This window comes from Callospermophilus lateralis, chromosome 6 (assembly GCF_048772815.1).
Source record: "Callospermophilus lateralis isolate mCalLat2 chromosome 6, mCalLat2.hap1, whole genome shotgun sequence".
NCBI lineage: Eukaryota > Metazoa > Chordata > Mammalia > Rodentia > Sciuridae > Callospermophilus > Callospermophilus lateralis.
This window is the reverse complement of record NC_135310.1, coordinates 124,842,355-124,958,525: the sequence shown is the minus strand read 5'-3', so window position 1 is coordinate 124,958,525 and position 116,171 is coordinate 124,842,355. Positions and strand designations below refer to the sequence as shown.

The 116,171-nt window shown below is 39.2% G+C and overlaps 1 pseudogene; it reads left to right on the top strand.

Annotated features, from left to right (window-relative positions):
• The first annotated feature begins 25,762 nt into the window (after positions 1–25,762).
• On the top strand, positions 25,763–93,247 carry LOC143402031 (kinesin-like protein KIF26B; annotated as a pseudogene).
• Positions 93,248–116,171: the final 22,924 nt, after the last annotated feature.

Here is a 116,171-nt window from a genome sequence, read left to right as displayed (position 1 = left end):
GAGATTTTTCATGATTTACCTGAATATTTTCAGCACAGGTAGGTAGATGCTATGAGATGCACCTAGGTATCCCTATCACTCATCAGTTTTCTTCTGCAAAAAAACTTTAAAACCTTTCTGTTCAGTACAGCCTCATTTCCATGGACATTTAAAGGGTAGTCATTCCACTTAAAAAAAATTATGAGGTTCTACTCATTTATACATATGGTTGTTTACTATTGTGCTTAGAAGGATTTCTGTTTTCTTGATCTCTTTTCAGGCCTGGAATATTCCAAAAGCTCAGTTAACATCAGATGGTATTAGTATTAGTGTCACCCTTTGGATTTCAACCTTCCAAATGCCATTATAGCAAAATAGTTTGTTGATGGAGTACACTGTATATACACTTATAAAATTAGATATGGACAGAACACCATGTCTTCGTCATTAGAAACCTGTGGCTTATTATCAATAATCTTAGAAAAGAAAAAAAAATAATTTCTCTGAGCCTCAATTTCTATGTTTATTAAATGAAGAGACTGGGTCAAGAGGTACCTAAATATCCAAAGATATCATTCTAGACATGTTAGACTATTAAGGCAACCTAGCCAGGTTCTGAACATTTGTACTTCGTTGTTCAACAGTCTCATTTCGTGGTAAGGCTGTGGCATTTTTTGTTGTTGTTGTTATTGCTGTTTGAAGAAAGAACAGCAAAACAAAATTGCAATCTATCAGGGCAGTAAATAGTAGCAATAATAGGAATATCAAATTATAGCTAACTTATAATTACCTTAGTATCACCTAGAGTTGATATTTTTATGAACATTATCTCAGAATGTGCAGTGTCAGATTCTGCAGTAGTTAAAGTACCTGTTTCTATACAACTAGGGTAATACAGAAACAGCTCCCCAAAGGAGGTTTGTTCTGTTTTGGTTGGTGAAAAATTTTTGAGGGGGAGAGGAACACACAGATACAGTTACGGAGGAATGGACAAGAGCTGCACATTCAGAGAGGCCATGGCTCACACCAATTAAGTTAGGGTAGCTGTTATCTATTAGACTTGATAATTTAGTTCTTCTGAGCTCTTATACTAGTAAAAGCAGATGTAAAATAGGAAGAGTCAAGAATTTTTGTACAACATATATTCATTGCTCTCTATCACACAATTATTTTATAACTGGTTCTCTAGGTATTACTTACTCATTGTTGCACATGAATACATGGTTACAGGAAGTATGTATGATTTAGAAACATTTATTATCTTCCAGAAAAATTCATGTGCTTTTGTGGATCTAAGCAAGACACCCAGAGTAGAGTGGCAGTTTCCGGGCTTGAGCAAGGGGGAAATGGAGAGATGGTGGTCAAAGGGTACAAAGTTTCAGATATGAAGAATAAATTAGCTCTGATTCTGTAATATGTAGTATGGTGACTATAATAAAAGCACTGTAGTGTTTAGATGCTATTTACTAAGTGAGTAAATCTCAACTGTCTCACCAAAGAAAAGAAAGAATGGAAGAAAGAATTATAAAAGGTATAAGGTGATAACTATGCTAATTGCTTAACAAGGGCAAGCATTTCACCATGTATACACATTTCACAACATCTGGTTTTATATTTTAATTATATATCACTTTATTTGTCAATTATACCTCAATAAATCTAGAGAATAAAATAAAATATTCTAGAAAGATTTAAAAGAAAGTAAAGAGGACATTTTCATAAATCTAGAAAGTGAATAGAGGGCTCAGAATGAAGCTCAGTTGTAAAGTATTTGTCTAGCACATGTGAAGCTGCAAGCTCCATCTCCATCACTATAGAAAAAAATAGTGAAGATTCTCTGAAGTCTTTCACATTTATTGATGTAATAAAACTCATTTATCCTTTTTCCTTTTAGACTAATAAACAAATACATATCAGTTATTATTTTACAAGGAAAGAACATTTGCAGAAAATAAGGACACAACCTTTTGAACACCACTTTTTATTTAAAGAAATAACTTCCTAAATCTGGGGGAGAAAATGAACATTGAAATTCAAAAAATTCAATGTTTCATGATATGAATCCAGAGAAATACAAACAAACCCAGAATGCAATCAACATGTCAACTCAGAGGCAAAGAAATAACTTTAAAAGGAGAACATCAAATACAAGGTAATATTTAAAGGAATATTAGTGGATTATTAACCAAAGTACTCACAGTGTTGGCATCAAAGCAATAGTAACAAAAGTAAACTTTCTAACCTATAATAAAATACCCACCAAAACTGTCCTTCCACACCACATTTTACCTGTTTTCCAACATTTTATTAATATTTCTTGGCCATTACATTAAATCACAATGCACATCTAAACAAGCATGTCAACTAAGTAAATACTTGACTTTCTTAATTTTGGTTTTGCACACAACTAACACTCATAGGAATTTAACTACTACAGAAGAGCTTAACATACCTGTCACAAGAGCTGGTCCCAGAGGACCACTTCCATCTGAATCAATGTAGTAGAGGCCTGAAGAATTTGTGCTGCACTTGTAGGCTTCAGATGACCATTTGTACAGAGCTACAAAGAAGACACAATGATACAGAGGGCTTTGAGAAAATGGACCCCTCCATGTTGCTCATGAAGTAGAACTTTTCTCCCACAAGATTCATCCTGCATTATTCTTGGTCACGTCTTCTCTAGGAGAGTGTCCTTTCGTCTCAATTATGTGCTAAGAGCCATAGCTGAGTAGGAATGAAGCATGGCATTTTTGGTTGAAATGTGACACCAGCAACCAATGAGATGATAATAATTATGTTAAGATTTGCATTCAATTGGATATTAGACCCCTGCTATCCACCTCTGCCTGCTACTTTTTAGCTCTCCGGACTCCCGGAGAGTTCCCACTGGTTGGGGAAGTGCTGTAGAAGGGATTTCCAGAGGAGAGATTTCCTGTTGATGTGGTGTGTGCCAGGAGAAGGCCGCGTGTCTGGTGTTCACGGGAGTTTTAGAAATAATGTCTGTTCCTGCTTGAGTGGCTCTTGATTTTGTGCCCAGCCAGACTGTGGCAATTATGCAGCAGGAAGATTCAGAAGCACAGAGTGAAAGATTTGGGGATATCACTATAAACAGAATCCTACACATCCTTATTTTCAAAATCAAGCAAATTAGACTTATTCTAGTCTAGTCCAACAATCTCAAGTGCATTGGCTAAACCTGCCTAAATACTGTTATTATGTAATGATGATTGATTTTTTTTACACTTTACTAAGTAATTAAACCTTTTGCTTACTTAAAACAATTTATTTATTAAAAAAAATTTTCCAGAGAGTTGAACTCTACACATCAGCAACTCTTCATGCCATTTTTAAGTTCATTTTAAAAAGATACTTTCTTAAATGCTTTGCAAATGATTATCAAAAAATGAAATTTAAAAAAACAAAATATTTTTGTCTCTTTTTAATTTTAATTTATCCTGATTCACAAATGATAAATGCTTTGCTATATACAAAGATAGTGATTAAAATCTCCAGATGGTGAACCTAGTTAATATTTAGCATAATTTTAAATGAGTAGTCAACCTATGATATTTCCTGTGTGGGTCAAACATTGCCTTGATGGAAAAACACTTTGGAAAACCTCAAATACAGGCCACAGCTGTCAGGATAAAAAAGCAAAAGCATCAAATGAGGTTTCCACAGATAGAATTGGGCAGTGGTTATGTAAGTGACATAAAGACAAGAGATCTTAGTAGGACTGAGGATACAAACTTAGGCCATTCCACATTGACTGCTCTCCCTGTCTCTCTGTATGTATATGTTGACATGTATATATACACATATAGATATATATCCTCACACACACATTGTATGTATTTATATAGCACTGTGTATTTATATATGTATAAATATATGTATCTGCATATATTATATATGTACACATATATAACATATATATATATATATATAGTTTAACATTATATATTCCCCTCATTTCAAATAGTTAAGAATGGTCTAGGGATGTGTGTAGAAATTACTTTTATCTCATCTCACAGAATAAGGAGGACAAAGGAATGTCTGTTCAGTTAAGGATATTACAAAAGAATATATATATATATATATATATATATATATATATATATATATATATATATATATATAGGCAAGGGCCCAATGTGTCAAATCAAAGAACTCCATATGAAGAGTCCAACTAATACCATATCCAACTGATGGAAGTACAGAAAACATGGATCCTTCCCCATCATGTTTGAATTTTGGCCACTTAGATTCTATGAATACACAACATGCTAATAACCACCTAGAAAAATAACCCAGAGTGATGCATGCACACATTTGGGCTGGGGTTCAAATTGCCTATTAGAACAAAGGTAGAGGAAGAATGATTGAAAAAAAATTAAATGGGAATGTATGTATGCATTAATTTTATACTTGGAACTCCACCCTGTACTCCACCAAAAAATAATGGCCCCATGATGATTTGGTTTTAATTTGGCATTATCCAAGTTTATTTTGGAATACCATTAGAAGAATCACAATAAAATTGAATCAGTTAACAAACCAAACCATGGGCCATAGGGGTAAGATCCTTTACATTTATCAGTCAAGTTTTTTTTTCTCAGTGTTACATGGAAATATGTTTAGATCAGCTACTTATAACAAACACATTTAGTAGGTATCTGCTTTGTCTAAGGCACTTTTCTACTGTGATGGGAGAGGTTGTGAGTAAAATAAACTATCTCAGTTCTAACTCTGTGACTGTGGCCACATGCTTAGCCCAAAGTTTCTGAGATCAGATTTCCAGTCCCTTTTAAGTGAGGATTTCCTAAGCAAATTCTTACCTAGCAAAGTAAAAGTAAGTGGACATACAAATGAAACTGATCTCTGGATATGTAATGGGGCAGGTCACCTTCTTTTGCTTCTCCGTGGAACTCCCACATCTGGAACCCAGGGATGTAATTCCAAACTGACACTAGATCCCTGGGATTCATTTCCTACAAAGTTAGATTCATGACAATCCATTCTCTACATTACATCTCACAGTTTATATGGGAATAGAATTAATTCACATGGAATAGTTGGGTTTCTCCCATGAGTCCTGTGTATTAAACCTAGGGCCTTACACATACTAGAAAAGTGTTCCACCACTAAGCTATATCCCCAGTCCTGTATAGTTTTTATTTTGAGACAAGTTCTCACTAATTTGCTGTGGCTCTTGTTCAGTTGAACTTACTGTCACCTTGTCTCATTTTCTCACAGGTATGTACTAATGCACCAGGTCCATAGAAGGGTTTTTAATGGTTCAATGGTGGTATTCTCCCAGCAGGAGGGACTGAATGAGGCAGTCTTGAAATGTCTTGCTCCTCCTCTAAAGACAAGGGAAAGGGAAAGTGCTGTGGAGACAGGACTCCAAACATCAGGAGTGATACACAAATTTAAAACAAAGAAATAAGCAAAAATTCTAAAATGAACAGAAATAAAAGTCAATAATTAGAAAAAGCTCTGTCATAAGCTTCTAGAAGCTAATAATTAGTGGTCAATAAAGTTAGCTTGAAAACTGACAGAATAATTCTTGAGGAAGAAGATGGATGCAGTTAACAGTCCTGGCTCCAGGATCAGAGCTGTGTGTTGCTGTCAATCTCCTCAGCCTCCTTCCTCCCTCATGTGAAAAGTATAGGTAATAATGACTTTACCTCCTGTTCTTGTTTTGAGGATTCAAAAAATATGCAGAGAACTAATATTGGGCAGGCATATGGTAAATTCTTCAGATGTATTAATTTTTTCCATCTCCTTTGCCATCAAACAAGAGCAAGACTAGACAGGACCTGAAAGTTTATCTGTTTTCTCTTCATCATCGAGAGCTACTGCCACATTTGCACCCTATCTGGTACTTCTGAGGTGTTCCTCATTCAACTTCATGTTGACATCCTGGCCACACCTTGTCTTTGGAAGACAAGAACTGAGAGCTCTATGTGTGCTCACATTGAGGAACAAAACAAGATATCACACTGTATTTTTAACTTCCCATTATATTTTATTTTACTACACTTATTTTCCATTCACTGGTTCTTTTTTTCACTTTTTTCCCTATGCTGTTGTATTTGATACTATTAATTTTTAAAGCTACTTTAAAATCATTGGGAAATAAAATTGATCAAAATTAAACTAGCCAAAAATGTCTGTGAAAGACTATTGCTTCTCGTTTTTTAGTACATAGGTGCACAGACACAAACACATATGCACCAAATAATGAATGGGATATCAAAACAGAAAGGAGAGGCAGTGGGTAGTGGAACTTAACAGGAATGGCAGGTGGTTCCCACAGAACCAATGTGAGTGTAGGTGCAAGAGAAAGTGTCCCAAGATTGGGAACATTTACCCCCGTGTTCACAGTAGCTGGGTAAACACCTAAAGAAGTATAGACACACTTCTGTTTCCACATTCAGTCATAATAAAATGTCCATCTAACACTAGTATAGTAAAGGAAAAGATGAAGGACAACAGTCATCAGAAACATTTCAACAGGACCAATGACCGTGGAGTCTATTCTCAAAGTCAACTAACTTTCAAGCACAAGTCAGTAAGTGCAGTACATGCTACCAATTCTCATGCATTTGTGACAGGCACATTTTCAATGCTTCTCTTTGTCAGAAAATTTTTTTGCTTCTCACAAAATTATAAGATTAATTTTATACATGACCAGGATATAAACTTCTTACAATAACCATAGACAGATAGATATTTCCACTCCATCCTTTCAAACCCTTGTGATGTGACACGGCACATCTTTCCATACACAGGCACAGACTACATCTCAGCCTTGAATCGGAATTGAGCAAGTGACCAACTTTGGCCAAAGAACATTTTAACAACAGCACAATATTTAGTAATCAGGCACAAAAAAGGACAGTTCTCTTTTGTAAACCTCAAATATGTTTCTGGTATATATGAAATATGAAGGTTTTTTGCCTAAAAGCATGATAATGCACATGAAGAATCAATACATGGGACAGAGTAAAACTATAAAACTTCTTATCAGCAAAGGAAACAATCAATAATATGAAGACAAAGCCTACAGAGTGAGAGAAAGTCACTGCCACACACACAAGATAGAGCACTAATATCCAGGATATATAAAGATATATAAAAAACTCAACAACAATAAATAAATTAATTAATAATCTGATAATAAATGGGCTAAGGAGCTGATATACAGTTGATCAACAAATATATGAAATAATATTCAACATCTGTAGTAACTAGGGAAATGAAAATCAAAACTACTCTAAGATTTCATCTCACTGTAGTCAGAATGGCAGTTATCAAGAATACAAACAATTAGTTTCGGTGAGGATGTGGGGAAAAGGTACACTCATTCATTGCTGGTGGGACTGACTGCAAATGGGTACAAACACTTTGGAAAGCAATATGGAAACTCCTTAGAAAATTTGGAATGAAACCACCATTTGACCCAGCTATCCCACTCCTTGGTTAAAGTTTTATAAGGATAGAAACAGAAGTTATTTATCTTTTTTTATTATTTTTTGGGGCAGGGAGTTAGGGATTTACTCAGGGGCACTCAACCACTGAACCACATCCCAGCCTTATTTTGCATTATTTTTATTTAAAGTTATGCTCTCATTGAGTTGCTTAGCACTTTACTTTTGCTGAAGCTGGCTTTGAATTCATGTCCCCCTACCTCAGCCTCCCAAGTTTCTAGGATTATAGGCATGCACCACAGTGCCCAGCCAGAAGCCATTTAATAGCCCAGTGGACACATAATCTCCAAATAAAATATGGTCTTACTTCCTGTTGAAGTTCAGTTTACATCTAATTATCATATTTTAATATTTGTTGTCCAATGAGCACATAAAGTCCTACAAGTGATTTTCAAACCAGTTTTCTCCTTTCTGCTTGATCTCTCACTAGTGACTTGGTTTTGGGGACTCATTATTCTGTTATGTAGGTCATATTTTGAATGTGAACCCCCAAAATCATAGATCCTGCTCTAGAGAGTTAAAAGAGCTAAAACAAGAATAAGAGTATTTAGGTTAGATGCTTAAAATATTTGATGACATTAACTCTGAAATAGAGTTCAGAAAGAAACTGTGTAAACCTAGAGCTAGGAGAACAACTCTAAATGAAAAAGAAAAAAATCTCTTGTAGTCTTTCCATGTAATGCTTCTAACTTAAAAATTGTGGTAAAAATTGTAATCAGTCTTATTTTCATCTATATTAAATTTAAGCATCAAATATCAGGAGAAATTTACTTTTATTTTGTTTAAGGCAAGAAAATAGTACATATTGCATTGTAGAAGCTTAAAAAGCCATTCGACATAAATAAAAGTGTAGCTCAGTACAGAGCACTTGCTTGGCATGTGCAAGGCCCTGGGTTTATAGTCTACAGCATCACACTCCCAAAAAGAAAGAAAAAAAAGTGTTTTATAATAGTGATGGCTAAAAAAAAAAGCTCAATATATATATATATATATATATATATATATATATATATATATATATATATATATATATTCATATGTATACACAAATATATAAATGTGTATATACATATACACATGAGTGTGCACACACACATACACACAAACACACACACACACACACACACACACACACACACAGAGTAACCTGTATCCATGTGAAAACAACTGTAAATAGTTCCAGCTAATATTGCATACAGATTTTAATGCTAAATGAACCAAGATTTAGGCAAAACACTGACTGAATTAGTTCCCTCAGTTCAGTTAACATGGGAACTCAGCATGCTGGTGGTCAAAAACTTTTGGTTTATAAAAGGAAAGAAACATTTTTTTTTACTCCCAGCTTTTCATACCAATAAGCAAGACATTCCTTCCATATTCAACATTCATGGAGTGACATACCCTGGTTCAAGTTGAGTTTACATTGTCATTAATGCTCAAATGCAAAATTGTCCCCAATGTTCAAAGATATCATACTCTTCAATTAGAGGAAGTTGCAGCCAAAATAATTAGCCTCCTTCTGAGGTACTTTCTCTGACATAAGGGGGAGAAATATAAATTAAATTATAGGAATTCCTCAAATTACAATGATATTACCTCCCAATAAACCCGTCATAAGTTGAAAATATCACAGTTGAAAATTTGTTTAACAAACTTAATTTATCTACAGAACATTATAACTTACCCTCACCTAAGTTAAGCATTCTCAGAACACGTACCATAGCCTATAGTATAAAACCCATTTTATAATAAAGCATTGAATATCTCATTTAACTTATCAAATGCCTATATCCAAAAAAACCCACTGAACTCACAGAACACCACAGGTGTTAGTGTTGGTTGTTACCCCTCCTGATCACAGAGCTGAGTAGGAGACAAATCTGGCTGCTGCTGCCTAGTACTAAGAGCATTTGCCATAAACCTGCCTGGCAAGGAGAGGTCAACATTAAAATTTCAAAGTATGATTTATACCAAATGTATATGGTTTTTGCATTATCATAAAGCTAAAAAAATCATCAGTCAAATTATTCTAAGTTCCAGACTGTCTGTATTTTGATAATCAGTGAGTATGTAGGTTTTAAAGATAGTTAAAAAGAGACGCATCTGTTTTCTCAAGACTACCCAGGATTAGGCTAATGTCTTCTAGTGTTTCAAGTTTACCTCTGGTTACCAACCCTCAACTTCAGATAAGAGTCACATTTTAAATTCTGTGACAACCATACTTTCATGTAGACAGACTTATGCATGCTGACTCACCACAAGCAACCTAGAACTTTTTATTTAAAAGAAACAGAATCTATAATTAGTTCTACTGGTATTATGAATATCTCATTGATTCTTTTTTTATTCATTTCAAAGACGACTGCTTTTAGACTTATGAGTAAGGACACTGATGACTATACAAAGGCACCTGTGAATTCTCACCTGCTGTGATGGCTCTAACTGGATGGCCAGGTGGGCACAGGCTCAGCTTGAGTTTCCCATCAGTAAGAAAAAGGACAAGAGCCCCTGCCCAATGTAGAAACTGACTTTTCAGCAACAGCCCTTCTCTGTTCCACGTTTGAAATTGGAAACTGATGACCACTGAATCCTCTCTAGAGGTGTTCAGCCAAATAACTCCTGGAGTTAGAAAACTCACAAGGACTATTTGAGGATGTGAATAGGAGAATAACACATTTCCCTGCAAATACAGTAAAGGTGGATATTAGGAAAGTGGAGTGGTGAAAAACCTTTTGGCTAAGAAATTCCACTCCTGAAAATTCCCATCAAAATAAAAGCCTCAGTATCTGCAAACACTTATGCAAATGTTTGTACTGGGGAAAAGTAGAGATAAGGTAATTACCTTCAGTAGAAAAAAGAAGAATATAAGGGTGAACTTTCATAATGAAATGTTACATAGCCACTATACCATAGAACCATACTTGATAACTCAAAAAAAATTCCCACAATGTGTTATTGAGTCAGAAAATGTGGAAAAGTATATTTGTAAATACTGCCAAATTCAGATAGATGAGTATTTATAAACATTTACATGAATATGAGCCTGTGACAGATCTACATGAGATTTGATTATGCTGGATGTAATAAGCTAGGCAAATTAGTCCAATAACATATCAGTGTTGTGAGGAAACACAGCTCTGCATGCAGAAGGCAGAGGGAAAGCAAAGAAAGCCAAGCAGAAAGAAAAAGTGGGAGGTGCCCTCAGAGAAATGGTATAAGAAGCTTTGGCCTTTCCTTCCCTCTTGGACACACAGATTCAAAGAATCACAGATCAAGTCCCTTTGTGAAAAATGAAGAAGCCTCTTTTATGAGCAGCACAAAACTAGCCACATTGAAACTGGTAGCAAAACCCATGAAACCCTAACAACATAAGTTCTTCACAGCACAGTGTCAGAGTATCACTAGGAAATTGCAGCACCAGCTTCATCCTGAGAAGGGAAGGGTGGGTCTAAGCTGTACGTCAAAATCCAATTTTCTGACTTTCCTGAGGGCTACACAAGGGTAATCCATGCGTACTTTACTTCTTGCATGAATCTGAGTCCTAACAGGAAGGGACTCTGTGTGAGAGTCCCTGAGAACAAAAATAAAAATGTGCAGGATATCTATTAAGCAAGTATGCTCTGTAGCCCTTCCCAAGGCTCAGCGCAGAGTTCACTGCTGAAACCCCCAAATCCCAGGTTCCTCATGGGAGGGAAAGAGATGGACTGCATGTCCAACATTTTAAATTTTCCAGGGACTAAATTCTACACAAGGGTCTGGTTCCTTCTCACCTATCTTGAAGCAAGTGAGAAGCTGGCATGCTGTGGATATCTAGGAGACACTGAGAACAAAGATGGTAGTTTAGACTAGCAAGTATGCACCTGCCACAGCCCCTCAACTTCGTAGGACTGAAAAGTTAGCAGATGGAAACCACCAAATTCCAGTTCCTGAGGAGGAAAAGGATTAGACTGTATGTATAAGTTTACAACTTTTTTAGGGGCTGCCAGAGAGACTGGCTTCTGTCTTGTTTGTCTTAAATCACTGATGGTATCCCCCAGATACCTGAGACACTGGGGGAAAAGGTGGCAGTTTGGACTATCAAGTAAGTACTTATCATACATATCCAGTCTTTGTTGTTCAATACAGTGGGTAAAGAAATCACCAAATCTCAGTTTTTCCCTGCAAGGGAATACCTGGATCAAGCATGCAATGTTCCAGCATTTTCAGAGGCTGTCTGAGGGACTGACTTTATCTCATCTGTCTAAGAGCACTGATGGGACCATGCATATTCTAGATACACAAGGGTAACTGAGAATAAAGGCAAAGTTTGGACTACTATGCAGTCATCTTCTACCCTCTCCTGGCTCAGCACAAAATAATCAATGAGAATCTCAGAGCCTGGCTTGTCTCTGCAATGAAGACAGAAGAAAGAAAAATATACCAAACTTTCAGAATTGGCTTCAATCTCACTGTTTTTAGAGCATGAATGATACCTGGTATAATATAGATGTCTGTGTGCCTCTGAGACCTCAAAAGAGTCCAGGTGTGCTGCTGCATCAGAAAACCAGTGATATCACAGACAGAAACCAGAAGCATCAGAAGATTGTGAATTCATGAAGGAAAGAAATAAACAAATGCAAACAAAGATAAAAAGAACTTCCCTAACTGGTAATTTACACAACTAAATCCAGCAAAGACACATACACAGAGAGTTTGAAAGGTCCCTGGCAGGGCTTTCTACTGAGAGTTTTGTTCTACAAAACTCCTATTTATGAAGACTGAAAAAGATGTTTGCTTTTGTTAATGTGCAGGTATTAACACTAAGAGACAAGGAAAATGAACAAATAAGAACACATGCCTCTCCAAAAGGAACAAGATGAAACTTCAAGACCCCAGTTTTACTGACACATAATATATGAATTACCTGGCATAGTATTCAAAATTAACTTGGAAAAAAATGAATAAAAAAATGAAAATTTTAGCAAAGGTTCATGTGAGCTAAAAGAAGTCTAGATCTTAAAACAGTAACTACATTGAAAAATTCACCAAAGAAATTCAGTCTGCAACAATACATCATACTAGATCAAGCTGAAGAATCAGTGAATTTGAAGACAGGTCATTTGAAATTACCCGATTAATTGGATAAAAAGAAAAAAACATAAAAAAGAATGAAGGAAGCTTGGTGAATACACCATTGAGGAGACCAATATATTCACTGAATGTCCAAGAAGGAAAAGACAGACCCAAAAACTTACTCAAAGAAATAATGAGGAAAAAAACTTTTGAAATTTTTAAAAAAGAAACAACTAGACTTATGAAATCCAAAGAAATCTAAATAAGCTGAAAGCAAAGAATTCCATATTGAGAGAAATTATAATTGAAATGTGAAAAGTCAGACACAAAGAGAATTGTGAGAGCAGCCAGTGAAAAGCGACATATCACATACAGGGAAATTTCCCCGAGATATTCAATGGCTGTCTCAGCAGAAACTTTATAGACAAAAGGGCAGTGGAACATTTTCAAAATGCAGAAAGGTAAAAAGCAACAACCAAGAATATAATATCTGACAAAATTGTCCTTTAAAGTTGAGGAAGACATAAAGATATTACCAAAGCTGAAAAAGTCTATCATTACAAGACCAGTCTTACAAGAAATGTTAAAAAGATTTCTTCAAGTTGAAACAAACCAAAGCTAAATAGCACCATCAATGCATAGGTAAGTAAAAAACTTTCTATTGAAGGTAAATGCATAGATAAATGCAGAATAATATATCATTAAACAGTACTGTGGCAATTGCTGTTCAATTCTAGTATAAAAGTTAAAGACATAAGTCTTTTTTTTAATTAATTTTTATTGTAGATTGTTCAAAACATTACATAGTTCTTGATATATTATAGTATAAAATATATTCATGGCTACACAAAACAAAATTATATAAATTGTGATGTAATAATATAAAGTCCATGGAAAGGATTAATAATGTGGTTTTTATATGCAATTTAGTTTTTATTAGTTTGAAGAAGACTGTTATAACTATACAATATTTTAAGTAAGTTTGAGTGTAATCACATTAAATATATGGAAAAGAAAGAGAAATCAAAGCATATCACTATAAAAATCAATAAAATATAAAGGAAGACAGGATACAAGGAAAACAGGGACAAAAGATGTATGCTAGGCAGCAAACCTTTAAAAAAATGCTAGCAATGTCTTTCTGTGGTACAATAAAAATTAAATATCTGGTATTTGTACCTGGTTCTTGACACATTGCTCCTACAATCTTTGAGATCTCCAGTGGTCTAAGTGCCTTCTCTATGCTCATAAGGACTTGTGACTGAGTGCTACCTCTGCATGCCTACAAGATGGGAGCTGGTTGCCAGAAAGATCAAGAAATCATTAGAGACATGGAAATTTCCTCTGCATTACTTGAAGTCTGAGAAGGCAAGAAAGGATAAAGGTTGAACTTAATCTCCAAAGGCTAATGTCTTACACTATCTACCTATGTCACAAAACTTCCATAATGTAGGTTGAAAAATAGTTTGTAGAATTATGAAATTTCTTTATTTTATTTTTTTCATCTTTCATACATTTGATTCAAGTGAGTTATGCACTTCCATTTTTACCCCAAATACAAATTGCAGAATCACATCAGTTACACATTCACAATGTTTACATAATGCCATATTAGTGACTGTTGTATTCTGCTGCCTTTCCTATCCCCTACTATCCCCCCTCCCCTCCCCTCCAATCTTCCTTCTCTACCTCATCTGTTGTTGTTCAGTTCTCTCCCTTCCCCCCCCTTTCCCCTCACAACCTCATATATGTGATTTCGTATAACGATGAGGATTTTCTTCCGTTTCCATGCAATTTCCCTTCTCTCTCCCTTTCCCTCCCATCAATCATCTCAGTTTAATGTTACTCTTTTTCTCCTGCTCTTTTCCCCTGCTCGTTCTTAGTTGCTCTCCTTAAATCAAACAAGACATTTGGCATTTGTTTTTTAAGGATTGGCTGGCTTCACTTAGCATAATCTGCTCTAATGCCATCCATTTCCCTGCAAATTCCATGATTTTGTCATTTTTTAGTGCTGCATAATACTCCAATGTGTATAGATGCCACATTTTTTTTTTATCCATTCATCTTTTGAAGGGCATCTAGGTTGGTTCCACAGTCTAGCTATTGTGAATTGTGCTGCTATGATCATTGATGTGGCAGTATCCCTATAGTATGCTCTTTTAAGGTTCTCAGGGAATAGTCTGAGGAGGGCGATAGCTGGGTCAAATGGAGGTTCCATTCCCAGCTTTCCCAGGAATCTCCATACTGCTTTCCATATTGGCCGCACCAATTTGCAGTCCCACCAGCAATGTACAAGTGTACCCTTTTCCCCACATCCTCGCCAGCACTTATTGTTGTTTGACTTCCTAATGGCTGCCAATCTTACTGGAGTGAGATGGTATCTTAGGGTGGTTTTGATTTGCATTTCTCTGACTGCTAGAGATGGTGAGCATTTTTTCATGTACTTGTTGATTGATTGTATGTCCTCCTCTGAGAAGTGTCTGTTCAGGTCCTTGGCCCAATTGTTGATTGGGTTATTTGTTATCTTATTGTTTAATTTTTTGAGTTCTTTGTATATTCTGGAAATTAGGGCTCTATCTGAAGTGTGAGGAGTAAAGATTTGTTTCCAGGATGTAGGCTCCCTATTTACTTCTCTTATTGTTTCTCTTGCTGAGAAAAAACTTTTTAGTTTAAGTAAGTCCCATTTGTTTATTCTTGTTATTAACTCTTGGGCTATGGGTGTCCTATTAAGGAATTTGGAGCCTGACCCCACAATATGTAGATCGGAGTCAACTTTTTCTTCTATCAGACGCATAGTCTCTGATTTGATATCAAGGTCCTTGATCCATTTTAAGTTAACTTTTGTGCATGGTGAGAGAAAGGGATTCAGTTTCATTTTGTTGCATATGGATTTCCAATTCTCCCAGCACCATTTGTTGAAGATGCTATCCTTCCTCCATTGCATGTTTTTAGCCCCTTTATCAAATATAAGAAAGTTGTAATTTTGTGGATTGGTTTCTGTGTCCTCTATTCTGTACCATTGATCCACCTGCCTGTTTTGGTACCAGTACCACGCTGTTTATGTTACTATTGCTTTGTAGTACAGTTTGAACTCTGGTATCGCTATACCTCCAGATTCACACTTCCTGCTTAGAATTTCTTTTGCTATTCTGGGTCTTTTGTTATTCCATATGAATTTCATGATTGCTTTATCTATTTCTACAAGAAATGCCGTTGGGATTTTGATTGGCATAGCATTAAACCTGTAGAGAACTTTGGGTAATATCGCCATTTTGATGATGTTAGTTCTGCCTATCCATGAACAGGGTACATTTTTCCATCTTCTAAGATCTTCTTCTATCTCTCTCTTTAGGGTTCTGTAGTTTTCATTGTATAAATCTTTCACCTCTTTTGTTAGGTTGATTCCCAAGTATTTTATTTTATTTTATTTTATTTTGAGGATATTGTGAATGGAGTGGTTTTACTCATTTCCATTTCAGAAGTTTTGTTGCTGATTTACAGGAATGCCTTTAATTTTTGCGTGTTGATTTTATATCCTGCCACTTTGCTGAATTCATTTATTAACTCTAGCAGTTTCTTTGTAGACCCTTTTGTGTCTGTTAAGTATATTATCATGTCATCCGAAAATAGCGATAATTTAAGTACTTCTTTTCCTATTTTTATGCCTTTAATTTCTTTTGTCTGTCTAATTGCTCTGGCTGGTATTTCAAGAACTAAATTGAATAGAAGTGGTGAGAGAGGGCATCCCTGTCTTGTTCCAGATTTTAGAGGGAATGCCTTCAGTTTTTCTCCATTTAGAATGATGCTAGCCTGAGGCTTAGCATATATAGCTTTTACAAGTTGAGGTAAGTTCCTGTTATCCCTAGTTTTTCTAGTGTTTTGAACATAAAGGGATGCTGTACATTGTCAAATGCTTTTTCTGCATCTATAGAGATGATCATATGGTTCTTATCTTTAAGTCCATTGATGTGGTGAATAACATTTATTCATTTCCATATATTGAACCAGCCTTGCATCCCAGGGATGAATCCTACTTGATCATGGTGCACAATTTTTTTGATATGTTTTTGTATTCGATTTGCCAGAATTTTATTGAGAATTTTTGCATCTAAGTTCATTAGAGATATTGGTCTGTAGATTTCTTTCTTTGAAGTGTCTTTGTCTGGTTTCGGAATCAGGGTTATGTTGGCCTCATAGAATGAATTTGGAAGAGCTCCTTCTTTTTCTATTTCTTGAAATAGCTGGAAAAGTATTGGTATTAATTCTTCTTTGAAGGTTTTGTAAAACTCTGCTGTATACCCATCCGGTCCAGGGCTTTTCTTAGTTGGTAGTCTTTTGATGGCCTCTTCAATTTCTTCGTTTGATGTTGGTCTGTTTAAATTGTGTGTGTCTTCCTGACTCAATCTGGGCAGATCATATGACTTAAGAAATTTATCGATATCTTCACTATCTTCTATTTTATTGGAATATAAGGTTTCAAAATACTTTTTAATTATCTTCTGTATTTCTGTAGTGTCTGTTTTGATATTGCCTTTTTCATCCCATATGTTAGTAATTTGAGTTCTCTCTCTTCTTCTCTTCATTAGCATGGCTAAGGGTCTGTCGATCTTATTTATTTTTTCAAAGAACCAACTTTTAGTTTTATCAATTTTTTCAATGTTTTTTTTTTTTCAATTTCGTTGATTTCCGCTCTGATTTTAATTATTTCTTGTCTTCTGCTACATTTGCTGTTGTTTTGCTCTTCCTTTTCTAAGGTTTTAATATGTAGTGTGAGTTCATTTATTTGTTGGTTTTTTCTTTTTTTGAGGAATGAACTCCAGGAAATGAATTTTCCTCTGAAAACTCCTTTCATTGTGTCCCATAGATTTCGGTATGTTGTGTCTGTATTGTCGTTTATCTCTAGGAATTTTTTGATTTCCTCCTCATATCTTCTGTAACCCATTGATCATTCAGTAACATATTATTCATTTTCCAGGTGATGCAGGGTTTTTCCTTCCTTCATTTATCATTGATTTCCAGTTTCATTCCATTATAGTCAGATATGGTGCATGGTATTATCTCCACACCTTTATATTTACTGAGAGTCGCCCTATGGCATAATACATGGTCTATCTTTGAGTAGGATCCATGTGCTGCTGAGAAGAATGTGTATCCACTTGATGATGGTTGATATATTCTATATATGTGTGTTAAGTCTAGGTTATTGATTGCGTTCTTGAGTTTTATAGTTTCTTTGTTCAGCTTTTGTCTAGAGGATCTGTCCAATGGTGAGAGCGGTGTGTTGAAGTCCCCCATAATTATTGTGTTGTGGTCTATTTGACTCCTGAACTTGAGGAGAGTTTGTTTTATGAACGTTGCAGCACCATTGTTTGGTGCATACAAATTGATAATTGTTATGTCTTGATGGTGGATGGTTCCTTTTAACAGTATATAGTGTCCTTCTTTATCCCTTTTGATTACCTTAGGTTTGAAGTTGACTTTATTCGATATGAGTATGGCCACTCCTGCTTGCTTCCGAGGGCCATGTGAGTGGTATGATTTTTCCCAACCTTTCACCTTCAGTCTGTGTATGTCTTTTCCTATCATATGAGTCTCCTGAAGGCAGCATATTGTTGGATTTGTTTTTTTAATCCAGGTTACTAGCCTATGTCTCTTGATTGGTGAATTTAAGCCATTAACATTTAAGGTTACAATTGAAATATGGTTTGTACTTCCAGTCATGCTTATTTATTTATTTATTTATTTTAGATTGGCTAGTTTTCCCTCTTTGGTTATTTTTCTCCCCCTTTACTGAGATACCTCCCACTGTTAGTTTTGGGCGCTATTTTTCAATTCCTCGTCTTGTAATATTTTGCTCAAAATGCTTTGCAGTGCTGGTTTTCTGGCTGCAAATTCTTTTAGCTTTTTTTTTTATCGTGAAATATTTTACTTTCATTGTCAAATCTGAAGCTTAGTTTTGCTGGATACAGTATTCTTGGTTGGAATCCATTATTTTTCAGTGTTTGTAAAACGTTGTTCCAGGATCTTCTCGCTTTCAAAGTCTGTGATGTAAAATCAGTCGTTAACCTAATTGTTTTACCCCTAAATATAATCTGCCTCCTTTCTCTCGGAGCTTTTAGTATTCTCTCCTTGTCCTGTATGTTAGCTATCTTCATTATTTTGTGTCTTGGAGTTGGTCTATTATGGTTTTGAATGTTTGGGGTCCTGTAGGCTTCCAGGATTTGGCAATCCATTCCATCTTTCATCTCTGGGAAGTTTTCTAGTATTATTTCATTTAATAAGCTATCCATTCCTTTGGACTGAACCTCTGTGCCTTCTTCTATCCCAATGACTCTCAAATTTGGTCTTTTGATGAGATCCCATATCTCTTGGATAGATTGCTCATGAGATTTAAGCATCTTTTCTGTGTTGACTATATTATTTTCAAGTTGATAAACTTTGTCTTCATTGTCTGATGTTCTGACTTCTACTTGATCTAGTCTGTTTGTAATATTCTCATTAGCGTTTTTAATCTGATTTATGGTTTCTTGCATTTCTATGATTACAGCTTGATTTTTTTTAACACCTCTATCTCCTGGTAAAGCTCATTCTTTGTGGATTGAATTTTTGTGGTTAGTTCCTTTTCAAAATATACTTTCAATGCTTGGATTTGCTGTCTCATGTCTTCTCTAATATTCCGTTCCATCTGAGTTAGGTATGCCTTGATTTCTTTCCCTGTCCATGTTTCTGATTCTTCTAGGACCTCCTGTATATTTAGGTTGTCCTGCATTGTTTGTAACCCTTTTTTCCCTTGTTTTTTCATATTGTTCACGTTGCTTTCCAGCTCTTTTTGACTGCTTTGTAACTGCTTTCTCCTATACATTTGTTTTGGCTTTGTATATCTCTGTTGTCTCTCTTTTGTGGTGGGAGATCATGCCTTGAAATGTTGGACTTTGTTGTACTTTAAAGCTGATTCATTCAATTCATATAAGGCTTCTAGGTTCTGTATGCATATAGTGATTTGTTGTTTGTTCTTAGGACTATATGTTTAGGTTAGGTGCTCTGGTGGTACGATGGTTAGTATGTCTTGGCTACTTTAGAAGATTGTTCCACTGAAGGTGGATACTACCAGGCAATTGGATCAGGGTGTTGGTAGTAGCTAGGTATTTAGGAGTCTTATAGACAGCCTCGAGACATTCACCTATTTGCATTTAGACAATTACACGAAATGGAAGATGTAATGCTTGGGATGAAAGTTGGGGGGTAGGGGAATGAAGGTGCTGCTAAAGTGGATTCTGCTGGGAAGGAATTCCGCCAGCTGAACTTTGATGACGTCACCTCTCTGTTATGGCGGGCCCCAGACTCCTTGCTGGAGTGTTCGAAGGGAGGGGTGGGACTGGTCCTGCCCGGTTGGCCTCAGCTCCTGGCTCCTGGAGGCTTGGCTAAAGACTTCTTCCTGCCAAGCTACGTCTCGGAGTCTAGCAGGACCCAGTCACTTTGGCTGCGGGCGGGCAGACAGATCTGCAGCTGTGCCCGCCGCGCGCGGACTGTGGCTGGTGGATCTGGAACTCCGCATCTTTTGGCAGGGTTTTGCTCGTCCGGGTCACACAGATGCTTCAAAAAAATCCTAGTAGCTCCCGGCCGGTCTGTCTTCAGTGGAATTTTGCTAGGAGATTCTCCGTTGGTAGAATCCAAGTGTTATCCTTGGGACTTTATGACCCCATCACTGGGGGTGTATTGAAAGTGCAGCCTCTCTGCCCGCCGCCATGTTGGATCTCAGAATTATGAAATTTCTTAATTCCTGTAAAAAACATAAGATACTAAAAATTATATTTGTACATTAACTATGTTAGCATATTCAAATAATAGTCATGTAATGTTGTTGTTTGAGGAAAATTCCAAGCATCACCTGGCAATCCATGCCTAGTCCCATATAAATAATGTTTGAATTAATAACTAAATCTGATGTAATCACTCTAGCAAAGCAACTCTTTTCTCTTGTATGTTTGTGTGTATTAGTGTGTGTGTGTGTGTGTGTGTGTGTATGTTTGCATATATATACATGTATATGTGTGCGCACAGGTATTCAATTTGCTACAAGAACATGTACCTGCTTACTAAAAAGACACTGCAAATGAGGATCAACATTGCAACATTAACAACCACAAAATTTAAACTCACTTAAGTTGTGTGTTGCAAATAACAAATAATTACAAACAGCCATTAGGGACTGACATCAGAAGCATATGCACAGGCTCTGTGTTGCCTGAGCTAAATAACTACAGTGTATTTTAATGTAGCATGTGTTATATGAAATCCAAACAAAGAGATCCTATTATAAGAGATTGATTTGGGGTAAGGGAGGATGATATGATATTCATCTCTGTACAGCCTCTTAAAACTGATTTACTGCAATGGCTTGTAGAAGTAACAGATGTTTATTTGAATGAGTATTCATTTGTTCACATCAAGTCCCAGTAGACAACTCTTTCCTTTTAAGAGGTCAAATTTTCCTCTTATGCAGTGTTTACTATTGTGGTTTCCAATTGTCTATTTAGAAGATATAACATTAAGAAGATATGTAAAGTGGAGTCTTGAAGGATAATGATGTAGAATCTGAAGCTAATTAGAAACAACAAAAAATTCAGAAGTAAACATTGTAGTGACTTACCTTATATTTCCTGAGAGCATGGTGATCATTTCTCATCAACCAATAATGAATTCTCTCTCAAATTACCTTATTATCACATTGTTTGAGCTATAAAAAGTTTATTAATGAAAGTGTATTATCAGGCTTATGATGTGCATCAGTGGTATAGCACTTGCCTAGCATGCATGAGGCCCTGGCATTGAGTCACCAGCACTGAAAAAAAGAAAAAAGAAACAGAAAAAGAAAAAAAGAAATAACATTACCAAAAAGTGAAATGACTTCTTTAAATAACCATAGAAACCAAATAAAGAATTTTCTTGTGAAGAATCTTTAGAAATTATACAATTCTATATGAATAGAAATTATTATCATTTGGAAGCCTGTCTGCATTTCTGCCACTTGCTATACAAAATATTGCTTTCTTCCATGTATACTTTTCAAGCAAACAGCAATATCAGAATTACAGATAGCCTGTTTGTTTCATAAGTTCATGTATTAGGGCCAGTTTATCATTCCTAAAGTTATTTTGGCTCTGCAAAAGATTATTTTGGCAGAAGTTTTATTAGTGTCTCAAATTGTCTTTTAAGAAACTTGGCTAGGTTTATTGACTAAGATGGCAAGTTATAAATTTCAAACCTTATTACTGCATACTTCCAATCCCCTTCCCCAAGTCACTAGTACTATGAGATTTTCAGGTGCAATAATTCAACATAACTTTGTTACAGAATTCCATAAACAAATAGGATAATTTTAGGAGCAGAGTTATAATGAGATAATGGTTTGGCTTTATTTTTTAGTGCATGAAATGCCTAATATATTTGGCAGCATAACTTAATCTCCATTATCTATGGAATTATTAGAAGAACAGATATAACATGTACACTAAAATATGAAGCTAATTCAAAAGCTATTTGAGTCAGCCTTCTTTCTCAAAGTCTCAGACATCTATCCATTCATGGGAAAAGGTACATTATTTTATGTACTACTACATTAACAAACCTAGCCTTAATAGCAACTGGGACAAAGTGCCTTAATTTTTATTATTTCCTTAGGATGAGGGGGTTTTGTTGTAGCTCAGTGGTAAAGCATTTGCCTAGCACGTGTGAGACACTAGGTTCAATTCTCAGCACTACATATAGTTTCTAGGAAGAAGTATGAGCATTGGAATTGCAGAGCCAACATGTTTGCTTACTGTACAGGTTTGAAACATATTGTTAAATTTACAAAAACCATACAGCATATTCATTGAGAGTCTACTCAAATATTGCTTCTCTTTAGCCTTCCTTACTCCCTGAGGCAAAATTGAAAACAATTAAGTGCTATGCACTAGGTCAACAGCTGATCATACAACAATGAGCCAACAAAGTCCCTGCCTCTTGATGAGCTTATTGACTTATTAATAAGACAGACATTTATTAGATACCAATACACAAATATGTTGTGACAAACGAACTTACATGATCCTTCTCCTGCACATCTCTTGAACTTTATATCTAACTCCATTATGACATTACCCTTAAACTTAATTGGTATTTTTTTTCTGTTAGACTTAGTTGCTTAAGGGCAAGGACAAACATTTGTGACTATAGTGTCTAAGTGGATCAGAGTTTTTGCAGTCAGACAATCTTAATGTACATCCTGTCTCCACACTTATTATGTATCTTTGGATAATTTTTTGGCCTCTCATGCCTCGGTTTCTTAATATATAAAATGAATGGGGATAGTTATAATATTAACCCTATAGTGCTGCAAAAGGATTAAGTCCTAGGACATGTACAGAACTGAGAATAGTGCTTCACATATGGTAAGTGCTTAAGAATTATTAGCTATAATCATCTTTCCAGATCTAGTATAAACTTTTTGTAATGTCTACTGCCTAGCTTAATAGATAAATGCATTTAACTATATCAATAATTCTGAGTTCTTTAACATAGTCAACAATTTGATAAATGACTAGTCTTAAAAATTAGTATGTGCTTTTGTCATGACATTAAATTGAAAGTTTGATTATAAAAAAATCATTATTTTGCTTCTAAGAAAAATTGTTGTCAGCTAAACAATGGCATAAATTATAATATCAAGTTAAAGAGTTAATTCAAAGATGCAACATTTTATGTGCCATTATAAAAGAAAAATCATTACCAATTAAACTGTAATAATATATTTTGTTACTTAGAATTTTACTTTATGTTTATTGAAATAATTTTCTTAAACTTATTTGGTCTTGGAGTTTTTATCATACATCACAGTATAAAGAGCAATGGACAAGTTCATGCAGTCCCAAGCAATGATAATTGCATCACAATTGCTGACTGTCTAAGAGTGATTGAAAACATCATTTATTGGATGGTACATTTTGATTTTAGAGATGATAAAAGGCACATGTTAGAATTAATGCTATCACATATATATTTATATGTTACATATAATATGGGGACCCTTAGAATATAAAGACTACTGATTCCCACACTTTCTCAGAAGTTGGGGTAGTCTGTGATCGGTGATGGTTTTTGCTTTGCTGAGATACATATTGCACATATTTTCTGTCAGGTGCACAAGACATGGTTCTGCAGTCAGTGAATGAATGTGGTGGGTTAAGCACTCAATTCACATAGCTATGAGTGCACCTATGCAGAAACTCACACTTTCCTTGTCATTGTATTCCTAAATATAAGAACAGGCAAAGATTTCCTGTAGTCCTCTTAAATGACAAAAGTCTATTGTGGGGTAGTTATACACAAACAAGCAAAACTACTCAGGAGGTGAGGTAAGGAAGTAGGGCTGGGGTAAGACTTAGAGGGCAGCTGGAGCAGCGAAGGTGAAGGCGACTGCGGCAGCGTAGTTCACATGGCAAGGTAAGGCTGAAGGCTGAGGTCCGCGTGAGGGGCAGCCTGGGCAGCAGCAGCAGCCTCCTTCAAGCGGCCAGGTAAGGTAGTGAGGCTGGGGTCCCCGTGGAGGGCAGCTGTAGGCAGAGAGGGCAGGCGGCGCCACTGTGGCGGCAGTTTCTTTCCTCCATGAGGTGGGGGGGGTGGGAGCCTGGAGTTCGCTTGGTGGTCAGCCAGAGCGGAACCTTCGTTCTCACAGCTAGGTAAGGTGGCGGGGCGTGGGTCCTGTGGGTGTCAGTCAGGGCGGTGGCTGCAGCTTCATTCTGGCCACGAGGTAAGGCACGAGGCTGGGGTCTGCATGGGCGACAGCAGGGGCAGCGACAGCGGCAGCTTCCTCACCTGGAGGTAAGGCAGCGGGTCTGGGCTCCTGTGGGCGTCAGCCTGGGTGGCGGCTGCTTCCTTCTTGCTGCGAGGTAAGGCAGGTGGGGGGGTTGGCATGGGGGTCCGCGTGTGTGTGGGGCAGCCAGGGTGGCGGCGGCAGCGACTGTGGCGGCCTCTTTCCTGCTGCGAGTTAAGGTGGTGGGGCTGAGGTCGGCTTTGGGGGCAGCTAGGGCTGCAGTAGCGGTGGTGGCAGCTTCCTTCCTGCCAGGAAGTAGGGCAGCGGGGATGGTGTCTGCGTGGGCTTCAGCCGGGGGAGTGGCGGTGCAGCTTCAGTCCCTCCGGGAGGTAAGGCTGCGCGGCTGGGGTCCGCTTGGGGGGCAGTAGGGGTGGAGGCAGCTTCCTTCAGGCGGCAAGGTAGGGCAGCGGGGCTAGGGTCCTGGGGGGGTGGGCAGTTAGGGCGGCGGAGGTGGCAGCTACATTCACGGTGGGAGTCCATGCCACCTGTGTCCGCGAGCTCCGGGGCCTTTTGGCTACTCCTATTACTTGGTGGCTTGGGCGGTGAGCTGCCCGCACAAAGGACAGCGGAGCTGCAAGGACGCCGGCAGCAGCAGCGGCAGCGGCTTGCCTATGAGGGCGCGGACATTTGTTGCAGTTCTTGGGGCTTTGTTGTTTTTCCTTGGGCTTTTACTTTTCTTTTCATTAATTTTGGATAAAATGTCCCCCGTGATGTAAAGATTGAGCAAGGAACCTTGGTGACGTGGGGAGCTTTGCCGAAAGTGCGGTTTGGATTCTGCTTTTCCCATGGTGGCGACTGGATGAATCTTCACTGCTGGCCTTGGAAAAGGCTAGGGCAGCTTGTTAGTTGAGTTTTAAATTTCCCAGTGTTGTTTTTAAAGGTTTTACATGCATAGAAGAGGAATGTTCACCTTAAATAAGCATATGAGCGATTAACAGGGTATGTTTTCCTCTGGGAAAGGGAATTTGGTAGCTCTGACCCATGTCAGTCTGTGAATATTTAGACATATAGTGACTTTTTAACATTTTTCATAAAAATCTGCTATTTACAGTTTTGTTGTTAATACTCCTTGCCTTAAGTTCCCCAGCAAATCTTTTTCATGCCTTCTGAGAAAGTAGACAATTGATAAGATTATCCAAGGAATGGAAAAAAATGTGAGTGGGTGATTTTGGATAATCTCTGAGAGCTGACATTGTAAGACTCATCCTATCCCCAGTAACATTTTTATACAATAAATGTGAACACTTTTGAAGCCTTTTTATAAAGATACAATTTGGGAATGATATTAAGATAAGGAAAAGCTGTTGATTGATTTCTTAGATTAACATTTCTTCCCTCTTCTCTTTTCTCTTTAAAAAAGTTTTCCAAGTGATAACTTCATCAAATGGCCAGTGATAAGCAAATGTCCGATGATGACAGCCCCTGCACAGCAGTGGCAGTTCAGATTTGGACCAGCAAGACCCTGCTTCTCCAGAGCCTGAAGATCATGAAGAAAGAACCTTCTGCCACCCAGCGGAAGAAGAGCACCAAACTCTCTAGCAAAACCACTGCTAAGTTATCCACTAGAGCTAAAAGGTAACATTGTCAGGTTGTCTTCCAAGCAATTGGATGCTTTTATTTTTACATCAAGAACAATATTCCAGAAATACTTCATGACCAATTTTATTTGTACTTGAATGAATTGTCATCCTTTAGGGAGCATGAAAACGTCCTCACTAAAATTATGCTTCTAAGCAAACTTATTCTGTACTTTGGTAATTTCAGGAAGAGTCCTAGAGACTGAATTCTCATCCTGACAGTTTAAGGAGTTGGCAAGGAAAATTTGTGAAACTGAATTAGATGGTACATTGGGGATGTTTCCTTTTGTGAGTTATACTCTTGAGTGAACTTAGCACATGTCCATGTGGGTGTCAGTCCAGGAATCTGTGGTGGCAGCTTCATAAAAGGAAATGTGTCACTTTTCATGAAAGGAAATTATCAAAAAAGTTTATATTTGCTAAAAAATGTTGAATGTCAGGCCTTGGCTTTTTTTGAAAGCAGATTTTAAATTTGCTTAGTTTTACAAACAAGTCTTTAAATCCTCCATAATAGGTATAATTTTTTTGTAGTTATAGTTATCCCTCCTTGTTCTTGTGAGAACAAATAAAACTGAAAAGTAGCCATTAACAATCTCAGGTGTCACTTTGCTGTTAAAACTTTGAACATTTTTAAAACTCGTGAATGTTCTTGACATAGTAGTGAAAATCAACAGCAGGAAAAACATTAGTTTGTTGTAAGTGAAAGATTATTTGTTTTCTGCTAACTTTTATTTTCTATGATGGCAAAAAAAAAATCCATCAATGGGACTCCATCAGTGATAGTGGTTGTATTGAGTAGAACTGTTGTATCAAACATAAAATGTACCTATAGCATTACCTAATGTTGATGTTTTGTTGTTTTTCATTGATCACAACTAAAAGAAAAAGAAAATATAAAAACTGATCAATTATTGCATTTTATAGTGATTCATGTTCTTATTTTTCTATACATTTTCACTGTCATTGCACCATTAATCAAACACTAATGAACTTGAGAATATTATACTGAATAGCAGCAGTCTTTGAAATAATTTAAAATTCTTCTCAGTGTCTTGTAATCTTGTGGAGAGAACATTAAACAACTTTTGAAAACATTGTAAATTTCAAGAAAATCAGAGAAATGCTCTTTTTCCCCTTACCTCAAGGCCCTCTTTCCTCCAAGAGTATAAAATTTAAATTTACATGCTGCACCTAAGATTAGAGAAAAGAAATGGTTAAGTAAGATTGCTAAAATACTCCTTGGAAGTTTTTCATTGGTAAAGATATTTGTAAATTTTAAACTTTTTTTAAACAGATAAAATATTGACAAAACTATTAATGTGCTCTTGCAATAGCTTTCTAATTTTTACCACAGTAAAAGTGGATTGAAGTCATTGTCAAAAATATTCTAGTGCTTTTCCTCCTCCCGTTTTGTCTTATTTGCATATAAGCTTGAAAAGAGAATTTCTTTGGTAAAAGAGTTTTAAAATAGATTTTATATCTTTTTGTTGAGTAGTAGTGGAGGACTTTCTCAAATCAGGTGTAAATGACTTACCTATTTACAGTAGCAAGTGAGAAAAAAGCTGAAATTTTCTGTTAAGGATTTTGGGTTATGCCTCTGAGAACAAAGAGGAAGCAGCCATGTTAGCATTACTGAAGGCAAAACCAGCCTTGCATTTACCTGCATGATGGTAGAGGGCAGTCTGATTTTCTGGTTATTCTGTAGACTGTCTCAAATCCTTTTTGTCTGTTCCCATTTCACTAACAGAATTCAGAAGGAGATAGCTGAAATAACCCTTAATCCTCTCCTAACTGCAGGTAAGAAACAAATTTTGTTGTTTTGATTTCTAAATTGTGGACCGATATCAGGAGATTAATGTATTATCCTTGTATGTATGTGCAGCAGAAGAGGCTAGCTAGCTATGTTTGCTTCCTTAAAGCTTTGCAGGTGCTTTAAACAAAAATTGCCTAGATGAATTAAATTAAATTAGGAGAAAAATACTCTTTAGCATGTATCATATAATCTGTACTTATGAATATACTGATCTTGTGCTTCTTGCTGAGATTTGTTTGAGTGGTGTTGATTTTTCTGTTGTTTTTCTGTGGAATACATTTATTCACAAGTATTTTGTAGAAACCTGTAAGGTTTTAAGTTTTAAAGTTAGTGCTTGTGTGCAATCTGAACTGATTTTCCAAATTTAGAAATTGTTGAATATGGTGTTACAAAATGTAAAAGCATTAAACAGGAGTATAGTTGTTTCTGTTTGATTTATTCAGTAACTTGCCTAAAGGACAAATTTTATGTGCTAAGCTATGGTTGTAGTTGTTATTTTCTAGAAAACACATTGTTGGAATTATTTACATTTTAAGCAAATATCCTAATGACTTGGGAAAATTCTTAGCAGTAAATTAATTGGAATTGTGAGAAGAATCAAATTCAGTGGAACTCAGAATTTAAGATTGGTTGACAAATTGTATTAAAAGTAGCTGGTTGATTTTTTTCATTTGTGTCTTATATAGTGTTCTGTTTATTTTTGAATGGTGACTGTATGGTTGACAAAATTTAGAGAGCAATATTATAAATAAATTGCATAGAAGTATGTGCTCAAGAATGAGAGGGGAAGGGATGATAGAATTAAGGAAGTGTTATGATTTGATATAAAAATGTTTTGGTGTTTAACCTGTGTTTTTGCTACAAATTGTGTTTGCTCATGTTGATCAGCACCATCTCTGAAGTCTACTTGAGACATAATAAGGGATATCATTTGTTACTTATTGTGTGTGTTAACCAGATCCCCAGATAAGGGGGATCTCATCCTGATTTATCCAGTGAATTAACAGTTTTGCTTATATTTGTAGTCTCAGCCATTTCAGCTTAAAAAGGAGACATTAATGTGAACTAATTATAAACAGAGTGGTATATCAGATCTCAAAATATTACTTAAAAAGTATACTGCTCAATAGTGTAGCCACTAGCCACATTCTGACTATGGACCAGGTTGTTGTGGTTAGTTGAAAATGTGATATGCTGTAAGTGTGAAATGCATACTGGATTTTGAAAACTTAGTACAATTTGTAGAAGAATAAATGTTTTAAAGATATTCATTACATCTTGAAATAATATTTGGCATGTTTGGTGTTTTAAAAATTGTATTTTTTATCAATTTAGCATAGTTATTAGAAAATTCAAAATTACTTGTGTAATTTGCATTATAATTTTGTTGAACAGTATTGCTTTAGAGAAGAAGTACATCAGTATTTCTTTTAGCCTTCTAAATGGTGTGTCAAATCTGTACCATTTAGGAGGTTAAGTTAAATTTGCTCTGTGGAAGAAACACTTAACTTTCAGAGTATATTCTGATAATTTCCATTATGAAAGATGTAAAGTTCTGTCAATTTAAATCTCATATGTCTTAAAGTTGCATATCAGGTCAAACATTTTTAAGGGTTTCTGTTGATTTTCTGCAAGTGGCTTAAACCAGTGTATGAATATACATCTAGAGAACATAGTAGATATATTGAATGCTTTCAGAGCAGTAACGTACTGGTACATTGTTTAAAGGAATGTACTTTAAGTGTTTAACCCAGGACTGTTTACACAAGGTCACAGAATTATTTTAGATGGAGTAAAATAATCTAAATTAATAATAATATTTCTGTGAAATAGAAAGTAAGTTTCACTTATTGCATATTTTTTTCTATTTATATACCAGATTTCATTTAAGTTCATGAAATAATGCTTAACATTTAGTGATTTAACTAGTGAAGCAGTAAAACTTTGGGTTTGCTTGTGCACAGTAACATGGAATACTTATACCTATTTTCTTTTGTCACAGTCTTTGGTGACTGTTGGCTGTTGAAAAGGACATCTTTTAACTTCTCTAGTTCTTTAATATCTGAGTTTCTTTGTGGCTGTGTAAGTAATTCAGGAAAAAAACAAACGTAAAATACAAGTTTCTTAGGAAATTAGAAGTTGTGTCTTACTACTTTGGGGAGAGACTTTTTTCCATATACCTCATTTGTAAAATAATGCAGATGCTTTTGTGTGTCTTTGGATTCTTCTGGGTAGAAGGTTAGTTCTTGTAATTTTGATAGAAAAGCCTACATTTGTATTGTGTTTTTGCTTTCATGCCAGAAAATGCAATAGATTGTGGTATTATATTTCTTTTAACTCATTGCTGCATAAATGAGAATTTTAGCTTTATGGTAGTTGTATTATTTATATTTGTTAATTTATGTTGTAATTAAAAATGGGATTCCATAATCATAAGTACATTTAGAATTTGTGGGTTAATATTGCATAAGACCTTTGAAACTTTATGCTTGCTACTTCCAGGTGCAATTATTTAATTATGGCTTTTCGTATGGTGTGTGTGTGTGTGTGTGTGTGTGTGTGTGTGTGTGTGTCTGTGTGTGTGTGTGTGTGTGTTTGTGTGTGTGTATAAACTTGTCAAAGTATGTGACAGTGTTAATTATCCCTCAGGGAAGAAATGTTAAGTGTATCTGGGTACATTCAGGAAAATGTTGAATGAGATATAGGAAAACCAGAATTACTTGTACTAGGGAGATTTGTCTTAAATCCCATCTTTTGTTTTAATTAATAAATTATTCTTTAGTTACATAATTAGATCTAATATACACATCCAAGATGGCCTTTGGGTAGATATCATTGTCAAATTAAATGCATGACTTTAAAAGTGTTTGATTATATGTCAATAGGAATATTTCTTTTTCTTTTAATTAAAAAGGTTGATAAAGATTTAATTTCTAATGATTTGATGGTATTTTAGGTTTTAAGTATTGAAGGCCTGTGGGCCAATGCATTTTAAACACAGGGAAATAATATATGTTCTTTTTGGTTTACGTTTATACTTTTTACATTGTATATTTTAGATTAGGGTATAAAAATCAATTCACCAGTGATCATGAAGGGAAATTATTATGAACATCCCTTTGTTTTACAGAAAGTTATGGATGAGAGTTGTTTAGTAATGTGTTGACATTTATGTTCTGTTTATCAAAGGATGTGCTTCCTTTTCCACTTACAGTCAGCACTTGTGTAAACAGCAAAAGTTTAGAAAGGTGCTGGATTTCTAAGTTAACCTTGAATTTATTTTCCTATATAGAGGGTACAAACATGTACTCCTAAATATTAATGGGTTTGAACTGAATCTATGTTAAAGAAGATATTCAAGAGTAATTGTAAATCATTTTTGAATGAGGGGAAGGCCTTATTGGGGGGTAGATATTACAGTTTCAAGTTTATATTAATCATGTTGAGTAGCAAAACCTGAAATCAGCTACTATAATACTTGTAAATACTATAATACTTGCAAATTTTGTTAACTTCCCTTTTTAAAAGAAAGAAAAAGAAGTAGCATAAGTTCTAACTCAGAAGTTGGCAATTTGCACATAAGAGTAATTTTCTGAGGATAAACTGTGTTTCTGATGGTTGCCATATCTCTCACTATTGTCCAGCGTAGATTAGAACTTTGCTAATTAAAGGGTGATCTTCAGACTAGCAACATCTGTATCACAGGTGTGATTGTTAAAACTCAGAATGTTGTTTTCCCCTAACCAGAAGTACTGAGTCCAAATCTGAATTTAATAAGATTGCTAACTGAATTGTGTGTCTATTGAGGTTGGAAAAATCCTGCTACTGAAGCAAGACTCTTCAGATCCATGCTGTGCCACTATTGGAATGCCACTTTATATAAGTTATGGGATATTTTTGTTTTTCAGTTTCCCAAGTTGTAAAATGAAGTTTAAGTTGATCTCCCCATTGTATAATTGTTGTAAGGATGAAATGAATTTGTTGAAAGTTCTGTTAACCACATAAATTGGTTCCCTAAAGTGGATACAGCATGATAAAAGTAGGTGAGACAGTTTAGCAGCATGCCCTCACTCTTGCTGGTGTTTGCTCCAGTGCATCCACATCCTACTTATAGGAATAATTACATCTTAATTCATCATCTAATTATTGAGTACATATCAAGCAGTTTGTTTTTAATATGAATAAAAACAGGTTTTTTAAAACTTGAGCTAAAACAGAAAATTAGCCTAAAAGTGTTGATCATAGATGAACAAATACTCAATCCTCAATCCCTTCCAAAAAATATGTGTAAACTTAATGATACTTAAAAAGAATGCCTTGGGGCTGTGGCTGTAGCTCAGTGGAAGAATGCTTGCCTAGCATGTATGAGGCACTGGGTTTGATCCTGAGCACCACATTTAAAAAAAAACATAAAATATATGCATTCTGTCCATCTACAACTACAAAAAAAATGTTTTAAAAAGTATTTATAAGAATATTATGACTATGACTGCCCAGTAAAGTATAATAAAATTTTTTTAGATAGTTGTATTAGCTAATGTTTTCCCCTCTTTAAATATCCCATTTTAAGAGTTTGTAAATGTATTCAGAATGCAGTAATTTCAATATTTGTAAAATTTACACTCATAATAGTATAGTTTACCAATTACTTCAACATAATGTAGTGTAATTCCAGGCCAAACACTGAGTTGGAATTCGAAAAAAAATATTAAATAACTCATATTCTTTACTTTTTTCATAATTGTGATATTTAATATTATTCACTTAAAGATTATTTAGCTATCATTTCTATTTGCTTATAGGAAGTAGTTGATAATTACAGTAATCCTAATTGTGTCTCCCATGTATGCAGTGGAGCAGAAGGACTCAGTTACCATTGAATGACTCAAAACATTTATCCAAAGGAGTGATTGATTGAAAATAATATCTCCCCCACATAAGGTCACATTTTTATTAGCTGTCTATTATGTTCAATGACGAAAATGTAAGGAGAAAGTGGGTGAAAACCTTGGGTACATTTTAAAAACCTAAATGCTAATTCAAAGCAATATGAAGCAAATTGTTAATTTTCTTTCTGCATGTAAATGATTGGTACCTTATTCTCTCCTTGAATGTGTTGCTGTAACAGAATTTAGATTATGTTTAATTATGAGGAAAATCAACAAGTCTTGCTTAGAGTACAAGAGCATTTAGATTGAGAAAACTGAATGTTAAAACTTTACCTTCCATTCTCCTCTTTTCTACAAATATGATATAACAAAACCACTTTTTGATCTATTAGATCTACAGACATATAAAGTGATGATTTTTTCTTTCCATATTTCTTTAGACAATAATTGTATTGGGGGAGACTGGGCTTGTGGCTCAGTGATACACTGTTTGCCTAGCATGTGCAACACTCTGCGTTCAATCCTAAGCACCACATAAAAATAAATAAATAAAATAAAGGTATGTGTCCAAGTACAAATAAAATTAAATTAAAAAAAGAATTGTGTTTGGGCATTTCATTAGAATTTAAAAGATGAAATATCTTTAAACATTTAATGTTTCTTTTGCATCTGGATCACGGAAGTTTTTGCCTCTTCCCCCATTTTCATAGTCTAGGAGATAGTTGACAATACCTGGAGACATTTTACTTTTCAAAACTTGGGGAAAAAAGCTCTAGTATACAACAAAGAATTGTCTCCCTTCAGGAGATCTTAATGAAATAAAGCATATATATATTTCTTTTATGTTTTACTAGGAATATTGAAGTAACTTTTGACTACAGAATGCAAGTCACCTTTGTATTGTCTTAGTGATGAAAATAAAAACCAAATGAAGAGCATGGCTTTCTCACCAGTGTGTAATTTAGTGTCAAAATCTAATATAATGTAATCATCACTTTATTCAATCATAGAAAGTAATGTAATTGCCTCTTCAGAAAAAGGTGAGAAGAGAGTATCAATATCAAATTTGGAGAAATGGTAAGAGTAAGGGAAGCATCTGGAAGAGATGGGAAGGATCAGTCTCTAACCACAAATTCTGCACACCTCTAGTTCTCCCACCTCCTACCACATATTAGGCTTTCTAAAACTTTACTTTTTATTTTTTGCCTTAGATAACTTAGCTAAAAATTATTCCAAAATTATGTAAAATAAATGTAATTTCCATTATTAAACTTTTGTTTTCTATAACACATTAAAAGGAAAATTAAATAATAAAAACAGACATAATAAATTCTTGTTTGATATAATCATTTAAATATCTTTTTTAGACAGCAGTAATTCAAACAAAAAATACTTCCCTTACTTAAAATGTAACATTTTATATTAATGAATCAAGAGGCTAAAACACTAAAATTGTCAGACTCAGTAAATCCTTCAAATATTTCATCTATAGAGGCACAACAAACACTTAGTGTAAATTATAAAAGTTTTTTTTAAATATATAAATTCCAGGTCAAAATATATCAAATCAAACATATATCAACTTTACTTCTCAATTTACTTCTCAATTTACGTCTCAATGTAGTCATATTTTGTTGACTCTAAATAACATCGTCTGGTAACTGATAATGACATTAAAATTTGTATCATCTTTCTGCTAAAATATAGTAAGCTCTACTCTGAGCCCCTCATTCATAGGTCTTACATCCTGTTATCCCATAGTCAGCAATTAAGCCATTGAGATTATTCTAAAATGTAAATGTCCCCATGTTATTCCTGTCTTTGCTTAAGAATAAAATCTGATTATTAAAGGACCAAGCAATGTACTTTCTAATTTCTCTTTTGCCTATTTTCCCTTTGTTATAGAAATATATTGTGCATTTCAATCTGCTCCATCTGGAAATATCCAACTCCTCTTTTGTGATCCTTATAAAATCTCAACTTGATGCCTTGCTGCTTCCCATCAGTTCTATTTTGGAAATATTTGCAAAACTGCATTTATTACCTCATATCACAGTTATTCATTCACATCACTATTTCCATTTGCTGACTATGAAAGAAAACCTTTCTGGTTTTGGCATCTGCCTTGGCAGCAGCACTCCAAGCAGACAGCCTGGAAGACCTACTCTTGGGCTTCTTCTTAGCCTCATATTCTTCAGAGCTGACCTTCCTCTGGAGCTTCCTGGCTGAGAGCACAAGGTTCACGCAGGTGTTGTAGGCCTTCTGAAACTGTGCTGCCTGGCCGCTGTTGCTGTTCCCACCACATGAGTTGCTGTGACACACCAAGTATTCAATTATTTTAATGCAGTTTTTACCATAATTGAGACATAACTATAGGCAATTTCAAATCTCTAATGTAATTAAAGTTTTAAGCATGAAATACAGGCTTTTTTTTACATTTTGGACAGACTGGCTCTTCTGTAGTGTGGAAATTTGTCTTGGATGGGAGCCAGAACAACAGAGAGAGATCATTCACTCATCCTGTTGTTTCAGGTATCTACTTACCAGTTAATGATGTCTTGATCTCAGGCAGTTTCTGGACCTCAGTATTATGACGGTTCTGCATTGCAGAATTCTGTGCTGTTGGGGGTTTTGCTGTAAAATGTAGTAGTTTATCACTAACCAGGGCTTCTACTCACTAGATATCAGTAATATTTCCTTCACCTCTAGTATAACAACATCTCAATATCTTTAGGCATTTTCAGATGTTCCCAGGGGAGTCTCCCACCCCAGAACACTGATTTGTGGTAATAACAAAGAGGATAGAAGAAGAAGGAGAATTGGAGCAATATTTAACTTGTTAACAATAAAATGATGATGTATTGAAAGTAACATTTGAGGGAAAGGGGTAAATTGTAGATGCAAAATTTTAAGTGTGTCTGCTTTTACTTTTTACTGGGAACAGTTATGGTGCTTATATAGGGAGGTGCTGATATCAGACATATGAGCTTAAAAAGTAATTTGAAAAATACACACACACACACACACACACACACACACACGAGAGTCAGGATATTATTATAGTATTCCAACATAAAATTAAGGGGAACTCAACTAAAAAATGATAATTAAAGTAGAAGAAACCAAGGTGAACAATTTTCAACCCCCTAGTGTCAAGCTCTACTCAATCTCTCCAGTTTGAACACCTATGCACATTATATTAGCTATTTTAGAATATGAGAATACAAAGAAGTACCAGTAGCTATTTTAGAATATGAGAATATAGAGAAGTACCAGATTTTAACATTCAGAGTTCAGAAAATATTTATCTTAGCTACTTATTATTTGGAATGTTCATAAAACAAAATGTAATGTCTTTTCGATGTGTCTGTGATTTTAGGGATATAATATGGAAAATCAAAGACAACAATGTTCTATTACAAAAATGTGTTTCATATTTAATGTTAGAACACAACACATTTGTTTTCTAAGTTAGATTAAATAAAGATAAGGAGCTTAAAATTATCTGGACAGAAGAAGAGAAAGGAATCAGTAATCAGTTAGAATGAAAGAAAGCACATGAGTGCACTTGAAAGGGTGTTAGCAGAAGCTAAATTCACAGAAGATGCTTCTGCTTTAATAAATTGTTGTGCTATCAGCCAGGCACAGTGGTGAACAACTGTAATCCCAGTGGCTTGGAGTCTCACGAGTTCAAAGCCAGCCTCAGCAACAGCAAGGCGCTAAGCAACTCAGTGAGACCATCTCTAAATAAAAATACAAAATATGAGGGCTCTGGTTGTGGCTCATAATATAGTGTTTGCCTATCATGTGTGAGGCACTGTGTTTTATACTCAGAACCACGTATAAATAAATAATAAATAAAGGTCCATCAACACCTAAAAAAATAAATTTCTGTTTATTTGTACATCTGACCAGTCTACAGAATAACAAATATCTGTTTGACTATAGTGTAGATTAGGGAATAGGACATTTCAATGCCCTACAGGCTTTCAGGTACTCTTCTGTGATTCCCTCCCTCTCCTGCCTGTCCGAAAGGTGATCACTATGCTGAATTTTGTGGTTGTAATTCCCTTGCTTACTATTTTACCACCTAAATATGTAGGGTTTTGAACAACCAATAAAAAAATAAAAAAAAATTAAAAAAAATAAATAAATAAAAAAATAAAAATTGATTTAGTTTTATTTGTTTTTGATCTTTATTGAAATGGAATTGTACTCTCTTGTTGGCCTTTTTATAACTCAGCATTTCATTTTGATGTGCATGGTTATAGGTTATTAATTCTCATTACCATATGATTTTCTCATTCAAGGGATATCACAATTTTTTTGTTAATCTACTTATGAATTTCTAAGAGATTATTTAAAACCAGTTGTTGAATTTTATCCAACCAATTTCTGCACCTAATGAGATGATCATGTGGTTTTCTTCCTTTTATCATTTAGTATGGCAGACTATTATTAATCATTAAATTAATTTTCTAATATTAAATAACCTTGCATTCCTTTCTGCTTATTCTTTTGGCTTATCTTAAATATATCTCCTCCACAAAGCCTTCTCTGATACTCTTCCTCCCTGTCAATTTGTGGCTCCAGAAAAATTGTTTCTGTCCTCTAACAGCTATGACATTCTATAAGTATTTTGTTATAGAAACTTATATGATAGGGATGTAGTTATATAAACAAATATATATAAGAACATCATGATAATGGTAAAGTCTTTTCTTTGGGTTTCTTATTTGTTTTCATGAATTTGAATTGAGCCTACTTGCTATGAACTCTACATCTTTTGTAACATATGAATCAGATAACTCCCTTCAACTTTTTGGGAATCTGCCCTACTTCCAGAAGGACACTTTTGTGCCACCAGGCTTACTTTGTGGCCATTAGAGCTCCATTCTATACTAGTGTAAACCATGTATTTTTGTGGTTAAATCAGCTATGTAGGAAATGTAGAGGTATTGAACTATAACCCTACTTTCTGAACCTGATATATTCACTCTGCCAGGTTATTTTCACAAATTCACCAAGCATCAACAAAATGAATCTTTATAAGTTGATTTGTCTCAGGTATCTGTTGTAGTAATAGAAAGCTGACTAACAGAGGCAGGTACAGGGCAGCCTAGGGTTAATTGACCCCACTATTAAGGCAATATCTTACTAAGGCCTCAATATCTTTCTAGATGCCCCATGTATTAGCGAGTTTTCTCATTCTTTCTGCTTCAACACAAATTATCCCCAGTTCTTGCTACATTCAAGGATTGTCTGACTCTCCTTTCCTTGGGAGGCCTGGGTGATTGTCTCACATATACAGATCAGTGCTGGACCAAAGAGCTCCCGAGTGCTTACTCTCACTCTTGCTTCGCAGCTCTCTCCTTTCTGCTGTTTCAAACTTAGCTGTTTGGCATCCCCAAATTCTGACCATTGTTCCCTCATTTTAGATGACTCTTGTCTCTCTTTGGGTTTTCTTTCCTTTTGTGGAGGCCTGCAAACTCTCTGGGCAGTGAGCTGGGCCACTTAACAGGGCTCTACTCATTGGCTTCTCTTCCTTCAAAGGTTACTTTCCTCTATTGCCTGTTACCTGGTATCCAGTATTCATTTTTTCTTATACTTTGGTTTTCTGGTTGTTTAAGTTTGGAGGGTAAATCCAGTTCCTGTTTTTAAAATACTGAAGCAGGATTAGCCATTCCTAGTCATATTGTTGTTGTTTATTTCTTTAAGTCTATTAATTTCCTTAAACATGTTGATCAACCCTTTGTTGTTTGTCATTGTGTTTCTGTGTCTCTTCCTGCCAGCTATTGTTTCTGATGTTTCTTTATCCAGGTGTCTGGTTTCTTTGTGTGTTTATTTTTTTCCTGGGGGATTCTCATTTGCATTGGCAATTTATCTGTGAGACCTGGTTTACTTGCAGAGCCCTCATATTTAGTTCTAATAGGTGCTAATTGAGTAGACTCTAAATTATACCCTCAGCTCAGAAAATGCTAGACCAACCGGGTATTGAGAAGTAAGACAGCAAACCTGCATGTGATTCAGACAGAGATTCCATATTGTTGAACTTTCTTCCCCTTTTCAGCACTGTTCAAGACTTTCATATCTTTAGCATGTGCGGAGCACAATTGTTGGAGAGGAGAATTTTTCTATAAAAAACCCCCATGTTGGGTAGACTTTGGGCTACTAAGCTGAGTAAGTTCCTTGGTTTGGCAGATATCTTTGAGAATGGCAAACTTTTCTATTTTACTTTTTGAGTTTTCAGTTTTATTTGCCATTTTGGGACTAAGAATTCTTTGATTTTCATAAGCTCAACAATGAAATTAATAGGATTTCAACAAATATCTTACCCACAATGTTTAATTATGCTGTCAAGGAGTACAATGCTAATTGTACTTTCTAGTTACCTAGTCTATTTTTATTGTTAGATTTGCTATTTTTTTTCTTTTTCTTTTTCTGTTATACTTCTCTTCTAAATTAAAAGTAAAGGAACTGTGTAATTTATTATCTAAACCAGTGCTCTTTTGAGAGTGAAAAGGACATTTAATATTATTTAATATCTTGAAATATTATCTCACAAATTCATTAAGAATGGTAAACTGGGTTGGGGTTGTGGCTCAGTGGTAGAGCACTTGCCTAGCATGTATGAGGCACTGAGTTCAATTCTCAGCACTGCATATAAATAAATAAAATAAAGTCCATTAACAACTAAAAAAATCCATTAACAACTAAAAAATAAGTTGAAAAAAGATTATTTAAAAAAAGAGTGGTGAACCTACAATATATTCTATTAAAATTATTTTCATGGAGCTGAGATTATGGCTTAGTGGTAGAGCACTCCTCTAGCAAGTGCAAGACCCTGGGTTCAATCCTCAGCACCACATAAAAATAAATAAATAAAATAAAGTTATTGTGTCCCATACAACTACAGAAAATAAATATTTTTAAACAAATGGGGCTGAGAATGTGGCTTAAGAGGTAGTGCGCTCGCCTGGCATGTGTGTGGCTCAGGTTCGATCCTCAGCACTGCATACTAAAAAAGATGTTGTGTCTGCAGAAAATTAAAAAATAAATATTAAAAAAATTATTCTCTCTCTCTCTCTCTCTCTCTCTCTCTCTCTTTAAAAAAATATTTTCAAACATAAAACACTTTCTTCCAAAAAATCTGTGCACATTAAAGAATAAAGTTAAAACTTTCTTATATTGTTTACCTGAACATTATAATAAGCTGATCATTTTTTATATATTTTTTATGTATTTTATTTGTTGTCTTCATCATATCTGGTTCTAACACTATTACAGTTTGAATTTTAAATGTTCCCCAAAGGCTTATGTGGTAAAGGCTTGGTTTCCAGTCTGTGTTGCTGTTGAGAGGTGGTAGAACCTTTCATAGGTGGGGCCTAGAGAGAGCAAGTTAGGTCATTGCCAACTACCCCTCCAGGGGATTGTGGGACGGCAGTCAAGTCAATTTCTGTCTCTGTGCTTATGAGGTGAGTAGGTTTCCTCCACCGTGTGCTCTTGCCATGATGTTCTGCCTTCCATAGGCCCAAAAGTAACACAAACAACTGATCATGGACTGGAACCTCTGAAATCACAAGCCCAAATAAACCTTTTCTCCCTTTAAGTTGATTACCTCAGGTATTTTGTTTCAGTATAAAAATCTTAAATACCTTGTCAGTGGTAGTTTTCTTAAAACTTTTTGATTTCTAGTATTATCTTAAAGCCACAGCATTTTTCTTTTTTATGTACTCTAGCTGTCTTCCTTTATATTCATGTATGTGTATTAATGTAAAAAAAAAAACTTTACATTTTGGTAACTGCAGCTTCCATTTCTCTTGTTAGATTATCACAGGTTGAAAATAATTATGAATTTATATCTCTTCCAACTCATTACAAGTTCATTTCAGTGGGGTAAGTTCTCAAGTTAGTAAGAATATTATGGGCTAAAGTTTTGAAGGATCATCCCAAACATCAATTTCTAAGACAAAATTACAGAATTTCACATTTTAGTCCTTTATGCAGTTTGAGCTCTTGTCATCTATATCTGATTCCTCCTATATGCTAGCTTTGTTTTTAATAGTTGCAATTCATGACTAGCTTCAAAGCTTGATGTTTTTCTATTTCATTTGTTCAACACTTGGTTATGGATCACAACTTATTTTGAATGGAATTCAATCAAATTTAGATGACTTGTTTCCAAAACCCCAACACTTTTTTGTACAACATTTAGCTTAATTTACAAAATATGTTTTGTAGTTAAATGCTATCTAAGCTTATCAATTTCTTGTAACGAATCCAGCATACAGATAACTCCACACTCCCCAAATGAAGTGGCAGATTTTAGAATTCAACCTCAGCTTCATCAGAAGATTTTTGTAGTTCAGTTATATTCAAACTCAAGTTATGTAAATTGACAACTACAGTTTGTATTTCTCTGGGTAGAAATAGAACTACATTTGAGCACAGTTATAAATTATATGTCTATGTCAATTATAAAGTGCAGCATAAGAAGTTTCTCAATTTAGTAGAAACATTATGTCTTAATATGTGAATTATGTTCACTGCATACATCTCACATATTTCTAGTCAAGACCATGGAAGTGAAAATGAAGTTCTACCCAATTTTTCCCATCTCATTTTTTTAATATCTTTATTTTATTTTTTTAATGTGGTGCTGAGGAAAATACCCAGGGCCTAACATGTGTGAGCCAAGTGCTCTACCACTGAGCCACAACCCCAGCCCTCCCATCTCATTTTAATAAAAGTTTTAATAATGATACTTTTTTTAATGAGAAATCCAGGATTGGATATGTGGCTCAGTGGTAGAATGCTTGTCTAGCATACACAAGGCCAGGGTTCAATTTTAAAAAAAAAGTAAAAAAGAGAGCCAGGAGAAATTCAGGACAATATAAATCATGGACTAGAGGATAATTGGCATAAACTGAGGCTTCTGTGCAAACCAGGACATAGCGTCAATTAAATTGTGCAAACCAATTATGGAGGTCCTATCTCATGTGTGTTGGCAAGCATGGGCCTACCTTTATCCTATGTACTACATACATGTATGTTGAACAAACAGCTCCCAATAGCATGTCTGCAAAAGCCTCTTTGTATGTTACTGTAAAAGGATTGAGAATGGAGCAGTGTTGGGCTCTGTAACAAGACCCTCCAAAATCCCAACACACAGGTGGCTGCTTTCCCTGCTTAATCTTAATTGAAAGCAGAAATGAAGCTTAGTGCTCATTCTAGTCTACATGCCAAAGGTATTTGGCTGTACCGACTGGCTTTATCAGCCCTTTTAAGCCAAACACACTACTAGGACCAAATAATATTGCTCTGAGTCCTTTGACATTATCTGATATTATCAATATAAGGAGATCCCAGGGATCATGATACTGACCCAAATGACATATGGACCTGACTTGACTTGGCCAGTCTTGGCCTCAAATTGTTGACATGAATGTTGCTAGTGGATCTTTTTTGAGAAATAATGTTGTACACACTTCTCAAGAGGGGAATGATGGTAGTGTTTGTGTTAATCTCTCTCGGGAGCTACCCCTGAAGACTGTGAGCTCTGCATATTCAAGTAGGCCATGACTTATTGTCTAGAATGCTTTGGGTGGCTGAAATAATAATTTTGTCATTACATAGGGGAGACTGTGAGCTTGTACTATTCTTGTTGGATCCCAAGGCAGTAACATCTGCTTTGGTGTTTTTTTAACAATGGCTCCCATGAAGACAAAGAAAAGGTAAAGTCTTGGAAGATGTGGAGTTAATAAGCTAGGGGAGACTTCTTTGATGGTGAGCTTTAACCAACAATTTATTAGATATGGGAAAGCAACTATGATAAACAATTTGCTAGGTCCTGGATATACAGAAAGAAATGACCTCTGCCCATATCTTTCAAGGGTACTGAAGATGTGACTCAGAGGTAGAATACTTGGCTATCTAGCATCTATGAGACCCTCATTTGATCTCTAGCACTGCAACAAATAAATAAATAAAATTTTTAGAGGTGTGATTGATTAGATGTTGAACTCAAACCACATTGATTATAAGAAATGAATAACTTCTGATGGCAGGAAGAGGGAATGAACCCAAGACCTCACAGATGCTAGGCAAATACTCTACCATTGAACTGCATCCTCAGCCCAGAAATGGATTTGTTATTGAAATTAAAAGAAATAAAAAATCATGCAACAACAACCCCTCTCATTTCCAAATGAAACATATAACACTGAAAACTAATATATCTTAATTTTTTAAAAAAGAAACCTATCATTCCTTAATGTCATTCCCCATTAATATTCCATAGACTTTTCCTTAAGTTATTAAACATACGAATCATGGGGCTGGGTTTGTGGCTCAGCAGTAGATCGCTTGTCTAGCATGTGCAAGGCCCTGGGTTCGATCCTCAGCATGGCATAAAAATAAAATAAATACAATAAAAATATTGTGTCCAATTACTACTAAAAAATAAAAAAAAACATATGAATCGTGCCCTTTCTGCAACATCTTTCCTCAGACTTCCATCAGTTATGGAAACCATTCTTACACTCACTCTCTTTTTAATCCTTCCCATTACTGAGACATGTTGTTTGTACCAAGCACCAATCCAGATGGTACATTTTGTGAGAACTGTGGGATCATGTTTCTTTAAACCATACATGGCACTCGGAATATATTCTAACAGAGTTGCCCCCATATCCCTCTTAAAAATAAGTTGTTCTGATTTCAAAAGGAATTTAACCCTGGGAACACCATGGCCCACATGCTTAACAACAGTGTTGAGGGATTCCCAGCTTCTAACTGGTGAGTGGCCTGCAGGTAATAAAGACCATATTGGATAAGTATATTTAACACAAAATATACAATGTTTAGTCACACTTCTTGGCAGGTTTACCATAGGAAAATCAAATATTGGAAATATTTTGAACCACAGATGCCAAAAAATTATTAGTTAAAATCTAAAATGGCACATTGTTATCTAATACTGAAAAAGCACTTGTACATCAAAAGACATTATCTAGAAACTGGAAACAATCCTCAGAATGAATGTTTTTGCAAATCATCTATCTACTCTAGTATTAATATTCAGAATCTATAAAGTACTTCTAAGATAGAACAAGAGCAAATCCAATTCAAACATGGACGAAGGACTTGAATAGATGTTTCTCTAAAGTTATACCAATGACCAATAAGCACATGAAAAGATGCTCAACATGGTTGTCATTAGCAAAGTGCAAACTAAATGACAATAAGATGCTACTTCACATCGATTAAGATGTCTGTTCTCAAAACAAAAAAAAAGTAAGTTTTGGCAAGGACTTGGAAAAATTGGAACCACTGGTGGGAATGTAAAAATGGTGCAGCCAGTGTGGAAAAATTTGGCAGTTTCTCAAAAGTTAAAAAGAATTGTCATATGATCTCTCCACTCCACTCCTAGATATAAACCCCCCAAAAAACTGAATTCAGGACACAAATGGATACCTGTACATTAATGTTCAGAGTAGTATTATTCATCATAGTCAAGAGGTGGAAACAACCCAAGTGTCCATCAATAGATGAATAGAAAACAATATATAAAATATCCACAATGAAGCCCGGTTTGCTATGCAAATTGTAAGGCACCAATAAAAATGATTTTAATAAAAAATAAAAATATGAAATAAAAAATTGTAATGTGGTGTATCTATACAATGGAATATTATTCAGCAAAAGGGAGCAAAATTCTGATCTATGCCACAATATGTATAAACCTTGAAAACACGTTATGTGAAAGAAACCAGATGCAAAAGGACAAATATTATACAATTCCATTTAAACAAGCTACCTAGGAAAGGTAAATTCATAGAGACAGAAAATAGAATAGTGGTTATCATGGGGAGGGGAAGAGGAGGATGTGGAGTGATTTATTTCATGGGTAGAATTTCAGTTTGGGACGATGAAGAAGTTACAGTGGTGGGTAGAGGTGATGGTTGCACAAAAATAAATATACTTAATGCCACACATTATACACTTTAAAAAATTTTAGATATATATGACAGTAGAATGTATTCTGGCATTATATATTATATATACTTAAATGGAGTAATAATGATAATACATACATATATGGAGTATAACTGATTCTAATTAGGATTCCATTCTTGTTTTGTACCTGATGTGGAGTTACACTGGTCATGTATTCATAAACAAATGTAGGAAATTTATGTTTGATTCATTCTACAGTCTTCCATATACAAACGTGCCCCCTCCCTTCGCTCCCTTCTGTCCCTTTGCTCCCTTCCCTTCATGCCCATCTGTCAAATTCAATGGACTTGTATTCTTTCCTGCCCCCTCCCCCCTTATTGTATGTTAGCAACCACATATCAGAGAGAACATTCGGCCTTTGGTTCTCGGGGACTGGCTTATTTCACTTAGTATGATAGTCTTAAGTTCCATCCATTTACCGGAAAATGCCATAATTTCATTTTTCTATATGGCTGAGTAATATTCCATCATGTGTACATACACCACATTTTTTGTCCATTCATCTGTTTTGGGGCACCTAGGTTGATTCCATAGCACACATTGTACATTTAAAAAAATTATTAAAACAGCCAGGCATGGAGGTACATGTCTATAATCCCAGCTATTCCAGAACCTAAAGTGGGAGGGTGGTTATGTACTCCGCTGAGTGAGGGCAATTCTGACTGTGACTTTTAGGTCCCAAGATTTCTTTGTGAGAGTGTTGAGTTGTGACAGACTGAAACACACACAGACACAGGGAAATCATCACTCCTTTGAGTTCATCTGTAAGGGACTTGATGATCCCCATATTCATGGACATTTGTACCTTCGGAAGAAGATATATGCCTTCACTCTGGGAAGGCAAATGTTCTGCAGAAACAGTTTTGTATCAGCAATGTTTCCCTCAGGATGCCACTGCCAATATTTCAGGACACAAATGATCTGGTTTGGGGTACTAGAAAAGTGCCAGAAGCTTGATACAGGCTGACCTGTCCTAATGGCATTTTTGAAATATTAAAGAAGTTAAAATTCTTGATGCTCAGTTTCAGATACAAATGGGATAGCAGGTCTCTTCTTCAAGATGCTGAAAGGAAAAATGCATGACACTGACATTTTGGATAGAGAAGTACAGTCTTGAGGTCTTCCACCAACAGGGACTCTGGCTTGTATAATGAAGTACCAGCAAAAATAACTCCCTGAATCCAGAATGTATGCTAGAGGTGTTTGTGAAGCACTGGCATTCAAGTGGGAGATGCAGAGTTGCTTTATCAGAGGGAGCTTTGGAGAGGACCCGTAGAGAACCACCCACTCAGGCTGGAGGACCAGCCTTTAGGTTCAACTAATACACCACCTATAATGAGTTCTTATCTTGCTTATCCTAAGACCATCCAATTTTAACACTAAGAATGGAGGAAGTTAATCTATCTTTTCATTTTGTTCTTTTATTAAACATCAGAATTTGGGTATTTTGTTTGTTTCTTTGGGTATGTTTTTTGGAGGGGGGTTACTGGAGATTGAACCCAGTGACACTGTACCATGAATCTATATTCCTAATTCTTTTAAATATTTTGAGACAGGGTTGCATGAAATTGCTCAGGCTGGCCTCAATCTTGTGATCCTTCTGCCCAAGCCTCCTGAATATTTGGGGTTAGAGGTGTGCCTCCCCACACCCAGCTAACTACCTTAGAAACTGAGGTATAAGTGCCATTTTGGGTTGCCTGTGATATAGGATAATACAAGGGAGAGATGCAGTCTTCCTCATTCTATCCTGATTATCTAGGGCAGACACCAGGAGAGCTCTAGAGCATTGGTGGCAGTGTCCAATGAAGAGCAGGAAAGAAGCAATGGTGTTCAACAGGGCCTGCTACTCTTGGTGAAGCAGTAAATATTCCTAGAAGAACTAGGAACATAAATAAGTGCCACAATTTGGATATTAAAAAACAAAAATTTTTTTAGTTGTTGATGGGCCTTTAATTAATCAGTTAATTTATTTATTTATATGCAGTGCTGAGAATCAAACCCAATGCCTCATGCATGCTAGGCAAGCACTTTGCCACTGAGCCACAACTCCAGCCCACCATAATTTGGATCTTCAATGTCTCCCAAAAGTCTATGTGTTAAAGACTTGGTGCCCAGGTTGGCACTATTGGGAGGTAGTGCGATCTTCAAGAGTTAGGACTCAGTGGGAAGTCCTTAGGTTATTGGAAGTGTTAAAGGGACTTTTGGACTCTTTCTTTCTTTGCTCTCTGGCTCATGAGGTTAGCAGTTTTTTTCTGTCCTGTGATCCTGCCATGATACACTGCCTTACCATAGACCCAAAGCAACAAGCCACTCAATCATGTACTGGAAACTACAAACCTGTGAACCAAAATAAAACTTTTATTTTTATAAGTTGGCTATTCCAGGTATTTCATTATACTAAGGGAAAGTAAGTGAGTCTTGATGAGCATTCATGACAACTCTCTGAGGGACTTCAGAGAATATCTGGATGGATAGAGTTTACACAAGCTGGAAGTTTTATATTCCAGGTATAAGTTGAAGCCAATGAAAATTCAGAGTTAAATAGGTTTACCACTGTACTCATGGTGTGATAAAGTCTACATAAAATTTGGACCTTGGGAACCCACTTGATCCTAGGATCAGCATCCCATTTATCTGAATAAGATAAAAATCACAATAATTCAGCCTACTTGAGAAAGGCCAGCTGTTAACAGTAAATAGTCTCAATAAGAAAAGTATATGATGTAACTTGAATTTATAACTGACAGAAGGTTTCATGGTAAAATCCTAACCAATCTGCTTTGATCTCATTTTACAAGACTCACTTGTGATGACTAAAATGGTTATGAAACATAGTTCACTTACATATGTTCCATAAAAACATTTAACATTATTCACTTATTTAACAACTAATTTCTTCTTATCTAGAGCCACGAAAAACATCATCTCAGTGATGACCATGCAGGATTAGTAGAATCTGATTTACTCCAAATATTGTAAATCTAAGTTCTGCTCAGGAAATGTACAGTCATGGCACTCAGGTATGACATCAGAAAATTTAAAGGTAATTCACATAATCAGAATTATGATATAAATAGTCTACTAATTCTAGGATACAATTCTGAGTCAAGAGTGAAAAATATTTTTAGAACCATAAAGCATTAGAGTTGAGAAACTTTCTTGGGGTGGGGGGGTGGTCACTGCATTTTCTAATAAAGAGACTGTCATAAAAACAGGTGATATGCTTTTTGCTGGAATAGTTTAACTTGGGAGTACTTTTCCAGCCATTATTTTATTTTGAAACAGGGTTTCACTAAGTTGCTCAAAGCCTCACCCATTTGCTGGGGCTGGCTTTGAACTGTGATCCTCCTGCCTTGGCCTCTCTATCTGCTGGGATTACAGGCATGTTCCATTACACCCAGCATCTTAGGATCTTGTTAAAAAGAGCTACCCAGAATCAGCCATACCTCAACAATGGAGTTCAGTATAAGAAAGAGCTTTCTAATAATTAAGGCTATTCCAAAATATTATACAGGCTACTCTGGGAGGTACTAAGTATAAAAAAAATCCTAATAATTTCAGTGATAGGAGATATGCTTTTATTTTGATCTTTCCTTATTATAACTCAGCCAATATTTATGACTTATTAGCCCTAGGACAGAAAGGAAATTATTCTAGATTTATTTGTATTCAATTTAGCATAATCAGAAACTAAGAATGTCATCACTTTGAAAAAAAGCCTCCCCTAGCCACAAAAAAAGAGAGGGAACTAAGAAGGCAAATTAGGAGACCTTACAGAAAAACAGAAAATAATAGGTTCATAGATTTCCCTGAAACCAATAGGTTTCCAGAAATTGCATATGCTAATGAATTCAAGATGATATAAAAGTGTGCTTAGTGATTCAATAACAAGACCCTCTGCACTTACTGAACATGTAAACCTGTTCTGTAATAGATGCAAGTGTGTTGATTAATCCATTTGCAGGACCAGATTAGGAGTAAGAAAATGTTTATATCATTATTGCAATGTAGAGTGTAAATACTACTCTAAAATTAGCTGAAGTTTCACTTCCTTTTTAAAGTCTATTCGACCCAAGCCATTATCTTTATTGATCAATGTTTTAAAACAGACATTTCTATAATCTTGTCACACTGCATAGGGCTTTGGCAGTGGTTTATGACTGCCTTTCTGGGAGAGGAATAAGGAAATATCTCAATCATGTTTAATTATGACCATTACAGATGACCAATGAAACACTGCTCAGTATTCATTGAGATAGGGTCCCTGAGTGCTTGCCCAGTGGGTTGCAGACCTGGTATCACATTGGATGTAATGCATTTGTTACTTCATTGACTGACAATCAGCCCCTCTTGTAGTATAAAGAATGGCAGTAAAGATGATATGGCAGTTTGAACCTGGGGCTGGAACTGGATTGCCCAATGAGGAGGAGGAAGATGCCTCCCTGTTCATCCCTCCCTTCCCTGCAGACTCTGGACGGCTCTACTCATGATTCCTTAAAAAGGCTCTGAACTCTGGTGTCTCTTTGGCCATCATGTTCATCCCAGCTTTTCAGCCTGGAATGCTGTTTTTCCTTTCATTTCTATCATATCTGCTACTTATGTTCTTCTCTCACCCACCCACCCCACTTTCCTGGTAATCACTGTTCTTTCTGTATACCTTTGACTTTTTCTTTTTAGATTCCATATATAAACAATATTTTTATTTCTGTGTCTGGCTTATTTCACTTAGCATGATGTCCTCTGCTTTATCTATGTTGTAGCAAATGGTAGGATTGCCTCCTTTGTTTAATGGCTGAGTAATATTACATTGTATAAAAGTACCACAGTTTTTTTTATTATTTTGTTGACAAGATACCTAAGTTGTTCTCACATCCTGAGTACTGCAAATAATGTTGCAAAAGACATGGGCATGAAGATATCTTTACAGGTAGTTGCTGGGAGCCATCAGCCAAGTAGGTATGACAATTTTCTTGCCAGCATACCCTCATGTTTCTTTAGTGGAAGGACTCGTGGAAATAGGACATTTTGTAGGGACATTGCATGTGTTTGTAGAAGGCCGGTGTGAGATCGGGAATAAAGAATTGTTGTTTGAATCTACAAGTTGTGTGGTGGCTCATGATTTGTGCCCAGCCAAACTGCGGCATCTGGTGGCTCGTACGCGGAATGCCTGAAGCTTGGGGGTAAGTGAAATTGCTCACCCCTGAGGGAAGGCGAGAGAATGGGTGAGCATTTCAAAAAACAATGTGTTCTTCTTTTGATTTATTTTGTTTTTCTTTCAAGCTGCCTATCCCTAGAAATTTCTCAGGCAAACTGGAAAAAATGGTTGACTAAAGGTTTGAAGTTTGTTGGCCCTGAGGAAGAGAAAATTGATACAACGATTTTTTATTCCCTTTTTTGTTTCATTCAGTCTCAGTTTTGTTTTGTGTTATCTTATTGGGTTGCGTTATCTTTATAGTAGATTAAAACAAACTGAAAAGATGTTAAGTAAATTGTTAGTCAGACAGAAAAAAAAAATTAAAGAAAAAGGGGTTGTTAGAAAAAAGGCCACAACAGGAGGCTGTTACTAACTCCGTTTTATCACAAGAGGGCGTAATTCAACCAACAGCCCCACCGATAGAGACAGCTGAGTGGCCCTCAAACCCCGTAGTTGATAAATGGGATCCTGAGACAGGACCTCAAAGATTAGCATGCCCTGTACTTAAACAGGTAGGAGGGCAGCGAATTCACCATGCTTTAGATTTTAAAACAGTTAAACAGTTAAAGGAGGCTATAACAACCTATGATCCCCAGGCTCCCTTCACGGTAAGCATGGTTGAGTCCATTACTAACTTGGACATGATGCCAACAGATTGGGCTAGCATGTGTAAATCTGTGCTAAATGGAGGACAATATTTGTTATGAAAGGTTGCCAATGAGAGATTTTGCACAAAGACAGCTAGGCGAAATACAACGGCCGGTTACCCTCAAAGAAATCTAGAAATGTTGTTAGGAAAAGGACCTTATGAGGGTCAGCGGCAACAAATTAAATATGATCGTGCTATATATGCACAAATTGCTACAGACGCAGTTAGGACATGGAAGACTTTACAAGGACATGGAGATTTACAAGGTCAGCTATCTAAGGTAATGCAGAGAGCTAATAAACCTTACGCTGACTTTGTAGATAGGCTAATTCAAACGGCTGCCAAAATTTTGGGGGATACGAAACAAGCAATGCCATTAATAAAACAACTGGCTTATGACCAAGCAAATCGTTGCTACAGAGAGGTTATTAGACCATGGAGTCATAAAGATTTAAACACATATATTAAATTATGTAGAGATATTAATGAACAAGGACAAGTCTTGACAACTACAGTACAACAGGTTTTAGATGCAAGGCCAAAAACATGCTATGATTGTAAACAAACAGGACATTTTAAAAAGAGTTGCCCCCTAGGAGGAGGGTTTAACAAAACTAGGTATCAAAGAAATAAAATACCGGGTATTTGCCCACGATGCCATAGAGAAAGACATTGGGCTAATGAATGCCATTCTAAAACCACCACAGAGGGTACTCCCTTATCAAAAAACGGACAAGGACCAGGTATTTACCCACGATATCATGGAGAAAGACATCAGGCCCCATTGCCAAAAAACGAACAAGGGCGCCCAATGCTCCGGGGCCCACAACCACAAATATACGGGGCAGTGGAGGAACCCAACAACACCATCAGGGTAGTGCCCAGGACACATTGTCCATTAAATCCCTCATCAGACAAACCCGAGGGAGTGCAGGGTTGGACATTTGCGCCTCTGCCAGAACAGTGCTAACTCCAAAGATGGGAGTTCAAATCATTCCCACAGAAATAAAAGGACCTCTTCCCCAAGGGACAGTAGACTTATTATTGGGACATAGTTCATCTACACTAAATGGACTTATGATAAGTCTTGGGGTAATTGATCCCGATTATGTAGGTAAAATAAAAATTATAGCTAGTTCTCCAAGAGGTATATCAGTAATTTCACCTGGAGATAAAATAACACAGTTCTTAATAATACCCAGCATACATAATAAATTTCCTAGTCATAGTGTAGAAAAAGGTTCCAGGAGATTAGGCTCCATGGGTGTAGATTGGGCTATGTTGTCTTTAAATTTAGGTTCTCGCCCAATGCTAAAAGTAAATATTCAAGGACACGATTTTAATGGGCTACAAGACACAGGTGCTGACCTTAGCATCATATCTAGTCAGGAATGGCCAAAACATTGGCCATTACAACAAGCCACTCAAACGCTTCGAGGCCTAGGAGTGGCGACTAATCCCCATAGAAGTACAATGGTATTTGATTGGAAGGATCCTGAAGGATGTGAGGGAACTATACAGCCATATGTATTGGATCATCTTCCTATAAATTTATGGGGACGAGATGTCCTAGATCAATTAGGTTTGACGTTAACAAATAACGTCAATCCTAATGCGCCCACTACTAGGGCTAGACAAGGTTTTAGGAAAGAAAAAAGATTAGGAAAACAAGGACAAGGTATAGCAGCACCAATTCAAATAGATCAAGGAACAGACAGACATGGGTTGGATTTTCAGAAAGGGCCACTGAGACAATAAAAATTACTTGAAAATCAAAAAGACCAGTGTGGGTTCCTCAGTGGCCCCTGACTAAAGAAAAGATGCAAGTAGTCCATGATCTGGTCAAACAACAATTAGTGGAAGGACATATACAACCTTCCATATCTCCCCATAATACTCCCATTTTTGTCATCAAAAAAAAAATCTGGTAAATGGAGATTATTGCAAGATTTAAGAGCCATTAATAATGAGATGGTTATTATGGGACCTGCTCAATCAGGGATTCCTCAATTGTCTGCTTTGCCAAAAACCTGGCATGTTTTAGCTGTAGATATTAAAGATTGTTTTTTTTTCAACTCCAATTCATCCCGAAGATAGTCCACGTTTTGCATTTACTATCCCTACATTAAATCATAAAGGTCCTGATCAGAGATATGAATAAAAAGTACTCCCTCAAGGGATGGCTAACAGTCCAACTACGTGTCAAATATATGTTAACAAAGCAATCCAGCCACTTAGAAATCAAAATCCTGAACTACAGATATTTCACTATATGGATGATATATTATTGGCACATAAAGATAAAAACATATTGCTGGAATGTTATGCCACACTTGCAAACTTATCAAAAAATTATAATCTAGAAATAACAATAGATAAAGTACAATTAAATTTTCCAATTAATTATTTAGGAGTTCTATTATCCTCAACCATGGTCCATCCACCAAAAATTCAAATACGAGTAGATCAACTCAAATCACTTAACGACTTTCAAAAGTTATTGGAAGACATAAATTGGATAAGGCCTTATCTAGACATACCAACAGGAGAGTTGTTACCTTTATTTGATATTCTAAAAGGTCCATCAGATCCAAACTCACCTCACATGTTAACTCCTAAAGCAAGAAAGACATTAAAAATTATTAAAACATATATGGAAAATATACATTTGGTTAGAATTGATATAAGTTTGCCTTCATTATTTATTGTACTACCAACAAAAAATATTCCTACAGGAGTATTTTGACAAAAAGGTCCATTATTGTGGATACATTTATCTTATTCTCCTAACACTATTCTTACTAGGTATCCTGAGGCTGTAGGACAATTAATACTCAAAGGAATAAAAGCAGCAAAGGGAGTGTTTAAAATTTCTCCCAATAAAATTATTACTCCATATACTATGGATCAAATTGATGAGTTAGCTAATGACTTAAATACTTGGGCAATAATCATGTGTAAATCTAATGTTTCATTTGATGATCACTTACCATCTAATCCTTTGTTGTCTTTTTGGTCTAAGCATCCTGTAGATTTTCCAAAAATGACAAGAAAAACCCCTATCATGAATGCTCCAAATATATTCACTGATGGGTCAAATAATGGTACAACAACAGTAGTTACCCCTGATCAAACTTTTACATTTTTAGTACCCAAACAATCAGCTCAAAAGGTAGAGCTTAATACAGTTTTACAAGCCTTTTTGATGTTTAAACATTCTGTATTTAATTTATTTTCTGTTAGTCAGTATGTAGTTAATGCTATAGTATCTCTTAAAGATGCGGGTAGGATTTCCCCTTCTTCTACTGTTTTCTCTTTGTTTTCCACTGTACAAAGTCTAATCTGGGACAAAAAAGATCCATTCTTTATAGGACATATTAGGGCACATACAGGATTGCCTGGAGCCCTTAGTTTGGACAATGATTTAACAGATAAAACTACATATGACATACATATTTTCTCTACACTAGAAAAAGCTACAAATTTTCATAAAAGATTCCATGTTAATGCTAATACTTTACAAAAGCGTTTTAAAATAACTAAGGAACAAGCCAGACATATAATAAAACAATGTCAAAATTGTGTGACCTTTTACCACAAGTTAATCTTGGAGTCAATCCTAGAGGACTGATACCTAACCATATTTGACAGATGGACGTCACACACTTGCCAAAATTTAAAAAATTGAAATATTTACATGTTACAGTTGATACCTCTTCCAGATTTTTGATGGACTCCCTTCATGCCGGAAAAAAAAAAAAAAAAACTAAAGATGTTATAGCTCATTGCTTACAAAATTTTGCCACTGTGGGCGTTCCTAAACAGTTAAAAACCGATAATGGTCCTGGTTATACTTCTACCTCTTTTAAACAATTTTGCTCATCATTTGGTATTACTCATATAACAGGAATCCCATACAATCCACAGGGACAAGACATAGTTGAAAGAGCTCATCAAAGTATTAAAACGTACTTATTAAAACAAAAAGAGGGAATTGGAAAGGGGTATATATCCCCCAAAGATAAACTTAAAATAACACTTTTTACTCTAAACTTTTTAAATTTGGATTCATCAGGACTTAGTGCTGCGAAAAGACATATGTATCCAAAAAATGTACATAAGCCTAAAGAACTTTGGAAAGATATTCTAACAGGACAATGGAAAGGTCCTGATCCAGTGATTGTCTGGAGTCGGGGCTCTGTTTGTGTTTTTCCACAGGGAGAACAACAACCGATTTGGATTCCAGAAAGACTAACTAAAACGATTTCTACCCATCGAAAAAAAGATGATTTGACTCAAATCCATAACAGCTGATATCCAGAACTCCAGCTTGGCCATTCTTACATCTGCAACAGTGATTAACCAGAATGCTTTTTTCAATATCTATTTTATTATTGCATTTTTCCACATCATAAGGTTCTATTTTATTTTTTGAGCTCATACACACCTAGGTTAATGTTTTTTTGATCAGTTTTATTTTTTGACTGTGGAGTTTTTAAACATTGCAATGGAGATTTCACCTAGGTAAAGCTACAAGGCCTTTATTATTATCTTATGTGTTGTACGTTTGTTTGACATTTGTGTTTTGTGTTGTATGTCTGTGTGTGCGTATTTCCATATTTCATATATGAGAAGCGCTCATAAAAAATGGATCCAAATTATTATTTTTATTATTCATGTGATTTAAATGGCTTAATTTAAATTAGGTAAACAGTTGTTAAGGATTGTTTTTAAAGGTGGTTAACAGATCTGTTTGTTTACTAATTTAAATCAGGTAAACAGCTGTTAAGGGTTGTTTTTAAAGGAGGTTAACAGATCTGTTTGTTTACTTTCACCTTTCCTTTTCAATATATTTAATAATTCTTTTCAGGATAATGTCTCTTTAGCATCATTGCCAGAATTCCTATCTTCATCCCAGTGCCAGTGAAGACAAACTACAACTTCTATGAGAGCAATCACAGTAAACTGTATAAACTGATACATCAATAAATATAACTCAACAAGTAATGCTCAATCAAGGAGTCAACTTACTTTGGGAGGAAACGGGTTTTGGGAGGAGATAGACATATTGATAGATTCCTCTGCTTTGAACTACTTGCAGAACTTGCCTGGACTATGTAACTATCCTTTGGTGCAGCGAATTGTGGTAATGCTGGCATATTTTTGCTGATGGTGTCACCAGTGATGCAATTTTTCCAAAGGAGCTGTCAATTGGCTTGGTGTCGTGACATTTCTGTATCCTCCTCCCTTCTGCTAGTGATGATCTAAAATTTGGGGGCCAATGGCTATATGCTGGACCTGTAGTCAGTGATGGGTATGATCCAATTGCAGTGGTATCGACCTAAGACAGGAGGCTGACGCCTAAAGGTCAGTTTTCCGATGACGGGTGAAAACCATATGTTAAATTGGACAACCTACCAGGCACGGTCCTTAAGCCACATTAACCTCACTCCCCCACTGGCACCAAGGCCAAATTTGGGGGCCAACAGAGGTGAAACAAAAAACCTCACCCCCCCACTGGTACATAGACCTATCCACAAGTATGGCTGTATGCTGGACCGGTAGTCAGTGACGGGTATAATCCGGTTACAGTGGTATCAACCTAAAACAGGAGACTGATGCCTAAAGGTCAGTTTTCGTATGACGGGTAAGAACCATATGTTAAATTGGACAACCTACCAGACACGGTCCTTAAGCGACATTACTTGTTGTTTAATTAATCAGAAGTGGGGAGATGCTGGGAGCCATCAGCCAAGTAGGTATGACAATTTCCTTGCCAGTGTACCCTCATGTTTCTTTAGTGGAAGGACTCGTGGAAATAGGACATTTTGCAGGGACTTTGCATGTAAGGTGACCTTGCTCAAGGACCAGGGCAGATCCGTGTTTAGGGTGTTCCTGGTTTAGCATAATTGGAGATTAGGGTGTTCCCCGTTTAGAATAGGGCGTATCCTGCTGCCTGAGTTCCTCTTGAGTTCTTAGGGTCAGGCAGTATATTTTGGGAGACAGAAGCCCATGAGGTGTGGATTTGGGCAGAGAATGTGGATTTCCCCAGAGCGTGTTTGTAGAAGGCCGGTGTGAGATCTGGAATAAAGAATTGCTGTTTGAATCTACAAGCTGTGTGGTGGCTCGTGATTTGTGCCCAGCCAAACTGTGGCAGGTAGTAATTTAATTTCCTGGTATATACTCAAAATAAGAGATTCTGGGTCATATGGTAATTATTTTGATTTTTTTAGGAACCCCATACTGTTTTCCATAATGTTTGCACCAGTCTATATTCCTACTAACAGTGTGAGAGGGTTCCCTTTTCTCCATGGCCTTACAAACACTTGATATCTCTTTCCTTTGCTAACAGCTATCCAGACAGGTGTGAGATGGAACACAGTAGCCTCTTAGCCATTTGTATTTCATCTTTGGAGAAATGTCTATTCAGGTCCTTTGACACTTATTTTTGATACCAGGGATTGAACACAGGGGTGCTTAACCACCAACCATATCCCTAGTTCTTTTTATGTTTTATTTTGAGACAAGGTATCACTAAATGGCTGAGGCTGACTTTGAACTTGGGATCCTCCAGCCTCAGCCTCATGAGACACTGGGATTGCAGGTGTATACCACTGTGCCCAGCTCCTTTACCCATTTTTTAATTGGGATATATGTTTTCTTGCTACTGAGTTGTATGAGTTCTTTATAAATTTGGGGTATTAACTCTTTATCAGATATTTGGTTTGTAAATGTTTTTTTTCCTAATCTATATGTTGCCTTTTCATTTTGCTGGTTGTTTCCTTTGCTGCACAGAAGCTTTTTAGTTTGATGTAGTCCCATTAATTAATTTTTGCTTTTGCAACCTAAATTTTTGGTGTGATATAAAAAAAATCATTTCCAAGGCCAATGTCAAGGAGATTTTCCCCTATTTCCTTCTATAAATTTTATGATTTCAGGTGCTACATTAGGTCTTCATCCTTTTCAAGTTGATTTTTATGTATGGTATTAGTGTCCAGTTTTGTTCTTTTAAATGTAGAATTCCAGGTTTTTCAGCACTATTTTTAATAGCTTTATTTTGTTTATTTAGTTTTATATGGTGCTGGTAACCGAACATGGTGCCTCACACATGCTAGGCAAATGCTCTCCCACTAGCCCACTCTTCCCAGCCCCAGATCTATTTATTGAAGGCATTATTCTCTTCCTATCTTGTGTTCTCTTGATGTCTTTTCAAAAATTAATTAGTTGACCATATATGTTTGGATTTATTAAAGGGCTCTCTATACTGTTCTGCAGTCTGTGTGTCTGTTCTTATGCTAGTACCATAGCATTTTGATTACAATAGCTTTTTCTTATAGAATTTTAAACCAGGAAGTGAAATATCTCCAACTTTGTTTTTCTTTCTAAGAATTGCTTTGACTATCCAAAGTCTTTTGTGATTCCATAAAAATCATAGAATTGTTTTTTACTACTTCAGTGAAGAGTTCCATCAGAATATTGATAGAGATCAAATTGAATCTGTATATTGATTTAAAATGAGCATTTTAGCTGAATTCTTTGGATCCATGAATGTAATTCTATGCTATATCTTTCCATTTAGTTGTCTTCTCTTCAGTTTCTTTTATTGGCATTTTATAGTTTTGAGTATAGATTATTTTTACCTCCTTGGTTAAATTTATTGTTTTTTTTTTATTTCATTTTGGGGGAGGTCATTATTTGGGTACATAAATCCCACAGAGTTTATATGTTGATTTTATATTCTGAAGCTTTATGGAATTCATTTAGTAGTTCCAATAGTTTTTTGTTTTGTTTTGTTTTTGGTGTAGTCTTCCTTGTTTTCCACATATGAGATTATGTCATCTCCAAATAGAAAGACTATTTTTCCTTTAAGATTTGGAACCCTTTTCTTTTTTTCTTTTATTTCTTTTATTTTTCCTGTCTGATTGCCTTTGCTAATACTACCAGAACTATGTTTAATAGAAGTGGTAAAAGTAGGCATCCTTCCCTTGTACAACATCTCAGAGAAAAAGCTTTCAGTTTTTCCTCATTGATTATGACATTAGTAGTGTTTTTTTCATAAATGGCCTTTATTGTATTGAGAAACGTTCTTTGTAACCTAAACTGTTGATGGTGTTTATTTAAAAAAAAATGATGTAGCACTTTGTCAAATGTTTTTTCTGCGTCAATTGAGGTACTAATGTGTGCTCTATCTTTCTATTAATATAAAGTATCACAGTGATTAATTTGTATATATTAAACCCACCTTGCATTTTAGAGATAAGTCCCTGTTGATCATAGTATACAATTTGTGATATATTATCAAATTTGATTTGCTAACACTTTATTGAAGATTTTTGCATCAATGTTCATCAGGTATATTGGCCTATAGCTTTTCCTTCTTATGACTTCTTTGTCTGTTTTAGGTATCAAGATGACTGAGGTAATTACCTCAATCACTTTTGTTATTGATCTCTTCAGACTTTCTATTTCTTCCTGATCTAACATTGGTACGTTTTCTTTCCTTTAGGTCATCAATTTTGTTGGCCTATGTATCTGTGAATTTTCCAAAATTTCTACTGTTTCTGTTTTATAGTTTCATACCATTTTGGTCAGAAGATACTTGACATGATTTCAGATTTTTAAAATTTGTTATGACTTGTTTGTGGCCTGCCATATGATCTATCCTGAAGATGCCCCAGGTACATTAGAGAATAATGTACATTCTGCTATTGTTGGATGCTCTAAGGTCCACTTTGTTTAAAGTGCAATTCTGTTTCCAGTATCTCCTTATTAATTTTCTTCCATTGTTGGAAGTGGAGTATTGCTATTTTTATATTGCTGTTTCTTCTTTCATGTCCTTTTTATACTTTCTTTATATATTTGGGTGCTCTGAAGTTGGTTAAGTGTAAATTTACAATTGATATGTCCTTTTGAAGAATTAAGCCCTTTATCATGAAATAATTACCTTCATCATCTCTGTGACAGTTTTTGACTTGAAGTCTAATTTATCTGACATAAGTATAGCTACCTCTGCTCTATTTGGGTTGCTATTTGCATGGACTATCTTATTCCATGTCTTCACCTTTAAAAGTCCATGTGTGCCATAAAACTAAAGAAGGTTTATTGTAGACAGCATACTGTTGGATCATGTTTACTTTGAATCCATTCAGTCACTCTGTCTTTTTATTGCACAATTTTCTTCATTTCATTCAAAGAAATTACTGATAGGAAAGGATAACTTCCATTTGTTCATTGTTTTCTGGTTGTTTAATTCTTTCCTTTTTTTTCTGGGATGCCAGGAGTCAAATCTAGCATCTTGCACATGCTAGACAAGTACTCTAACATAGAGCAACTCCCAGCTCTGTTTCTTCCTCTTTATCGTGTATCTGCTATTGTTTTTTGCTTTTGGGTCACCATGAGGTTTATATAAAATATCTTATAGTTATAATAAACTATTATAAAAGATCTAAAAATTCTACATCTTTTTTTTTCTCTCAGTTATACTTTTGATATTGTAATTTACACATTCTTACACTGTATATATATATTTTAATATCTTCATTTTATTTATTTATTTTTATGTGGTGCTGAGAATTGAACCCAGTGCCTCACATGTGCGAGGCAAATGCTCTGCTACTGAGCCACAACCCCAGCCACTTATACTATATATTTAACAACATATCATAGTTATAGTTTTTTTTAACTGTTTTGAACTATAGCATTCATACTAGAGATATGAATGGACTTACAGACTACCATTATAATGTAAGATGATTCTGAATTTGATTATATATTTACCTTACCAGTAAATTTTATACTTTCATGTGCTTTTACGTTAGTAATTAGCTTTTCTTATTGAAGAACTCCTATAACCATTTCTTGTAAGGTAGATCTAACAGTAGACCCCACTCAGCTTTTGCATGTCTGAGAACGTACTTCTTCATTTTGGAAGGTCAGTTTTGATGGGTATAATATTCTAGGCTGTCAAGATTTTTTTTTCAGCACTTTAAATAAGTTCTTCACATTCTCTCCTATCCTGCAAGGTTTCTGCCAACGAATCCATTGAAAACCTATATCCACTGATATAAGAGATCCTTTATGCGTGACTTGTTCATTTGTACAAGTAAAATATCAAAAATTTTGATATTTTTGCTGCTTCTTAAATTCTCTCCTAGACTTTGCCTTTTGATGGCTTGAATATAATGTGTCTTGCCAAGGACTTCTTTGGGTTGAATTTTGAGCTAATGAAGCTGAATATCCATTTTCTCTCCCAGGACTTAGAAATTTTTCAGCAATTATTTTGTTAAATAAGTCTTTTGTCCATTTCTCTGCGTTCTTCTGAAATTCCTATAATGAGAATGTTTGTTCACTTAATGATATCCCATAAGTCTTGTAGCCTGTTTTTACTTTTTTTCATCCTTTTTTACCCTAAGTAATTTCAAAAGACCTATCTTCAAGTTTTTCAATTGATCTTTTGCTTGATCTAGTCTGTTGTAGGTGTTGGCAACAAGATACCTGATAGGTTATTTTAATGATATCTCTTCGCTGAATTTTTTATTCAAATTGTGAATCATTTTCCTGTTTTCACTAAGTTGTCTCTCTGTACTCTCTTATATCTTGCAGAGTTTCCTTAAAGTCATTATCTTGAGTTCGTTTTAAAGCAATTCATAAATTTCCTTTTCTTTAGGGTCAGTTACTGGAGAATCATTGGGTTCCTTTGATAGTATCATTTTTTCCTGCTTTTTCATGTTTCTTGTGTCCCTTCGCTGATGTCTGTACATGTGATAGAATGGCCATCTCTTTTAAACTTTACAGAGTGACTTATGTAGGGAAAGACTTTCACCTGCAGATAGGTCTTAGGTGGTGGCTGGGAAAGGTACATGATTATGGTTCTGAGTGGACATAGTGGTATAGCTTCCATGTAGATTCTTAGCTGTGGTCAATGTCAGTGATGTCTGTTGACATTTCAATGGCATAGGCTGTAGGAGATTGTGTAAGTGAATGCTGTTAAAAGAATGCTGAATAACAAAAGTTTGGGGGTGTCTTCTTGTTCTCACTTTCCCTACAATGATGAGTTTTGGCATTGAGTCTGACATGGCCCACAAGTAGTTGCAGTGGCATTGGGCCCCAGGGTACAGGTTCTTAGAGCAGCTATAGACCCATGGTTCTGGACTCAGGGTCTCACAATCCTACAAGGACACCTGGGATTTGGGTCCTAGGTTCACTTTCCAAGACACTTTGGTAAGCAGATTGCCTGCACAGCTGATTCTGAAGCACACTACAGCAACTTGGATCAAGGGAACTGGATTTTACTTATGATTCTGATCTTGGCGTCAGGGTCCAACACTGGCCTGCCTTCAGGGAAGATGGGGTGCTCTGGGGGTTTAGACACTAGTAAACAAGGCTCAGCTATGATTTGGGAACTAGATCCAATAGGGACATTAGCAACTCTGATCCTAAGAGATAAGGTCCCCATTAAGATGACACTGGACCTTTGGAATTGTAGGACATGGCAGATTTCCAGTGACAGAAAGATCCAGAAATAGTAAAGAATAGCTGTGGCTGGACTCTAGGGGACAAGGATTAATGTAGTGAAGACTACTCCCCAGTAAGTGAAGACTACTCCCCAGCAAGGTTCCACAGCTCAGACTTCGGGATTCTAGACCAGTTCCAGGGAAGAAGAGTGCTACAGCTATTTGGCCTGGATACAGCTCTCTGTCCTGGAGGACAGATTGCACAGCTCACCCAATACTCTGCTTCAAGGGGGGAATGGGATCCCATGCCAGCAGCTTGGCTCAGCCACTGCACTTTGTTCCCTAGGGGCAGGGAGTGCCATGCCATTTCAGCTCAGGTTTCAGGCAGAGCATTACTTCCCTGGGAGGTCAAAGCAGGGATTCCCTGAGGGGCAGGGCACTGATTCATCTTTGGTTCTGGGGGCCATTACTGTTGTGGGTAGTCAGTGTATCATTCCCCTGGGAGGCAGGGCTCCAAGTCAGCTCAGATCCTGAGCAGCAGGGCAGAACTTTGACTAGGCAGGATGGGTAGAGTGGATCCATGCGGTTGGTCCCCCAAGATAGACTGTAGCAGCATTTGGGCTCCAAGATGGTAAGTTATCAGATGGGGCTGGTATATGAGTACTCTCAAGGGATAGAGAAGTGCAGTGGGTACTCGCCCCCAGACCAGGACAATGTTCTCATTTCACAGTTGTGCAGTTCATTAGCTGCACTCGTCACAGGGGATGGGGAGCAATGTTGACTTCTTCATCTGGAGATAATGCAGCTGTGTGGACTCCAGGTAGCTCCCTGAGTAAGACTTAGTGCCTGTGAAGACTGCAGGAGTCCCCAGTGGCAGGAACTTAGGTGGTCATGGTGGTAAGGTGGGCAGTTCCTCTTGCCTACCTTTTCCCTGCAAGGAGAAGTCCTTCCTGATTCCATATTGATCCTGACTGAGGGATGAGGTGCCAGGGGTGAGGTATTTCCTTCCTCTAAGAGGCCATCCTGGTTTTCTGCACTCTACAGGGTTTCTGCTACTCATTTGATATATTCCAGCATTCTTCAGTTATTTCCATCAAAATGTAGTTCTTTGTTTGTGGATTTGGCTGTCCTTTGGGTGGGGGGGCACAAGAAGAAGGAGCTTCTAGTCACTCATCTTGCTGATTCCATTTAACTTTAGCTTTTATCAGAGGATATCATGATGAGATTTCACACAACCATTTCTCTCCCTGTACTCCTTAGTACAGTACAGTCACTCTTACCTGAGTTGGTGCTTAACAAATGCTTCTAGAAGGAGGAGTTGCATACAGTAATGAGATAATTAATTGAGTGAACATGAGTGTGCTGACATTCCCTTTGGAAGGACAGACTGCTTCTGCAGGCAGTAAGTGATTTGAGCCACCATCAATGACTGCAGCCTGGTGCTCCAGTGCTTTCAAAAGCCAAACATTTGTTTCTCTTTGCCTGTTTCCATGGAATTGGCTTTTGCTCTTGCTTCATGAAACATCTGAAGTAAAAGAGGGACAGCACAACTATTGAATATATTATTGAGTACTAAAGAAAGTAAGACACACCTTCATCCTCTGGGTGATTCTGTATCTGGAATGACATCACAGTTGCCATTACTCTAGAGAGGGGTCAGCAAATGTCTTTTATAAAGAACAAGATAGTAAAGATACTTTGTAGGCTCTGTTACAACCAATTTACTCTTGTAATACCAAAAGCAGCCTCAGACAATATGTAAACAACCAGGTTCATTGTGTTCCAATAAAACTTAATTTATAAAAATAAGCAGTGGTCAGTTTGGCTCCTGCGGCCCTAGTTTGTTGGCCCCTGTTATAGAGTGCTTCATGATCTCTCATGTTCTTTTAAAATTATTATTAATTAAAATATGCTTATTTTGTGGAGATATGTCAGAGGGAGGGAACACAGCTAGCAAGTGTGAGGCCCTAGGTTTGATCCCCAGCACACAAAAATAAAATAAAACAAAATGTGTTCATTATTCTGTTCTTTTTCATTGCTTTTATGGTAGCCAATGAAAGGGTTGACTTATTTTGAATAGCAAGATTTTTAAAAAATTACTTTTAAAGGCATATGTGGTCAGGTTGGGCAGGAGGTGAAATGTATGTCCATAAAACATGGCTACTTAACAGAATGCCATGTTCTTCCCCAGACCCCAGTCAGCTTAGTTTCATAACCAGTACCTTCTCGCTCTTATCCTCTATAGCAAGGGCCCCTCTCATATGACCCCAAGACTCTGCCTCCCTCTAGCCAGCATGACACTCAGGCAAGACTAGCCAGCAGCTCACCCCTTCTCTTCTGTCACTTCAGCCTTGATACTAAGCTGTGAACTGAGTTCATGCTGACCATACAAACTCTCTGGAAACTCTTTAGTTCCCTCCCCACAATACTGAGTTCAGCTTATGGTTGGCAGCCTTTGGTACCCTGCCCCTTCCTTCACCTGCCCTTCTCACTCACTTGCTAATCTTTGTTCCAAGTTAAGGGGTTATCATGAGGTTGAAAAAGCCAAGGTTTTCTCTCCACCATATTTTACTCCCCTAAGGGCGTGTCTTTGAGTCTAGATTGGCCCAAGCATAAAAGTCTGGTTGGCAGTTTTACTGGGTTTCTTTCAACAAGGAGAGTGAAAATGCTGGTTGCCAAGCAACACATATGCCATGACTTCTTCCAACAATGTGAGGTTCAGAAAAATAGCAAGAAGCATTTGTCTATATCATCATATCATGACCGGGGATCCTGTGGGACAGGCAGTGCCAGCAGGTTGATACAACAACATAATATCTTTTCATTCCAACTTTGGTGTCTTTCCCTGGAGACTCACCTGGAGAGACAGAGGAGCAGGCCTTCCGCTTGGTGCAACTGATGGACAGACTTATCATGTAGAATGCTGTAGTATAGTCAGTCATCACCATTTGTAGATTCCGTAGTTGCAAATTTTCCTACTTGATAAAATTTCTTTCTAATTTTTTAGTTAGCTTTTTCACTACAGTGACTAAAAGGGCCAACCAGAACAATTGTAGAGGAAAGATTTATTTGAGGGATCACAGTTTCTCAGTCCATAGAAGCCCAACACCATTCCTCGGAGTTCCAGGTGAGACTAAACATCATGGCAGAAAAGTGTGGCAGAGGAAAGCAGCTCACATGATGATCAGAAACAGGGAGATATATACAAATATATTCCCCAAAGCCACATCCCCAATTTCCACCTCCTCCAGCCACATCCTACCACTTCAGTTACCACTCAGTAAATCCCTATCAGGATTAATTCACTTATATGGTTAAGATCCTTATAACCCAATAATTTTTCCTCTGAACCTTCTACATTGTCTCACACATGAGCTTTTGGGGGACACCTCATATCCAAACCATAACAGTAATCCCTGAACAATACTCAACACACTTCAGAATCATTACAGGACTTGCAGAGTGGTGGAAACTTTGAGTTTCCAACCCATATATTCCCCATTGAAATGGCACAGGGTGCTACTCTGCCTTCTTATGTCAGCTCGTCTATTTATAAATAAGTGTGCTTTCAAGTTGATGTACTGCTACATGGTTTTTGTTTTGTTTTGCATTTTTGTGTTTTTGTTGGTGATTTCACTGTTTTAAATGATCCTGTGCATGGTGCTAACATGTTGCCTAATGTAACAAAGGGCATGAAGGCTGTGATGTGCCTTGTGGAGAAAACACACATGTTAAATAAGCTTCACTCAGGCCCGAGTTACAGTGCTGTCGACTGCAAGTTTAATATTAATGAATCAATACAACAGTACATTCAGAAAAAGGAAGAGGAAATTCCCTGATCTACATGTAAGAGCACTCCAGAAAATACTAAGTTAATATCTGTAGAATATAATGAAGCTATCAAAATGATTTTATTTTTATTTTATTTTTTTAGAGATAGAGAGCGAGAGAGAGAGAAAGAGAGAAAGAATTTTTTAATATTTATATTTTTTTAATTGTTGCCAGACACAACATCTTTTTTTTATGTGGTGCTGAGGATCGAAACCGGTCCGCACGCATACCAGGTGAGCGTGCTACCACTTGAGCCACATACCCAGCCCCCAAAATGATTTTAAAAAGTAACTGAATTTGCAGATTCATGAGATGATAAACAGTTAAATAAATAAAAATCTGTAGCCCAGTGTATTGTTGAGAGGCTAAAAGCCAAAGAAATTTATGGTCATATTACTCTGGTTCAGGAAATTATTGAACCCTTCTTGGTTAGTGTTTATTATAAAGCAATAATGCATATGTTTTAGTACTTATTAGGAATAGGAATTAAATAAGTTATCTTTCAACAGAAATACAAATAAAACAAGGTTTGTAATGATCAGTTGATGAAACTTTTGTGATGGGATCCTCACCAGAGACTCACTAAACCATGCATTTCCCCAAAAAGTCATGGACAATTTTTCACTAATTCAGGACTCACACATATTTTATAGAACCTATATGATCATCACTATCCCAATTGGAACCCATCTTCTGCATTCCATATTGAAGACAAGGCCAAGGTGCACTGTCTTTGCCATGATAAGACTCAACCTCTCCACTGAATGGCTAGGTCCACGACACGTCCTTTCTGGACATGAAGGGAGTTAAATGTATGCAGCTGGTCCATGGTGCCCCCCCACACCTCCCTTATTGTTCCTTTCACCACTTCTTTCACTGGTTATTTTGTGAAAGGGAAGCCCTGGTATATTTATAAACTGTCCTTGTACTGAGCCGTTGTGATCTCAGCATCCCTGAACAGACACCTTAATTGGTCTCAGATGGGAAGGAAAAACTATCACACCACAGTCTCTCCTACCTGAAGCTGGATTCAGGTCACATGTGAAATGGCCCCTTGTCTGTTGACAGTTGCCTGCATCTCCCACAGTCTGCTGAACTGGACAGTCCATCCCCAGGGGATTCAGACATGCAGATGAACTCCTCTCATCTGGCATTACAAACACATCGCAGAGATATGAACATAGGGCATGGGAAACACAGAGGCAGCCTCAGCCTTCAGGGGAGGGGATGCTCCAGAGATGAAATGACACTTGGTAAATGCTGCTGATGAAGTAAGAAGAGGCCCTTTAAAAGCAAGACAGAAAAAATGGTAGAACAAGTATAGAAATGGAAAAAAAAATTTGAGACATTCCTGTACAATACTTAAAGTGTCCAGAAACAGAATCGGTAAACCCATGGGCCTCATTATCACCACTCTGGACACTTTGGCCCCATACAGCAACTGAAAAGTTCCCAGAGGAGGCCTTTCTAGAAAGTTCTTTCTATTACTGAGCAAGTGATTATTTGGGCTTATTTCTGTGTTTCTCCACTTATCAGGAATACAAATACATTTGTCCTTCTGTGCTACTAGATACAAATATGAGAATTAAGAGATAAAGTGGTTCCAACTCCTTGTAAGACATTTTGCATGTATTATAAACACATAGATCTTCAATACAAGTTCTCAGCAGGGAACTGCTTTTTGTTACAGGGATTGTCTGTGTGCACAGACTTGCAGAGAAAGGCAGTGTATGCAGATAGCATGCTGAGTCACTGGTCACAATGTCATTTTTTCCTGATCCCTTCTTCCCATTTCTATTCCCAGGCCTCATTATGTGCAATGTCATATGCACACAGACACACAGGAACACCCCATCACATCCAGAATAGAAGTGCCCAGCGAGGTGTTTGCATGAATTTCATCTTTGGAGTAAGAAGCACTTGCTCAGCTGCCAACCACAAATAGCCCCATGCTCCCATGCTGGAAAATGATGCTAATTGGTGTGCCATTTAAAAAAAGGAAGAAAAAATACCAACCACAACAAAATAACCATGTACAGACCTAAAGACCTACCCTGACAGTCAATGTGAAGCATGGCCCATTAATGCAGCCTTAATTCACTTTGTTTGGCAGAGAGAGCAAGCTCACCATGCTGCTTCGGGAGTCTCTGAGGAACATGAACTGTCACACCACCATGAACACTCACATCTCTGCCGCAGCTGGGAACTATGCAGAAACCCTGTCTACCATCCAGATCACATCAAGGGTCTTGAGGATGAAGAAGAAGAAGACGAAGGTAAGCAGTTCACAGTGGGTGCAGTGGGTAGTGGAGCTTTGGAGCCTTGCCCCAGTACTGAGAGAGAGAGAGACAAATCAATATTGCTGATCCCCAAACACAGGGGTTCATGTGAAAGCATCACTGCTGTGGTCCCCATTTGGGGGCAGAGAAACCTTCCCACTGACAGGAGAGAATCAGGTCTTCTTCTAGCCCTGGGCATCCAGCCTGACCTCTGACAGGTAGTGCTTGGTGTGCTTTAGATAAATTTTGAGATGAAAAATGTTGGAGAGATGGAAATTATTCAGTTTTTCTCTTGCCTTACTGGTCCTATGTAGATGAAGACTGTGTCCTTCAATGAGTCAACTCTCTAAAGAGGGTTATTAACTTCTTGCTCATGTGGCCCTATTGCCCACCCCCCATGTTCAGGAGTGATTTCCTGACTGCTGGAATTGTCGTGTTAATTCAATGTTTTCTGCTTGATACTGAGTCTGCTAGATGCCACTGGGCTCCTTTCCTCTGGCAGAAGCAAATCCCAGACAGTGGCAGCTTGGCAAGAATTCCTGAGAGGACCATGGTGGTTGTGGCCACTCAGATCCTGGGGTGGGGCGGGCAGCGATTAACATGTGGGAGGGCTTTTCTTTCCTTCTCCTTTATGTATCTTTTAATGGGGGGATTGAGTATAAAACAGGGTTTCCCAACCAATGTTCTGTTAGTTGTATTCAGGAATAGCCCTTAAGAGGTAAGAAGGGGACTGCATCTCCTCTGCTGAGCAGCCTCTAATTCCTCAGAGTGCCATATAGGGATTATCATAAGCACATACACCTATAACATGGAACATTGGGCACTCTGGTATGGCCCACTGGAGTCATGGTTCTGCTTTTCAATGTGGGAGATCAATCAAAGGGACGTTCAGTAGCTCCTGTTGAGTCAGTGGCTTCTACCATTTACCACATAATGTCAGGCTCCCTGGGAGGGCTGTCTCAGAGGTGCCACATATTAACTGTTCTCTCACTCATAGTACATGTTGATCTCCTCTGGTGGAGAAAGCTCCTGTGAGGAAGGTAGAATGTGCAGGCCCACCCAGATGAGAACTTTCCATACCAGAGCCACGGTGGACCCCGACTTCCCCATTGCGCACCTGTCCAGTGATCATGACTACTCCTCCAGCAGCGAGCAATCTTGTAACACTGTCATCTACATTGGGCCTAATGGCACAGCCCCCTCTGACAAGGAGCTCACTGACAATGAGGGGCCCCCAGACTTTGTTCCCATTGTACCTGCCCTGCAGAAGACCAGAGGTGACAGCCAGCCCACAGAGGAAGGAGAGGCTGCAGGCAGCAAATCAGAAAGGGACTGCTTGAAGTGTAACACATTTCCTGAGCTGCAAGAGAGACTAGACTGCATTTATGGCAGCAAGAAGCCCAGTAAGTTTCCTTTTGAAGAGCTGCCTGTACAGTTTGGGGCAGAGCAGGCGAGCAAATGCCCCTCATTAAGCCAAGTGTCTGGGGCAAACTCACTTTCTGAGTGCGATAAGGAAGACAATGCGTCAGATGGCCAGCTGACTGATTGGGAAGGCCCAGACAACCTGGCCTGTAAGATGCAAAGGAATCACTCCCCTGTGCCTGCCACAGTATGCAGCAGCAGCCCCACCCCAGCCTCACCCTGAAGCATCCCAGGCAGCAGTGGCCAGATGGTGCACAGCCCCGTCCTCCAGAGCAGCCAGGAGAGCCTGAACTTCTGTGGCTTCATGGAGGGCAAGCCCAGGCCCATGGGCTCCCCCCAGCTGGTCATTGCCAGCCTATCCAAGACTTCTGAGTACAAACCCCCCAGCTCTCCTTCCCATAGACGCAAAATCTATACCCAGAAGGGGGTCCTGCCAAGCTCTGCTCCACTGCCACCATTAAGCAAGGATTCTGGCATGGTCTCTAGCAAGTCCTTGCTGCAGCCTGAGGTACGTACCCCTCCAGTTGGAATGAGCCCCCAGGTTTTGAATAAATATATGTCTGCTGGAAGTGAGGGGTTCCCAGAAAACCCTGTTGAGAAGGAGCATCAGGCAGCATCCCCTCCAGACCCCAAGAAGGAGATTCTGAGCACCACAAAGGTGACCATGCAGCAGCTATTGAAGCTGAATGGGGAGGATGAGCTGGTGTTCACGCTGGTGGAAGAGCTGAACATCAGTGGAGTCCTGGACAGTGGCCGTTCCACCAGCATCATCAGCTTCAATAGCGACTGCTCTGTGTAGGCTTTAGCCTCAGGCTCCCGGCCCATCAGCATCATCATCAGCATCAGCAAAGATCTGGAGGGCTACTCCAGCATGGCTCCCGTCTCTGAAGTGAGCATCACACAGTTCTTGCCCATTCTGAAGCTAAGCCTGGATGCGAAGGCTCAGGAGACAGGCAGCAGGCGTTCCTCCATCAGCTCCTGGCTAAGCGAGATGAGCGCTGGCAGTGATGGCAAGCAATCATGTCACAGTTTCATAGCCCAGACATGTTTTGGGCATGGGGGAGGCCATGGCAGAACCTCCAGCCTCAGAGTTTGTTAGCAGCATCCAGAACACTGATGTGGTGTGCAGAGAGAAGCCCAAGGCAGGCCCTGACAACCTGCTCATCTTGTCTGAGGTGGGGGAAGACTCTTTCAACAAAGCCACCCCCATCAAAAGCTGCAAAATATCCACACTGGAAAAGGCCATGGTCACCATCTCCAATACAGCCAACCTGAGCAATTGCGAAGGGTCCATGCCCATGAAGACCAACATTATGGTTTACCCCTGCATTGCCATGAGCCCTCGGGATGTGCAAGAGCCTGAGGCTTCTACTGTCATCTCCAAAACAGCTGCCAGAGCAGCCCCGTCTCAGGAGAGTAAAGAAACCAGTGCAAAAAAAGAGATGAAATTTGAGGACCCCTGGCTGAAACGAGAAGAGGAAGTGAAAAAAGAGAATGCTTTTCACAGTGAAGAAGGGATTAGATATGAAACTGCCACAGGCCCCTCTAAGCCTGAGACCAGACCAGAGCAAGAACAGGATAGGAAGCCCAGCCCGGGCGACAGGCTCAGCAGCAGCAGTGGAGCGGTATCTGCCTCCCCAGTGACTGACAGCTTCAAGAGGGTTGTGGATGGATGTGAGATGGCTCTGCCTGGTTTGGTGGCCCAAAGGCCAATGTATTCCAGCAAAAGCCTGAAATCCTGCATCCTTCCTAGAGCATTTCATAAAGCCAGCAGACACGAGGAGCTAGACAACTTCTTCTACCACTGCAGTGCTGACAGCAATGGCCTGGGGACAGCATCAGGCACCCAGGCCTCTAAGGCAACCCTGGAGCACAAGGTAGCTTCACCCAAGCATTGTGTCCTTGCCCTGCCTAAAGGGAATTCCCCTCTGCCCCCTGTTCACAAGTCCAGCTTGGATCAGAAGAACCGGGCCAGTCCCCAGCACAGTCCCAGCAGCAGCAGCACCACCAGCAGTCCCTTGAACCAGCCAGCCACATTCTTTGCCAGATTCCCTGATAAGACCAGCAACAAGATGAAGGATGCCAGTAGCAGTAGCAAGTTCTTCAGTGCCAAGCTGGAGCAGGTGGCCAGCAGAACCAACTCTCTTGGCAGAATAACAGTCAGCCACTACAAAAGCTTGTTGCTGGAGAGGGCGGAGAGCCTGTCCTCCATGAGCTCGTGACTGCACACTGACAAAGACGGAACCATGCCACTTGCTGGCAGGAGCCTGGACCAGCAGCACAGGGGCCTCACCACCCAGCTGCAGCACCACCCAGTCAGCAGGGGCTTCGTCCAAGGCCAGCCAGTCCAAGATTTCAGCCGTAAGCAAGCTCCTCCTGGCTAGCCCCAAAGCTCGCAGCCTGTCAACCTCCACCACCAAAACCCTCAGCTTCTCCACCAAGTCGCTGCCTCAGTCAGTGGGCCAGAGCTCCAACGTGCCCCCCAGCAGGAAGCACATGTCCTGGTTCACCCAGTCAGTCAGCAGGAACTGAAGCTCTGGATTGGCTTCCAAACTGCCTCTGAGAGCAGTCAATGGGCGCATCTCTGAGCTGCTGCAAGGGAATGGGGGCGCCCGGGGATTGCAGGTGGGGTCTGGACCCGAGGCGGAGGAGCACAGTGGCGCTCCCGTGGAGGACAAGCCCGCAGCAGCGCACCTGCTGTCCTCGCCCTACAGGAAGATCACCCCACCACGGAAGCCACACCAGTGCAGCACGGGGCATGGCAGTGACAAAAGCAGCGTGTTGAGCCGGGAACTCCCGCTGGCCATGGGGAAGACTGCCCTCTTCTACCACAGTGGTGGCAGGAAGCAGCTACCAGAGCATGATGAGGAACAGCGAGGCCACCGGCAGTGCGTCCTTGGCCCAGGACTCCATGAGTGAGAACAGCAGCTTTGTGGACGCCAGGTGCAGGAGCCTGAAACTCCCAAAGAAATGGTCCAATTCAGGCAGGCACTTGAGGACAGGGTCCCAGGAAGGTAAAGGGCAGGTGTGTGTGTGGTCCACTGCTCCCCTGTCCTCTGATGAGGGGACCTCCAGGTCCTGGGGATTGAGATCTCATCTCTTCTTTCTGATATCCTGTCACTTGTAGTTCTTGGCTAGGGATAGAACCACAGAAGGCTTCACTGTAAAAACTTGTTGTTGTGTGCATCATTAGACCTTGAGGCTGCCACCATCCCTCACTTTCAGCAGGGGGAAAGGCCAGGGTGCTGGATGCACAGGAGCATCCATGAATCACTGGCTCTTCCTCTATGGTGTCTCCTTACCTGGTCCCTGAGCAGTCGCTTTATTTGCTCAAGCACTGTACTACTTTTGAGAGGTCTCTGAGGGATCAGGCCAGGTTCCCTGACCTCAGGACTACAGAAACCTGTATGTGGGACTGAAGGTCTCCAAGACCTTGGCAGCCTCTCTCAGGGATGGAGTATACATTGATTCACTGAAGACGCAGTGGGAGAGGCCTTCCTCCACTTCCACCCCAAAGACAGTCATGGACAGTCAGGAGTGGACTCCAGCCACAGAGGTTGCACTTCTCCTTCTGTTCACACATACAGTGCCACACCTTATAGAACCACTCATACACTACCACCACTGTGGTGGGAGGGAGTCTTTGCCATCTCTAGGAATCTGTTGTCCAAAGGCACATACTCCAGAACTCAGGAAAACCAGTGACATGTTTGTTGGAGTTTAGTGTGACATGTAACAGTAAGTTTTGATGGGCAGGGAGAAGAGAACTGGGTAGGTGAGGTGAAAAGATTGGAAGGAGAGAAGGAAGCAGGGATACAGAAGCAAAAGGTACCAGGAATAATGAGATACTTGAGAATTTTGCCTGGAATAATTTCTATTCTTCAATGACTTCTAAAGAAATTGTCCCCATTCATTCTTTAGCCTCATCATTCAAATAAAAAAAGAATAATGCCAAGCCCCAAACGCAATGCAATTCTGTGCCTTGGTTGAAATGCAGATGGCAGGGGGCCTGTCCTCTGCCACCCTTCCCCCTTCTGTGGAATTCTAGGCTCTCCAGAAGCCACTGCTTTGCAGAATATGGGTATCAACAGCCTATTTGGGATTAAAATATGGGGTGATGCTCAGAAAGGGGGTCCTTTTTCTACTGCACCAGCTGCATCTGCAGCTCCTGTCCCAGAGACTTTTTCTATCAATCATGACATTGCTTTTCCATATTCCACCACCAGTGAGTTCTAGCTCTGGAATGCTCCAATCCAGATGTAAGGACTCTGATCAGAGCACATCATAACCCTTTGTCTTCCTCAAATCAAAGAAATGGCCTTAAGGGATCATTAATTCATGCAGTTTTACATCCCCAGATGTCCCACCGCCACCCCCACCCCATTGCAACTCACAGAACATGGTGGTGAGGATGTTACATTCTAAGAATGTTTGGAAAACTTCATGGCTGTCAGCACCTTAAAGTCTTTATTTCCCAGTGGTGTGTGTTTCAGCATCTGATGCACTTGGTGTGTGCTCTGCTTCACCCCCCACCCCCTCAGTTTCAGCAGCAGACATTGGAGCAGAACCCCATATAAGACAAGTTGGAAGTGACAAGCTAGTCAGTAAAACAAAACAGCTGCTGTGTCCTATCATCAGGGCCAAGGGTATAACAATGTGTTGGTATTAGTCACTAAACATAACAAAGTTTATCTACACCACTATCTTTTTTAGTATTTATTTTTCAATTGTAGTTGGACATGATACCTTTATTTTACATATTTATTTTTATGTGGTGCTGAGGATCGAACCCAGGGCCTCGCACGTGCTAAGCGAGCGCTCTACTGCTGAGCCACAACCCCAGCCACCCCACTATCTTTGTGGGGTAGAAATATCTGCTTGCCCCCTCAGTACTTGACTGACAAACCCCGTTATTTCAACCTACCCAGTATTGATCTTCAAATCCAGACGATTGTGTGACATTTGCTATGTGGTCATCTGTGTTTTAGTGTTAGACAATGCTTTCATTACTTCTCTCTAATTAAGTACCTTGAATTAATTGTTCTTTCACGGCTTTTTATTCTCTTTCAAGACATTAATTTATTGGTTTGCCTGTTGTAGTGGAATAAAGAGGAGGAAAAAGATGTGAAAGAAACAAATGTGCACAATAGCTCCTTGGAGAGTGGCCGCAGGTTTTGCACATGACCTTGCTCAGGGCTGAGTCCTTTCACAGGTGCTGTCCTTTGAGGGTCTCTTTTTAGATAAGACCTTTGGAGGAAATAATATAAAATTAAAATATGATGATAGGTGCTAGAGATAGGATTTCATATGGAGTGCCCAGAGCATCAGACCTTTGTGATCTGCTGCCACAGATTTGGGTCTCCATGATGGATTTGGTGGTGAAGTGGAGCTCATTTCAGGTTAGGTGACCTTGACTCACTTGTTTATGATTATTATTAAGAGAAATGCTGGCTGTCAGGTGTTATAAGCATCCATCAAAAACCATTTCTTTAGGAGAAACCATAAAACCCCTCAAAGGAAATTCCTAAGAAGATGGCTAATGTTTACAATTACTAGGCAGTGGTATTTTATTTGAGATGTCTTTTGAGTTGGAAAAATTTTAATGCTTTGGTTATTTGCTTTACAAAAAGGAACTAGAATTTTATCATTGGGTAAATAACGGTGAGCACTCAGATTTCCTTGTGATGCATATAACAATAGAAACCATCAAATATCACCACAGTTCATTATTACAGCCTCATTCCTAGAGACCCATGTTATTAGTAAGAGTGAACATAATCAGGCTTATTCTTATGGTCTTTGTGTGGAATGGTGCAGTGAGAAGATTAAGCCAGAAAGTAGAAGACATGGGATCTTGAGTTGTGTGATCGCTCAGAAATAATTAGCCACTCTGGGCTTCAGTTTTCTCATGTATAAGTTAAGTAAGGGATTTGGTAGATAATAACCATGATCTGCCTGTTGCCCACATCATAAGAGACTATGTCAATTAATACAAAAAATATTGATGGCAATATGACATTCTTTTCATAAGGCAACCCATTGTCAGGAAGCTTTATTTTTGGTTGTTATATCTGATAGTTTTCCATTACTGTAAAAAAATACCCAAGGCAATCAACTTAAAAAGAGCAAAGGTATATTTTTTATTGTGGTTTCAGAGATTTCAGTCCCTGATCAGACAGGCCTGTTGCTTTTGGCAACACAGCATAGTGGGAAGTGTGTGATGAAGCAAAGTCACTTACCTCATGGTGGCCAAGAAGCAAAAAAAAAAAAAAAAAAAAAGACACTGGATTCTCATTATCCCCTTCAAGGGCATATCCCGGTGACCCAAGACCTCCTACTTGGCCTCGGCTCCTGAAGGTTCCACCACCTCCCAGTCATGCCATGGGCTGGGGAAAAGCCCATAACATATGGCCTTTGGGGTTATACCCAAAATTACACCACAGCACTTGTTAAGCATTCATCAGGCATGTACTCCTAGAGCTTAGTGATATAGAAGTCTCCAGTGAGGGAGGAATGTCAGCAACATAAATTACAAGGTGACTATAAGGAGTCTGTAATTTAATTAGAGAGAAAGGAAGAAAAGCATGAAATTGAGAATGGCAGGGTCAGGGACTGAGGGCTGAACTGTGTGATTGGGGAGTACAGACATAAGTGTATCAGATATTTTAGGTAAAGTCAGGACCCTGTGAGTCAGAGCAACGGTAGAAGGCTGCAGGGAAATACCAGGCCGGGGCCTGGTCTTGAAGGATCCTGATATTTTCACAGGCAGAAGGGGTGAAAGACACTGGAGACTGAGGGATTAGAGCCCAAGCTCCAAACTGCAAGACCACGATCAAGAGGGGCCTATTATTGAGAGACTACAAAATGCAATCCCAGATTAAGTTACTCATTGACATCCAGGAACTGAATAAAAGTGCCCACTATCTTATACTCTATATCAGTCTCTAAAACTAGAAAATATATATATAATTTTAGAGACAGAGATAATTTTTTTAAAGATAGAAAGAGAGAGAGAGAATTTTTTTTAATTTTTATTTTTCAGTGTTTCAGTGGACACAATATCTTTATTTTATTTTTATGTGGTGCTGAGGATTGAATCCAGTGCCCCACGCATGCCAGGCGAGTGTGCTACCGCTTAAGCCACATCCCCAACCCCAAGAATATATATTATTGTAGTTGGCAGTGGGGAGTCATTACAGGTTCTTGACCAAGGAAGCCATGAGAGAAACTTGTAAGTTACTTTAATGAGTGGATTTTCATTCATCCTCACACAGTTCCTAGCTGGCCCCTCTGTGGTCAGTGACATGAAATTGTATATAGTCTAGGGCTATGAATTAGAGTAATGCCAGCCAGCACAAGAGTGGATCCCATGTCTGTCCCAAACAGAAGGCATGTAAGTTGCTGAGGGTCTATCAGTCTATCCGTGGGTGGCGTGTGACAGATGCCAACATAGCAACAGTCAAGCCCCTTATCCTAACACTACCACCTCCCTCTAGAGTCTCACCTCAGTCATCATGCAAACTCTCCCTAGAGCATCTTTATCTTCTTCCCATGGTCCTTCATCCCACCCTGCCCTCTTGGCATCTTTCTCTTTAACTGGAGAGGTAAGGCCAAAAATTAGATGAGCATCTTGGCCTGAATGAAGCTGATACCTACTGCAGGGAGCCCAGGCCTGCTGCGATCCAGCATCCAGAAAGCTCCAGGGTGAGGGAGGGTCTGCCCACAGAGAAACTACCCCAGGAAAGCCTGCTGGTTCTGAGACACACGGAGGCCTTGACCTGATCGGACATGAGCTTCTACACATCCTGTTTTGCTCCTGCCTCAGCCTGCCTGAAACTCAGCACTGAGCAGGTGCAGGTTAACCTTGGATACCACTGATTCATGCATTAGTTGGTTGGTTGGCAGCATATCCCTAAAATTCAGCTCATATTTCTTTTCTATGTATTTTCTTATCTTGTCCTGTTGGTGATAAGTACTTGAAATGTTGAGTCTAGTCTCCTATTTCCTTTGTCAAAAAAGCACCAATCACATGTCTTCCCTTCTCTTCTTGTCAGATAAACATTACTGACTGATGGGCCCATCTTGTGGGTTGTGATTTGCCACCTGTAGTGAATTGAGCTCCAGGGATACCAGGTTCAGTTCACACAGCGCTACACAAGTATCTGTGACTAAACACCCCTTGCCAGCGCCTGAGAGCACCGCGGTTTGCTCTGCTTCTCATTTTGTTCTCACATGCATGTCCTGGTTTTGTTTTAATGGATTCCAGAAACACAGTGGCCATGGGCTTAATGAAGACTGGAGGAAGAAGATCCACTTCCTGGCAGATTTAAGATTTCAAAACTGTTTCTAAGAGGCTGAACCTAGAGAGAGAGGAGAGAACCTTTTTGAATATGTTATGGGGTAGGGAGGATTAATTGACTTCCTAAGGCACCAAGGAAGCTCTTTAAGAGTAAGACCATAGATGGGGGCAGAGGGCATGATGTGGTCCCACGTACAGGGCTGAGAGTCACAGAGAGTGTGTGAGGAAGCTCAGGCTCTGCTTAGAGGGGACCTTGGAGGCCCTGGGGAACCTGCCTCCTTCTCATCTATCTTCCTTATTTGACTCATCAGTTCTAGAATTCCAGGGAGCTGGCTTCTTGCAGATCAGTAAGAACATACATAGTCATATTCCCTCATTCCCTTTCTCTCACTCTCTCACTCTCCTCTATGTCTGTGGTTTCATTTCTACATAAGTGCTTCATGCTTTCCAGTTCATTGCTCTCCTAGTGCCTGCACCTTGACCCAGAATGTGGTGGGTGATGAAGGGGAAAGCTCATGCGGGAAGATTCCTATCCTAGAGATAGGCATTTGGAAATAGACAGAAGTACATGCCTGGAGAGTGTTGTGAGGCCTCCTTGCTCAAAATGCCTATGTTTTCTAGGCAGCAGAATCTTCAGCTCAGTGATGTCAAAAGCAGAAGGTCCCGCATCAGACATCTCACCTGGTCTTTCTGTACTGAAGATGACAGAGAGAGATGGACAGTGATGTGTCATGAATATTGCTGGTGGCCAAACTCAGAAGGGGATGACTGAGAGGGTTCAGCCTCCATTTAATGAGAATGGTCTGGTTGAATGTTTTGTGAAAGTAACAGCGGTGACTTACTCAGGCCAAACCTGGGACATTTCATACAGCAAAGTTATGTTGGCAGTTATCAGCCTGAGTATTTCTTTATATTCTGGATTTCTCAAGGGCTGTGCTGTTTGAGCAGAAAGTGGTCAGAAAGAGAGACATCCTGATCCTCTAGCATTAGAAGGAGGCTGATTTCCAGTGCACCATCACAGACCCAGCAGGCAGTTTGTGGTGGGTGCTGCAAGACTCCTGTCTGGCTGGGGTGCCCCACTGGCCATGGTTCCTGCTCAGACCCCACCAGCAATCTGGTAAGAATGGTCAGTGGCAGACTATGCCCCACAAAACTTGGAAACATCTGCTTACAAGGTGGATATAGTAGACCTTGCAGAAAGTCCAAGAACTTTACATGGGGACCAGACAAGACCCTGGAGCCAGTCTTCTCCCCATGATGTCATAGCATGCCAATATTATTGCTCCCTGGGTCCTTTAAAGGAAAGGAAGGACACGATCTCTACCTATGAAACATCCTTCACATCATTAAACTCCATTTCTCTACCCTGACTACATCCCCTTTGCCCTTGTCCTTGGTTTTCTCTATCATCACCAAGATCAGGCTTATGATGGGTGTTTTAATGGCTTTTTCATCACTATGACCAAAAGACCTGACAAGAACAACATAGAGAGGAAAAGTTTATTTTGACTCATGGTTTTTGAGGTTGGAGCAAACTCTGTTGATCCATCTACAGGTTCACTTTCATGGGACTTCCCAGCACCCTATGCATGGTGGCCCTCAGGGCCGCCATCTTGCTCTCACTGATCAGTGAGACCTGCTTCTAATCAGAGTCTGTGAAGGTGTTTATCACTTCTGGCTTTCTGGAATGCTACCCATAAACTCCTCTGAGTTGTGGAGTTGCACTGACCCAAACATCCATCCCACCCTCCCTACAACTGACCTGAGGGTTTCTAACTCTTTATTTGGGCTCACTTCACTTTACAAACTTCAGTGTCCCTAGAACCAAAAGAAAAGAGCAATTCCACATGGGTGCACTTGGCTATGAAGTCAGTAGCAACACTGAGATGGTTTAACACCTCCAGTTCCTGAAGCCCATGTGCTTTCTCCCTAGGACCTCTAGCAGGAACCAAATCTTTTTCTCAGATTTGATTCTGGGTGCAGAGACCGAATGGCATGCGGTGAAGCACCCAGCCCTCTCACTTTCCTGAACATGGGATTATGGGGAGATGCCCCAGAACACTCTGGAATCTCCAATGCCTCTCCAGAGGTATTTTCTCCAACAGCTGCCACATAGCCTCTCCACACACCTCAGGGAGGGGCCTATAGACTGGGAAAGGGGTACTTTCTGGCCAAAAAAATCTGCCCAAATGGAATCAAGCGTACAATGGCTCAAGGGGAGAATCTCTGTCTACATATGGTCAAGGGGAGTGAGTCCTCACCTGCATTGGCTCTACGCAAGTGAGTCCCCATCTAAACTGGTTCAAGGTACACAAGTATCAACCCTGAACAGGAAAGTCTACCACGCGGCCAGCGCAATGGTTTCATTAATGAGGTTCTTGGCATAAAAGTTAGCTAGCGAGATCGAAATAAACACACAGACTCAGTTACCTTTTTCTATGACCAGGTCCGAGACGGCTCCCCTCTCTGGTTCCCTCCTCTAACCGCCCGGCAGGGCAGCAAGGATTACTCAGGGCTAGCAGGAGAGAGAGAGAGAGAGCACGCCAGGGAGTAGCCTTTTATTGGGGAGCAAGAAATTCAGGGGATAATTCCATCCAATGAAGGTTGAAGGGGGAGCCGCACTCCAAGGTCAGGGTCAGTGATTGGGCCTCCGGGGTCAGTGGTCAGTTACACCCCCACACGGACAGGTTCTCTCATCAGGAGAGGGCCGGGAAAGCTCCGACACAGCCAGAGCGCCTCAGACCCTAACCGGGAGTCACCCAGTCACGTGTGAGAATGGCTTCCGACATATTCCCCCTTTCTTTTCGCAAAAATGAGGCGGCGGTTCACTCTCTGGAGTTTCTGCATTCTTATTCTGAAGACTCGCCATCCTACAATTACAACGCAATAAAGAATTAGCAGCAAAGAGAATAATCCAATAATGTACCAGGCCGAGTGTTTGAGAATATTTCCAGGGTTGAATCCATTTAACTCCTTTAATATTTGGTTAGCCAAAGAAGAAGGATCTGAAAAATCAGCTCTATTATTTTGAATGTCTTGGATATGGTGATGAAGTTCCAGAATATCCAAGCTATTATTACTATTTTGTCAAATACCTAACAAATGGTTTTTAACCTTCTCCCAATCCCAGAGAGAAGCATTGTACTTGGCAGCTGTAACACACATACTTATAATTAGCATGGCATTTAAGCCTTTCTTTAAATTTTAAGGCTGAAAGTTCATTACCTATGTCAATAACAGTTGCCTCTAAGGCGTTTAATTTAGTTTCAATCTTTTCATCAATATTTACTTGATTACGCAGAGCCTTGGAAGTATTTTGAGCTAAATTATTAAGAAATTTTGCATGCTGAATATTCTGAGACAATGTCAGAGACGCAGAGACAGTTGAGGCAATAAAAGAGACTAGCGCCAAAACACCAACAATTATAACTCCAATAGCACGTTTAGGTCTTGCCAGCTGGGCATGAATTTGCTGTAAGACTTGTAAACCAGCATCAGCATACCATGGCTCTGAAATATTAGCAGGTAATAAAACAAAAGAGGGCTGATGAAGTATCAGCACTCCTTCTCCTCTATTATACCTAGTAATACAATTGGTTAGGTTACATTTATTACAAGTAACAATATATCTGTCATCTATCCATTTAACTTTTACATTTCCAATAATTAAAACATAAGGAGATTGGACACAAGCTCGTAAGCCATAGCAAGATCCCTCTTTACAGTTCTTGCCAATAAATCTTGGTAAGGGTTTGTCTGTAAAATGTAAGAATTCTGAGGCAGCAATTAAACGCCAAATATCTTTTTGAACACCACCTTTACTATAAGTCAAAATATTACTAACAAATCCTGCAGGTGTCATAGCAGAATTTCTTCGTAATTGTCTCTTATCAATTTTTGGAGACCAGTCTAAAATATACCCACTATCTTTAGACACCTTATGTTGTACAGGAAAGGGATTTATACAATCCATCCATTTAGGAAAGGTGCCAATCTCAATTGTAGAACTATTTGGACAGTGGTGTATCCGTGGAGGTTTGGCAGAAATGACTGGCTTATTATGGGAAAGTCCCATCTTAATTACTGATCTAGTATTAGGCTTTAAATCTCCATAAATAGAATTATTTGTCAGTCTAGGTCTACCAATCGCTGTCTTTTCTTCGAATGATACTTTCAGACAGCCAGCATGTTTATCGTGGGACCAACACAAGGGTAATTGGGCACTATAGCCAGAATAATTAAATCTAGTCACATGATTGGGAGTAATATGAGTATCTGTAAATCCTCCCATCATGAATGAGTCATTAGTAAATACTGGAATAGATTTTCCAGTCCACACAGCTGGGTGTACCAGGGGTGGATCTGGGAAATATGTCCAGTAAGTGTCTACTTGATCCCCCTTTACCTGACAGCCCAGTAGGGCAATTACTGTTGTTACCATCATCATTGGGGTCCTGTTTTTTCCTAGGTCTCGAAGTATTCGGGAAGCCTGGGTTGTTAGCTTCTTCACGTCTTCCCATGAAATCAGCTTTTTGGCTGGGTCAATCTGGTCTTTCTTCATCCTTTTCCGATATCTCCTCCTTCTGGATGGGGGCTCCTCTGGGTCGATCCTCAGTCACTTGAATCTGGGTTCTATCTCTTCCATGTCTGATAGTACGTTCAGGCACCCAAATAGGACGAGAAGAATTTTCTGGGAAAATACAAGCATGCCCTCTACCCCATATAAGCACCGGGTCTGGGCCCTTCCACTGACCGGTTTGTAAATCTTTCCACAAAATTCTGCCTAAAGGGCCTGTTACTGAGGGAGACATTTGTCTCTCAGCAGCAGTGTGACCTTCTGCGTCACAGTTTAAAAAATTTAAAACAAACAAGGCATGATTAAGGCTATTTTGGGGAGTCATAAGCCTATCCCCCCTTTTTAATTTTTGTAATTGAAGTTTAATAGATAAATGAGCTCGTTCTACAATGGCTTGACCTTGGGGCTTATAAGGAATTCCTGTTTTATGATTAATTTTAAACTCTTGACAAAATTGTTGAAAAGAAGAGCTCACATAAGCTGGAGCATTATCTGTTTTAATTTGCATAGGGCATCCTAAAACAGAAAAAGCTGCTAGGCAATGAGAAATTACATTTTGAGAATTTTCCTTAGTACGTGCTGTGGCAAAAATAAATCTAGAATAAGTGTCCACTATGACATGCACATAACACTGCTTACCAAATTGAGGAATATGAGTTACGTCCATTTGCCAGATTTGATTTGGCTTTAATCCACGGGGATTTACCCCTGATGGCAGGGATGGAGTGTGAATAACACACTTAGGGCATTGGCTTACAATCTGACGAGCTTGTTCTCTAGTAATATTAAATTTTTTACGTAAGCTAGAAGCATTTTGATGATGCAAGGAATGGGAAGCTAGTGCACAGTCATATGAAGACATCTGTTGACAAAAAGCTACGAGTCTGTCAATTTTGTTATTACCTGAAGCTAAAGGTCCTGGAAGATTAGTATGAGCTCGTATATGTCCTATGAAACATGGATATTTCCGCATTAGCACTGCCTTTTGTAAATTATGAAATAATTTAAATAACTCTTGTGATGAAGTATACCCAATAACTGAAGTTTCAATATTTTTAGTAACTCCGACTGCATATAAGCTGTCAGAATAAATGTTAATAGGCTCATTTGCAAAGTAAGTTAAGGCACAAATCAGAGCTTGAAGCTCTGCTCTTTGGGCAGAAGTATAAGAAGTTTGTATTACCTCTGTGTGAACACGACTATAAAATCCTGCTTTACCTGAACTTGATCCATCAGTGAACACTGATAAGGCTTCATCTATAGGATGGGCACGTACAATCTTTGGAAAAATAAGTGACGTTAATGATGCAAATTGTATAATTTTATCACGAGGATAGTGACTATCTATCTGGCCAGGAAAATCAGCAAAGGCTATTTGCCATGGGCTAGAAGTTTGAAAAAGCCAATTAATCTGTTGAACAGAAAATGGAATAATTATGATATCAGGTTCAGATCCAATTAATTGTAAAATCCTAGTTCTACCCTTAATTACTAATTGAGCTATAGAATCATGAAAAGGAATTAATGTTTTTTGAGGGGAGTGGGATAAATAAATCCACTCAATAACTCCTAATTTTTGCCATATGGCTCCTGTTGGTGTATGTTCAGTTGGAAATATTAATAAATACACCATTTCCTTAGGATCAACTCTAGTAAGCTGTGCATTTTTAATTGCATTTTCAACTTTCCTTAAAGCTGTTTTAGCCTCTAAAGTTAGCTGACGTGGAGAGGTTGGAGAGGGATTTCCTTGTAATATCTGAAATAAAGGACTTAACTCAGAAGTAGTTAGTTTTAAGGATGGCCTCAGCCAATTAATATCTCCTAATAGCTTTTGAAAATCATTAAGGGTATGTAGCTCCTTAATTCTTATCTGAAGATTTTGAGGATGGATTGTACGTCCTTGAATTATCTGACCTAGATATTGAAAAGGAGACACTTTTTGAATTTTTTGAGGAGCTATGCATAAACCCATTGCTGAAAGCGAAGTCTCTGAGTAAAAATTTCTGAAAGTACCTCTGGATTAGCATGAGCCAATAATATATCATCCATAAAATGGATAATATATGCATCAGGGAAGCTATTTCTTATGGGATCTATCGCCTGGTCTACGTATTTTTGGCACAGAGTAGGACTATTACGCATTCCCTGTGGGAGTACTTTCCAGCAATATCTTTTAACAGGTTCCTTAAAATTAATTGTTGGGACAGTGAAAGCAAATCTCTCACAATCTCCAGGATGTAACCTTATAGAGAAAAAACAGTCTTTTAAATCTATTACCATCAAGCTATAATCTAAAGGAATGGCTGTGGGAGAGGGAAGTCCTGGCTGTAAGGATCCCATAGGCTGAATTGCATGATTTATTGCCCTTAAATCCTGCAGCAATCTCCAATTTCCTGACTTTTTCTTAATAACAAAAATAGGTGTGTTCCAAGGACTAAGCGTTGGTTCTATATGACCAGCCTGAAGTTGTTCCTCAACTAACCTATGAATTATTTTAAGCTTTTCCCCTGAGATGGGCCACTGAGAAATCCATATAGGCTCCTCTGTGAGCCAGGTGATTTTTTCAGCTGTCTTAGGGATCGGGGAAGTACTCAGGGCCCCTAGTAAAAATTTTGGCTTGGAGCATTTACTAATCTTTGTCGTGGAGACTGGTTTGTAAACAGATACTCTTCCTGAAGGGTCTCCCTATCATCTCCAGGAAAATATCTCTGACTAACTTCCTCAACTGATCTCATAGAGTTAGGAGTAACTAATAATAATCCCATTTTGGTTAAAATATCTCTTCCCCATAGATTAGCTGGTAAAGGTTCTGTGTTATCGCCATTTTGAAATTGGGCTTTTAAGTCACGTGGCTGAGAAGAACTCTGAGCCCCTCTAGGAATCTCTTCCAGATTTTCCTCTCCAGGAAGATTGTCTACCTCCCTTGGAGGGCTCTCTATGACCTCGGAGGTATCTCCTTTCTGATGTTGCTCTCCATAATCTCCCTGCCGAGTAACCTGATTTTGCAAGTTTAAATTTACATTTTTAACTTTGGGCCTGGCCCCTAGCGCCTTCGTTTTTAAGCGGCTTAAAGGAAAAGGAATTAACGTAGCCTCAGGCGGATTTTCCATTTGAATAGACTTGATGGCCCGTTGAATGCCTTTTAGCAGGTCTTCAGGGGGCCACGAATTCTGGCCCATATATTCAAAAAGACAAACTTCCAAGGCCGTCCAGGTTCTCTGAATATTATCTATGCCTCCCGGTAATTCATTTGAAAGACAGACCTTTCGTAACTTTCTTCCTAATTTCTCCCAATTAAGTAAATTTGGAGATTCTTGTTCACAAAACCAAGGACAATATTTACCTACAATCTCTAAGAATTGTAATAACTGAGCTTTCTTTATCTGTTTTCCTTTCTGATTAATTATACTGTCTAAAATAGTCAGATACATTTCCTTATAGGTAGAAGTTGAATTTTTTATTTTAATTAATTTAACGTCTCTTTCCTTTAATATCTTAAGGTACTTTTGTGACCCAAATTGTCACCACTTCCTTTTGTGACCCAAATTGTCACTATTTCCTTTATCTTTACCTTTTATCTTTATAGCGCGCTCCCACTCAATCTAGCTAATCTAGAATGCCCCCCTCGTGGGCGCCAATTCTACCACGCGGCCAGCGCAATGGTTTCATTAATGAGGTTCTTGGCATAAAAGTTAGCTAGCGAGATCGAAATAAACACACAGACTCAGTTACCTTTTTCTATGACCAGGTCCGAGATGGCTCCCCTCTCTGGTTCCCTCCTCTAACCGCCCGGCAGGGCAGCAAGGATTACTCAGGGCTAGCAGGAGAGAGAGAGAGAGAGCACGCCAGGGAGTAGCCTTTTATTGGGGAGCAAGAAATTCAGGGGATAATTCCATCCAATGAAGGTTGAAGGGGGAGCCGCACTCCAAGGTCAGGGTCAGTGATTGGGCCTCCGGGGTCAGTGGTCAGTTACACCCCCACACGGACAGGTTCTCTCATCAGGAGAGGGCCAGGAAAGCTCCGACACAGCCAGAGCGCCTCAGACCCTAACCGGGAGTCACCCAGTCACGTGTGAGAATGGCTTCCGACAGGAAAGGGAGGCACAGTGACCCAGGCCTTAGTCTGAGGTCTTACTCTTCCCCAGAGGCCTCTCTCTTTGGTTTTGTTTTTGTTTTTTCCTCTCTATCTTGTTTTAAACATGGCCTCTTTTATTTATTATTAATCTTTGGAATAACAATTTTATCTCATAACTTGTAGGAATAGAAGATTATTCAGAACCATCTCTGCTATACCAGAGAACAGCAGAGCAGGTGGAAGAAATAGAGGCATTCCCACTTGCCTGGGTCCCTTCTTGCAGCTATAACAAAGCATCTTAGACTGGGTAATTTATTTACAATAGAAATCCACTTCCCACCCTTCTGGAGACTGGCAAGTCCGAGGTCAAAGTGCCTGATTGCTGTAACCTCACATGATGTCCTCCAGCTACACCAGTTCACTGACACATATGGGCATCTCCAGGTCCTCCAGGAAAAATGCCATGCCTCGCAGCCTTCAGATTGCCAGAACTTCACGGCCTCTCATTCTCATTTTTTCTCAAATTTGACTTTATATGGGGCTCTGTATCCTTTCTATCCTAAGGAGCAGCTACAAAGGCTTCAGGCAAACTTCACCTTCTTTAGTCATTCTGGAGCAGGGGGAGTCAGAAATTCAGAAACACAGTATATCAGGCCCCATTCAGCCTCAGGATAAAAAACTTGGGATTATGTCAGCTTTCCCAACACCCTCCTGCCCAGGAGAGAGCCCCTCCCTGGTATGCCTGTCCCTTCTGAAGGAGTACTCAGGATCACAGTCCAGCCTTTAACAGATTGAGCAGAGACACCAAAACTTCCCACAGGCAGAGAAACCAGGGAAATGAATCAAACCCTCTAATTCCTTAAAGAAAGAGGCAAGTTCCCTTTCATACATGGGTGAAAATTTCACGCCCTGTGCTTAGAAGGCGAGGAGGCCACAGCTGACTCACTTATGACTCTGGTCATCAGGAAGATGATGCTTGGGTCAGAGGGTACTCTGGGCCTTGTTAATACTTGTTATAACTCATGTGCTTGTTATTTCTCTTTAGAGACCTTCCCCTAAGGACACAAAGGAGCTGATCATCTCTGTTCACCATTCCCAAGTCACTTCTTATTTGTTTTCTGTCTATGAAAATAGACATAAGTGATCTGAAGACAGGCAATCAAAAGGATATTTATCTTCAATGAGCATCTCCTCTCAAATGCTCATTTTGGCTCATATGTACCAAATCCTGTGGTATTTAATCCCAACACATCAGTCAGCTTTACATTGCTATGATAAAATACCTGAAATAAATAACGTAAAAAAGGAGGAAAGATGTATTTTGGCTCATGGTTTCAGGGTTTGACCCTGTTGCTTTGGGCCTGCTGCAAGACACCACAGCCTGTTGGGAGCCAGTGGTGGATCAAAGCTATCACCTCATGTAGGCCAGGAAGCAAAGAGAGGGAGTGGGCAAAGGGACCGAGGTTCCAACATCCCCTTTAAATGCACATGCCCAGTGACCTAACTTTCTCCCACTAGGTCCCACCTCCTATAAGTTCTACCATGTCCAATAGCATAACCTGCTGAGGACCAAACCTACCACTCATGGCCTTTGGAGGGCATTAATGATCCAAACCATTACATCCTTTGGAGAAATCATTTGTTACCTGATTTTGTTAGTGTGTGTGTGTGTGTGTGTGTGTGTGTGTGTGTGTGTGAGAGAGAGAGAGAGAGAGAGAGAGAGAGAGAGAGAGAGAGAGAAAATATGATCAATGGATTTTTTTTTCAACAAAGAAACACCGAGATCTTGGGTAAGCTACTAATGGTCTTTGTACCTTAGTTTCCTCTTCTGTGAGAATTAGATGAGATACTGTGTATATATTGGTAAGGATAGGTTTGTCTAGGACAGAAAACCCCCTATAGCAATATAGAGATTTAGTGTCATGTGGTAGTCTCCAGAGTACTGGGAGACTAAGATACCTGTCTTGTTTTTCTTCTTTTTGCTGATTGTTTCTAGCAGCTATACATACTACTTCTACCTATGTCCTATTGGTCAAAATCATGCCGGAGTATGGTCTGCACTTGGTTTGGCCATGTGCCCTGCTGAAATCAGGGTGTCTCTTGCTGAGGAAGAAAAAGAAGATGGTGCTGCACAGATAGCTCAGTGGTGGAGAGTTGCCTAGCATATGCAATGCCCTGGGTTCAATCCCCAGAACCACACACACACAAAATAGGACAGATATTGGGGGTCAGCTAATAGTTTGTCATAGTGCATCAGGCATGGTGACTAGCATCTGGCATGCAGTCTGTGCTTACTGTAGTACTGTCATTATAAACAAATACACAGTATTTTCTGGAAATCCTATAACCACACTATCAAACACTGGGACCTTTTTTCCCTAACATGGATGTGTATCTTTCATTTCATTTTGGCACATGTCCCCGTGCTGAGCACACACAGGGTGGTTCACAGTTCTAGGCTGCACGTTGGGGGTTCTAAGAGCAGAGCAGGTATTTTGCTGGGCTTCTCCAGGTAAATCTCTTGGTGTTCGTGCTGGGGTCAGGGGTGGGAGGTCAGAGCATTTCAGTGCAGCTCAGCAGGTGACCACAGCTTTCCTGCCATGACCCCATTCCTTGCATCAAAGAAAGATATCAAAATTTGAAGTTCAAAAGGATCAAACGTGGCTTATTCCTCTCCCTAGGTTCTCAGAGACGTTGGCTCATCCTAGCATTGCCCCTCAATACCTCTTCCCCTGTGAGAAAACCCACCACCAGCACAGGGGTCCGCTGGGTGGATGGCCCCTTGCGGAGCACCCAGAGGGGCCTCGGGAAACCATTTGAGATCGAAGTCTATGAAATCGACGATGTGGAGAGCTTGCAGCAGTGACGCAGTGGCGCCAACAAGGAGAGTCCATTTCCTGGAGTGGGCGCGGTTCCCCATGGGTCCTGCCCTGAGAAGGGACCTGCTTCTGTTGTGGGCAGATGGGTGACCATGGGCCCATAAAGTGGGATAGACACTTTGGAGGGAAATCTGTGTCCTCTCCTGAAATTCCTTAAAGACTCATATGCTGGGGCACACAGTGGCCTGGGGGGCTTTTCTGGCTCCTTGTCTTGAGAATTCATACTCATGCAGACCAGCATTTGCCCAGTTGGAACACCATCTGCTTTCTACATTTAATAACAACCTGCAACAGTCTCCCCCATGGCTGAGCTGTCTGGTTTATCAAGGCAGAAATCCCACTGAGGTCTCTGAAGTCCCTCCCAGACTTACCAGGGACCATCTCCTTTCTCATCGAAGGTCTTTAGAAGTATTCCTCTCTAGAAGAGGTTATGTGGACTGGACAGGAGCAGAAGGATCTCTTTTTCTTTTCAATACACTGCCCCTTTCCTTCTCCATCACTGTGCAGGAGGTCATGTGCTTTAACGCAAAAATAAAAATTCTGGAGCATCGCCAGCAGAGGATCGCAGAGGTCAGAGCCAAGTACGAGTGGCTGATGAAGGACCTGGAGATGACCAAACAGTACCTGATGCTGGACCCCAACAAGTGGCTCCATGAATGTAAGGCCCATGGTTCATTTCTATCACTGTGGCTAACAGGTTCCCCAGTGACAGAGGCCTGGCACCTAACCCAGGGTGACCTTGGCACACTTCATCTAGGGGCAGATGGAGACGGTTGCTCTGAGGGAACAATCCTACTCTCCTGGGGCAGGTGGGAGGGGCTGGGAACAGCAAAGTAGTGGTGAATATTGCTCTTGCAAGATTATTTCTTATGTGTTTCAGTCCAAAGCACTTGAAAATGAGATTTTTCCCCCCTGCATGTGGCAGATTACCCAGACATGAAGGCTGTATTACAAATCTCCTAGACCACAAAATCACACTGCTTATCTAGCCTGAAATAGACATGAATTTATAGAGCTCTTGATAGGGTAGAGTGTACGACCATAGTAAAGCCTCACGGAGGACCCAGAAAGCAAGAGGAGCAGCCTGGTATTATTTCCATTTAATAGAAAGCCCCTGATGACAGTAACCATCTAATAATCATTCAGAGGAATTTTGTTCTCTTTGAGAGGTGGATTCAATTGTCTCTTATTTATTTGTTCCTAACCATTCCATTTACTGCGAAATAAAACTTAAATCAGGTCCCAACTACTACACTGATGTGGGAAGCAATCCCACAATCTGGGGGATAAAATATGCTACTGTCATTAAAATTCTCTCCCTGTTTCCCATCTGGCTCTTTTCTCCAGCCCTCAACTGCCTCTGTCCCCTCTCAAAACACCCCTCCCCTGCATGTCCCCCTCTCCTAGTGTTCCATGGCAGTGAGGAGAGCCCATGAGTGAGGTCTGAGGCGTAGATTTGTGTGCCAGAGAAGCTGTTTTTTTAAAATATTGGGTGAAATGATTTTTGGTGAAAAAGAAAGTGCCAGGATTTGTCAGATGCCTGGCTCTTCCCAGCACCTGCCGCTTGTGACAGGTTTCTTTTCCATATAAATGGAGTAGTACCATGTCCCCTGAGTACATCAGTGGGTTCTAGTGACCATACCCAATACAGAGAGCATCCTTTGCTTCAGGGATGCAACATCTGTGGCTAGGCCCACGGTCCCACAAACACAGCCTGTGCCTGAAGGCCCAATACGGGAAATGAAGTCCTCTATTAGAAATTTTCTTCCTTCAAAGATATTTTTATCAAAGGCATTATGGGGCAGACAAGACAGAACATTAGCTAATGTCTGACTAGGGCACAAACATGGAGCCTAGTGCTTATTTCTCTCTCACCTGTGGCTGCCTTTTCTTTTTTTTCTTTTTTTTCCCCATAAATCTCTGGACATTTTGAAATCCTGGGACATCCCTTGAGACAGTCCCTTCATTTTTTAAAAAAAATGTTTCGTTGTAGTTAGACACAATGCCTTTATTTATTTCTATGTGGTGCTGAGGATCAAACCCAGGGCCTAGCATGTGCTCCACCACTGAGCCACAACCCCAGCCCCCCCCCATAGTTTCTTCATTTTTAACATTTTCATTAACATTTTATTTTTCAAGAACTGTTTATGCCCAAGGCAGGCTTGAAAATGATCCTCATCTTACAAAGCACATTTTCTCCCAGGAAGGGAGCAGGCTTACACCTCAGTACACCTGTGTTTCACATGCTTCCAAGAAACATCTGAAGACATTCCTTCTTGCCTTCATATATGTCAAGAATCAGCTATTGGTCATGCTAATAAAGAGAATGAACAGAAGGCCACATGAAAGGAGAAGCACAGATTGTTTTTCTAAGATGAGTGGAAAATAAGAATGGGGAAAAAATTTTAAAAAAACTATGGAGTCTGCATGCTGACTATTCCTGTTGTTGGGCTGGCAGGGTATTGGCAAAGAAATAGATGTGCTGGGGTCCATTTTTATTTTTAATTTTTAGATTAGATGCCGCTTTTGAGGTGGTACAGTGATGAGGTCTGATGGGGTTATGGTGTAGTGAGGTGTTGTTTCTTCAGTATTAGAGGGGCATTCAGCCTGTTAGACTGGGTCTCCCTCCAGCTGTAGTCCTTATTAATTGTAACCTTGAGTGTGTGTCCTCACAGTCTTGCTCTCAGGGATGTCCTCTGTATAAAGCAGTTTGCTTCTGTTACAGTCCCTGATAGTCCTGTAGCATGACATGGTTTTCAAATGTTTTCAGACCATGTTCACATTCGTTATCTCCTTTTTGATTTTATTCTTCTCAACAACTCAAGGTAGATAGGATAGGCAGGTTAGGAATTATTACGCTCATGTTAAATTTAAGGACATGGCACCTTCAGAAGTTAAGGTCACAGAGCTAGTATGGAGCAGCTGGGAATCAAACGCAAGTCCCCTGCTTTGGATTCCACAGCCACTCCACCAGCCTTGGTTGCCGTCCCTGCTGTCCTCCCCATATGGGGACTCCTTGTAGCACCTCTGGAGTTAGTACCAGGCAGCCCACCCCTCTGCCCAGCCACCATGGACGTAGTAGGAAAACTGAGTCCAGGTGGGTTGACTGCAGACACCTGCTCTTCAGAAACTGCACGACTCAAACTTTTCACCCCCTATAGGCCTGAGTGTCAGCATCCTGCTCCTAAGTGTCAGCTTGTCTTCTGAGCTTAAGAAAGCTCACCTACCAATTTAGATCTATATCATATTTCCTGAATGATCATCGAGTACATGAGACTGCCTAGGAAGACCAGAGACAGGTCAGGTTTCTCAGCCTGAGAGGTGGATACAAAGTGCTCATGAAGGAATAGGAGGCAGAAACAGCCTTTATCTAAGGAGGCAGAGGGATTTGTCACGTTAGATCACAAGGGAGGGATTTGTCCCACACCAGTTTCAAGATCTGCATTCTTCATGGTTAGTGGAGAATAATGGTGTCATCTTTCACAGATGCTGTGGTGGAGATGCCAGAGGTGGGGGCAGCTAGATTTTTGCCTTATTTATCAGAATAATCTCAACAAAATGTTAAAGATCTAAAAACTGGTAACCAGTGTTTCAATCCCCTGGCTGAGAGGCCAAGGATTAGGTAGGAAGGACAACAGGCCGCTGGAGACGGGTGAAGAAATCAGATCTGGGGACAGAGGGGCAGATACAGGCAGCCCTGTGGTCTGGGCTGAGCAGATGGGATGGCTCTTTCTGCCTGCCAGAGTCTCCAGGCCCTTCCTCTTTTGCAGTGGACTTGGAGCAGGTGCTGGAGCTGGATCCCCTGGAGTACCTGGAGGCCCTGGAGTGCGTCACCGAGCGCCTGGAGAGCCGCATCAACTTCTGAAAGGACCATCTCATGATGATCACCTGCTTTGACATCACCTCCAGGCGCTGATAAGGAGCGGCAGGTCCCCAATCTACCAGTCCCCTTACTCCCCAGAGGGACGTCACCCTCCCCCAGGCCCTTTGTGCTGGCGGCACCCCAAAGACTATAGAATGAGGATGAAGGTTGATGGCAAGTCTGGAGGGAGCGTTGAGCGGAAGATGAGTTTTCTTTTGTTTTCTGAAGTAGGGAAGGTGCAAACCCTGAACCCGTGGAAGGAGAGAATGATAGGAAGCCCAAGGGACATCAGAGCCCCATGAGACTGAAATAAAAGCACTTTGAGGAACTTAACTTGTTTATACATAAGAACTGCTGGCAAAGAGACCTCTCTCTTTTCATACTTTTGTGAGGGGGAGGGTGGACTTAGGATTTCTGTGGAAAGCGAAAACAAAACACCCATGACAAGATGACCCAGGATGACGGATTAAGTGCCTTGCAAATCTTTATGATTACCCAAACATTTGTGTTCATACTCTTCTCTTGTACAGATGGTGCTAGTTAAGATGCAAACAACAAAACCCACAAAGAGAAAATCCCACACGTTTTTGAAATGTACTCATGACTCATTTTTCTCTTGGTGTTTTATCCTATTTCTGACTTGCTGTTTGTAAATAAGTTGTGTTTGTAGAGCTAGTTCCTAAGCAGTATTGCATACGAATAAATGTTAACTGTCTTATATCACGATTCTGGTAAGGCCACTCGAACAGAAAGGAGAGACTTTCATCCACACAAGCAAATGTGTGTTTCCAAAAAAACGGTTTTGGAAAGGCAGGTGATGCTCACTGCCTCCTCCCACGAGCAGCAGGTGGGCCAGCAGACCCAGAAGGCTGATCATGGAGCAGCACGAGTGAACTTGAGCCATCAGGAGAGGAGACAGGGCTTGCATCTCTAAGGGAGCAGCTGTCCTTTGTGACCTGGGCCAGACTTCTCCATCTAGGTAGGCAATTTTTCCATCTCCATCACCCCATCCTCATCCTTGCCCCACCCATCCAGGGTTTTTAATATCCTCAAAACAAGTTCATGTTCATTTCTATTCCAAAGACTCTGGATTGAAAGCTTGAATCAATTAAGTAGAGCCATATTTATTTGTTTTTGAGTTTTGTGGATTTATTGAAGTGGCAGTGGAGGACAGGGGGAGGGGTGGTAACTTTGAGTTGAGAGGCTTCTTCTACTGGTACGTACTTATAGACTTCAATCACATTGGTGTAGAACAAGAAGGATGCTTGGGAGCACACAGGTTTTCTGTTATCCAGAGTCCTGCCCAAGAGCAAGAAAGTTCAGTTCTTCCCTGTCCCAAAGCCTGCATACCACCTAGGGACTATGCTTGTTTCCTAAAGCTTGGCACCCAAAGACAGAGAGACGTTCCTCCTCCCTAAATCCCATAACTATGGACAGATAGAGTAGAGTTGAATGAATATGTATTTCCAGGTCTTGGCTCCCAAAACCCCATTCTCAAATTGCAAAAGTTCCCTTTAGGATTATTATATCTGTGTTAGGGACAAAAACTTGAGGCACAGAACCGCCAAGGGCATTGAGGTACTGAGAACTGTTCATCTTTGCCCTCAAATGCAGCTGAGGGTTCATGAGCCTCTTTCCAGGCTAGTTTTGTCCCCACTAACCAATTTCTCAGCCCAAGCTCCCCGCCATGGAAAATTAGCCTTTGCATTTGTTGGTTGTGCTTCTGTGTTGGTAGCCCAACACAGCTGTCTCACCAGCAAAGCGGGGCTCAGCTAGGTTCTAAACAGGAACTGAAATCTATGAGCATTAGAGCACCTGACTTGTAACTCATCAGAACAGGGAACATTAGCTCTCTTGCTTTGGAAGTCAGCCCCATGGACTGACTCCATGGGTCATGAGTCCAGCTTTGCACACTCTGTAAGAGTCTGCTTCTATGTAAATGTACCCACACAAGATCTGGCTGAATATGCTAGTTGAATGGACTAAAATATGGCGAAAGGGGTCATTTTCCTCTTTGTGCATCCTACAAGTTAAACAAGTGTGTTACCTTAGAAGTAGAGCCTCCCCTAACTCCTCAAAAAATCCATTCTGCAGAGTTCTGGGACTCTGAGCCCATCTCTGGCCTCACAGTACTTGCATGCATTGGCTTGCTTAACAACAACATTCTTGGAAGCATATGAACTCCAGGGGATGCCAGTGCTTTGAGTTGGTTGTTTGTCCTTTGGTATCCCTTTGGGTTGCTAGTTTGAAATATACCACTTCATAAAAAACCTTTCTTTGAGGAATTTTCAAAGGTGAGTATGCCTTGTTTTTCTGCTGTGAACAAATACATTTGATAAGTCATCAGTGAGCTTGGCTTTTGCCACTGCCACATTCTCCCTTAGCCCTGAGGTCCTCATGCTGCAGTGACTTCCTTTGGAAGGTCACTGACAGAGCCTGGTGCCTTTGCTGGGGTGAGACCAAGCAGAACAGTGAATTCTCTCCTAGGGAGTGGCCTTCAGCTTGTTTCCTGCCTAAATGTGTTTATATACATTTTTAACAAATTCATGATATAACAAAAGGTTGATATTACCCACAGTGATCTTGCCAAGTCAGATTGACTTCCCAAGAGATCCCATCATGGAACATCCCCAGGATCCTACAGGCCATGGTATAGGAGAACAACTGCCTGGGAATTGTTGTCCATCATTTTTTTCTTTCTTTTCTTTATTTATTGTCTTATTTTATTTACTTAACTGCGAACATTTTAATTTACCAAGAGTTGATAACCATGTGAAGAAGTCATGCATTTGACATTATGATGAGCTTGTTCCTGGCTCTATGAATTGATGATACAGATGATAATCTTTGAGCACAAGAAAGAAGGTACTATATCCAAAGCAGCCCCAGTAACCGAAGGATGTCAAATAGGGTCCAGATGGGAGATGGTTCCAGGTCTCCTTTTGGTTTTAGTGACAGAGGGCCCAAGAAGGCCAAAGGAACACCCAAGAACTGATTTCTATTTCATTATACACAAATGAAATGACTCTTTAAAATTCACACTTAGAGGCATAAACCTTACTCAATTCCTTGTCTGAAACTTATCCCACCAACTCCTGCTCCAAATAGTTTAGTGTGAAATAGAAACATTGCCAGCAGAACAAAACTGAGATTCAATAAGGGAAATAGAGATCATTTCCCCTGGAGTAGATCCACATTGCATTTTATGATGGTGTTTCATGCTGCAAGGGAGCCATAGTTTGCTTTTTCCTGGGCTTTCAAATCACGACCTGAGAGCTGGAACCTTTGATCTTCTTGTCCTTGAATTTCTCTTGACATGATGAGAAACTGCCTCTCACTTTCATCTCTTCCAGATCTGAATCAGCACACCTCCCTGTTGTTTTATCTGCAATTGCTATTGTGAACGTGGGGAAACTTCAGATGCAAATGCCGAGACGAATCCTGTGAACTCAAACAAGGATCCCAAGCAGGGAAATGACTCCAATTAAGATTTTTTAAAAAGTATCTCTCTCTCTCACACACACACACACACACATACACACACACAAACACATGGCAAAAGGGGCTCAGCTAGGTTCTAAACAGGAACTGAAGTCTTATAAGCATCAGAGCACCAGACTTGTAACTCATCAGAACAGGGCAAAGAAGACCCATTAGCTCACACCAAAAAAAAAAAAAAAAAGTGGAGGTTTAGCAGGCAGAAATTTGGCCCAGTTTGTCATGAAGTAGCCTTAAGCTGGAAGTCTGATCACAGACACTTATTCCATCCACAGTGGTGGTTCAAAAAAAAAAAAAGTCTTTTTATACACACATCCAAGTCTTGTGCTTGCTTCAAAGATTTTCATTCCATGATTGGAGTTGAAGAAGAAGGGAATTTGTGCCCACTTGGGTATGTATTTCGTGTCCTTATAAACTAGCTACCTTCTTCAGGATTCAAATTCTAATGCTCATCATTAAGTTGGGTTCATCCAGAAGCCTTCATCACAGATGTGTCTATTTAAAATCATCCACCTGAACTTGACTTGGGATAGAAGGCAGGTCTGGCAAGAGCCCACAATTTGTTCAAAGCAAACACAGTTGCTTGTGTCACTGGTAACTGCTGATCTATACTCGAGCCTTCCAAAATGATGATGTAATGAATGTTTTTAGGTTATTTATTCCAACAAGAAATTTGGCTATAAAAATTACTAAAGATTAATTCATTTCAAAATCAAATAAGATTCATGAATTTAGTTGTTCTTCCCTACTGGAACATCAATAGCCCACTTTTTGAGCATATGCAAAAATATCTCCTCACTTTTCAAGGCAATATATATCTTAAACCCTGCAACCATGCCAGTCAGAAACAGGCTGGAAGTCCTGTGTGCTATTAGTTGATGCTATCTAAACCACTCCATGCCCTTGTTCCTGGGCTCACTTCCTCTGCCTGGACAGTGTGGCCTTTCTTTCCACAATGCAAGGAACACTCTATAGGGCCACCACATATGAGACTCCCAAGCAGGGAGAAAAAGAACAGTTCAGGCTGCTTTACTCTAGGTGACAAAGCCAGGCATTCAGCTTCACTGGACATGCCAGTCTAAAATTGGTTTGGCCATGTGGCATTCTTTGGATCTTAGTATATCTTTCTTATCCTCCAAAATGTGTCACAATTTGTGGGTTAAATCTCATAAATTGTGTCACTTAGCAATCTTCCTGACAAAATGACATATTTCTAAAACAGAAACTGTTTCTTATTTCTGCATTAATAAAAGCAGAATTCCAATCCAGGAGAAGCTATTAAAACTTAAGCTTCTCATCTCAAAAAAGTATTTTGATTTTTTTTAAAAAATTTTAAATCCCAAGAGCGAATTCACCCTTCCCTAAACAAGCATATTCTGCTTTTGGGTGGCCCTACTTAGAACCTGAGGCATGGTCTTGACATTGGACACCAACAAGTGCTTAGGCAGTATCACATCAACATTGCATCTTATTGATATTCTCTGAATAAGTTTGTTTCCCATGTGCAGATGTGACTCAGATACTGGTACTCACACATCTATTTTATGTATCACACAGAAGTTACCTTCAAAATTGGCAGAGTCAGCCTGAGATTGTAGCTCTGTGGTAGAGCGCTTGCCTAGCATGTATGAGGCACTGGGTTTGATTCTTAGCACCATATATAAATAAAATAAACATCCACCTACAATTAAAAAATATTAAAAAAGAAAACTAGCAGAGTCTTCATCTCTAATATCCCACATTGTCATACCTAATTTATGAAGAGTTATGATTTATTTGTAAACTCAGGATGTTGTTTTATAACACTGCTTGTGTTTTAGAATTTCTTTATACATCATGGTTGGAAATGGTCTCCCTTGCTATGCATTGAAGTGTAAGCCTGGTGGATATGTCTGTGACGATGTGGGGTTTTTTGTGCTTTTGTTTTCGTTTTTTGCTTTTCTGCTTTTCTCTCCCTAGAAAAATCTGTCAGCAGAGACATGAGTGGAGGTTGGGGGAGATAAATAAATCAGGAGAACAGGGATTAGCATCCAGTCCTCAGAGTACAGGGCTTAATTCAAAATCTCAGCTGTTTCTATAGTAAGTAACCAAATGGGAAAGGATCCTTCCTTTTGATTTGGATGATAATGAGCTTAGAAATCAGCTTTCACGGGCCTGGGTGGAAGAGGATTCAGCTTCTCTTACTGGTTCAACATCAAATTCCTGAGAAAAGTGCTGACAGTATTAAGTTCCCAAATTTCCTCAAGACCCCCATTCCACATGCGTTACTTCTGAAGGGGGCTGGGAAAGCAACGACAGGTCCTCACCTTGGATATATCAGAGTAGTTTTTTTCTGGAGCAACCAAAGCACTTTAGTGAGTCTTACAACCCATAATACTTAAGGCATTTTGTCCCTTGAGAGATCCCTGAGAGGCAGGGAAGGGCTGGGGCCAGTAGTTTCATTTGAGAGGAAACTAAAACTAGGAGGAAAGCCTGGAGCCCCAGGAGGAGGTGACCAGGGACCACACCTGGTTCATCACTAGCTATGCAACTTGGGTGAGTTGCTTCATTTTACTGTGAAAGGTTGGGGTCATGATAGCTGTCCTTCTAGGATCGTGTAAAGAGGGAAAACAGTGGCAAAACTGATGGGGGATGGGCTTTGAAGAAATTAAAGCTCTCTTTAGGACCTGGGGAGAATCATTTCTACATCAAAAAACTGATGTCAATGGTCATCAATTGGCCCAAGTACACAGAACAGTTTTGTAGCAGAACTGGACTTGAGTTCAGGACTTCCTGTTAGATGATGTTGCATCAGATGTGTGGACAGGAACAAACATCAGTCCTCTGTACTTCTGTGTGTGTACATATGTATATGCGTGTGTGCAGAAGGTATGTGGCATGGCAGAAGAGCACAGGACAGAAAACCTGAGTTCAGATTCCAGTTTCCACAATAGTCCCATCTATGTATACCTTATCAACATCTCTGGAACTGTTTCTTAATTTATAAAATGAGGACATTGTGCTACATGATCTTTGTGAATAGCATTCGTGCACTTTGTGGTTCCTTCAAGCCCTGGTTCTATGACTCCATGATTAGTAATGTATGTATGTATATATAAATATGCTTATCTGTAGAAATGGACCCATTTGAAGAGTGGAGACAAGGCCGGCCCAAGTGCATTTATTGTTTTGGAAACAGTAAATTCACAAACATGTTTAAAAAATTCTCATTTTAAGTCAACAGTGGTATTGAATGTCATTGTTTGAAGTTCACTGTTTAACTGTATAGAAGATTGGTGCTGTTTTTAAAATTAAATTCTTAGCTCATTAGTGTTTGCTGTTAATTTTTTTTAAAATAAAGCTCATTTGTAAAGGTCAGAAAATTAACTATTCAGTACTTGGGCTGGTCCCAGCAGCCTATTTGCAGGCTGGATTTTGTGTATGGGCCTTTATATAGCTATATAAAAATTAGCTTTTGGCTTGGTCATGATAACTATGAGCAGGCTATCTGGAGAACAGTCTTGAACAGAGTGTTACATAGTTATCACAAACTGGTGACATGAATCCATTGAGCTGTGTGCCATTCTTGTGTGAAGACATTGTTTTCTGGCTACCAGCTCTGACTTTTTGAGGCATATGAGGTGTAAAATGTTGTCAAAAAAGAATCTGGTGTTTAAAAGAATCAAACTATGGTGGCATTAAATGTTCATGAATTCTTCTCTCTCCAGTTTATCCTTCTGTACAGAGGGTGGGGTGTTCTTATTATTACAACACCTGGGCCTGGGTCTGCCTCCCAGGTCCTTCAGCACTTCCTGAGGTGAGTCCTGTGGGGCTGGCCTCTAACATATTTGGAAAGCAGCCACGAGTGGGTGGAGATGTGGCTAAGTCACAGAGCTTCTGGAATTGTCCTTCCCAGAGAGTCAGCCATGAACTGATCACACATGAAAATTTTAAGAAGCTTAGGGTTGATGTTGTACGTTTTATGTGTTTATTTATTTATTTATTTATTTATTTATTTATTTATTTATTTATTTATTTGGTGGCCTGTGTCCTTAACCCAGTGTCTCTGGGACTCACATAAAATCAGGGCATTTGCAGTCATTGCAGAGAGTTTGGACCTGGACACATGGTCCCCTTTTCACATGAATACATGTCTCAAATGCAACTAAGCACACTCAAGCAAAAAAGCCAAACCAGACTGCGATTGGACAAATGTTCCCTAGGTACCCTCTGCTCCTAAGGACCACCTCTTCCCCTCCACTGTAGACTTATTCCCTCAGCAGTATTAAGGTTTCTTCCTCAATGTTGGTACCACATGCATATAATCAGCTGAATGTACCACAGTCCCAAGGACAAGGCCAGGTGCCCACCAAAGCAAATGCACCCTCTTGCTTCCTGGCAAGGACCCTGCTCTGAATCCCTCCTTGTCTCCTGCTCTGTGGAGCTTGCTGGCATGCACATCACCCAGGCTTCCTGCCGTCTACTCCCTGAATCCTTGACAAGAACTGCCTAGGCTTTCTTGATATCACAGGAAAGAAACCTTAAGTTAAAAAGCTGTGATTTCCTAGGGGGAAAACACACCTTCAAGTGGAAGAGATAATGGAGGTGCTGCCTACTAGATCAGTTCCTCAGAGAAGAGAACGTAAGGGCCCCATTTGGAATTGTTTCCAATCCCCTTGCTCCTCCCCTCTAAAGCCTGCATCCTTCAGTTCACCCTGGTCTGGCAAGTCCTGTGATACCACCCCATCCTCAACTCCCATCAGAGCCTCTGAGGGGGCTGGAAGGAGGATACATGTGGTCATCAGAAGTATCTTCTCAATGGGAAAGAAAATTCTCCAAATGTAGAGTCTTAGGTGTATTTTTCTCTCAAATTATTAACATTCTCATACTGTACTGACAGTACGTTTTATTTTTCTTAGTCATTTTGATCCTATCCTTTTGTCTCAGGGACATCAATCAGCCTCTCTATGGTTATTCTGTCTGCCTAGGACTGGGAGGACATAAAAAAACAAAGCAAGGCGACACCTTCATGTAGCAACACCTTCATCTATGTGCTGGTCAGGCTATTCCAGCACCCAAACAGACGAAATGCCCCTGTGTCTCAATTTGGGCCTATTGCAGGATACAAAGCTTCCATTGGCTTTTCTAGTTGAAGGGTATTTCTAGAAAACCCTTATAATTATATGAGAGCACTTAGAGTGTTGGCACATGGACCTGAAGGCGGTTGATATATCTAGCACCATAGGTGTCTCTTGTTCTTCTACATCCCAGCATCTAAAACTGAGCCTGGAACAACTCAATTGATATTAGCTGAATGAATGAATAAAATAAAGAAATCAAGTTTGGAAGAGGAGGCAATAGAGAAACCTGGTCAGAGTCTGCATTTGCCTATCCCCAGGTGGAATGAAGAGAGGCCCCAATGAGAATCCCATATCCTCAGGCTCTTTGGCCTCCCAAATTAGTGACCTGCCTTGGCCTTTAGTTTTCCTCTTCAAAAGATAAAAAGGCAAAGCATTCATGCACTTCAATTCTACCCACATTTATAAAGCAATTGTTTAACAAACCTTTACTGAGCGCCACTTGCTCTGTCCCACACACTTCCAGTGGCTGATGAATAAACAAATCCTGGGCTTCAAGAGCTCTGCTCAGCCTACATACAGCAACCAACTCCAACAGGCAAATGTGCCCCCCTCCCCACAATGCAGGCTGACAGCTTCTCCTGCCAACCCCAACACACACCCTTTGCCCTCCAATTTAGGCCCTTTTGCTAAGCATCATCTCCTGAAGAGTCTTCTAAGTCATGAGGTTGAGAGGGTGAGAAGAGGGAGAGAATGAGAGTTGATCACCTGCCTAGGCGAGGTGACCTACAGGCCACCAGGCTGCCACCTGAGGAAGCTGCTGGAGTGATCCCCATCCATCTGCATGCAGGGTAATAGTGTTTTGATTGTTCTTCATTTTAAAAAATATTAAAATCACCCTTGCCTGTTCCATCCTTTATACTCTTTTTTTTTTTTTTAATTTTATTTTATTTTATTTTTTATTTTTTTATTTTTTTTATTCAAAACATTACAAAGATTTCAGAATCACATCGGTTACACATCCACATTTTTACATAATACCATAATAGTAACTGTTGTATTCTGCTACCTTTCCTATCCTCTACTATCCCCCTCCCCTCCCCTCCCATCTTCTCTCTCTACCCCATCTACTGTAATTCATTTCTCTTCTTATTTTTTTGCCATTCCCCTCACAAACTCTTATATGTAATTTTGTATAACAATGAGGGTCTCCTTCCATTTCCAAGCAATTTCCCTTTTCTCTCCCTTTCCCTCCCACTTCATGACTCTGCTTAATGTTAATCTTTTCCTCCTGCTCTTCCTCCCTGCTCTGTTCTTGGTTGCTCTCATTATATCAAAGAAGACATTTGGCATTTGTTTTTTAGGGATTGGCTAGCTTCACTTAGCATAATCTGCTCTAGTGCCATCCATTTCCCTGCAAATTCCATGATTTTGTCATTTCTTAGTGCTGCGTAGTACTCCATTGTGTATAAATGCCACATTTTTTTTATCCATTCATCTATTGAGGGGCATCGGGGTTGGTTCCACAGTCTAGCTATTGTGAATTGTGCTGCTATGAACATCGATGTGGCAGTATCCCTGTAGTACGCTCTTTTGAGGTCTTCAGGGAATAGTCCGAGAAGGGCAATAGCTGGGTCAAATGGTGGTTCCATTCCCAGCTTTCCCAGGAATCTCCATACTGCTTTCCATATTGGCCTCACCATTTTGCAGTCCCACCAGCAATGTATAAGAGTACCCTTTTCCCCACATCCTCGCCAGCACTTGTTATTGTTCGACTTCATAATGGCTGCCAATCTTACTGGAGTGAGATGGTATCTTAGGGTGGTTTTGATTTGCATTTCTCTGACTGCTAGAGATGGTGAGCATTTTTTCATGTACTTGTTGATTGATTGTATGTCCTCCTCTGAGAAGTGTCTGTTCAGGTCTTTGGCCCATTTGTTGATTGGGTTATTTGTTTTCTTATTGTTTAATTTTTTGAGTTCTTTGTATACTCTGGATATTAGGGCTCTATCTGAAGTGTGAGGAGTAAAAATTAGTTCCCATGATGTAGGCTCCCTATTTACCTCTCTTATTGTTTCTCTTGTTGAGAAAAAACTTTTTAGTTTAAGTAAGTCCCATTTGTTGATTCTTGTTTTTAACTCTTGTGCTATGGGTGTCCTATTAAGGAATTTGGAGCCCGACCCCACAATATGTAGATCGGAGCCAACCTTTTCATCTATCAGATGCATAGTCTCTGATTTGATATCAAGGTCCTTGATCCATTTTGAGTTAACTTTTGTGCATGGCGAGAGGAGGGGATTCAGTTTCATTTTATTGCATATGGATTTCCAGTTTTCCCAGCACCATTTGTTGAAGATGCTATCCTTCCTCCATTGCATGCTTTTAGCCCCTTTATCGAATATAAGATAGTTGTAATTTTGTGGATTGGTTTCTGTGTCCTCTATTCTATACCATTGGTCCACCCGCCTGTTTTGGTACCAGTACCATGCTGTTTTTGTTACTATTGCTTTGTAGTACAGTTTGAAATCTGGTATCGCTACACCTCCTGATTCACACTTCCTGCTTAGAATTGCTTTTGCTATTCTGGGTCTTTTATTTTTCCATATGAATTTCATGATTGCTTTATCTATTTCTACAAGAAATGCCGTTGGGATTTTGATTGGCATTGCATTGAACCTATAGAGAACTTTTGGTAATATTGCCATTTTGATGATGTTAGTTCTGCCTATCCATGAACAGGGTATATTTTTCCATCTTCTGAGATCTTCTTCTATTTCTCTCTTTAGGGTTCTGTAGTTTTCATTGTATAAATCTTTCACCTCTTTTGTTAGGTTGATTCCCAAGTATTTTATTTTTTTTGAGGATATTGTGAATGGGGTAGATGTCCTCATTTCCAGTTCAGAAGATTTGTCGCTGATATACAGGAATGCCTTTGATTTATGCGTGTTGATTTTATATCCAGCCACTTTGCTGAATTCATTTATTAGCTCTAGTAGTTTCTTTGTAGACCCTTTTGTGTCTTCTAGGTATAGGATCATATCATCCGCAAACAGTGATAATTTAAGTTCTTCTTTTCCTATTTTTATGCCTTTAATTTCTTTCATCTGTCTAATTGCTCTGGCCAGTGTTTCGAGAACTATATTGAATAGAAGTGGTGAGAGAGGGCATCCCTGTCTTGTTCCAGATTTTAGAGGGAATGCCTTCAGTTTTTTTCCATTTAGAATGATGCTAGCCTGAGGCTTAGCATATATAGCTTTTATAATTTTGAGGTAAGTTCCTGTTATCCCTAGTTTTTCTAATGTTTTGAACATAAAGGGATGCTGTACTTTGTCGAATGCTTTTTCTGCGTCCACCGAGATGATCATATGGTTCTTATCTTTAAGTCTATTGATGTGGTGAATAACGTTTATTGATTTCCGTATATTGAACCAGCCTTGCATCCCAGGGATGAATCCTACTTGATCATGGTGCACAATCTTTTTGATATGTTTTTGTATACGATTTGCCAGAATTTTATTGAGGATTTTTGCATCTAAATTCATTAGGGATATTGGTCTGTAGTTTTCTTTCTTTGAGGTGTCCTTCTCTGGTTTGGGAATCAGGGTGATATTGGCCTCATAGAATGAATTTGGGAGTTCTCCCTCTTTTTCTATCTCCTGAAATAGATTATGGAGTATTGGTATTAGTTCCTCTTTAAATGTTTTGTAAAACTCTGCTGTATATCCATCCGGTCCTGGGCTTTTCTTGGTTGGTAGTCTTTTGATGGCTTCTTCTATTTCCTCCCTTGATATTGATCTGTTTAGGTTGTTTATATCTTCCTGATTCAATCTGGGTAGTTCATATGTCTCAAGGAATTTATCTATGCCTTCACTATCTTCTATTTTATTAGAGTATAGGGTTTCAAAATAATTTCTAATTATCATCTGTATTTCTGAATTGTCTGTTGTGATGTTGCCTTTTTCATCCCGTAAGCTAGTAATTTGGGTTCTCTCTCTTCTTCTCTTTGTTAGTGTGGCTAGTGGTCTATCAATCTTATTTAATTTTTCAAAGAACCAACTTTTAGTTTTGTCAATTTTTTCGATTGTTTCTTTTGTTTCGATTTCATTGATTTCTGCTCTAACTTTAATTATTTCTTGCCTTCTACTGTATTTGCTGCTGATTTGTTTTTCTTTTTCTAAGGCTTTGAGGTGTAGTATGAGGTCATTTATTTGTTGGCTTTTACTTCTTTTAAGGAATGAACTCCATGAAATGAATTTTCCTCTTAGTACTGCTTTCATAGTGTCCCAAAGATTTCGATATGTTGTGTCTGAGTTTTCTTTTACCTCTAAGAATTTTTTAATTTCCTCTTTGATGTCTTCTGTAACCCTTTGTTCATTTAGTAGCATATTGTTTAATCTCCATGTGATGTAGGGTTTTTCCTTTCTCATTTTATTATTGATTTCCAATTTCATTCCATTATGATCAGATAAAATGCATGGTAGTATCTCAACTCCTTTGTAATTGCTAAGCTTTGCCCTGTGACATAATATATGGTCTATTTTTGAGAAGGATCCATGTGCTGCTGAGAAGAAAGTGTATCCGCTTGATGTTGGGTGGTATATTCTGTATATATCAATTAAGTCTAAGTTATTTATTGTATTATTGAGCTCTATGGTTTCTTTATTCAATTTTTGTTTGGAAGATCTGTCCATTGGTGAGAGAGGTGTATTAAAATCTCCCATGATTATTGTGTTGTGGTCTATTAGACTCTTGAACTTGAGAAGAGTTTGTTTGATGAACGTAGCTGCACCATTGTTTGGGGCATATATATTAATGATCGTCAAGTCTTGTTGGTGTATGGTTCCCTTGAGCAGTATGTATTGTCCTTGTTTATCCCTTTTGATTAACTTTGGCTTGAAGTCTATTTTATTTGATACAAGTATGGACACCCCTGCTTGCTTCCGGGGTCCGTATGAGTGATATGATTTTTCCCAACCTTTCACCTTCAGTCTGTGTATGTCTTTTCCTATCAGATGAGTCTCCTGTAGGCAGCATATTGTTGGATCTTTTTTTTTAATCCATTCTACTAGCCTATGTCTTTTGATTGGTGCATTTAAGCCATTAACATTTAGGGTTACTATTGAGATATGGTTTGTATTTCCAGCCATATTTGGTTATGTATGATACTTAACATGATTAGTTTTTCCTCTATGCTTAGTTTTTCCTTTATTGTACTACCTCCCGTTGTTGGTTTTCATTGCTATTTTTCATTTCCTCTTCCTGTAATGTTTTGCCAAGGATGTTTTGAAGAGCTGGTTTTCTAGCTGCAAATTCTTTTAACTTTTGCTTATCGTGGAAGATTTTTATTTCATCTTCAATCCTGAAGCTTAATTTCGCTGGATACATGATTCTTGGTTGGAACCCTTTTTCTTTCAGCGTTTGAAATATGTTGTTCCAGGATCTTCTAGCTTTCAGAGTCTGTGTTGAAAGATCAGCAGTTATCCTGATTGGTTTACCCTTAAATGTAATCTGCTTCCTCTCTCTTGTGGCTTTTAAGATTCTCTCCTTATTCTGTATGTTGGGCATCTTCATTATTATATGTCTTGGTGTGGATCTCTTATGATTTTGTATATTCGGTGTCCTGTAGGCTTCTAGTATTTGGATTTCTTTTTCATTCTTTAAGTCTGGGAAGTTTTCTAGTATTATTTCATTGAATAGATTACTCATTCCCTTGGTTTGGACCTCTGTACCCTCTTGTATCCCAATAACTCTTAGGTTTGGTTTCTTGATGTTATCCCATAATTCTTGGATGTTCTGCTCATGATTTCTTAACATTCTCGCTGAGCTGTCTATGTTCTTTTCAAGTTGAAAAACTTTGTCTTCGTTGTCTGAAGTTCTATCTTCCAAGTGTTCTACTCTGCTGGTAATACTCTCATTTGAGTTTTTAATTTGGTTTATTGTTTCCTGCATTTCCAGGATTTCTGTTTGTTTGTTTTTTATATCCTCTATCTCCCTATAGAGTTGATCTTTTGCTTCTTGGATTTGTTTATGTAATTCATTGTCCAAGTGATTTTTCATTGTCTGAATTTGATGAATAATGTCTTCCTTGAGACTCCAGATCATCTGAAGCATGTATATCCTGAACTCTTTGTCTGACATTCCATCAGCTGCAGATATTACCTCATCTAATGTTGAATTGACCTGTATTGTTTGTGGTCCTTTCTTTCCTTGTCTTTTCATACTGCTCATGATTCTTTCTAGCTTTGTGAAACTGTTGAGTTAATGTTTTTCCCCTTATATATTTGTATTGTTCTTGAATAGCTCCAATATCCCTCTTTTTCGGAGAAAGACAATGTTAACAGATCCCAATATCAACAGTACATTATCTAAGGATAAGTTTTCATTATTAATACATTTATAGTTAGATTCTAAGACTATAGATGTTGGATTTAATTATTACTTAAGAATATATTCCTTAGTTTCATAAAAGGCGTACCATATCTGGTGGCATATAGAAAACTTAATTTCAGACGAAGGATGTTATACTTAAAGAGAAAGGAGTGAAGGAATGAGGTTAAACTAACTTAGCACCTTTGGAGAACTCTAACCACTCGACTGGTAATTTATGGAAGAATGTATAGACTCAACCTCCTATTTAGATAGTTACCCTATGTATAGATAGCAAAAGTTAGGAGATTGAAAGTGGTATAGAGAGAATATGAATTTAAAAAAAAAAAAGAAAAGAAAAGAAATAACAAGGAAGAAAAGAGAAATAAGAGAAGGGAAAGGGAAGTAAGATAGAAATACAGAAAAAAAAATGGGGGGAGGTGGGGTATATGCAATTCCTCTATATTATAATACTTTGGTAATTCAGTTGTTCATGCTCAGTTCTTGGTTTCACATATGCTGAAGTTGTGGAAGAGAGAGAAGAAAAGAGAAAGAGGAAAAAAAAAAAGTCTCTCAGAACACTGTTTTCCTTGCTTCCAGTAGGTGGCGTTGTCTATTCCTAGTTTGAGCCTCTGTATTCAGGGTGGTGGGTATAGCCAGTGTGAAGGGAAATGAGCTTCCACCTGTTTCTTCCCTACTCTAGTCTCTGAGGTAAAAACCAGGTGCCTCTAGAGTTGTTGTTTTGTGTTGATAGCTACAATCCCCAAAAGCTTGTGGGAAATATTTTGAGTTAGCGCAGCTAAGGGTGGGGGAGTTGGAAACCGGGTACCTGGATCAGCCGCAACTGTGCTGGTAGCCACACCCACTTTGATGGGTTTTAAGGGTTGATGGGCTTCCTGGAGACTAGCGCTCTGGGCGGGACCGGACTTTCTCCTCCGGTCTGGCTGAGCGGCTGGCGCCTTCCTGCTCCGGTCTGGCTGGCGGCTGGTGCCTTCCTGCTCCGGTCTGGCTGGGCGGCTGTCGCGGCTTCCTGCTCCGGTCTGGCTGGGCGGCTGTCGCGGCTTCCTGCTCCGGTCTGGCTGGGCGGCTGTCGCGGCTTCCTGCTCCGGTCTGGCTGGGCGGCTGTCGCGGCTTCCTGCTCCGGTCTCCTCCTTTATACTCTTTTCCTCCTCAGTGGGTCTCAGGGTCAAGATATGTACATGACACACCTTGAGCATGCTCAGAAGACAAGTTTAAAAGACTTCACACCAGAAACAGAGTCCCACAGACCCATAAGTTTCCTGACAACCCAGTGAGAAAAATACCTTTTTTCTTCTTAAACTGAGCTTTGAAAAAATGCAGATACAGGCTGGGAATATAGCTCAGTTGGTAGAGTGCTTCCCTTGCATGCACAAGGCCCTGGGTTCAATCCCCAGTACCACAAAAAAAGAAAAAATGCAAATAGTGAATAAAAATTACCTTTAATCTCACACCAGAGAGAAGCACTGTTACTGCTTTGTAGACACCCACACACATGCATATATTTTTACAAATTTTGGATGATCTTAAATATGACCCTTTTGGATTCATTTTCCTCTTAATATTCCCACCATGTACATTATTTTTCCACTTGGGACACATGCTGTGACAACATAACTTGAATGGCTGCAGAGTATTCTGTGACATAGACTGAATGCCATTTATGTGCTGCTGTTCCCTGCTGCTGGACCTTAAGATTGCTTCTACTTTTTCACTATTCTCAATTACCCTGTAATAAACATGTGGAACATAAATCAATCTCTCTCTCTCTCTCTCTCTCTCTCTCTCTCTCTCCCTCTCTCTTTTCTTCTGACATATCCCCAAGGATAAATTCCTAGATGTGAAATAGCTGTAACAGGAGGAGTTAAACATTATAAGGCATTTCACACACATTGAGTGACCACTCTGTAAATCGTCCAACTATGATGAGAAGCCTTCCCTGGTGGCCCTAGATAGAGTCATCTCTTCCTCTCTAAACTTCTGTTTCCACTGATTCACTATTTGTTCACAAGTGCGCATCAAGGAGCTCCCACTTCAGATAGTGCTCCTGTAATAAGGTGCATCAAGTTCTTTGTATATGTATCTCTATCTCTAAATATTAGGTTTCTGGAGGCCAGAGGTTAGGGTTAGGGTCTCTGGCTCTCTGTGGGTAGCTCAGTACTAGGCATCCAATTGGATTAAAATATATAATGTTTATGAAAAGCTGTCAAAAGAAGGGAAATATTGGGCTGGGATTGTGGCTCACTGGTAGAGCACTTGGCTAGCATGTGTGAGACACTGGGTTTGATGCTCAGAACCACATATAAATAAGTAAATAAATAAATAAATAAATATCCATTGACAACTTAAAATATTTTTTTTAAATAAAGAGGAATGTTATATACAGAATAAGTAAGTGTCTTGGAAACACTCCCTGGGTATTCAGACTCACATCTCAACTCTTTCTGAAAACTCGTGGTGGAAGACTTCTGATGCCTGGGTACTGTTTGAGAACTGAAATTTCAGTTGGCTTTGAGGGTCTCTGAGCATCTCTGGGCTCCAATCGCTTTTTTTGTGTAAGAAAAGCAAAGCCCAGACTGCCTCACTTAGTTTCCCTTGGGCTGCTTCTGAGGATGAAAGAAGCCCATATGAGGAAGTGTGTCATAACCTGGTAAATACTCAACAGATGTAAGAGGTCAGTGCTTCTGTCTGTTTGGGGCTTCTATAACAGAATACCACCAGGTGGGTAATTTATAAACAATAGTAGTATATTTGGCTCATGGTCCTGGAGGCTGGAAGTCCAACAGCATGGCTTTGATATGTGGGGAGAGTTATTGCATGTTGGAAGGCAGAAAGACAATGAGTACAAGCAAGACAGAGAGGCCTAAAGCCAGCAAGAGGTAATGGCCTTAGTACACAATGACCTGAACACCTCTGTTGTAGTCAGCTTTTTTGCAGCTGTGACAGAAAAGCCCAACTAGAACAATTTTAGAGTAGATAAGTTTATTTGGAAGCTCACAGTTTTCAGAGGTCTTAGTCCATAGACAACTGGCACAATTGCTCAGAATATTGTGGCAGAAGAGTAGTGGAGGAAAGCAGGTCAGGACATAGCCATGAAGAAGCAGAGCAAGACTCCACTCACCAGGGACAAAATATGTACCCACAACTCCCAATGACCAACCTTCTCCAGCCACCCTCTACCTGCTTTCACTTTCAACTCGGTTAATTTTTATCAGGGAATTGATACACACATTATGTTAAAGCTCTAATAACCCAATCATTTACCTCTAAACTTTCTTATATTGTCTCATACATGGGCTTTTTGGGGATACCTCACATCTAAACCATAACATCCTGCCCTTGGCCCCGCAAAAGCTCATGCCCATCTCACAATGCAAAATATGTTTAGTTTATTTCCAAGAGTCCCCATAGTCTCAACAGTCCCATTATTTCCCAAAAGTACAAGTCCAAAGTCTCCTCTGAGACTCAAGGCAAATTCTCAGCATGAACCCATGTAAAAACCCATGTCTTCCTTAATCCCAGATTTATTCAAAGTTTTCTTGCCAAAATGCATGCAAGTTTTAAAAAACCTTAAGCTTTGTTTTCTCTGCCTTATTATTGCAAGCTATATGTGTGTGTGTGTGTGTGTGTGTGTGTGTGTGTGTGTATATATATATATATATATATATATGTATATATATACATATATATATATATATATATATATATATATATATATATATATACCTTTATATATTGGAGTTATATATCTATATCCAATACATAAAGGTACAGAGTAACATTTCCACTCCAAAAGGAATATATAGGGGCATAGAAAAAGGATGAAACCAAAGCAAGACCAAAATCCCGCTGGGCAAGAAAGTCCTGTAGCTGCACATCCAGATCCAGCATCTGGGTCACATGGCATCCTGATGTTCTCTCTCAGGATTTGTGTAGCTCTACTCCTATGGCTTTTCTGGTTGCAGCCCACATGGCCTCTCTCTGGGGTTGTCTGTGATTGATTTCTGCAGCTTTACTTGGCAGATGTACCATGGTGTTGCTGGCATTTCTTAATCTCAGGGTCAACATGGCAATTTTGGATTCCTCCTCACATCTCCATGAGTTGCCCTTTTGAAGGCAGCCCACAGGGACTCCAAACCTGCTGCACTTTGCCTGATCTCCCAGATTTCCTTTGAAATTCTCAATAGAGGCCTCCAAGAATCACAATACTTTAGTATCCTGCAATCCTGGATACCCCAAGGTCTGCTGCCTTCTTAAGCAGTAGTCAAGCATCATGGTACCATGACTGCAGTAGCTTCTGAGTGCCTGGGTGGCTGAGCATGGTGAAAGGCACCCTCCTGTGCAAACAGGGTGCCCCACTGGTCTCTTCTCAAAAAAACGTTTTTACATCCTTGAGCATGAGATGGATGTGGTGTTGCCTGAGATACTCTTAAGCCATCTTTCCTATCGTTTCTGGATGAAGTACTTAGTGTTTCTTTAGTGGCTGTATTGTCTTTAACAACCATGGCTTCCTTAGCTCCAGTTTTACTCAAAGTTTTCTGACCACACTGAAAGTTTTATAAAACATTATGCTCTGTTTTATCCTCTATATTATTCCAAAAAATTTGGCTAAAAGCTGCCAACAATACCCATGATACTGACTGAATGTCATGCTGTCTAGAAATTTCTTTAGCCATATTAATTAGTCCATTACCTTTAAATTTGGTCTCACAAAAAGTCTCAGGATGTGGACAAAATGTAGAGAACTTTTTAGCCAGAATGAATGGCCTCTAGTCCACTTTCCACACAGTCCTCCTTTTTCTCTGAAACTTCACAAACCTTCTCTTTACTATCTGTCGTCTTAGTATTCTGGTCTTCTGAACTCCCACCAGAATTAACTATTAAGGTCAACTTTTTAAATGTTTTCTAGAGTTTATGACTAAATTTGCCAAAATTCCTCCCTCAAATTCCAAAAACTACAAAAGCTTCTGGACCACATGGGCAGATTAGTCCTAGGAATATCCCCACTTCTCAGTATCAATTTTGTTTTAGTCAACTTTTTCACTGCTGTGATGAAAAGACCTGACAAGAATAATTATAAGAAAAAAGTTTATTTGGGGGCCATGAGTTTTAAGAGGTATTAGTCCATAGACAGCTGGCTTCATTCTTTGGGGCCCAAGGTAAGTCAGAACATCATGGCTGAAGAGTGTGGTGGAGGAAAGCATATTATGACATGTCTATCAAGAAGCAGAGAGAGACTCCACTTTCCAGGGCAAAATATATACCCCAAAGTCAAGCCCTCAATGACCCACCTCCTCCAGCCACATCCTACCTGCCTTCAGTTACCACCCAGTTAATCCCTATCAGAGGATTGATGCACTGATTATGTAAGGATCTCATAACCTGATCATTTCACCTCTAAATCTCCTTGTGTTGTCTCACACCTGAATTTTGGGGGACACCTCACATCTAAACCATAACAACCTCCTATAGGATTTACCCCAATACTGCCACAATGGCAATTTAATTTCAACATTAGTGTCAGAAGGGACATTCAAACCATACAGGGTTTTTGGAGTTTGTTTTAATAATTAGAGCAAAGACTCTTCAGGCAAACTTTTCTTCTCCCTCACACTGTGCTTATGGCCAGATGACCTAGGCCAATGGATTCATTCAGCATTTTTCCCATTCTTTGTAAATATCAGTGGCCTCCATCTGTTAGAAATAGGTTGGAATATGTCCCACCGTCTCTAAACCTTGTTCTCATGTAGTTTGATTAAAGAAAACAAATATATGATGGGATTGTGTGACATACATAGCCATCTGTTAGGAAACAGACTGGTGGCCCCACAGACTTCTCCTGTGCCCTGGGTGAAGTCATGCTTTCAGTTACCAGCACTTGGAGAGGCAGTTGCATGGAGGCTCCCAAAGAGTCTACTCTGTCTGGGAAACAGCCAGTCCCAGCACCTTACCAGGCCAAATGGAGGCCTAGACCCCATTCTAAAGGTGACTGGTCCCTGGCTTGCTGGCTTCTCACACCTGCCTCATGCAAAGGTGGTGGTGCTTTCTTCTCAAGTAAACCACATATTTTCACCTCCTTTTCTTTTATCAAGAAGAACCCTTTCTAAATATCTTCTATGTTAATTCATTAGCTTTCTGGTAAGATTTATGTTTTTTTTTTTTTAGTCAGCTTTCTATCTGTAAAACAAATACATGAGATGATTAATTTATCAAGATAAAAAATTTTATTTATAAATTTGCTCACTTCATGGCCATAAAGTGAAAATAAAAGGACAAGGAGGGGCCAGGGTCCCTCAGTCCTCATTGAGGGCACTCCCCCAGAGGCCTAAAGATGTCTCACTGGGCTCCACCTCTTAAAGGTCCTGCCATCTCCTAATAATGTGACCCTGAGGAACCAGGGTTTACCACATGGGTCTGTGGGAGACACTTAAAATTCCAACTATAGCAGTAATGATGTTTAAAGTGCTGACTGTAGAGCCTTCTGGAATACTGACTCTTGCACTGAGTTTCTCAGATGTTAACTTACCATTTCTGAATTGTAGCTTCTAAAGTATTACTGTAGAAGTGAACTCACCATTCCTAAGGTTTGCAGCAAGGTTAATTCTGTTCCCCTACTACTGTTTACATGGATAACTCTAAAACAAGATACCATCCAAATAATAGAACGGTCTTCATTTAACAGCTTCCTTGCTTGGAAGGAGCCCAGGCCTACTCAGCCCACACCTGCTCATCCCACCCTACTCTTCAGCTTCTCCACCCACCACTGAGGAGCAGGGTGGACTTCAAATTTCCATTTTTCATGCTTGAACAAAGAAGATGATAATAGTCTTTGTCTAACACTGTTTCTCTGAGAAATTATGAATTATAGATTTTAACCATAGCATGCCTTTCTATGAAAAGTGGAGGAAACTCCTATCCTCAAGGAACCTGTGGGCCTTCCAGGCAGCCAAGGCCCATATCTAATGTAAGAAATGTTCACCCCATGCTCAAGGCCCCGCCTTGACCCCAGGTTTCACAGAGCCCACCTGAGATGAGCTAAGGTGAGTGAGAGGCAGGGGAGGTGGTAGGTGGTGAATGTGCTCATGCTCCTGCTGGGGACCACTGTTCTGCATCCCTATCAGGTATGGAAGGTTAGCCCTGGAAGCTAAGAAGGAGAGCTGTGGTCCTGAAGTCTGGCTTCCCACTCTTGAATATTTGCCCTCCCAATGTATAGCAGCACAGAGGTTCCTCTGTATGTGCATACCTGCCCTGAGAGAAGGAATGCCCTGTCAGATGCAGAACTTCAATAACTTCAATGGATGTCTACTTGGAAGACAACAGCTTGGAGCTGTTGATTGTTTTGAGTCTGGGTATTTTTATTCTGGAGATGGCAGACAAACTGAGGAGTCTGCTTTTCCAAGAAGCAAAAAGAGATTGATTTTACCCTCTTGGCTATTTTGTTCAACCCCTGGGTTACTGTCCTGTGAGTTTCCTTTCTAGATTATTGACAACCTACACAGACTTTACTGGCTCCGCATGAATCTCTGCTTTCCTGTGAATGTGTACTTGAACCTGGGATAGAGAGTATTCTCATTTTCCTTCCCTCCTCCTGGCCCTTGCCCAGTTTATCTAGCATTGTGTGTGTTTTACATGGTGAAGGAACTGTGCTGCCAAACACTGGGTAAGCGGTCTATGTGGCTGTTGATGCAGCGAATTGGGGAAGGGAGCAGCTTCCAAAACCTCAGGGCTGTGCACAGCCTCATGAGGTCACCTAGCCCTGCCACATCTCCATGCAGTGTGCTGCTGCACCATGGCAACAATATGAGCACTTCTCAGGTTAGAGGGGTGTCAGAGGAAGATTTTCTGTTTCCTGAAGGCCCATTGGAAGTCACCCAGACCCTGGATGCCCCTCTTCTCAGCCTCCAGAGCCATTGCAGGTCCAGAGTCAGTGTGGGCTCTTCTATTATTATTTTGTTTTGGGGGTAGCACTAGGGATGGAACCTAGCACCTCCTGCATGCCAGGCCGGTGCTAAGAACCACATCCCCTGTGCCCCCTCTAT